We start from the raw sequence: 125,038 nt of genomic DNA, 5'->3' as shown, positions 1-125,038 counted from the left end.
GTGGCACATGCCCTTTTTACTTGCTATATCATGTTTGCTTATCATCCGCTTGCCAAATTAATAAAATTAAAAATAAAAGAGTAAAACGCTGGTTGGAGGCTATGAGCTTGTGTTCATCAAGAAAACCTGTGAGTTTAATTTTACAGAAATTGGATTTATCATAATTTTGAAACTCTTGATCTTAATTTATAGCTAGCTGAGCGTTTACATTCTTTGTTTATTTAAGTTCTATTTATAAAAAAATGTCTTTATTTAAGCAGTAGGCGAAAGTCTACTATAATTTCATTGATCAAATAAAACGAAGTGCAGAGATCAGAGGAGAAAAGAAGAAATAGTTAAAGAAAAAAAGGAAGATAACTAAGCTAAAATAAATTATTTTTTATTGTCTGAAATTCTGAATAGAATGGACCCCATTACATAGAGAGAGAAATATCAGGACAGCTCTCTCACCCAAGTGTTGAGCCCAGTGAAAGAAAGCAAAAAAAAAACAGAGAGAAATCATTCACCTTGAAGCTTCTATTTGTCATTACACAGGTACTAGTTAGCTCGTTAATTATCTCTTCCTAATTCAGTAATCAGCCTATTTATCTCATAAGATTTCTTGTAAATCTTTTTTCTTTATTAATATATTTATTGCCGACAACCTTCAAAAAAATCTCATAAAATTTACTAAACAGATAAATAGGCATGAAGATGGAGTTCATTTCTTTTCATTAGCAAGGAAAGCATATTGACTACACTGAACAAAATAAACACTAGGCATTTGTAAGAATTTGTCTTTGATTTAGTAGCAAAGACATATGACTTTCATGTGGGAGGTCATAGATTTGAAACTCACAAAATAAATAAATCATCTAAAATATTTATAGAAGTTTGAAAGTATTTTGGATGGTTTGACCTTACATCTCATCATTTAAAAAGAAAAAGAAAAATACTACCCATTTGTGCGCTAATATATATATATATATATAGAGTTAGGCTGGGGTGCTATGGATAGCATAGAGGCCTCTATGCTACGGCTCAATATTCGAGTTTTCAAAATCCAAACGGTCGATCTGAACCGTTCATCTTATTCTCCATATTAATATCTGCTTGGAGACCAAATTTTACATTTTTCTGAATTTTTTTACTATTTATTAAGTATTTTACAAAATTGTTGATCCAACGGTGGCTGCACAAAACAGTAAAACCGTTGGATTAGCGATTTTCAAAGTGGCTTAATAAATAGTAAAAAAATTCAGAAAAATGTAAAATTTGGTCTCCAAGCAGATATTAATATGGAGAATAAGATGAACGGTTCGGATTGACCGTTTGGATTTTGAAAACTCGAATATTGAGCCGTAGCATAGAGGCCTCTATGCTATCCATAGCACCCCAACCTAACTCTATATATATATATATATATATATATATATATATATATATATATATATATATATATAAATCAAGTTCCATAAAAGACAAAGTTCCAGTCTCTTTCATTTTGACCATGATATTTTTTATAATTGCAAAGAATTTGTAGAACCCTTTGTGTACAAAATGTTCAACAGCAATTCAGATTGATTAAAAAAATTGTGAAGTATTTTGCTTGTTTGACAGCAACAGAAATCAGAATTTATAAACTTGAAATCATTTGTGGAAAAGAAAAATGAATTTCACCTCACTCAAAACACAAAAAACAAAATGCTACAGCATTTTGCTTGTTTCACATTTTATTTTCTCTTGCCCAAATTAGATCTATTTCAATAACTTTTCTACACTTTTCCTCTCTTTCTGTTAACAATCATTTAGCATAACTTCATTTATTTCATTTTTTACATAAGCAACATGAAATTTGTGCCCTCTCCAGCACAATTAATTTAATTTGTAGAATCAGTCCAGCTGTTCGCCTCGATTCGAACTAACACACATTCCCCTTTGATCTATAGAGTGTATCGACATGGAATCTCGGCCGGGGGGATGATGAGGACTCGAGCAGGGCGAGGCTCATCTCTAGTTGCATGTACTACAGGGTAGAAGTATGAGGAATTTATATCATCAAAGGTAACAGAACATTTATGTTTAGATCCGGACCGTTTGATCAGAATCTACACGAATATTAAAGTGACCATGTGCATTATCCTTTAAGACTGGATTGGTCCGGATTCTGATCAGAAATATTTTTGTTACCTCATAGGATATGGATTCAAATATGAGAAGAGAAAGTAAAGCATGTTGTTTCATTTTTATTTATATATATCAGAAAGAAGAAATGTAAGTCATTTATGTTGCTATTTGGTTTACAATCTAATTTAAGTGTGTTTTGTTATTATGTTACTATTCAGCATAAAACTTTAAAAAATCAGAATAGCATTAACATTTTTCTCTTGCAACCATGCATCTTAACCCTGCTACAAAGAAAATTCTTTAAGAATATCAGATATTTCCTCTTTTACCCCAATTCTATCAAACCATCTATGCAAAACTCCTAATACATCTCGAGAGATGGCAATCCCATCTCTCTCCATCTCCGTAAGAAAATCCAATGCCTTATCAATCCTATTGTCCTTCTCATAAGCATCTATCATTAAACCGACACATCGATCACACGGAATCAAATGGGCTCTCCTCATGTTCTCTATCACGCACCGAGCCTCATTCGTTTGTCCCGCTAAACAGTAAGCATTCATTAGAAGAGCACAAATTCTAGAATCAGGTACGATCCTGGCGAATTGTATAGAATCAAATACTCTTTGTGCACCCTTTGAATCACCTTTGTTGGAATAAGCTCTTAGCAAAGCTTTGTAAACCTCACTTCCCGGGTATATCTCTTGGGCCTCTGCTTCTTTAATTAAACTCTCGGCTTCTTCTAACATATTGGCACGTACATATGCCATGACCATTGAACCATATACTCTCTTATCATAGTTTAGACCGAGTAATTTGATTTCATCAAATACCTCTTTTGAACGTTTGAGGTCGCCACTTTTGCTGTACATGTCGATTAGAGTAGTTAGGGTTACGAGATCACATGGGAAGCCTCTCCTTTTCATGACATCTAGAGTCCTCTCGGCTTTATCTAAATTGTTTTGTTTCCCAAGTGTGTGGATCAATTTGGTGTAGTCGCGTACATTCGCTTCGAAAGTATCTTCTAATAATGCATACTCAATGACCTACAAAAAAAGTAAGAATATTAGTGATTACTCAAGATAAATTTAAGAACATTAGATAATATTACAATTTTTCAGAATTAATGTTACAAAGATGTCATTAGAAATTTAGAACTAGGGTTCTTTTTGAAAATATGACTGGTATTTAACAACTCTTCCTTGCAGTTGATATTGCAAAGCTGCAGACCCGAGAGACTAGTGAGTTCAAGAAATTATACTTTCAATAATTGACAATTCTGCCCCTAGCCCTATGAGCCATTTTGAAATGAAAATGAAGCCGAAGTATTTGAGATATTGATTTCTGACTTTGTGAACCAGTTGTGAAATAAGTTGAAGTATTTGAGATATTGATTTCTGGCTTGTGCTTGACAATTCTGCCCCTAGCCCTATGAGCCATTTTGAAATGAAAATGAAGCCAAAGTATTTGAGATATTGATTTCCGACTTTGTGAACCAGTCGTGAAACAAGTTGAAGTATTTGAGATATTGATTTCTGGCTTGTGCACCAGTCATGAAACAAGTTGAGTTGATGTCAATAACCCGAACTAAATTTAAATTTTAGCTTTGAGTACAATATTATATGGACAACCATACCATGTTAATACAGGGAATTACAGGTAGGTATGAGATGAAAAACATTAGCCAAAAAGTTAATTAATATAGAATAAAAATAACACATCAGAAAATAGCACACCTCAACTCAATTTTTACACAGAATAATTTTTGGGAAATCAAGATATATTAAGAAAATGCTACAAAGATGTCCTTGCAGATAATTAGGGTGCTTTTTGCAAATTAAACCTGGTATAACAATTCTACTTCCCACAGGATATTGTAATACTGCAAATCCCATAAATTATATTATTTCAATAGCTGATAATTCTGTCCCTAGCGCTAGGCGCCTCTTGAAATGAAATCAAGCCAATGAATTCTGAGATACTGGTTTCCAGTTTGTGAACCAGTATGAAACAAGTTGTCCTGATGTCAATATATAGGGACAAATAATTTATACTATACTTATTTAGCTTCAAGTACAATATTATATACTGACAACTATACCAAATATTATATACTGACTAGTTAATTACCATATAATACAAATAACTCATTAGAAAACAACTGACCTCGATATAGAGAGGGTGCTCTATTCTCTTCATTTCTTTCAAAACCGCTAACCAATCAGCTCTTCTCGGTTTCATGGTTTTAACCCAAGTTGCTAGCAAAAATTGAAGGTTTTCATTTTGGCAAGAGAAGCATATCAATCGCTTCAGTAATGCCTTGCATCTGTTCGCCATTTTTGGAGGGAGCTGAGAAATGGCTATCGTTTCCTCTGCCGTGAGGTCCTGCTTAAAATTGGTCCATTTCAACTTTGTCTCTTCTCCAATTTTGAGCGAACTGGTGCAGCTTGGCGGTCTCAAATCACGCCGAGTGATCAGTTTAGGTTTGAAATTGGTGTAGAAATTGCAAAGAGGATGCGACGAAAGGGCGTTCATTGATTTAGGGTTTTGGTTTAAACAATTTGACCTCAATTTGGTTGGGGTTTCTTCCTCAAATGAGATGGCATGAATACTATTTGGTAACAAAATTGGCAATTCAAGTATAAATCCTGCAAGGAGGAAAACAATGCTATGATTTCTTAGTCTTAATCGACCAAAGAGGTCATAGAAGGAGGAACTGAAACCTAACCAACAATGGTACAATAGAAGGAAAAAATATATTTTATTCTTTAAATTAAAAAAAGAAAAAAAAAATGTGGGTAATGCTGAACCTGAATGGTACAGCAACAGAGACTCTGGGCACCATATTAGGTAAGAACTTAATAGGTACTGGTATAGTGCGTGGGGTGACCCACCAGTACCGATTTCTCCGACTCACCGTACCAGTTACGCCGGTTCTTTCTTCTGCTAGTTTTCTTGTGACTGAGTGATTCCCAGGTTTAGGTTTTGCAAATTCTTCAAAGGCAAAAGGTGGATTGGATTGATACTTGAACGGGAGGTTTTGGGATAGCTTCAAATTTGGTTAATTAAAAGGAGGAGATGGGCCTGTCTCTGTGACTCTGTGGGTGGGGCCCGATGGTAAGCAGGCTGCTGAGGAGAAAACAATTTATCATTTAAGTATATCTTGTCCGAGAATCAGTGGCGAGGCTAGGAATTCAATCAAGGGTAGGCAAGCATAACTATATAAATAGTTGTAAAAAAAAAAAAAATTTAACATAAATGAACATCAAAGATTTCAACTAAGTCAAAAGTTTATAACAAATATTCTTTTACATGTAAAAAAACAAGAAATGTATTGATGCTACAAACTTAACAATCTTATAGACTCATACTAAAGGGACTTTAAATCTTACAATCTTACAATAACAAATTTAGGTACTGTCATAGATCTCATAGACTCATAATAACCCAATAAGTAGACAGTTCTAATCTAAGAAATTGAATTCACTCATTCTAATCAGAACAATCAGAGATTCTAATCTAAGAAACCAAAAACAATTCTAATCATTGACCAGTAACAGTAACCATGACAGAAAAGACCAGAATAGGTAATAATTTCATAACAATCAATTCTAATCTAAGAAATTGAATTCTAATCATTCTCACCAGAACAATTCTAAATATCTAATCATTCAAGTCTAAGAAGAACAATCAATTCTTATCATTTAATTTAATTTAATTCAATCAAACTATCAAAGTTCAAACCTATTCAAGCAATTGACAGGCGTCAGGCGGGCACAGTGGCGAACAGTTGCGGAGGCGCGGAGAGCCGAAGACGACGAACAGTGGCGGAGGCTACTTCCCTTTCTTCTTCTTCGCGACTGGCGGAGATTTATTTATTTTTTTCTCTTTTCTTCGCGTCGCAGGCTCTGGCTTTTATGGCCTATTGGTTAACAGGTTAAGCTCTCACCGTAAAGAGCTGGGTTATGGGCCTTATGGCACATGCATTTTTTTTCTTTCATTTCTAGCGGCCCATATATTTTTTATAAAAAGAGCTGGGTTATGGCCTATTGGTTAACAGGTTAAGCCCGATCTATAAAAAAAAAATAAAAATAAAAAAATCAGGGGTAGGTAAGTGCCTACCCTGTGACACTATAGCCTCCCTACTGCCGAGAATTCGTATCCTCTGCATTAACTAAAAAGGGAATCTTTTGAGGTAATGAATCTCGATCATCTGAATTATTTTGAGATTCATACGGCTTAGATTCACACTAATATTAAAAGCTCCTTATATTATAGAAATGAGCTGGATTTGATATGTTTAAAATCAGACGGTTGAAATTTATTAACTCAGAAGATACCCTTTTGAGTTGAGGCTACACAATCCTCATCCGATGATAAAAAAAAAGTTTCAAATGTCTGTATATTTTACAGATATTTTTTTGTGTCTTTATGATACTTTTTTTCTTCTAAATCTTAATAATTTAAAATTTAAATATCATAATAAAACTTTTAAATATGATCGTTGTTTCTATATACAAGTTAAAAATTATGACATTTCAATTTTATATTAGTTGATATTAAGATATTGTAAAAATATGTTGATGCAGATAATTCCTGATCATTAAATTTTAAAAATATTGATTCATATAAAAATAACTTAAATTCACAAATTATAATTTTTCAATATAGTTGAATTTATAAAAATTATAGGTAAACAAATTCAAATCACAAGTCCGTAAATTTATCTAATCAATCCCAATTTATTTTTATCTTGCCAGGAACCAGTTTTGAACGGATCACACGAGGACAATTGAATACAATGAGCACTTTTTAAATAAGTATCAGTTTTCTGTACACCTTAAATTCTTCAAATACTTCGATCCATTTCACAATTAATGCAATTACAGGTATTTGAAGACTTATTTTTATAAAATATTTTATTAAAATTATCATAAAAATTGTCAATCCACCGCTCTACAACAAACAATCTCTAAAATATAGTGAAAGAAAAACGTGGCGTGACTAATATGTCATGATTTGATAGCGTCAAATCAGATTACATAATCATAATTCTTTTTTCATATAACATAACTAAAGTGATGGCAAACAATAACTTTACGTAAATGTTCACGTGACCACACGTCATTGGTCATGTTTAATTTCTTTTCCAATTTTTTAAGTTAGTTCACTGAAAAAATTATAAATAATTTATCCTAAAAGAATAACACAATTTCTATAGTAAATGGATACATCATCTGTTTTACGAGTCACGATATATAATCGGCATACATAATATGTCATGTTGTATTATACTTGTAACATGTGAGTATGTGACAAAAATAATAATGATATGTCTAATTTTTTTCACTAGTCAAATATATAATGACCGATCAACCACCGTTCAAACTTAATCCAATACATTTATCACTTGTCATAATTACAGAAATTATAAAGTCATTTAGCATGGAACCGAATCCTCTGCTCTCAAAGTCATTGTCGGTGGGTTCGAAATGAGCCTTCAGTTCAAAAATTTAAATGTTAACAGTGCTCCGATTCCACCCGACAGTGACTATAGAAATAGAAAATTCCTGCACCAATAAGGACAGGTGATCTCATTCCATTTAGCATGCTTCACTAGATACAATAATTCAACGATATGGCCAAAAAGTATACCATAACCCATCAAAAAGCAAAGTCATGGTCCTGACATTCCAAGCAAGGTATGATTGCACATTGTATGTGGATCCCACATGTTATATATTTACGAATTACACAGGAATTCATATCATCTAAGGTAACATAATATTTTTGTTTAGATTCGGACTGTTCAATCACAATCCGCTTGAATATTAAAGAGCTTTGTGCCTCAGAAATTCGTATCATATAAGGTAACAAAAAATTAAAGTTTAGATTTGGAGCGTTCAATCTAGATTAACAATAACATGCACAAATTTGATTCCAAGCAACAACAAATTAAAAAAAAAAATAGAATAAAAAATAAATAAATAATGTAGAACTATCCTGAATAAATGCGTAACCATGCTTAAAGGAATTTATTTTGCAAATCAACATAACATAACTCTTCTGAAAAGGAGCACCACCATGCATATTATATATTAGATCATGAAAACCTTCTTCCGTTCACTTTTAGCTCTGTTAAGATACTTATATCTAGAAAATTTATTACTTTATTATGTTCTTGCTTGCTTTACAATTAAATGGTTTACCCCTTTTTGACATTTCTTCTCAGAGCGTTAAAATCACCGTACAACATTGTTCGTTTGATTAGAATTGAAACATAATTTTACTAACAAAACAGAGCACCTTAGATATATAACTAATTAACTATGGGTTAATTTCTTATTTATGCTAAAAAACTTCTTTGATTTTCTATTTAATCTTATACATTTTAATATATCTAATATACCTCCTCTCTTATATTTTTCTATTTACCAATTGAGTTAAAAAGTTATAATTAAGTATTGTCAGAATTTTTATTTTTCTATTACACTCTTTTACAGCAAAATTTACCGAGAAAAACCTTCCGCTTCCCACACTCAAATAAAGCAAATGAATTGAAGAAATGTGAAAAACATTGTCCAGTTTAATTAGTTGCTTTGTTGGCTTAATTGATTTGAAAAACTAAAATTCATCTGAATTTTAATTATTTAGAATGCATAATCTTCATTGTTAATCATAATCATGCCTAATTAATTGTTCCACCTTTTTGCTGAAATTTAATTGTTTAGAATATATACTACCATAATTAGTTGTGCATCTATATATATTTTGGATTCATCCATAGTATAAGAAGGGCTGGAAAGCACAAGATTTTGAATACTACAAATTAAATGCCACAACATTTTATTCAAATATTCATATATGTTGCATAATTTGAAATCTAGATTAACATTATTGATTTTGTTAATATTAATAAAAGACGTGTCCACTTAAAATTTTATATTTCTAAACTTTATTTTTATATATACTAGATCAAGAGACCCCCAAAAAAAAAATAGATTTACTGTTTCGATTGCAATGTTAAAATACTGTAAATCCAATTATATAAAATAAATTACAGACGGAAACAAAAATGTGAAAAGTTCAGTTCAATTAATTAATTATCTAGGATGTCTTCATCAAACCAATAGAATATTTTAATAATTCATTCATCAACGTTTTAAAAAGATCTGTTGATTTCTTTCTCCTTGAAATCAAATGATCCATATAAAGACGGCTAATAATGCTTCAGAATAAACTTCCAAAATAAAAATATTTTACACTAATTCATAAAAAAAATCATTCAACAATTAATTCCACTGAGTGAGGAATGATTAACAATAAGAGCTATAAATAGTATTAGTGTATTACACAGTCCGGTTTAGTTTTACTGATTAATCCCACGATAAATGATTAATAATAAATTAGTGTTTTATACAATATCTTTGCACGAGGTTTGATGTGGTCGTATGCAACCACATCTCGAGTTTATCAGGTCTCCAGTTGAGTATGTGTGACATGCACGTAAAGCTAATTATCCTCTTACAAATTTGTGAAACCTGTCCGAATTAAAGTAGCATGTGTCATACATGCTTAGCCAGCCCAACCTTTTTTTTATTTGATTCTTGTGGCACGTTCGTAGTTTCGCAGAAGAACTCTATATATGACAATTTGGACCCACATGGTCAGATTAGAAAATCAAATGGGCCAATCCCAATCGTCCATTGTTTCTTGATTTGCGCATGATTCAAGAACTATCAACAGGCTGATGATTGATTCGAATTCAGATCCAGTGAAGTAACTAAATTTTTGGATTTTAAATCAGGACCTTTCGATTCGAATCCGTGATAATCTATTTGATTGAAGCGCACATATTTTGAGAGATGAATTTGAACGGCAAAGCAATCTCGAGCGACAGATTTGAATCGGACGGTCCCAATCCAAAACTAAAAGATTGGGTTACTGTAGGAGATCCGGACCCGATTGATTCAAAACCACCTAACTATTTAATATTTATAAAAGAATTATCTTAGTTGAATTCAAACGTCCGATCTTCTACATAGAGAATATTATTTTTGCTACTTGATAAAAAAATAATTCTCGCAAATAGAAATTTAGAGACATGATTATTTTTAAAATATTTATTATTTTGGAAGGTTGATATTTAAGTGTAATGTTTAATTTTCAAAATTCGAAGACATGCAACCGAATTAATTGAGTATATTTAAAGAGAGATTGTCTACTGACTTACCAAATAAATTGATTGACACTTCACAAATCTCGGGTCGGTTACAATTTAGGCTTTAATATTTGGTCTGTCAAAACTTAATTATGTGTTTTAGAATTTTCTAGAGAAAATTAGTTTCTAATCTTATATTAATGGACGGACATCCAATTAAATTTCAATAATCATACAAATTACAAATTAATTTTCAGTAAAATGAAAATCTTAATATATATATAGAGAGAGAGAGATTGAGATTGACTAATTAATATGCTTTCAGTAGCACTTCGGTCGAAAGTGCTACCGAGTCAAAATTTAAAAAATTGCATTTGAAACTTCGAACTAAGTATCTTAGTAAATTGGTTATATATTTAAACTGGTTAGCGATAAAATACATTCATATTTAAATTATAGAAAAATCAGTTGGATAAACTAGTAGATTTGTTTAAACTAGAAATTTACATCAGATTAAATTTACGTTTCTAATTTGGGCTTGTTAATTTTGTAACCATAAAATGGTGTGCTGATAATAACAATGATATATGCATGTCTGTATGTAATATTTTATGATTTATATATCATGCAATCACATACTATCTCACATGCGTGCGTTCTGCACGAACCATAGATAGAGTTCATGTGAATTCAACGGTTCAGATTTTCCACATATCACTCAAAATTTGAGCTCTTTCTCAGGACATGCGAATTCCCACATGAGAGATCGACCATTTAATTTCGTAGATTTTCTATGACATAGTCAATGTCTCGTAAACCGAACATATTCAAGAAAGTAAACCGTGTCTATTTAGGAAATTTTACGTCCCAGAAACAAACAAGACGATATTGAATTATGGTAATGACCGGTAAGCATACCGCTCGGAGCTAGTTTGAATAGTGGACGTGAGAAGGGTAAATATATTAACAGCTTAGTTTTTGCTTCATGAAGCTAACGAATGCTTCTTATACTTTGAACTCTTTTGTTCATGCGCTTTATCAAATCAAAATAGCTCTGTCAATATTATTACCAGTAGAATAGAGCAGAGCTTTGATTTCCATTGACCGGTGATCCTACCGTAAGAAGACCATCTGTTTTATAATCTTTGGATTCCAGGTATTTATACCAAGAGGAGTCGTTGTTTGGGAGGAAGCGCCTAATGGAGGCGCGATTTGTGTACATCTAGCAATTCATATCCATTTCAGCCCCAAGTACTATATGTGCCTCGGTGGAGATACCAAATAGATGTGGTTTACAAGACATTATATAGACTAATGTACGTTCTTAATAAGTAAAAATTTCTCATTCTGAATAGAAAAAGTATTTTATATGATATATCAGATTAACATTAGTATTGTCATTGAATATTCATTCAAATATTAAAATACAGATATAATTCAAGATTATAATTTAATAATGAATAATATTCATTCAATTCTGTAGGATAATATGTTACATGTATATGAATAGAAATTATATATTTTATATGATGAATATACGGTAATACGACTTTACTAAAATTATAGGATACCTACACTTTATATATGTGCATATATTAAAATAATTTATTTCTAAATATTGTTAAAAATAAATATAGGATTTTAGGTTTTAAAAACATTGAACTAAAAATATACGAATTAGTTTGTATTTTAAGTAAGACTTAAACTTTCTAATTAAGAAAAGAGTGGAAAAAGAGTCGTAAAAATAAAATTTTGATACTTGTCATTATTAGTCACATAAAGTATGTCGTCGTTGTAGTGTTCCAGATCCAAAAATATACAAGGAGAGGAAATGACTCATTGTCACCGTGCACAAACTCGGAGGAACCATATATATGTATTTAGTGTAGTTAATGCATCATGGCTAAGTTCATATTTTGTTGTATCTAAACTCTAAAGCCATAATTTAATGAATCTTCACTGTATCAGTTAAAAAGATATAGTTAAATATTTATTTCACTATGTAGAGAGTCAAACACGAATTCATATTTGACATGTATTCAATACTAACACAGCTACATTTTCAAAGTAACTATTTTCATATCACTATTTTAAATAATGTAACTATCCTTATTTTACATGTTTTAGGAATTCAAAAAATAATATTCTTTTGGATAATTTTCAAATAGGTAGATAATAATATATAACTACAATTAATATAGTAAAATAAAACAAAATAAGTAAACTATGCAAATTACAAATATATCAACCTTAATAATATAAGAAAACTTTGTATGAAGAAATACAAAGATAAAAAAAAAGGAACAAATAGCAAACGATGAACCGAGTCCACGAAAAACCTACTCTTCAATGGGGGCCTTTAAAAAGCTCCTTTTTCGTCCCTCTTCTCTACATATTCCCCTTTTCTTTTTTCTCTCTTATTACTCTCGCGATTCCATCTCTTCCCAAACCCCCATTTCTCGTGCCTCCAAATAATCCCGACAAAGATTAGTGCTCTCTCGCTCGACAAGTCACACCTAGGGTTGAGGGTTGTCGCCGGAGCTCCGCCATGTCCTCCGTGGCCGCGGCGGCGCCTGCCCCTCCTCAACGGACATGCTTCAACACCTTCTGCAAGGAGCCTACCAAGTCCGACGGCCATCGCCGCCGCGGATGGAGGCTTCGCTCGGGCGAATTCGCCGACCTCTGTGATCGTTGCTTGTACGTGTTCCCCCCTCTCTCTCGCTTGCTCGCTCTCTCTCGCTTGCTCGCTCTCTCTCGAGCATGTGAGTACACTTGGTTTTGATAAATTTGAAATATGTAGGATACCGTGTGTATAACTGAGGCTAGTTAGTGTTGTTGTCTAGCTCGAGAACTCTGATTTTTTTCGATCTCTTTTGTTTTGGGTGGGTCCCAGTTAGTTGTACGCAGTGTAGACAAAAAGTTCTTGTACAGGTGTTACTTTGTTGTTTGAAATCGTAATGTCAAAAGTGTGTAACCACTAATTAAAATTGGATTAGATGTACATTGGTTAGTTCTGGGTTTTGCAGGTATTGCTGTGACTTTTTGCCAATCAATTAAAAACAGTTTAGTGAAATTGTGATTTTTAGCCATAAAATGTTAGGGGATTTTATATATTTTGAACAACCTGCGTGTAGGAAAAGTGTAAAGTATGATTTTCGTCTTCAGTTGCCACAAATATACTCTGTGGTGTTTCGTCTTGATCTTGTTTATTAGATAATTGCAAAATTGTTGTTTTATGTATGTATTAAATTATTGCAGGTGCATATATGAGCAAGGGAATTTCTGTGAAACATTTCACTTAGAGGTGGCTGGTTGGAGGAGTTGTGAGGCTTGTGGGAAGGTAATTTATTGCTTATGTATTTTTGCACCCATAATTTTTCAAAGGGATTAAATTTTGAAAGAAGAAAAGATAATAATTTCGTTTGCGGTGCACTTGAATTGCATACTTAGATGTAGTAACTTTATATATCACAGGGAGTGCATATATAACAAACATAATAATTTTTTGCGGTTTTATATAAAATAGTGTATACATAATAATATTACAAGTTTGTTGGCTTATCTTTCACAGAGAGTGCATTGTGGGTGCATAGTGTCACTACCTTCTTATGTGCTTCTGGATGCTGGTGGGGTTGATTGCATGGCCTGTGCTCGGAAAATTTTTGGAATGGTAAGGGGCCAAAATGAAAATTTCTGTATCTTTTTGTCTAACTTTTTCTTTAGTTCTCTCCATTTAAAATTTAGGCAAAGATCAGTTGACCTTATTTTAAACCGAAGCACCAAATTATCCAAGTAGAATAGAAATACTAGTGCACTGCCTACTAGTGTTTGCTATCATAGCAGACTTAATTGCACTGTCAAATAAATTTTTTATTAGAGACCTCCCTTCTCAGGGAAATTAGCAAAAAACCTTATTACTATTAAAGAAAACCCCTCTCCACTATTTATGTAAATTTTTTTAGATTTGTTAACTTGTTCAAACACAAGTACCTAAATTGGAGACCAACTCTGATCCTCAGTAAGTTATATTTTCCTTAATTAGTAGTGATTTTTATTCTGCAAATAGAGAGGGAATTTTTTGCATCTAATAAAGGGGGCTTCCTGTAAGAAATAGTCTATGAGAACTGGTCGCCATACCTTAGTAAAGAGAGGCCTTTTTGCATCTGGGTTTATTGGCAATAGATGGATTTTTTTTTTCTTTTGAAAAAAAATATAAAATAGAGAAGTTTTTTGATGTCACATTCATTAATATGCCCATTGGAGGTTTTAACATAACCTTTTATTTTCTAATCCAAGCATTTTAATACTTAGAGATTAGAGACAGGAATTCATGACCCCTGAGATATCTCAAACTTTGAGTTGATCTGAAAAGTCTGGACTGTTCAAATCCTTTCTGCATGAATCTCAAAGCACAATAATACTGCCCCCCTGCATTGTGAATAGGCACCGGAAAAAAATTGGTCCACTATGGATGAACTGAAAATTTGAGATATCTCAGAGGATACGGATTCAAGAGACAGACCACTGACAAAAGATCACATCCATTAAAGCATTTTGATTGTCTCTTTTGTTCTTCTGGAGAAGGTTTCTTTATTTTTTTCCCTTTCAAAGTGTTATTTTCATCTTAACCTATCTTTTTTTTATGCACCACACAGGCACCAAGCCCGGTTTGGGTACCGTCACCATCTATGCACCATCCTAGAATGCCAACAATGCGGCCACCTGCGGGGACTCCATTCCCGGGTCACTGGCGTCAGGCTTCTAACCTATGGAACACCAACTCAGTGCAGTCTGATTTGCAACAGCGCCTTGCCTTTGAGTTCGACCGCCCCAGTTGCAGTGAGAAATTCCTCCAGCAAGTGCGTGCCTCTGCTGCCTTGCAACAGCACCAGCAGCAGCAACAACATGTCGCAGACAAGAAGTTTGATGAAATGCCTGAGAGAAGTGTGGTCCCGGCTATGCCTCTTAATGCTATAAGCCCTATCACGCGTGAGAGGTTTGGTGCTAATGGGTCTGGTGCACCTGGTTTGGACCCAGCTTACCCATACAGCATTTACCACCGTGCTGAAGGGGGTAATTCAAACCCTAGCACAAATGGGTTGCCACACGGACATCATATTTCCGATCCTAATGTTGAATCACATGTGAACTCTGGGGTTTACAGGGACGAATCAGGTTCAGGCTTGCCTGTGTTGAGTCCCACGTTCCAACAAAAGGAACAGATCAGGGTTGGGCATGGTCAGATGGCGGGCCCGTCTTCTTCAGGCTCACCTATGAAGCCACAGTTTTTCTCTCCTACAGATGGGGGTGGTGTTGGCGACATGAGAAATGGTACTAGGCCCCGTTTGGACATAAGGGCACGCTCCCAGGTGTTGCCGCGCTATTGGCCGAGGAGTACTGGTCAGGAGTTGCAACAAATCAACGGGGAGTATCCTTTATTATATGAGTTAGGATGACCTTTTTGGATTCGTGGTTTTAAACACTTATTCAAGTTGTATTTCAAATTGAACGGTTTATTTAAATGTTTTCTGGGGCCAGCACGTGATCATTTGATTTTTGAGATTGTATTGTGTTTAGTGGGTCTTTAACTCTTTATCCCTTGTTTTATACGTCGAAGTAATTCCTTAGCTTTCTAAGAGGCTCAAATTCGGTTATAACTCCTCTTTTTGAGAAGATGCTTAGTGCAAGTGACGCAGGTCGGATTGGGCGTCTTGTGCTTCCCAAGAAATGTGCCGAGGTTTGTTTTTTATTAGTATAAATTGTAGGTTTCTTGAAATAATTTGTACAACCTAAAAAGGTACAGTCTTATTGATTACATGAAACTATTATCTCAGGCATATTTTCCAACAATCTCACAGCCGGAGGGACTTCCGTTGACAGTGCAGGATGCAAGTGGCAAGGAATGGCAATTCCAGTTCAGATTCTGGCCAAATAATAACAGTCGCATGTATGTTCTAGAAGGTGTTACCCCTTGTATTCAGGCCATGCAACTTCAAGCTGGCGACACTGGTAAACACCATTCCTGCAATGCTGAATAATGTTCAGTGTAAATGATTATGGGTGGCACCTAAAAGGCTACACTTTGCTTGTTTGCAAATGATACTTTTTTTTGGGGTTAATGACACCTGGTAAAGAAAATATGTTAAGCAAAACATGACCAAATTTATTCCTGTGTTTCATAGTAGTCCAGTCAAACTGCTTTATAATATATTTTGTGGTCTTTGCTTCAAAATGAAGGAGATATCAAAATTTGCTTTTGTCTTTCAAGATCAAGGTTGGTTCGTAAAACAAGAAAAGAATGAGACAAATCTGACTTTTTCCCCTGAAGGTGAATTTGATTTAATCAGCAATTTTCACCTAAATTGTTCCACTTGGTTTAATCCTGAACTACTTCACTTGGTTCAATCAGCCGTTGTTCTTTGGTAGGGCCCTTCTATCAATAACTCTAATAATCTAAGTAATGATGCTGTTGCTAAACTTCCATGGAGAAAGAGATTATATGATATCAAGTTCCAATAAAACCATTATGTGCTATTAATATGCACAATGTAACAATTAATATAAATTAGCTGGCTTATTGACAAGGTATAATATAGTTCAGGTGTTCTGGGGCTTATTGAACATAAAAAACAAGTTGAAGGGTCTTATCAAGTGAAATAGTTGAGGGGTCAACAATCAGACTTTCTTGTTAAAAAAAAGGGCCTTTGGGTAAATTTTTCAGTATTCATTCAATATGAATTTTCCACCACGCTCATCTAACTGTTGGGTGATAGTTGCACTTGAGATATTATTAGCAAATAAAATAATTTTTTTTTGTTAAATAAATGCTTTATGTATACAGTTACCTTTAGCCGAATTGACCCAGAAGGAAAACTTGTCATGGGGTTTCGAAAGGCCTCTGCTCCAGGTTCTGGTGAATCGGTACATTACTGTATACCATATACATCTAAATTTCAACCTTTTAGTAGTTCTTGTTCTTGTTTGTAAATAATTGATTATTCATTTATTTCTTGTAATTACTTATAAATAGGATTATTGAAGAAAAATGCAGTAAATTTTGCTTGATTTACCAGTGTATTATTAACTTATTCTGTACATTTCAGAAATAAACTTCATTGAAAATAAGATTCTCCATCATGCTATGTGTTCTCTTTTAATTTTACCTTTATTAACTTCCTACTTTTCATACATGCAGGAAACTCAACATCTCAAGTCTAGCAATGGATTTTTAACCTGTCCACCCCCCGAGAATAACCCTAAAATAAGTACATCCTCTGAGCCAAAAGAAGCTAATGCAAACCAGCCAGAGTGGTCAAACAACCCAGAGAATAAAGGAAGTGGTCTTGCTTACGTGCCTCAGGAGGGAGGTTTTGTGAGCCTCATGTCAAAGCCTCCTCCGCCATCACAAGCGGGGCCCGTAAAAAGGAAAGGCAGTTCTCTTGGTGCGAAAATAAAGAGACTGAAAATAGAAACCGAGGAGTCTATGGAATTGAAGTTGAACTGGGAAGAGGCGCAGTCACTGCTTAGGGCACCTTCAAATTCAGTTTCGACTGTCACAGTTATTGATGGAAATGAATTTGAAGAATTCCAGGTTAAATTTCAATATAATTTAGAGCTTAGTTTCCTTGTGGTCCCTTATATTTGATCATTACGCTGTGCTTTACCCCCCAGCATACTAATTTGTGAACACAGTGTAAGTTGTAGACTACATGGTTCTTTTTGCAAATTTCATTATTTCCATATTGCAAACATATCTCAAAATAACCAAAATAGGCTGAACATATATCCAGTTTTATATGAACTTGTTGTATGTACTATGCTTATAGGAACAAATATAGTTGCCATAAATTAAGTAAGAAATTATGTGTTATTATATATTTGTTGTACATTCAGTACATTTTGTTTGATTCAAGCTTAATTTGCACCTAGTGAAAAACAATATTACAAGAGTTGAGGACAAAATGGTCATTATATATAAGTTTCTAAAAGATCATAAGGAAGCTAATGGTTGGTGCCAGTTGCAATATGAGAGATGTTACTACATTTGCAATGCATTGTTGGTCTTGTTTGCAAAATTTCAGATGCAAGAATAGGATAACTTAATTTTATTGAGAGGAGAAAATAATGCTGATGTTAAATATATAACAGGAACCTCCTGTGGTTGGAAGGAGGACGTACTTTGTGACTAGTCAAATGGGGTAAGGTTCAACTTTCACTGTTTTGTAATTTTTTTTTTCTCTTACTCCATGCAATTAAAGAAAATGGCAATGGTTTAACAGAGAGAGACACCAGTGGGTGCAGTGCGAAGAGTGTAACAAGTGGCGCAAGGTGCCTGTTGACGCTCTCTTAAATGCTAAATGGAGCTGTTCTCAGAACACCTGGGATGTTGACAGGTAATACTCTTGTCCTTTCATTTCCAGAAAAAATAAATCATGACTATTATTATTTTAACCTTTTTTGTTTCTTTTTTCTTTTGCTGTATTGTAAACAGATCATCTTGTTCATCTCCTGCAGAGCTTACTGTAGAGCAGCTTGCCGAATTGATTCCTTACAGAACTGGTAGAGTATTTATGTCATTTGGTACTTGAAATAGTGATGCTTTTAAGTTGCCGGCCTATTCTTCAAATACTTAAATATGATCACATAGGTCGGGTTTTTGCTGTATAGCGATTAGTAGCAAGTATTTTTTGCTGCAAAAACTGTTTAAATATGTCAATTCACAATGCAAACAACTAAGCCAACTTGTTATCACATGGAGAGAAGTCCCTATTTTTGTTTTTTTTTTGTTTTACAAAAGGAGGTTCAGGTTGATGCTATGATACCAAAAATATTTCACATTATCAAACCCTGTAATGCCATGTTACAATTTTAAAATTGCCTCTATTCGTGACTCCTTAGACAAATATGAAGGTGGACCTCTTCTCTTCTTACGGATTCCTCTTACAATAAACTTCCCATTCTTCTTTCCGTGCGTACCAGTGAATGTTAGAGCAGCAATTGCTTGATTATTCTTTTAGTTTGATTTGAATTTTGGATTGGAGGATGTTTAGATTAGATAGGTACTCTGGGTAGTATCCCCACCCCATCTCTCAAAATAAATTAAGGTAACGGGTGTCATGAGTTTGGGGCAGGAGAAAAAGGATTGATGCTATGAGGGCAAAAGAAAAAAAGGTTTGTGGCAATATAGTGAGGGTTCTTCTGTATTTTCACTCTTGACCTTAAATAATAATTAATTTTTCTTTTTTCTGATTTTAGGTTCAATTATGCTAAGTTTTCTTTTATTTGTTCCAACATGTAAAAATTGCTCTCTTTTTACATAGTGATGTGTCACAATATCATTGGCTTGGATCTATTCCATGAACATGATAAAATAGTTCTTGAAGTCATCTAAACATTCCTACATTGGAACATATCAAGGTTTTCTTATAAAAATAAATACAAAAATAGTGTTCTATTTTTATCAATCACAATCTCCACATTCATATTGATATTGTTCCTATTTCATTGTGTTTTGTTTACTTCACTATCCAATGGAAGTCTCATACCAGCAAAAACATATCTGGCAAATATCTTCAGTCCACCAGGGTGCTTTCAATTATTTTTCCTTAACAGGTACCAGAGTCTAGGATTTGTTTAGTGTTGGAAATGGCCGAAATATATGAAACCTTGTCATCATACCGGACCAGATTAGGTCTTGTTTGCTGTTTGCACATGTGTTTGACGAACTAACTGGTACTGTATTTGAGACCTTTTGGACTCATACAGGTGTATTTTGGTTATGCCCACTTGGTGCTTGATAAAATTCTGCTTTGGCCGATTTAAAGCTTTGTATTTTTGAGACAGGTGGCGGAACAAAGAGATCAAAAGTGAAGCATGAAACATCAGAAGCAGCAATTCATGGATCTGATGGTTTAGACACTCTGGCAAACCTGGCCATCCTGGGTGAATCAGAATCCATCTCAGGATCTTCTGTGGCAGGTGCCGATCTGCCGACTACTACACGGCACCCGCGTCACCGACCAGGATGCTCCTGCATTGTGTGCATCCAGCCACCTAGTGGGAAGGGGCCCAAGCACAAACAGTCGTGCACTTGTAATGTGTGTAATACTGTCAGGAGACGCTTTCGCACACTCATGATGCGTAGGGGGGGAAAAGGTCAGAGTGAGAGTTCGTCAGACCCTCCAACGTGCCCCACCAGCCCCACCCCACCCATGTCACCACAGCCTAGTGCTGGTGGTGCCTATGTTGGTGATGTGGGTCCCAAGGGTCAGAGTGGGATTGTTGTTGATGTGGGTCCCAGTCCCAGTCCTATTGGAAGTGCTGTTGCTGGTATGATATTGTTTTGGTGTGTTGCTTTCTTTTATTACTTCACCTTTTTCTTTTCTCCGAGTTATACACAAACATGTTGCATTGCAAATATGACCGACCATCTTTTACCCCATTCATATGTAATGATTCTCTACTATTAAGACTACGCAATGGGTATCACATCTTTATCAAATATTCACAATTTTGCTCTTTTGTTTTTGGTCGGAGCTAGCCAATTGAACTTCAAATAAAAAAAAATTAATTTGGTTAGATCTCCAGCTTTTATGAACATATGGGACATCTTTAATTCTTTTACATCTAACTTGGGACTCTTTTGTATGACAAACTTGTTATCTTTAGAAAAAATGTTAGGGGTTCAAATACATGACAGCTTTACAATGGTACCCCAAGGATGTCTTAGTTGTTTTACTTGTCAGTTTGGTACACCTTGGTGCAATTTTAATAGTAAACAAGTTGAAATTGTGAATAGAATTAACGAATTGTAAATACTGCAGATGATGAGGGGTCAGAGAGGAGAAAAGGCAAGGTACCGGCAACATCGTCTTCTCCTTTAAAGGCCCAGATTGACTTGAACATACAACCTGAGAAAGAAGAGGAGACTTCGCCCAAGTCTGTTACTGCGGCGGTGGGCCCACCTGTCAAGCTCACAGATGATGCCCCTTCAACATAGGTTGCCTTCCGCAATGTTTTTGAATTAGACATGTCCGTTGGCCTCGTCTTAAATATAAAGTCTCTTTAGTATTTTGGCGGAGGCTTGTTCTAACTCTGTACGTGGAAGGCTGTTAGAGTGTAGGATATAGAGCATACCTGCTATGATACTGTTGATGCTTTTGTAAGAGCACATGTGAAGTGATGATTTAGTGCTGCTCGTTATCTGATGCTCTATGAAGATATAGCTTATACTTGGTGGATAAAAGAATTTAAAAAAAAATTGCTAAGGGTGTTTAATTGGTAGTTTAATGTCAGGGTCATGAGTCAATTTCATTTTGAAGTGATGTGTCATGCATCGCACATGCAGCTCATTTTTTACAAAATTTGCAAAACTACATTGTCATAACTATGGAATTATATTAAATTTTGGACAACAATACAGGGTATGAAACTTTCAGTACTGTATAAAATCGAATACCGTAAACTTTCACTGGTATTGTAATACCCTAAAATCAAAATCTCCTGGATATTCCTGAAAATGCATCAATCACCAAACTCTGATGAGTTTGTACTAATGAGAATCCTTTTAGGTATGTTTCTCAAATAATATCATGACCGGATTTGAGAATATAAATAATCAAATCATATGAACTGTAAACTCCCCTAATTGAACATTTTGAATTTTATAATGGCACAAAAAGACAAATTGAACATTTTGGATTTATAGTGGCACAAAAAAACAAATTGAAAGAACTACTAAAAAAACAAATTGAAAGCACTACTAGAGAGTCGAGTCAAGTTACCAAAAGTTTTTTTTTTGTTTTTTTTTGAAAAAAATCTAGCAAGCTGCTAGGAGGTTATATACAAATTAAAGAAAATTTACATCCATACATCTGAACAATTGTATTACTATTTCAATTCTATTTTCTATTTTCTGATACATTTCAAACACAAATTTGATTCTTAATTGATTTTCTCAGCAATAATTTATGGCATAATGCGAACGTTTATGAATGTAAGTGCATTACGCAGCTTCTATATGTATCATGCTGCAAAAAAAAAACCACGTAGTCAATATGTCTTATCTTGTCTTGTAATATTATTGTTTCTACGGAGGCTGAATAAAAAGTTGACCTGGATTTGCATTAATTATCTTCTCATTAGGGATCAGTCTAAGAATGTTCAAGACCTGATGGCAGAAGTACAAGATCATTAAAATTTACTTCACTGATATAAGAAGAGTTTAATGTTTTATGTTATGTATTTTTTTTTCCTTTCATTTTAATCTCTTTTATTTTCACTTTTTAAAGTTCAACTAAGTTGAATCATTTTTAAACTTTCCGTAACAAGTTTTATATTGAAGCCTGATTCATGGTATCAATAAAACAAATGAGGACTAGATTCTTATTTTTTCTTAAAAAAATTATAATTAGTAAAGATAGTATAATTAGTAAAGCTAGTAAGATTAACAGATTGATAAACTTACTTCTAATTTGTTTTTTGTGAGAATTTCTATAAATCATTTAGTTTGATTTTCTCCTGAAAAATATAATGAACAATATTTGACTAGCATATCATAACTATTAATTAGTTGAGAATAATATAATTAGCCATCGAGATTATCTTACCAACACATCATATTATTGATTTTCTTACGATATGTTTCCAATTTTTATATTCAGGTCCTGTATTTCCTTTTCTTTTGTACAAGGCTCGTGGCAAGGTGGTTCTTCGTTTTTTTTATTGATATTTTTTGTTTATATTTAAGAGGACTATTAAAAATGCATAACGCGTGTATGAGAACTTCAATCAAGCACGATAGGCTGCCAATATGCATGGAGGAAATAAACAAATTTCATGACTTGTATATATTAGAAAAGATTAAGGAGTAACTTGCAAAATTAAGACTTGTTTATATGGAGGGCTGTTATTTCGTTCAGACTATGGATTGAAGGCATACATTTTGCTACTCTTTAATTATATTTCTACGAATTTGTTGGAGCAAGAGCTACAAATTGATCTGAGTTATTCAATTAAAAATCGGACGGTCAAATCAGGCAAACATGAAGCGTGTATATAGTTAAAAGATTAATTTGGATGATTGATTTGAATCGACGGTCTGAATTTGTCTTAGACCAATACTGAAGATAAATATATATGTGTACTCAAAACAAATGTGGTGAATGAAAAATATGTTATGGATGAAATATTTTGTACATACACGCATGCGGTATGACACTTTGGTGCTAGTCATGTTTTATTTCAGGACAGAGCAAAATTGTCGAATGGAAATTGTTGAATTTTCCTTTGAATTTTGTTAAAAAAGCTACTAATACCACATACATATGAAAGTTGTTTTTCATACTAACATTAATATCTTCTCCTTTATGCAAACTACTGCTGGGACATGACATGCACATTTACTTGTGCAAATCCTTCATTTGATAAGCTCATAGCAGAAGCTTTTGTACCATATTTTTTGTTTCTTTGGGATGGTTGCTAATTAAGTATGTTATAGTGGCAAGAAGGTGCCTTTAAAAATTTCCAATCACTCGCCTGAAATGCTTGGAATTCTCAGTGTCAATTAAATAGTAGCAAATTCAGTTTATGGAAACCATTATTTATTAAGCCATTGGAGTGTGATATTATTATCAGGTCCAGACTGCATTATTTTAAGTCATTTGAGTGATAAATTATAATTCAAATCATCTCTAATTTTGTTATCTTCTTTAGTAAATTAGATTGCATACTTGTCAATATTCAATTCTCGAGAATAGCATCTAGGAAATGTTGGAATGTACTAGGACCCTTTAATACTAATAAAAAACAAGATTGAATACTTGCCAAAATACACACATTACAATCACAGATTCACAATGAATGAACTAACAACTATGTTTCTCTAAACGCTGGCATAGAAACATCATAAAAGACTCAGAACTTGGAATTAAAAAAATGGAAATCTCGTTTCACATTAAGAGCACATCTATGTCAAACTTCTACTTGTTTCTTTTTATCTAAATTAGTGCATCTCAATGATAAATCGAACCATTAGTTTGCCCGAAAATCTGTAAGTCTGGACCAAGTTTCATCAATAAATCCAACGAATCAGGCAAGAACTTCCTAGCAAACAATGAACAAACCCTAGTGCTTATCCCATTATAGGTACAATTTGCACTGTACCTGATCTTCTCAAAAAGATCTAATGTAACATCGTTCTTTCCGAAACTCGCTGGGTGTGGCTTTCTTGCTGTCCAATCGGTATAAGTCACGCTCCTGTTTGCATTATTCATCCAAGAAATTGCAATCATAAAAGTTGGTATATAGTGCTCGTCGGAAATACATGGGTACTTCCTACGGCTAATGCAAAACCTCTGAAAAAGTGGGAAGTACGTTTCATCCGAAACAATTTTGACAGCTAATGCTCGATTTATTTCAAACCATTGTGATGCTTTGTGCCACTGTTCAACTGTTATTTGCGGTGCCATTTCAGGGTTGTACCGGCCGAGACCAGTTGGGCTGGAGTCATAGAAGGTGCCTACATAGGACATGTTGGAATTTATAAGGTATGTGTAAATTGTGGTGAAGTTGTAGACAGGTATGCATGATTCAGATAGGAGAACAAAACGCTCGTTTGAGGAATCGAGTAATGCGTTTGCTATGAGGCGGCGCTCGGCCTCAATCATGTTTATATATCCCCACCTTGCTTGCTGCATGAATCGATTGTGTAATTGTACATTAGAAATTAGCACGCTGTATGCAAGTATGTTACTTATTTTTATCCTGGGAATCTGTCATTAGAAATTAGCATGTGTAATGGCACAGTATCTGCGACCGATACTGTCAGTATATCCTCGCAGATACTACTGTAGCTAATAGAAAAAACATCGGTATACCCTCACAAATAGTCACTTTTTACTAGTAAGCCCATATTATTTTTTGACAGTGAAGCCCATATTACTAGATGAGTTGAAATTCAATAAAAAAATAATTAACAAATATTTTACTGGTACAAACGCAAAATTCGGTAAAAATTCAAAATAATGTTATTATTACATGACTTGTAAACTTTGATAATGTAAAATTCGGTAACAATTTGAAAAATGTTATTATTTAAGAACTTGAAAAGTTTGATAATGTAAAGCAACATGATGGGTGAAAAAAAATAGAAACTTGGTGTAATGCATTCCTCGTTTTTTTTTTTTTTTTTCAAGTGTGCAAAACCTTTCTTTTTTACTTTTTCATTCTATAAACATGAGTAGAACTAGGGTGCTCAAAGTTTTGGTAAGCTTAACTCTAAAACTCATCAAATCGATTTCAAATGACGAATCCGAACCGTTGAAACCCGCCTACCTTACGTGTGATGCATCTACATGTGAAATTTTTAAACATTTGAATTAATTTAGTATAAAGTCAAGTGGTCAAAATTAGAAGGTTAATAAATTAATTTTAGTGCATTCATTTTTGAACGTTTTTTGACCGCTTGACTTTATACTAAATTAATTCGAATATTTAAAAATTTCACATGTAGATGCATCACACGTAAAGTAGGCGGGTTTCAACGGTTCGGATTCATCATTTGAAATCGATTTAATGAGTTTTAAAATTAAGCTCACCAAAACTTTGGTGACCTTAAGAGCACCCTAGTTCTACTCCTATAAACATTGCATGTATTATGTTACTTACCTGACTTGGAATTCTTCTCCCGAAAAACATTGAATTCTTCGCTATCAACCCATTATATGCAGGATCAGGATGCACATAAACTGAATACAGACCGTCGTGCCCTTTGAAAAACTCATCCCAGAAAGGAGCCATTGGGAGATCGCCTCTTGTCAGAAACAAGAAAGCAACCTTCGGTACACGGGTAGATGGCAAATGGCGAATCTTAGGTGCAAATGATGCTCTCCAAAGCAACTCCTCTTCTGACATGTTGTGCAAAACGCTAACTGGTTCTGGTAAAAGTGTTGGCGACGAGAAGTTAAAGGAAGTTTCAGAGAATCGGAAGAACTCCGGGAGAGATTGTAGGTAGGGGTTTGAAAACATGCCGAATGCAAAGGCGAAGATAAACAAGAGACACTTAGAGATAATGGAAAGAGGTTTTGGATGGTCTTTTGTGAAGAACCTAGTTATTTTTGGTTGTCTCATGTCTTGTTTAATTACAAATTAGAGCTTTAGGGGGGAAGTTTAACGTTGTGGCGTTTATATTATGAGTTGGGAGGTATTGCACTCAAACTTAACTTTATATTATATTATAATATTTTTTGCCTCGCTACCTATTATGAAATTTTTTTTTTTTGGAAAAAAGAATAAATAAAAAACAATATTTTACACAATCAACTTGCTTTGATTTTTACAAAAATCATAAGAACCGAAATACTATTTCGATCCGAATTTTTTTTTCGGGACCGAAATGTTATTTCGGTCCGAGATATTTTCATAAGTTTTACCATCAATTTTTTTATCAAAATTTGTGAAAATAACTTGAACCGAAATAGCATTTGGGTTTTTATGATTTTTGTAAAAACCAAAACAATCAAGTTGGTTTGATAAAATATTGTTTTTAATTTATGGTTTTTTTTTAAAAAAAAATCTCTGAATTGTCCACAAATCCTAAAGCATCTTTGTTCATTTTATTTTATTATAGTCTCATCTAAAGAGTTACTGATACATGCTCCAATGAATATATTACGTGATATAGTCAAATTGATTTCGTGCAATACTCAAAAAGTAAAACCTATTTGTAGTCAATGCATGGTACTTTTATTGACCACGATTGAAGCTATATGCAGGGACCTTTTCAAAAGTGTATTACAATGCTACGCCACTTCCTAAACCAGCTTAGATCCGGAATTTCATGGTCCATTTTTAATGCAATTGGCCTTTCTCAAGTAAGTCAATACAAGTAAAATATTAAAATCGATTTTTTGTTTATCACTACAGAAATTTAATAGTTTTTCTGGAAACCTTTATTTGTTGTGTAAAATATTTTGCTTTTACTGCTGTATAAAACATACAATGATTATATCAAGTTATTAATTACACATATGACACCCCATTTTAGGAGAAATTAACAACCTATCCTTTTTTTTTATAGCATAGGCAACAGCCATGGTGCCTCCAATTGTAATTCCCGCAACTAGAGATTTATTTAACCTTCCAAGTTTTCAATCAAAACCATTGTGTTCATTGTACAAAAGCAGAACAGTCATATATGCATTCAGGAGCAGACCTAGAATTTCTGTAGGGGGACAAAAATATTTTAAATCAGGTTTAAATAGCTTATCAGATTTAAACCCATTAATTAATTGGGTACTCAATAAAAAAAATGCTTTGACTTATATTTTTCAATGCTCTGACTTATAATTTATGATGCGTTAACTTATAATTATAATTACCAATCATAATTCAAGTTTTAACACTAAATTTAACCCGAATTACAAATCAAACATTCAGAGAGAGACAAAATAATTTTCAAGAAGAGACAAAGTCGATCAATATCCATAGATCATCACTAAAACTCGAAATTCAGAGAGAGCGGCTACTCCCCTATTCTACTCTGAGTCCGCCCCTGTATGTATGTATGTATGTATGATGTGACCTGTACAGATGTTTGATTGGTAGAAGTGTATATTCAACTTCTGAGAATAGAAAGAAGATATCACAATTCAACCTTGTATCTTGTCTTTTACATTAGAGGAAAATTTTATAGTTAAAAAGTAATACCCTTTATAGCTGAAGTCCATATTATCTAAGGAAAGATAATATCTGAGTTTAGATCCGGACTATATAAAATAAAATAAATCTTATTTTGAGTTTTTGAGAATTTTTTAAAAAATTCTTAAAAACTCAACATATATCTTATCGAATTAGAATTTCATTCATTTTGAAATAAAACAGAAATACTTATATATAATTTCAATAAAAAAATTATATTTAATTTTTTTATTATAGATAGAAGCTTCAATTTTATTCCAAATGAATAAAATACTATCTATGATAATAATTACATAAGATAGTTTGCACTTTCTCAGTAGATAATGATAAAATAAAATCAAGATAAATACCAATTCCTATTATTGATAAAAAAAAAAGAAAAAAACACAGGTTGAAAGAAAGACTTCTCATGATTCAAAATCCGAATAAAAAAATTCGAGTTTGGAAAATGAAATAACTTGTACCAATAAAATATCTGACGTAATACCAATCAGAAAACAAATCAATCTGGCTTGAGGAGGAATGCACCCGAACTTATAATATTCGTGCCAAAACAGATCGAAGGGCTTGGATCTAAACTTGAAATTTCTGTTACCTCAGGGGATGTGAATTCTTATAGCTGAGTTATGCTTTTGCACTGCATATCCGTGTAATCAACCTTACATGTGATCAAGGGCTTATAGTAACAGGCCCAAAAGAAGCCCAAATATCAATTACGGGCTCATCTTTCACTTGTTCAATACTTTCTTACTGCATTAAAAATTTAAAATTGTGTTCATGAAGGAACACTCTATATCAGATTTTCATTCTGAGTATTAGCCTTTTTATATTATAAATAAATGGAAAAGGAGAAATTCTGTGCAATTTGTAATATTTTTGAAGTGACAATAAATAATTTCAAGTCATTAATCCCAGGATTGGGTACCATGTGCTCCGGTATCAGAGCAGAGGCAGATGGTTATGTAATGAAAAAGCGACTAAGTCCCTCTTGCAAATTGAAAATTTGTAATTTTGTCTAATTGGATTTTATAATTTTTGTATGCATTAATTAATACTTTTAGTACTCCTTGTAAAATAAAATTATACTACACTTGATTTTTCAGTCTATCAATCTCAATTTAGATTTTTTTTAATAGAATTAAATAAAAAATCTTCACATGAAAGGAGCAGTGTTCAAACTTATTTTACAAAAAAAACAGAGGATTATCCACCGAATCATTGGTTCGGTGGACCTCTCTTTTGACTTGACCAAACCACCTGCCACAGAAAATCCCACCCAAGAGGTCGACCGAACCGTTGGTTGGTTCGGTAGATCCTTTATTTAAAAAAAAAAAAATCGTGCACCCTCTCTCCTTCTTCCCTTTCTCTCTTCTCCTCCCAAACCGAAAATGGCACCCCTTTAATGTCCTTTTTTTATCTTCCAAAATACTCATCTATTTTCATAAAGTTAAAAGAGATAACAAACAATATTATATAAATTATTTTGTACCAAAAAATGACAGCACCAAATTATAATCGATAGTTAATCCTTAGTTTTTCAGAAATCGATAGTAAGGTAAAAATTTTGAATTTTTTTGGATGGTAACTAAAAATATTTTGGTGTAATTTAGTATATTTAACGTAATTGTAATCCAAAAATTTAGTAAAAGATGTTTTTTTTATGGTTAAAAATAATATAATAAATTCAGTATATTTCTAGGACTTAATATAGGGTTTACTTAATTTTTAGGGCTTAATTTAGGGTTGATATAACCTAAAATTGCTGGAATTGGGGGTCCACCGCAGCAACGGTTTGGTGGATGAAATTTGATGTGGCCAAGCGTGTTGCACTTGCAGCAGGGTCAAAAGCGAGCTCCATCGAACCGTTGTTTGTATTATTAGAAGTTTGTTTGTATTTTTTTCTACTAGAACTTGATCTGATGTTAGTTTTTTCTAGTCTAATATTAGTTTCTTCTTCTTCTTGTTTTTTTTTGGTGGGGGGGTTTATTACCTACCAGTATCGTGAACTGTATACGGTAATTTCTTTACTGGAAGTGGTACATGGTGACCAATGACCAAATTTAAATTACTGCCACAATTTATTGCAGCAACGTCACATTTCATGACTGTTACCAATTTCAATTATAAATATGTTTGTCGTAATTCAACTTTATCAAGTAAGAAAAAGAAAAAAAAAATGAAAGGAGAGAGCCCAATGAAAACCTAGAACCAGCCGCCACCCTCCCCTCTCTCCTCTTCCCAAACTCACACTTCATATTCGTTCGTCATTGTCACTACTTGTAGATCTCATCTCTGATGTATCATGTCCTCCTCTCTCTTTCGCTCGGCTCTATTTCTTTGAGCGGAGAAGATAATGAGAGAGAGAGGAGGGAACCGAGCGGAGCTGATCGGAGCCAAGAGTGCGGTATCAGCAAAGTTTGGAGCGTAGAGTCCACATCTTGATCGGAGTGGATGGTGAGTAGATCCGGTTGTCGGAGTGCGACGGCGGTCGGAAGAGCGGTTCCGGTCATGGAGCGAGATGAAGATTAAGGTATTAGAGCGATTATGAGTGTATATATGTAAGATTAGAAGAGTAGATCTAGTTAAAAAGTAGATCTAAGAATTTAGAGGGTGATTAAGAATGATTAGAGTAATTTTGAGTAATTTAGAGGATTTCGTGAGAATAAAGAAATAAATTTAGGAATTAGAGTCGCTTGACTCGTTGTAAATATGTTTTTTATCAATCGAATTGTTAGTAAGCATTAATTCAAAAAATAATAATTCAAAAAAATAGGAACTAATGTTGTGAAAATCGATTTAGCGATAATAAAATACGAAATAATGTTGCTTCTTCTTCATTTTTCATTTAAAAATTATTTCAAAAATAACGAGCCCAATAGATACCTTTTGTGATTATGTGATGGTTCCAATTTTTCTGGTAGCGAATTTGTGTCCAAGAAAATAATAAAAATTCATGATTTGCTGTTAGGTCGGCACAGATTATCGTTAAGATTCACAACATAAGGTTAATTTGTGGTTTTATTTGGGAGTATATTGGCTGATTGGCACATCAATCAGTATCAAATTGTAAAAAATTGACCTGAAGTAAAAGCTCAATTATCCTTTACAACATAAAAACAAAACTTGTTAAAATCAATCAGGTTCAGCATGTCAACATTACGCGCACTGACTTTGTGCAATTTTAACTGGTACTATCTCTGTCACAACTTTAAATAATTTTGGAATTTTCTCTTTTCAATTACTGGCATCTACTTGTAATAGATGGCTATTTAATTCAGATATCTTCTAGTTCTCATATTTCAGCCACCTTCTGGATGTTGATTAGAACTAGGATGTTCTTAAGTTAAAAAAACGTTCAAAATGAATGCATTAAAAATAATTCCGATTTTTTTATTAATATCCAAAAAAACAAATCAAATTTAAAAAAATATACAAATCCCGAATAAATTTCAAAAAATACCCAAACCGGTTATCCAATAACCGGATTTGGGACAAATGTCCGGTTAATGGATTCTCGGATTCAAAAAATAAATCCGGTTAACCGTTAACCGGAAAGTTATATATATATATATATATATTTTTTTTTCAAGTTGTGTTTTTTTTTTTAAACAGAAATTTTTTTATTTTTTGTATTTTTTGTATTGAAATATTAGAAATGTTGAATATATTTCTTTAAAAATAGATGGAATATAATATAATTTGATTTATTAGAAAGACTGCAACAAATAACCCGGATCAATATTTTTCAGGCCGGATTTTTCGCGGCTGTAAGAAAAATTAATATATTTCTTTATGTGTTATTGGAAAAAAATAAAAATGCTTAGATTCTGAGTTATTGATCCCGGTTCAAAAGTCACTTCTATGTAATCCAGAAAATATTGTGATCCTTCTAGGATATTTAATTTATGAAAAGTTGTATCTATTTTTGAAAAAAAAAATTTAAGTTATTTAATTATTGTTATTAAAAAAGAATTATTAAAATAAATACAACTTTTTATAAATTAAATGTCCTAGAAGGATCACAATATTTTCTAGATTACATAGATGTGACTTTTGAACCGGGATCAATAACTCAGAATCTAAGCATTTTTATTTTTTTTCCAATAACACATAAAGAAATATATTAATTTTTCTTACAGCCGCGAAAAATCCGGCCTGAAAAATATTGATACGGGTTATTTGTTGCAGTCTTTCTAATAAATTAAATTATATTGTATTCCATCTATTTTTAAAGAAATATATTCAACATTTCTAATATTTCAATAAAAAAAATACAAAAAATAAAAAATTCTGTTTTTTAAAGAAAAACCACAACTTGAAAAAAAAATACAAGTCCGGTTAACCATTAACCGGATTTTTTATTTTTAAAAAAAAAAAAAAATATATATATATATATATATATAACTTTCTGGTTAACGGTTAACCGGATTTATTTTTTGAGTCCGGGAATCCATTAACCGGACATTTGTCCCAAATCCGGTTATTGGATAACCGGTTTGGGTATTTTTTGAAATTTATTCGTGATTTGTATATTTTTTAAAATTTTATTTGTTTTTGGATATTAATAAAAAAATCGGAAAATAATCTATGTTGCATGGATACGGGTATGGGTGTCGTGTCGGACACGACACGAATACGGCGATACAGCAATTCTAAAAAATTAAGGATACGACACACCTATTATATTATATTATATTATTAGTTTAATAATGCTTGTATTATATAAATTAAATATAAAAAAAATTTGAATATACATTAAATAGAAACGCTACTAGATTATATCACCAAATTTGAAGTAGTACAGTGGTTAAGCCCTTTGACGTTGTCAACTGAAACCCGAGTTCGAATCCTCCTTGGAGCAATGAAATAAACATTTTGGCGTGGTTCACAGCATGCTGGGTGCACAGGGAGGGCGGTCCACTGCAGGCGCGGTGCACAGGGGCAGCGATGGACCATGCGATGAACTGTGCGGTATTTATGGCGTATCCGGACGCGTCAGAGCAGTGTCCAGGCCATATCCAGACGAGTCAGAGCGTGTCAGAGACCGTATCAAAGGACTAAGGATACGCCACGTAAGGCGACGCGCCAGCTGGCGTGTCTGATACGTATCGTGACCGTGTCAGAGGCGTATCGGTGTCGGATACGTGTCGGACACGGGTACGATCATGAGTTTCTAGGAGTGTCAGGGTAACATAGAAAATAATTTAATAACCTTCTAATTTTGACCGATCGACTTTATACTAAATTAATTTGAATGTTTAAAATTTTCACATGAAGAGACATCACTCGTAAAGTAGACGGATTTCAACGTTCGAATTCATAATTTGAAGCTGATTTGACGGGTTTTAGACTTTGAGTTCATCAAAGAACTTGGTGAACTTAAGAACACCCTAGTTCTACTCCTAAATGTTTCATGTAAATTTTTGTGCTTCAGCTACACCTAGAAATTACTTGTTCTAACTATAAACAGGAGAGAAACCAAAACTCAATCTCATATTAAACATATTAAAAAGATATTACATGCTAATAAAGTATAACAAGGTTTTCCTTCACTTACCCAAGAAAACAGAGAAAATTCCCCTGGGTAAATATTTAAAAAAAAAAAGAGGAGAGATATTTTTACTTTGGATTTCTACAATGGAAAAAGAAAATAAACAAAATGCATAGAGCTCAAAAAAAGTTTTATATTTTACTGATCAGCACCTCGGCTGACCATATCCATGTAATTTATAAAAGATTCTTGTCTTTGCATTCTCATCTCTTCATTGAACTTCTGGATAAATGCTTCTACTCTTCGATTCAAATCGTCTTGGCCAAGTGACGGTTCTCTCTTAACCTTCATCTCCCCTGAGCCGACCAATGACTCAACAGTACCTCGCTTCTCATGAAATGTATCAGCTTTGCGCATTGTGGGGCCGACCAATGGCGACTCAACAGTACCTAGATTCTCATGAAATGTCTCAGCTTTGCGCATTGTGGGGCCGGGTGGAGGTGCCATATCACCACTGTTTCGTGAGGCCCGTGTTTCCCATGTGTCCGATTTCTTCAGGTGGCGCGTAAGAGGCATGGCACGACCTTCTGTGATGGTACGCCATGTGGATTCTAGAGTTTCACCCTTCCGTGATTTGGTCACACGAAGCGCCTTGCCTGATAATTCATAACAAATTTATCAAACATGTGAATTTGATGGTACATCTCCAAAAAAAAAAATATGAAAAACACAAGGTACACTTTGTTATGTTTAGCAAAAATATACCAAGGTACTTTACATCCATCACCTTACAAAAATTGAATAATTTTCAACTAGGCACCCTATTCGTCAATTTGTTAATTTCATTTTCCTTACAAAAATTTCTTCCTGGTGTTAACATGATGTTGCTATATGGTAACAAGCGTACAGGACCCTGCTTTTCCAAATCTACTCCTTCATTTGTTTTGAGATTTGTGCATATAAAACAACAGATTTTGATATTCGTGCATTTAAAAAAAATAGAGGGGTAGATTTGGAAAAGCAGGGCCCTGTGATTCTTTTGAGAATCGCAGCAGATTTATTTCCCAAGCGTACATGCATATGAAATTATGCAATAGCAAGTTAACTTTTACAACAAGACCCTTAGAAAAGAGTAAAATTACCTTCAGGACTGGCTCGAACGCTCTTCCGACTGAACCGAGCAGTAACCAGTGGTTTCTCCATTGACTCAGTGAATTTGATATATTCACTTGGCATCTCAATTGAATCGGCTCGAACCATGGATTCCACCAAGGAGTCAGTACCCACCGCTAGTACTGCTTGTACCGCTTCTTCATCTTCCCTTTCCACCAAATCCCATCTCGGACCTTTTATCACAAACTCTTCCTCATCGTCGTCAGCTAACTTAAAAATGGGTTTTCGTTCTTGACTTGAAACTGGTACCGGAGGCGGTACCTGTACTGGAACAGGATCTGGAAATGATATTGACAATGATTCTGGCAACGGTACTGACACTGGCACTGGAACTAGAACTGGATCTGGTCCTGGCGCCGGTACCAGTATACTGTCCTTAACGGGTACGGCTTTGGGTGAACTGAACCGGGAGGAAGCAGCAATAGAAAGGATTATGCCGTTTATTATTAGATAGAGGTATGGTGGAGTTAGCCAACCAGCCAGCAACACGTAAGCCTTCGGCAACCAATCAGATAACAACACATAAGCAGTCGGGCCCATGAACCGGAGCATGACGGCTGTCCATACCACCCCAACAGAAAGAATCACAAATTTCGTTGTGCCCCTGTAACCACCCATTGCTGTGTCTCTCTCTACTTTATCTCTCTAACGAGCACTTACCACACAATAGGAAAGAAATATGGAAGCTCCCTGCTTCACGACAACTCTCTCCTTCTCTCTCCTTCTCTCTCTTTCCCCTTTCTCCTTCTCCTTCTCCTTCTCCTTCTCCTTCTCCTTCTCCTTCTGCTTCTCCTTCTCCTTCTCCTTCTCCTTCTCCTTCTCCTTCTCCTTCTCCTTCTGCTTCTCCTTCGTTGTTTTCTCTCTCTCTAAAGTATTCGCAACGCTCTCTCACTTCTCAGTTTCAGTTTCAGTTTCTCCTTCTCTGCCTCGGACTCTGTTTTGGGAGAAACTAGAAAGAAGAGATGATGAATTTATATACAAGGCGAACATTAATCTGGACCGTAGGATTTGATGCTCCCTGATACGAGATATGTGTGTGACGTTTCATGTGTTTATCCCTTTGGGCTTGTGGAGATTTCAAAGCGGCAATTTTTGTCGAATTTATCACTCCAAACCCTGTACTTCTGCCATATATAACATAAATTTCTATTTGTATGATAAATTCTTATATAAAAAGCAGTATCAATATTTTTGATAATACAATTAAAAGCAAGGTGTGCAGTGAAAGAGTTTAAAAATGAATCGGCTACACTATAGAAAGATGTAGAATCCGGGGACACGGACGTTACGGATGCGACAAAGTTTGGACGGTGCAGATGGAATGGTAGTTGCACTGCTATCCGTAGGTCTGCATAAGAAATTCGTAGTTCGTCATTCGATTTGAATTTGATTCAAAAAAATTCGTACAAAATTCGATTCGAAATAGTTCGAAATGAATTCAAACTAAATTTAAACTGGACCTGATTCGTTTGAAATAGGTTTGTGAACTATTCTAGTTCAAATCTCAAAGTAACGTGAACTGTTAATTTCCGATGATAACTTAAAAGTTAAAATATAAGGCCGTCCAACCATAAGTCTTAACTCGTAAGTCATAATTTTCACTCTCAGTTCTAAAACCCTAGACGACTTTCATCCCTCACTTTCGGCAACTACGATAACTCTTTCTTGTCATAAAAAATTCATAAAATATTAGATTCAAAATTAATTCAATTCAAACTTAATTTAAAATTAATTTAAATCAAATTCAAACTTAAGTAAATTCAATTCAGTTCGATTGGTTTGCAGCCCTAGCCTATCAGATTAACACAACAACAACAATAAAAAAAAAAAAAATAAATAAAGAAAAAAAGAAAGAAAAAGATTACACGTGATCTAGCCATCTAGGACTGGTGGTTAAGGAAAGAGATATGGTGTATCTTTCCGTATAAAAATTCTCTTATAAGAATTCCCGCATGTCATGGCTCAGATAGTTTGCCTCTCAGCGTATATTCGCTTGACAGTGCGTTAAATTACACAGAAAATCCGAAGAGTTCGTATTGAGAGGACGTGTGGTCCCATGTGGAATAAGCGCTCCAACGGTCAAAAAATGTGCCGTTGTGAGAGGGCCTGGGACGCGTGGCAGGTATGGGACCCACAATTTCAAGCGGAGTGATTGAGTTGGACTGTTTAGGACTGTCAGCGCTGAGACGAGAGAGAGCGCGTTTCGTTGTAAGATCTCGATGGTTGGCTTCTATCCGTGGATAAATCAGAACCGTTGAATTGATGGTTCGTAATACTTTGAAAGAATCAATGAAATAAATTATTAAATAACATTATTGTGGTACAGCCGAGCGGTACAGGTCGCCAATGTCAGGCTACCGACCTGTCGACAAATACTAGAATAAGTCAGAGGAGATCTTATTTTTTCATTTCTTTTTGTTTTAGGAAGAAAGTCAAGGAATTTTTTTGTTATTAGATAAAACGATATACCGGTACAGTACTGGCCTTGGAATTAAAAAGAAAGTTATTTTACCGGTACAGTACTGGCCTTGGAATTAAAAGAAAGTTTTCAAGTTAGTTTATGGTCTTACTTAGCGAACCGAATCTCGTGCACCTCTAGGAGCAGGAAATTCCTGTCTCTAGAGTCACTGTGGTTGGGTCTGAAGTGAGTCCGAAAATTCCTGCCTCTGGAGTCACTGCGGTTGGATCCAAAGTGAGTCCAAAATCAAATATTTAAATGTTAAAAGCGATTTCAGCTCCACCCGGCAGTGACTCTAAAAGCAAGAACTTTCTACACCCCAGAGGACAGGTGATCCGAACGCCTTACTTATGAAAATTATTTACAAGTTCATTTTACTTTTGGTTCACTAACATTGACATGTATGGAAAGCATATATTGATAAATAAATGATGCCACAGTTGCATGAAGTAAGAAATTAAAATAATTGGTTTATTGTTTAGTATTAAATATATTGAATAATAAATTAACTTAAATTTAAAAAATATGATCATAATCCGAATATCAATTATAATTAGAATGTCAATTCTTTTAATCGCTTGAGGTCCAACTACTCAATTTTTCAAATTGCACAGAAATTAATATGTGTTGTATTAAAGTTATGAAAAAAAATTAATTAATTAATTAATTTTTAATTTCAGTAAGCTATGTGCTAATTGTCACAATATTAATTTATTTTTAATTTCAGTAAGCTATGTTAATTATTTTTACTATTAGAAACAAGGGATCAATTGAAAATGTTAAGACTAATTGGCAAACAAATTAGTGTTAATCATTAATTAATGGTCCTTTTAGTTGTCAAGATCAATTGTAACGATTGCTTAACATGGCAACAGACGAAATGTCATATCTTTGCCATATATTAATATATAACCAGGCAAAATATGCCTAAAATAGGCATATAGACATACAGAGAATACAGTCTAATTGTGGTCACACACAATTATTTGATGTTGACCATCCAATTTAGATGGTCCAAATTAATTATATTTCTTAATCAAGAAGATGTTAATCTTCTATGTAATCCAATTTTTTATTGGATTAGAAAACATAACCTGAATGTCTAATACTTATATTCAATTTGGAATTAAGATTATGAATCAATATATTGATAATTGTGACATCTGAAATTAATTTTGTTAGTCAGAATAGACAAAGTTTAAGGCACAATCAATAGTAGCGCTGCACAAAAAGTTGGTTGTTCGTGATTTGATTTGAGTTCGATTCGAAAAAAATTGGTAATTAATTCGGTTCAAAATTAGTTCGTTCTAAAACAAATTAAATTAGATTGGTTTGAAATTAGTTTGAATTCGAAACTCTTCTTTTCAATTCTAAACTCTGCTTCAATTTCAAACCAATTCGGTTCGAAACACGTTCGAATCAATTCAAATTAAACTCGAACTCTTCTTTTCAGTTCGAAATCCAGATTCGAATCAAACCAGTTCGGTTTGAAATTGGTTCGAAGTTGAACTCGAGCTGGATTAAGTTCGATTTAGTTTAATTCGTTTGCAGCCCTAATCAAGAGTGATGTACAAAAAATCCTGCCTTTGAATTTAACATAACTAATTCAATTTGTGCCAATCAATAAACTTGTTTGCGTCATTTTACTTTTATGGTTGATTAAAACTGTAATTATTTTTCTGCTGCTTAATAATAATATATTATTTCTCACAAAAAAAAAATGGTAGTGTTAGTGTTCAAATCAACAGATTCAGTTTAATTATCTAGGTGAGTTTCTATATAAAAGAAAAAAAAACAATCATTATATCTCTATTCTATTATTAAGCACGTTGAGTGTCCGATCCGCCAACGGCTACGATTGAGAGATGAAACTTCGGATTTGATCTCAGCTCTCCAATTACATATTTTGTCTTCTTTTGATTAAATGCATCTGTTTTATGTATAGAAGTCTAAATTTAGTTAAAAACAAACCCACCACATATGTTGCCACACGATACGTTACAATTAAAATTGAATAAATTCTGAAATTTAGCGATATATTGATCCGTTTCCTTTTTTTTTTTTTTTTTTTTTCCATATTTCTCCTCTTCAATTGAGAAGACTCAACATTCCATTTTCTTATTTATTGTTTCCTTACTTCTTCATTTCTATAGTGACCACAATGAAAATTATTTTCTGTATTTCCTTATTTCTCTTTCTTTGTTTCTATACATATTGGTGTGGGCAATTTAGAATATATCAATGAGTGTGTGTATGTGTGTGTTCTAAATTGAAAATAAAGAAGAATATAAATTGAAACGTGTGCGTGAATATGTATTTTTCTTATAATGTGTGTGTGTATATATATCCTATACATACACATGATAACACTTTTTATTTATGTTTTTTTATATCATATTATATGTTGATATTGAATTGTTGTGTGATATTTGATATTAAATTCGAATCGAGCTATTATTGATATCATTGGTACTTAAAAATAAAAAATCATCACATCATCAAATTGTTATCAGAGATCACGATTAAAGTTAATTAAAAATATAGAATCATATAAATTTTCTATTAACATGTGTTTTAATTTTTAGATAATTATTATTTTCATTGATATATTTGTTTCTTATAATATGTCCCCGTTGCAACGCACGGGTATGATGCTAGTAATAACAAAAATAAGATAATATTTACGAGAGTAAAAAGTGACTTTTCGCGACAAAGTACCGTCATAAATGTGCTCTTTCTATTCGCGACGGTACTTTTCGCGAGTAAGTACCGTCATAAATGCGTTTTTTCCCTCGCGAATAGTATCTACTTTGTTGTTGTTTTATATATATATTGTTGATTTGATCAAACGACTGCTATTTGATTTGATGATTATCTTGACAAGGATACTATTATATTAATTATATATAGATATACCCAATATCAATATTAAAGCATAATTATACATGAAACATTTCTCTAAAAATATGTGTAACTGATTTTATTTAGATTCCCTTTTTTTCCCAAAAAGATTTTATTTAGCTTCCTCATATTATAATTGTTCTTCATATGTACATAATTATCTGTAGAGTAGGACTAGGGTGCTCTTAAGCTCACCAAAGTTTTGGTGAGCTTAACTCTAAAACTCATAAAATCAATTTCAAATGACGAATCCGAACCGTTGAAATCCGCCTACCTTACGTGTGATGCATCTACATATGAAATTTTTAAACATTCGAATTAATTTAGTATAAAGTCAAGCGGTCAAAATTAGAAGGTTAATAAATTAATTTTAGTGCATTCATTTTTGAACATTTTTTGACCGCTTGACTTTATACTAAATTAATTCGAATGTTTAAAAATTTCACATGTAGATGCATCACACGTAAGGTAGGCGGGTTTCAACAGTTCGGATTTGTCATTTGAAATCGATTTGATAAGTTTTAGAGTTAAGCTCACCAAAACTTTGGTGAGCTTAAGAGCACCCTAGTTCTACTCATTATCTGTAAATACTTTTTTTAATATCAATATAATTGTTGGTGGCTTTGTGCAACCAACCTTCAAAAAATCATATGTAAATAATTGTTTGATGTTTATTCGATTGCTATCTTGTTGAAAAAAAAAGATAACAAACTATAGATAATTACAAATTATGTACACATCAACTTTAATTTATTGAGGTGACAAATATATCATTATTGAATATGGACCTTTCACATGAGTGTATTTTGATCATGCTCCATAAACAGATATGTAATCATTTGGTTTCTAACTTTCTTGCCACATAAATGATAGCAACAAATGCGTTATCTAACTAGAAGAATCGGATTGAATAAAAAGTTAAAAAAAAAAAAAAAAAGCTACCATTTTATACAATAAGAGGTAGGTTCTCAAACTTTTAATTTGTGACAAATTGACTACCAAATTTTAATTTTGAAAATCACCTCCCTCTAATATATGTAAATGATGAGAATAATCTTCCGGTAGATAATTTATCATTTAATAAGTTTGAAATGATCATGATAGCCTTAATTAATTTATCCGTGTCATAATAGTTTTATGAATAATAATATTTCACAATTTTCAAAAATTATTTTAAATTAGTAATAATTTCTTACTTCATAATGTTTGCTAATTTTCATGTGTAAATAAAATAGTTTTATCAATTTTATTTATTTATGAAACTATTTTTCCTTTATAATATATCAAGCATGTATACAAAAATAAAACTGAAATATCATTATATTATGAATATTTAACCAAGTGCCTATATATATTTTTTTAAATAAGTTTTTCTAACTTTATATAAATTAAAAAGCCATTAATATTTAATATATTATACTAAAAGCAACCAGGAATATTTTGGTCATTTCATACTTAAAAAATTGGTCACATTAAATGGCTAGGGTGGAAGGAATAATTATCCCTATAAATAATAAAATAATGAAGATTCAATATGAATCGTTCAGTTGTAGTTAGATATTTTGAACCCATTATTATTTTATGTTATACAATTATTATGACAATAATGACATCGTCTCAACAGCCAAACAAATTAATAATCACAGCAAATATTACAAACTTAGATATCTTCCAATCAATACATTTCTAGAGATGGAAGGTTCGAGATAAGACATTTTTTTTAAACATTTAGAAATAACAGTTTTTAATTAATAAATCACTACAACAAAGTAGACACTTTTTGCGAGAGAAAAAACGCTTTTACGACGGTCGTTCGTCGCTAAAAGTACCGTCGCAAAAAGAAAAAGCTGAACAATGAGAGTAGTCCGTCGCAAAAAGTCACTTTTTTATCCTCGCGAAAAGTGTCTCATTCTTGTTGTGAATGAAACCAAACGACGCAGATGAAATTGTCAAAATTATTATTTTAGGTCATCCATCCTGACCGTTCGTTCTTAATTAATTAGCCAGATAGGAACAGCTATAAGCTCGAAAATCAGCAATTAATTATGTGAGAAATAAACAATCATCAACCTACTATAGCAATTTCTTTGTTTAATTACGAAGAACAATGGTAACAAATTAAAAAAAAATATTATTTTTGTTTTGCTCATCTTTTTTGCTTTTTGGCGGAGTGGAGACAATTTATTATATATAAAAACAATTTTTTTTGTTAAAATTACCAAATAATATCCCTGAGTTTAGTTTTGTTGTGATAGTATTTTTTTTTTGTTAGAACTATTATTATGAATCAAATTCGATCAGATTTCAGCATGATCCAAATGTAAGTCCAATAAGAATTTAGAAAATTTATTAAAAAATTCATAATCAATCAAATTGGATGGCAAGTGTAATTTTAGCATCAACATGTTATAAAAAATTTGGGGCAAATGCCAAGTAGGCTTCTCCTATGATTCATATATATGGTGACTCCTTGCTCTAAAGTAGTACGGTATTGTTAATTAATTAATTAATAACTCAATAATTAACCATTATCTCATAATTGTGTCTGATTTATCTGATGACTAATTGTGTTAAACTAATATGGAGCACTTAGTTTATTGTCAACTCAATAATTAATGCACCTAATAAAGATTGTGCTTTGTTGATCAATATTCATGAGTTTATTTTATTTTATTTTATTTCATTTTATTTCAAGATTGTGTGACCTTCTAACTGAGACTAGTTCAATCCACATCAGTCAAATACAATTGTTTTTCAAACAAGGGAAAAAAAAATTGAGGCGCCTATAAACTTGCCTAGTGAAGACCAAGAAACTAAAGTTAGAACCACAATAAAAAAAAGGTAAACTTTGGATGTAATTCCAGAAAAGAAAAATTGGATGTAACTTAGAAAGAGCAATAATTTTATATTTAAAATTTAGAAAATCAATCTGTCAGAAATAAGATGGATTGTTTTTTTTTTTTTATAAATGGATGGAACCAACCAATGATTCGGTTTTATTGAAGAGAGGCTAATATAATCAAACTAATGATTCAATTCCACTTATTTTCACAATTTACAAAAAGTGCGGTACGAGTGAAAGAGACAGAAAAAAAAAAAGTGCCTACGGATTTCACAACTACTATTGTGACCGAATCAATGGTTTAGTTCTAATAATTTTCAAATTTTTTTGTGATAAAAATAAGCTCCAACTTACTGAAACTACTGATATCAAACTATTGATTTAATTCTAAAAAAAATAATTCATTGGTTAGATTCCATCTATGGGATAAAAAAAACGTAATCATCTTGTTTACTATAATTTAAATTTTGAATTTTCAAAAATAAAAAAGTTGTTGAATAGTACGTACTTGTGGTTACCAAACAGATTGTCTCAAATAGTAACCTATTAACAACTAGGATCCACATGTTGCAAATTTTGCACCACAAAAAATAGAAAAAGAATCAGTACATGCATGTAGGCTAGCTGGTAATATACACAAGAGAAAAGTTCAGCCAACACGATACATGGTTGGTGCAAGTGGGCCTACCACACACGGCACGACTTATGATGCATGTTTGCACATTTGGCAACAAACCAAAGAAATTGGAACAATAATTTGAGGCCAATATGTAAAAGCCGGAAAGTTTTTGGATATTCTGTAATTTTGTTGTTATTTTGTTGGAGTTTGCTTCTAAATATGATATATTATTTTGGTTTCTTGTGAACAAGTTGTCTTCTAATTAGTAAGTTCGAGAATATGTTTATAATATTCCTTGCAAATATAAATTGTTTAATATCTCATTAACTTGAGGTCAATATGTAAAAGACGGAATATTTCTGGATAGTACTGAAATTTCATTTTTTTAATGTATTGGATCGGAGCTTAATTATGCACACTATTATTTATGTTTCTCATAATTAAGCAAGTTTTGATTTAATAAGTTTGAGAATTAATTAAGCAAATTTTTTTATTAAAGAATCCGAATACACTCCATCACCTTTTAAATATTTTTTTGAACTAAATCTGCATCTCTATGTAGAGAGGTATAGGAAATATATAAATATAATAGTAGCAAATGTAATTTGTACATAAAACAACACTAAATGTATATACTGAAGAAAGAAGGGCTCCTCTTGTTCCTTTCAAAGAATATAAAATTATAATAATAGGGAAAAAATATTTTGTACGGAAAAATATATTGGAAGTAAATTAAATTGTGACAATCAACTGTGATAAAAGTAAATAAGTACATTTGCAATAAGTCATGGATCATATATGAAGCAATTTGGACTTTTAAGTGATTATTATTGAGCAAAATAGTTATATAGCAGTTTAGTTTCATCGACATTTTAATATAATAAGAGTGTAGCGTGGGAAAAATGGCATGGCGGAGCCGGCTCCGTCACGGAACGGCACGGTTACAGCATGGCATGTGTTACTGTTCCGTGCTGTGACTCGCGTGCCGTGACCACCCTTTGATATTTTGGTCACGGCACGTAATCACGCGAGTCACGTGTAATTAGGATTGTTAGGTCTTAATCAAATAGTGAATCTTGAAGAAACTAACTTAAATTATGAAAAAAATAGTTAAACGTGAGAAACGTGACCGGTTACGTTTGGACACGGCACGCGAGTCACAGCGTGACTCGCGTGCCATGACCACCCCTTGACATTTTGGTCACGGTACGGCACGACATGGGCCACTTGATCACGGCATGGCACGACACGAGATCAAAGTCACGGCACGGCACGACATGTTTTTTCCACTCTATGTGAGCATTATATATAGTGCTACATTTTTATAAATTTTCCTTCTCATAAATTTGTACACAAGAATTTGTATTAAAAATTCTTCTAAAGAGACATTATAAATTACGCCTATAATTCTTCTGTGCATTTACAGCCAAGTTTGTTTTTACGGCTGAAATCTTATATCCCGCACAAATAATTAGCAAATTAACTAATTAATTAATATGGAAGACACAAGATATATTTTGACTTCTTTCTAAAGATTATATATGTTGATTAATTGCACTATATACTAAGTGCAAAATAGTCATGATGATGGCATTGAAAGATGAACAACACTAATTATGCAACTCAAGAGACAGACTGAGGGCTAATAGGAAGCCACGTGTAACAACACAAATTAGATAATGAAACCTATTAGCTGTTTCTCAAGGTTGAAAAAATGGGTTAATATCTGGTGGATTCTCAAATTTTCAACTTTGCTTGTGCAATTGAAACAATCATATTTTTCCTAGCTAGTCTAACATAGTTAGGTTAGAGTTTGCCGTAGACCTAACTTAAGTTGATTGACTATTTTTTTTGTAAATAATTACAGCCGTCATAATTTTTAATTACTCATTGATGAAGACCTCCTGAAATAGAGGGATTTATTTTCTCAATTCATTTACGTTCTCGGTGAGATCATGATTTTGGATAAGAAACTTTCTCATTGACTTATCGGGTAATTAAAATATAAGTAAGATATTTTTTTATTAGTTTATTAAACAATTATTGACTAAGGATATGATATAGATTAAAGGTTTAAATAACGTTTATCGCATCATAGTATAACGGTTAAATTAAAGAATAATGCTATGCCCATATTGCATGTGACGTCGTTATAATGATAACACCATATAGCTTTTATAGTTCAAAAATACTATAGCACGATATTTAGAACTCTGATATAGATAAATTTAATTTTAGACGGAGACAAAGTACACAAATACCTCCACGGCTCCACCTGATTACTCATTAATTGACACCCTATTACTAAAATGTTATAACTAATTAGTTATCATCTGCATATTCATCACATCATTTTTGTCTGATCCTATAATAAGAATATTTTAAAATATTCAATATTTCTGAAGAACGATCAACATGGCTAATCTATGAAATGCTATATATGATAATCTAAGAATTGATTCTAAAACGCTTTGCCTATACTAAATTAATGCTATACACAAAAGATTGCCACTCATAGCTCGTGGGGGGGTAACACTTATAGTGATGACGTGGCACTTGTTTATTGTAAGTATATTTATTTATTTTATTTCAGTTAAAACACAATTGCTGACAACTGTTATATATATGATTTTGCTAAATCAAATTAAATTATTTTGACAGCGGTCAAATAATTATTGAGATCTTTCGAACTTATTTTTTAAGATCACTTGCAGAATACGTATATGAGTATTGCGTCAATACATATACTTAATTAGTTCTTTTAAAAGGTTGGCCAAAAGAGTTTGAAATAATTTATGGAGTTTTGACTGCCATGCATAATGACTGCAGAGAAAAATGCTTAAAGAGCAGCCCACGCGCTCGAATTCGTATCCTCTGAGATATCTCAAACTTTGCGTGACTTTATGGAAAATTTCAACCGTTTAAATAAGTTCTGCACGAATCTCAAAGCATGCGTAATACTGACCCCCTACATCACCCCCAATAGGCACCGGACACGTCGGTCACGCAAAAGTTGAGATATCTCAGAGGATACGCACTCCAGGCGCTCACCATGCATGTGTGTAGTCTTTGATTTTTTATGGCGAATGATGCATAAAAACAATACTGCGGGGTTTTGTCAACGCTATATTTTTCTCGAGACTATATGTGCCGATTTTTTTATTTCTATCCAAAATTTAAATTGAATTTCAAAAATCAACCGAACCGCATTTCAAATTTTAAAACTACCCAAACCGCTAAACGGTTAACCGGACCCTAGGTTCGGTTAGCGGTTTAGCGAACCCTTGGTTCGGTTAACCGTTTAGCGGACCAAGGCTTTGGGTTCGGTTAACTACGTACCGGATTCCTCGGTTCGGTTAACTGCGTAACGGAAAGACCGGTTCGGTGAGCCGTTAACCGGACCGCTTTTATTAATTTTTTTTTTTTAAAACGCGTGGGGGTCATGCCGCTGGGGTGTCGACACGTGGCAGACTGAGAACGGTTCGGTGAACCGTTAAGCGGACCGGCCCTTTTTTTTTTTTTTTTTTAAACACGTGGGGGTCATGTCGCTGGGGTGTCGACACGTGGCATTTCCACTGTAGACCCGTGGCTGCTGAAATAGGCAAATGTTTGGGTTTTTTTTCCGTTTGGTGCGGGAAGCAGAGAAGAGAAGAGAAGCAGAGCAGAGAAGAGGAGGCCAGAGAGAAATCGGCAGAAATCAGGTTTTTTTTTTTTTTTAATATTAAAATAATTTATGATATTAATTAGAATAGTTTATGATATTGATTAGATTGTTTTGAATATTAACGGTTAACCTGTTTGGGTAGATTTAAAATTTGACAGCCGGTTCGGTTAATTTTTAAAATTCAATTTAATTTTTGGATATAAAAAAAAAATCGGAATTTCTCATACTCATTATGTTTTTTTATTTTATGTAGTTTTTACTTTGCTTTTTTAATTCCATCCAACATGCAGAAAAACAAAATATAAAAAAGCAATGCTTCAGTACTCCACCACGTATTTGAGAGAAAAATAATAATTAAGTTTTACCATCAAATTAAACAAGACTACAAGAGTGAGTAAAGAATGTTTATTTTATTTTTAAGACTTTTTGGAAATTTTAGAAAACAATATTTAGCTATAAATATGAAGTATATAAATTAGTTTTAAATATTTTTGTATTTGATTAATTAAGAAACATCAATAACGTATAGTACAATTATCTGATCAAATGAATATTATAAATCATCCAACAAAATTATAATATTTGAGTGTAATTTTCAAAATGTAAACATTGAGAAACTCTATCCTAAGTCCCCGTCACTCTGGATAGTTTTTCTTTTGTACATGATGATTAATTAGGACTAATTAATTTATTAATTAGTAGAACCAGTAATCATACAGCAATCAAAGATATTAATTTATATACAAAGTAATGAATTTCCCAGAGGATTTAAAAAAAAAAAATTACATCTCCTTCCGATTTTTTTATTTATATCCAAAAATTAAATTGAATAATTTAGAAAGTTCCAAAATAGTTGATAATAATTTAGAAAAGTTCAAAAACGGTCTAGAATAATTTAGAAAATTTTAAAATAGTGTAAAATAGTTTAGAAAATTTAGGTAATCCAAATTGGTTTAGAAATAATTAGAAACATCCAAAACGGTTTAGATTAGTTTAAATTTTTTGAAAATAATGAATTAACTTTGAATTAATTTTGTAGCATGACAGACGAAATCAATGATGAAGTACCTATGGCGCGGGATACTTTTAGTGATCTGTTGTGGATACCGCATACCAGTCATAGGGTGTGTCAGGCTTCTGAGGAGGTAAGCAATTACTTTTTTTTTTTCTGACTTGTTCAGAAATATCATCTTGTTTTAATTTCTAATTTTTATTTTCGGTAATGTAGAAAAAGGAGGTTATAAACGTGAAGCACTACCGTTGCATGACCGCGTACCACGCTGCATACGCGCCATTCTTGATTCGATTGGGTTTATACCAGATCGCATGCATGCCTCACAAAAAAATCGATGCGGCGCTGATACACGGACTTGTGGAGCGGTGGCGTCCCGAGACACACACCTTTCATCTTCCCTTCGGAGAGATGACAGGTATTAACTTCGAAACCATTTCAAATAAATCTGTTCTTTGTGATAATTTACTGACAATTCAAATGAAGAAATTTATATTTTTTAATTTGATAAATTACAGTTACTTTGGAGGACGTCAGCTGTTTATGGGGTTTGCCCATTACGGGAGTCCCAGTGACGGGGACTACAGACGGGAGGAATGCAAAAGGCAGGCTCTTCGAATTGTTAGGAATGAAAGAGCATGAGCAGAGTGATATTTTGAAAAAACGGGGGTCTGAGAGAAATGAAAAAAGCATGGAGTTGACTTTCCTCAAATCTAAGTTTCGTGAACGATTTGAGAATCTACCAGTAGAACGCGACGAGGATACGCTGAAGTGGTAAGTATATATATATATCAATTTATCCGTTCTTTAGCCTATCAATAATGTACTCACCTTGTCTTGAATTTTGCTAGGTATGTCCGTGCATATATCTTGGACCTGATGTCATCCAGTTTGTACCCAGACAGTGGCGGGGACGGGATACCATTGTGGTATCTCGATCTAATTGTGGATTTGGACACGCCGGTACAGTACAATTGGGGTGGAGCAGTTCTTGCATATCTGTATCGGCATCTATGTCTCGCTACCGAGCCCGGGAGAGGTTCTATGTATGGTCCGGTGATGCTTCTGCAGCACTGGTCATGGACCCGCTTTCCAGTTCTCCGGCCTGAGCCGCAAACTAAAAATTGGGAACCTACCTGGGGCGCTCCATCGCTTGATACATGCGCATCTTTTGCGTACAAATGGTGTTGTCCGCACAAATACGTGTCATCCTCCCACTACAAGACCCAGGGTGCACGTATCCCGCGGGGCCAGTTTCAGAGTTTGACGGAGGATCATGTGAATTGGGAGCCGTATGGGACGGTCTACAGCAAGCTTCCGACAGTGACCCAGCAGGGAAGGGTATGTTTCAATCTAGTTATTTATTTAGTTATGTGTTACCGTATTTATAAATTATAACTCACATTCTTGATAAATTTATCAGCCCTACTACTTGTATCGCGGTCCACTGTTATTTTATTGGATCGTTGAGCATACCTATCCGGATCGCTGCATGCGCCAATTCGGATTGTTTCAAGAGATTCCGGTGCCAGAACCATTGAATAGGCACACGCATGTTGAGTTGCACAAGTAAGGTTTACTCACCGTCAATTTCCTTATTTTTGTTACTTATCTTTGGATGTTAAGTTCTTATAAAATTATGAACAGGTTGATGTTGGGCTCAAAGAAGAACGAGTCCTGGGCCACAAGACACGTGGAATATGTTCAGTTGGCTACTGCATATGAGGCGCAAGTAATTAGAGAAGGTCGCTCGTTTGACCAAAACGACCTTCCGCGTTATCGCAAGTGGTACCAGAAGGGATGTATGGCATCTATCTATCTGTTTAGTCAGCACGTGGAAGGAATGGATCGTACGAATTGGCTCCCCAGAGCAGAGCACGGGCCGAGTGGATACATTCCCAGCGGACCACTTGTCACTCGAACTGTAAATATTTTTAATTGATATCCTCGTTGATTCAGTTATTTAAGACTCCTAATTGCTAAAATTGAAACTGTTTGTGTATAGGCATTGACTGGGATTGGAGAGTTGGCGCACGGCGTGAAGATGTTCTTTACCAAGGGGTGGCGAAAGCTTGGTAAAAAACTGATGAGAACCGGCTGGCGTCTCTGCTGTGATACAGGTTTCGGTCCACGTGCCCAGCAAATGATGGATGAGGCGGGGATTCCAGAAAACTGGGAAGCGATCCCATCGGACGAGCCTACTCCTATTGGGGCGTATCCATATCCAGAACCGCCTAGATTCGAAGGCCCAGATCCTTTTAAGGGTTGGTTATACGACGGCACCGAATGGAGAAAGTACATCTCACCAGAAGCATTTCCACCGGTAAATCCACCACATCTAGTCGCAGACCCCGGACAGGTAAATTGTAATTTTACTTAAAAAAATTGTCTTTAAACCACAACTTATCAAACTAAATTCTAATTATAGGTATCTCAGGATGAGGGGACGCAAGCTTGGAATCCGGACAGCCTTTTGCAGACGCATGGGCCGAGTTACAGCCTACATCAGAACGTTGATCTCGGGCATGTATGTTTTTCGTTTTGAACAAGTATTTTTTTATGAATTACAATTATTTTTTTAGGAATTAAAGCTGTGTATGAATTACAATTACTTTTGATTTATATTTTTTATAACAATAATGAACAATTTGCCAATTTATTTTATTTATCACAAGTTGGTCAAAAAAAAAATTGTGGTACATATTGAATAACAATAATATATGCAAATATTACGGTTATAATATGTTGTATTTTGGTTGGATATTTTAATTTCTTCTTCTCCAGCAGACGAAATTTCAAAAATCGATAGTTAAAAAATTAACTTATATAATTTACAAATTAATTATAAAAATAAATTACCTTCTTTTTTCTTCTTTTCTTCGGTTCGTATCTCAAACAGCGGTTTTTTTTTTTCCTTTTCTTCTGTTCGTCTCTCAAACAACAATTTTTTTTTTTGGTTTCATCTCTCCGTCGGACTGATATTTATAGAGCCGAAACCCATACTGTTGGTCCGCTAAACCGTTAACCGAACCCTTGGTCCGCTAAACGGTTAACCGAACCCTTGGTCCGCTAAACGGTTAACCGAACCCAAAGCCTTGGTCCGCTAAACGGTTAACCGAACCAAGGGTTCGCTAAACGGTTAACCGAACCGAGGGTTCGCTAAACCGCTAACCGAACCTAGGGTCCGGTTAACCGTTTAGCGGTTTGGGTAGTTTTAAAATTTGAAATGCGGTTCGGTTGATTTTTGAAATTCAATTTAAATTTTGGATAGAAATAAAAAAATCGGTAACAACTTATGATTCGGAAAAAGTTTGACGGGTTTCAAAGTTCGTGATTTGAGAATAATTCAGAATTATATATTGAGTCTGTCTGGATCAGAGATTTTAATCAAACAAGAGAGTTAAAAATATACATTGGGATGTTTTTAAGTCTAGAGAATAATTCAGATACATTTCGTAAAATTTACGAATAATTTAAAAATAATTCAAGTATAACGAATAATACGCTAATTAATTTGCTAACAACTCAAATCCGAAATATTTACAAATTTTGGTATTATGCTTATGATGACAACACTCTACACAAAAGAGATACACAGTAACAAACAAAAATTTGATGATAAAAGGAGGGCAAAATGGGTGAAGTATTTTAGAACTACGGTTACGAAAAAAAAAAGTTTTCCTACGGGCCTTTCAACAACAACAAAAAAAAAAAAAAAAAGAGAGAGAAGGAAGGTCCCAGGTTGCAGAATAGAAGGTCACCCGGGAATTCGTATCCTCTGAGATATCTCAAACTTTGCGTGACTTCATGGAAAATCCCAACCATTTAAATACGTTCTGCACCAATCTCAAAGTACACAAATATTGACCCCTTACATTACCCCCGAATAGGCACCGGACACGTCGGTCACGTAAAAGTTGAGATATCTCAGAGGATCAGGATATGCACTCGTCACCCGGACGCCAAACGGTGATTTCAGAAAAATCAAATAAAAAAAGAATAGCACGCTGGCCAATCAGACAGTGTGGAGGGGCTCCGTTTCTCCAGTCGTATTAATCGGACGATAAATATGCAGCCTATTTCTTTAGTCCGGGACACGCGTCAGGATAACATATGTTTTGGTGGGAACCACTATGTGGACTGCGAATTTGCGATTGACAAAAACCCACCACACAGTATTTTACAAGATTCTCTCAGCTGAGATTTTTTGAATAGAGATGTAAACGAATCTGCACCGTCCGTTTTTAATCTTTGCATCTTAACATAGATCTAACGGTTGATATCGCATCACTTGGGAGATCTCTATCCATCCCGTTACTTCAGACTTAAGGAAACAAGAATAACTATTACAAATTTTGTCTTTGCTTTGTGATTACAGTTGACACGGTATACAAAGATGAAATTTATCGTCTTGTCTGAAAAGGAAACCCGTTAATCTTTCCGAACTAAGTGACTTTTATCCTGTGCTATTTGTTACAGTTTAATTAACTGACACGTCGGGTCAACAAAAACTATCGCTTTCTTTGATAAGTAAAAAAAAATATAAATAATGTGTTTACATCCAGTAAAACACGTCTCTACTAGCCTTCAATCTATCATGAAATTCTTTCTGTATATATATATGATTTGAATGTTTGGTATATATATGGAACAGATGTTACTTCTATATATTAACACCACATGGAATTTTTTTTATAAATCATAATTGAGTCCGAGTATGACATCAGTGTCATATGACACCAACTACAAAATTCATTGGATAGACTTTAAACGACTAATCCAAACCGTTCAAACCGATTTACTTTATGAGTGATGCGTTTATATGCAATTTTTTTATATTTTCTAGTTATTTTAGTATCAAATCAAGCGGTCAAAAATGTTGAAAAATGAATGCATTAAAATTAATTTTAAAACTCACACATTTGACCGCTTGACTTGATACTTAATAAATTCGAAAAGTTATAAATTTTGCATGTAAACGTGCAATTAATGAAATAGATGGGTTTGAACGGTTTGGATTAACTGTTTGAAGTCGATTCGATAAGTTTTGGAGTTGGTGTTATATAGGCTGAAATGACACTGATGTTATACTAGCAAGACTCATCATAATTAGAAAAAAGATTTTTATGAAACCAATATGATTTTTTTATTTTTTTTACAAAAATCATAAGAACCGAAATGTCATTCCGATCCCTTTTTTGGGACGGAAATGACATTTCGGTTCCAGCTGTTTTCACATATTTTGAGAAAAAAATACGTTGAAAAATTGTAAAAATACCTAAGATCAAATTGCCATTTCGGTCCAAAAAAAAGAAAAAAAAATTCGGAACTAAAATGACATTTCTGTTCTTATGATTTTTGTAAAAAAAAAATTATCATATTGGTTCCATAATTTTTTTTTTCTAATTATGATTTATGAGAAAAATTCCACCACATGTCCCCTGGTCCCCTGGAAGATGTTAAATCAGAAATTAATCTCAGTGAACTGACATGAGCTGTAGTATGACTGGTTTTGCTACTAGAATAATCTTTAAGGCATTTGGAGCCTTGGCGTGACCTTTACTGTGGTTTTATCATAACTTATCCAAAATTAATTGGATAAATACTGCAATCTGCATCAGTTAAAGTACACGTGTCTGCCAGTCAAAACATTTGACAATTTTCCTTAAAAAAAAAAAATGAGCTGTTTGACATTTGATTTTTTCTTGAAGCTAAATATACAACAAACTTGTTCGAAGTTTGAAACAAATTATGGGAAATTTGAAATCTCAAAATAACACAAGAAAAATAATACAGGGGAAATGTTTGTCATGAAGGGTGGAAAAATCATCCCCTTCTTGTATTTAAATTTTAAAACAAGATATTAAAAAGAAATTTATTTATTTATTTTGAATGAAGTACATAACAAGGGAATACAAGACCCTGTAAAATTGTTGGTAACGGTCAGATTAATGCTGAGACAATTATGGAATTATGTCATTTTGATACCTTAAATCATTTCTAGGCCCCTCTCTGGCAACCCAAAAGAAAAGGAAGCCCAAAATGATATATTTAAAAGCCCAAATAAAATCATAAAATTCTAAGCACATATTTCAACATTTCAATTAGCGCAGATTTAGAAGGGCAGTTTTGGTGGTGCAGATTTTAACGGCTAACATTTTAATTAGCGCAGAGGTGAGAGAAAATAAAATTTAGATCGGATTAATCTTTTATATAAAAGGAAACAATAGCAATAGGATTCCAATTTTCCAAATTATACTTTATGTTCCATAATAAATAAAGTTATCGGATACTGTCAACATTAATTAAAAAAGTTGTATTTTAAATGAGAAAGTCCACCACACAATTTCCAATTTAAAAAAAGTTGTATTTCAATTTTCCAAATCATACTATCTGTTCCACAACTTCGGTAGTTCGGTTGGCAAAAACCCACTATTTTCCCCGCAGAGATTTTTCTGATATCTAAACGAAACCGTCCATTTGCGATCTAACGGTTGAGATCACACCGTATGGGATATCTCTTTCCTGCCTTTTCTTCAGCCTTAAGGGAACCAGAATTACATTTGACACGGTACGTATACGAAGAATAAGACATGTACCTTTATCCTGTACTTTGTTACAGTTTACTTAATTGACCCGTCGGATCAACAAAAACTATATATCGCTTTCAATCTAACATGAAACTTCTTAATATAAATATGATTTGAATGTTTGGTATATGGAACAGATGTTATTTCTATATATTGACACCATATGTTCCCTAGATCGAAGATGTTAAATCAGAAATCTCAATAAACTGACATGAATATATGGACAATTGTATGAATGGTTTTGCTGCTAGAAGAATCGATCTCTAAGGAATCATTAACCATATGGTATATTGGTATAAGTAGGAATATATATATATATATTCTTGCTGTGTGTCGTGACTCGGGTCACGAATTATGATCAAAATTATGGGTAATAGTACGTGAATGATCACGATATATTAGTCATACTGTGATCGAATGTGATATGAATTGTTATGTTTTATCACATTAATAACGTGTTATCACATGTTGTTTTGTTGGATTATGTTTAATTATTTTGTTTTAAGTTATCTAAAGAAAGCAAAATAATCACAAACAAAAAATAGAAAATAAAATTATAAATAATTATAAAATAAAGAAACAATTTTGTGAAGAATTTAGCACAAAAATAAACTTAATTCAAAATTTAAATTGTTGTTTGAGATAAATAATGATAAAAATATTTTGTTATTCTTATCACATGTAATCATGTTTGGACAAGTTATGTGTCGTGCCATAGTGTGCCGTGTCATTTTTTCTCAAAAAATAATTATGATATGTAACCGATACACATAATATATTATACGTAACTATGCATGCCGTAGCGTGTATGGTAACGGGATTTTTTGTTTAAATAGAATTCCTTTAAATTATTTTAACGGAACAAGCCTAGTTTGATCGGATTTTCAAAAACTAGCCTCCACCGATCCTTAGGATCGGTGTAGAAAAAAAATCCCAACTGCACCGGTCCTAGGAACCGGTGGAGTCAATATTTACCCCGCCACAGATATCCTGCACCAAAACCACACCAAACATCTCCACCGGTCCACAGGACCGGTGTAGGTTTGAATTTGCATTAAATAATACTACCCCCTGTGCTATCCTGAAGCTTGATTTGCGTGACTTTTTGGGTTTGCGTGATTTCAAAAAACATCTCAAACTTTGGAAAATAAATCTGTTGCGATTCCAAATCCCTCCCTTCACATTCTACAATGCACAAATCTCAAGGAGCGATTATTTTTTATGTGCAAATCTCTAAACAAATGAACGGATGGATTTGAAATCGCAAAGATTGCAGAGATTTTTGGATCGCAACAGATTTATTTCCCAAACTTTGCGTGAATTCCTTTCGGGTGCGTGACTATTTGAATTACAGTGTATGTAGCGAGTCATTGTTTGATGAAAACTGTATATCATTGCATGGTTTTCATACCTCTTTGAACGCATAAGATCAATATAATTCATTGATATCTTTGAATACGGCACCATGTGCAAAATTTGAAAATCAAGCCTCCACCGATCCCTAGGATCGGTGTAGGCGTAGTATGGGATCTTCTGTGGTCAGGCTCTCTTCAGGTGTGAAAATTGCTCCAAAATTGCTCCACTGATCCGTAGGATCGGTGTAGGATTCAATTTTTTTGCTCCACCGATCCTAGGGATCGGTGGAGGCTAGTTTTCGAAAATCCGATCAAACTAGGCTTGTTCCGTTAAAATAATTTAAAGGAATTCTATTTAAAAAAAAAGTCAAAATAATACAGGGTAAAATTTTGGCACCGAAGATGGACTGCTTATGTTTAATTTCAAAACAAGATATAGAAAGAAAAGTAAAACGGTATGCGCTACCGTAAATTTATTATTTTTCTTCTTCTTTTGAATGATGCAAACAATAATTATCTAATATTTCTCAAATCAATTGTATTCTATTTGACAGTCTCAACAATTAAAGTTCCTCGTTTCAATTATATTTATTTTAAACTAAAAAGAAATTCTTGGTTCTCTGTCAGACCTCTCAATTATATCCATTCAATTGTGTATTATTTGAATCAGTGTTTTAATATTCGGTCTATTCGGCCGAATATATTTTTCCACATATTATCTATTCGGCTGAATATTTCTGAATAGAGAATAAGAATTCAAATAAGAACCGAATATTTCCGAATAGAGAATAAGAATCCGAATAAGAACCGAATATTTATGAATATGAACCGAAATATTTCCGAATAGAGAATAAGAATCTGAATAAGAACCGAATAAGTTATAATTTCATTTATTTAAGTTTGAGCTTATGTTTTATTTATGCTTATTTGTAGTTTTGTAATTTGTACTGTGGGTTGTTAACTTGTTCTAACTTGTGTTATGTTTTATTTATGTTTATTTTGTAATGTTTATCTATGTTTATTAGAGTTAATGCCTATGATTTTTCATTTGAAAATCTGAATATATAAATCCGAATAAAAATCCAAATATTCGGCCGCATACTTTATATTCGGTATTCGGTGGCTTTTCCAATATCGAATAAGAACCGAATATTAAAACACTGATTTGAATCATTGAGTTTCATTAAATTCCTAGTGATAATTATTTCAATTTGTTTGGCGAACAAAATTAAGAGACATAAATCTGCGTAATATTTATATGCATGGAGTATTATATAGATTTTTCATAAAAAATGAAAATTTTAAAATAGCTAACATTGTGTCAAATTAAATTAAATTAGCAATGAATTTTAGCTTGAGGAAAATATATAACAGAAGCATCTCGTCATCCTGATCTAGTGACTATAGTACTATACATAAGCACTGTTTGTTTTCTCTTGTGAAAGATTTTAAATAAATCTATATTAAGTTCCAGTTTAATAATAAAAAAGTACATAACATGACGGTTTCTAACATTGTTCGTAGCGGTCAGATTAATGCATATTATTATGTCATTTTGATACTTTAGATTATTGTTTGGCACCTCTCCCGCAACCCAAAACAAGAGGAAGCCCAAAATGGTAAATTTAAATAGCCCAATAACTTAAAACCACAAAGGTTGGTCTGAACTGAAAAAAAAGTGTTTTTGGTGGAATACTGCTGAAATCTGGGATAAAATTGAAAAATTGAATTTTTGGTGATTTTAAGTTTGCATTTCAACTATACAGAACGTTATGGTGATGGTACCAATTGTACCAGTATGGTATAAGTGCATGGCCTGAATTTCTGAATTACACAAGTTATTTGTGATTTTAACCAGTATTTCAATCTCTAGGTATGTGAAGTCATATTTATAATTTTTGTGTTGCATGAAGTGGTATTAGCATTAACTACAATTTTTAAAGTTTTAAAAGTCCAAACAGTCGATCCAAACCGTTCAACATGATGGATATATTAAAATGCGCTTGCAGATCAAATTTTATATTTTTTTAAATTTGTTTTCTATTTATTAAGTATTTTACAAAATCGTTGTTTTGAGACCATTAATTTTTGTATCCACCTTAATAAATAGTAAAAAATTTCAATTTTTTTTTTGTCTAGTACAGTGATTAAGGGTTTTGATTCTCAATCAAGATAGGAAGGGTTTGGACTTTTTGTTCAGTCCTATCCGTATTCTTGCAATATAGTTCGCAACGGTTAAAACTAATGCAGACTGTTATGAATTTATGTCATTTGCATACTTTAAATTATATCTAGACTCCCTCTTCGGCAACCCAAAAAGGAGGAAGCCCAAAATTGTAAATTTAAAAGCCCAAATAAAACTACAAAACTCCAAGCATAGCTTGCAACTCTATATATATATCTGATTTTAGGAAACTAAATTGGGTCATATACTAGAGATGGGTACATCCAATATACACGGGAGGAAATTAGCCCAAATTTGGTTCCATGATAGGTTGGAATCGTTCGATATCCACATCGAGATTAGCACAAATAACTTCAAAATTTGTGTAAATTAAGTTCGCACGGATCTTAACGTAGGCCGGATTTGGATTGGAGATCAAACGGAATTTGATCCAGTATCCATTGGACCATTCCCACTCCCACGTGATCTTGACAACAATTAATGCAATAATGAGCAGTTTGGAATCTTTTTTTCAAGGATAGTTTAGGTTTCTGTAGCAGGTCAGAAATGTGAAGTTTTGAATCTCCTTTTTTTGATATAAAGAACTGAAAAACAATTTTCCTACAATTAGCTTATAATTCAAAGGGTTCTTTTGCATCAACAATTTCATTTCGAGGATACATATATTAAGTGAGAATACATTCCTTTATTAGTTTTCCATCCCATTACACAAAAAATTTCAATTTGCCACCAATGTATATCTTCTTCAATTTATGTTAGCTAAAATATTAGTACAACAGAAAGGGAGCAATCAAAGTCAGTGCAGGGTTAAAGTTTTAAAATTTAAACTCAAGTGTTCACGACTACAAAGCAGAATTCTAACTAGATTAAAAGCAATTAATCATTTGACATTAGAATTTTATTAAATTTTAATATACATAAATAAAATCTTCTAAGCAATCATTTTGCATTAAGATTCGCTCCTGATGCCGAGGCAGTAGCTACATTTTATACAAAATGCCATTGGCTGATTGGCGCGTTTGCACACATCCAAAATGTTCCATCAATTAATTAAAAGAAAATTTATTTAACACTGCGCAGGCTCCAGTTGGGATAATCATGGAACATCCGATGCAAATCTGATGGATGCAAGGCAATACAAGGGATGGCTAGCTTTTGATGTTTTTAATGTGCTGTGCTCGTGAATTCATTCACCTAAGGTAACTCAAATTTTGAATTTAGATCCGGACCCTCCAATCTACTTTGGCACGATATTAAGAATTCAGAGTATGTCTGATGCCCATTCGGACCTACTTTGGTTTCATGGGTTTAATTATCGTCTGATACTGCATTAAGATGTGTATGCTCTGCATTAAACTCTGTACGAGTGCTTCAATTTTCATGTGCACATATTTTAACTGATCAGATGGTGTTGGAGCTAATTCGATCCAAAAGTAGATCCGATGTCCATTTGACCTACTCCGATCTCCGATATTAAAGGGGTACATTTCACATCGCACTTGATAGATTTGATTCTGATTGGACGGTCAGGATGTAAATCAAAATTGGATTTACATTATAGGATCCGAACTCTCTACGCGCTTACAGTACTAAGAGATCTCAATTTAAGCCCATGGACTTTACTATCCTCAAAAGATTCTATGGATCTCCAAAACAACTCTTGTTGGTGGTTACTTTTGGTTCCTTGTCCGATTAATCAATCTACTAACATGAAATAGTTGTTCATCATTATTTTTCCATTTGCTTAATCATCTATAATTCAAACGATCATTTATGAATCAGTTGCTTTATTAAAAAAAAAAGAAAATAGGTTTCAACAAGCTATTTTAAGAATTAGATTCTCACGACTGTTTCATTTTGTGGGGGAAAACAAAAGACAACTTCGCTTGAATTTTTCCACGTTATATTAATTTCTGTTAATAAAAAATTCTGACTGGATTCATCCCCCCAAGCTATTAACATGTCCATTTACATCAACTTCGCTTTGAATTTTCAGCATGCACCTCTTCCATTTTTTTTAATTTTTTTTTCACAAGTCTCTCTTATGGCCTCGTTTCAATTTTTTTCCAACACGTACCTAGCTCCACTTTTTTTTTGCATTAGGTCTTTTCATATGGTTGTTGTTAATTGATACAGGTGGGGCTAAATATCAATGATTCTGGTATGGTATTATTTTTTGAGAGAATATATTCTAAATTTTTTTTTAGAGAACTGGTATGGTATTAATAATAGGCTGAAATCATGTATGTAGTGACAATGGGTTGAGATGTAACAGTGTTTACGGAATTTGACTTGGCACCTTTTACACTAAGCGTACCAGCACTATTGACTACTGTGAGGCCGCACCTGCCATACTTCTACTAGTAGTTGAGGGAAATATTTGGTTTGTTAGGTGTATGCTTGTTTAGTTTATTGCAAAAACACGGTGTGTTGGACACACGTGTCAGCATGCACGACTAAGGATACAGTACAACATGGTACATCTTGTTAGATGCGCCGTTGTGTCCAATGTACTTAACTACTAAACTTGGAGAATAAGTATCTCACAAGTTTATTTTCCTTTGGTATTTATTTGAAGATAGTGACCTTCCAACTGCGACAAGTACTTTAATAATAATTAATTAGTATATATATATCTGAGACAAGTTGATAGATCTGCAACCTTGGACAACGTCAAATCGTCAATTAATACAAAACTTTATAAAGTACATTTTTATTAGACGACAAGTACAGATAAATTCCATTTATTTGTAAGATTCATCCATTATTAATTCCTCATGATTTTCCTATGAACACTTCAACGCACAATCTTAAAATGAGTTCCATCCACATCAATCAATTATATATATTAGTAGTAACGAAAAGTATTTTATCCATGCTATAGGAATGAAATCATTCAGGCCAACGCAATTCGCGATGAACACTTGAAACCTCGTCATTTTAAAATTTACAAATGATCTCAACTAAATATTAAAAAACGCATGAACCGCTTCATTTCATAAAAGATAAAACATATAAAATAACAAAGCACAGTAGACTATTAGAAGTCTAAAAGAAATTAACAAAACATTTCTTGGATTCAATTACTCAAATTAATATACAGTTGAATTAATATTGAAGAAGAATCAAATTTTAGATGCATATCACAAGTTTCCACATCACAACTTCTCTCCTTTTAAACGACTAAAGGGTAAAAGAAAAAAAAAATGAAAAACCAGGTAATAGAAAAAAGAAAACGAAAGCTCTCGCTCAAACGAATTGAGATCTTTGGCCCACCCGGTTTTATTCTAAAATAATAGGAGTTTCTACCAACACTCAAGAAAGTTTAGATTATATGGCATCCAGTTCCGCAAGGCTCTCCATCCCTCCCATCCATTCCGAGACAAATGCTGACTTCTTCTTCAAGGAGTATGTGGCTGGAATTCTCATATGGTAAATGCTATTGTTCTCTCTCTCTTGGCTTTCTCAAGCTGTGAATTGATGTTTTTCTCTAATTTTGATATGACATTGATGAGAGAAAAGGGAGCGCCTTTGACGTCTTTCTTCATGCTTAAAGGCGGTCAGTGCCCATCTGTAATCGTGCGATTTCTTCTCCAATTTCATCATTTTCATGGAGATGTAGGGAATAATGATAGCATGACTCAGCGTAGAACTGTGAAGTTTTGAGTTGTACATGTGCAAACCAACCCTTGTCAAAGTGTTGCTTGAGTATTTGAGTGGTGTGGTGCTCAGTGCATGAAGAGCCTCTTCGTAGTATAACTCGATCTAGTCATGAAAACAAAAGACATTAGACAAAAATAAATCAAAGTACAATATTAAGAAATTAATACTTCATATTGACGAAAGAAAACTCCATTTAAAAAATATTAGGCATAGATAATAATCAAGAAAGAGGGAGAAAAGAAAATCTTTACCTCCCTTGCAGCCATGGAGCAAACAGCAGGTGACAATCCCTTTCTAACAGCACAATTAAAAAAGCACTCTTGCGCCTGAGCAACCATCAGCTTCTCTAGCATGCTCACACATTCTATTGAAACATCAACTGATTGACCTCCCCCCTAGTATCTCTCTCAACACTGTGATATTTGGTGTGATAAATTGTGAAAATAAGTGGAATTTAATCATTAGTTTGATTCTATTAGCCTCTCTTCAATAAAACCGAATCATTAATTGGTTGGGTTACATCCATTTATAAATTTAAAAAAAAAAATCCATCTTATTTCTAACATATTGATTTTCTAAATTTTAAATATAAATTTATTGCTATTTCTAAGTTACATTCAAATTTTCTTATTTGGAATTACATCCAAAGTTTACCTTTTTTTTTATTGTGGTTATAACTTTAGTTTGTTGGTCTTCACTTGGCAAGCTTATAGGCGCGTCATTTTTTTTTTTTTTTCTTTTTTGAAAAAACAATTGTATTTGACTGATGTGGATTGAACTAGTCTCTGTTAGAAGGTCACAATCTTGAAATAAAATAAAATAAAACTCAAGAATATTGATCAACAAAGCACAATCTTTATTGGGTGATTAATTATCCGATATTTTTAATTTTACCCAAAAAATAAATTATTTTATTATAAATAACCAAAATCACGACAAAATTTTATTTCTACCCAAACCGTAAATAATATTTACGGTTCGAATTCACAATTCAGACCGTAAATAATATTTACGGTTCTAATTAAGAATTCAAACCGTAAATATTATTTACGGTTCTAATAATGAAATAGCACAAGAACAACAAAAGGTTGAAAGAAGGTTAGGTGCTTTTGTCGGCCAGTAAGAATAGAGCTTTTGTCGGCCAGGAAAGTAAATAATTTACGGTTTGAATTCAACTGGCAGTGAGAATATAGCTTTTGTCGGCAATATAGGGGACAGGTTGGCCGATATTTTATTATTTCAATGCCACATGGTTGAAAGAAGTACTACTATCTCAATCCTATAGATACTACTATCTCAATCCTATAGATCCACAAAACCAATAAAATTAGAACCGTAAATAATATTTACGGTTTGAATTGTGAATTCGAACCGTAAATATTATTTACGGTCTGAATTGTTAATTCGAACCATAAATATTATTTACGGTTTGGGTAGAAATAAAATTTTGTCGTGATTTTGGTTATTTATAATAAAATAATTTATTTTTTGGGTAAAATTAAAAATATCGGTTAATTATTGAGTTGACAATAAACTAACTGCTCCATATTAGATTAACACAATTAGTCATCAGATAAATCAGACACAAATATGATAGAATGGTTAATTATTGAGTTATTAATTAATAAATTAACAATACCGTACTACTTTAGAGCAATGAGTCACCATATAAATCATAGGAGAAGCCTACTTGGCATTTGCCCCAAATTTTTTATGACACGTTGATGCTAAAATTTCACTTGCCATCCAATTTGATTGATTATAATTTTTTTAATAAATTTTCTAAATTCTTATTGGACTTACATTTGGATCATGCTGAAAGCTGATCGAATTTGATTCATAATAGTTCTAACAAAAAAAAAGACTATCACAACAAAAGTAAACTCAGGGATATTATTTGGTAATTTTAACAAAAAAATTGTTTTTTTTATATATAATTAATTTGTACCTCTACCCCGCCAAAAAGCAAATAAGATGAGCAAAACAAAAATAATATATTTTTTTAATTTGTTACCATTGTTCTTCGTAATTAAACAAAGAAATTGCTATAATAGGAGATGATTGTTTATTTCTCACATAATTAATTGCTAATTTTCGAGCTTATAGCTGTTCCTATCTGGCTAATTAATTAAGAACGAACGGTCAGGATGGATGACCTAAAATAATAATTTTGACAATTTCATCTGCGTCGTTTGGTTTCATTTATTAATTAAAAACTGTTATTCTAAATGTTTTAAAAAAAATGTCTTATCTCGTAGCTTCCATCTCTAGAAATGTATTGATTGGAAAATATCTAAGTTTGTAATCTTTACTGTGATTATTTGTTTGGCTGTTGAGACGATGTCATTATTGTCATAATAATTGTATAACATAAAATAATAATGGATTCAAAATATCTAACTACAACAGAACGATTCATATTGAATCTTCATTATTTTATTATTTACAGGGATAATTATTCCTTCCACCCTCTCCATTTAATGTGACCAATTTTTTAAGTACGAAATGATCAAAATATTCCTGGTTGCTTTTAGTAAAAAATATTAAATATTAATGGCTTTTTAATTTATATAAAGTTAGAAAAACTTATTTAAAAAAAATATAGGCACTTGATTAAATATTTATAATATAATGATATTTCAGTTTTATTTTTGTATACATGCTTGATATATTATAAAGGAAAAATAGTTTCATAAATAAATAAAATTGATAAAACTATTTTATTTACACATGAAAATTAGCAAACATTATGAAATAAGAAATTATTACTAATTTAAAATTAATTTTGAAAATTGTGAAATATTATTATTCATAAAATGATTATGACATAGATAAATTAATTAAGGCTATCATTATTATTTCATACCTATTAAATGATAAATTATCTACCGAAGAAGATCGTTAATTGTCATCAATTGCATATATTAGAGGGAGGTGATTTTCAAAATTAAAATTTGGTAGTCAATTTGTCACAAATTAAAAGTTTGAGAACCTACCTCTTATTGTATAATTAAAATGGTGGCTTATTTATTTTTTAACTTTTTATTCAATCCGATTCTTCTAGTTAGATAAAGCATTTTTAGAACGATTATATTAACTTATTTTTATTGTTAATTTGTTATGTTGTTGAAGCATTTTTCTATTATAAGTTACCATTATATTAACAATTTTGAATTCTGATATAAGTTTGGTTCCTGCATTATTAAAGATTGATGGTTGAAGTCATTAGTTGCATTATTTGAGATTCAAATCTAAATAGTACATTAATCAATTTCGAACAAACTATATCCAGTTTGAGTTTGAGTTTGAATAAGATTCGAACCGAACTAGTTTGATTTGTTTCAAAACGAACTAATTTCGAATCGAATTAATTACAAACTTTTTTGCGAATTCAAACTAAAAAGAAGAGTTTCAAATCGAACTTAACCCAGTTCGAGTTCAAATTCAAACTAATTTCGAACCGAACTGATTTGATTCATTTTAGAACGAACTAATTTCAAACTGAATTAATTAAGAACTTTTTTCGAATCGAACTCAAATCGAATCACGAACTACGAACTTTTTGTACAGTCCTACTCTTAATTGTGCCTTAAACTTTGTCTATTCTGACTAACAAATTTAATTTCAGATGTCACAATTATCAATATATTGATTTATAATCTTAATTCCAAATCGAATAAGTATTAGACATCCAAGTCATGTTTTCTAATCCAATCAAAAGTTGGATTAGATAGAAGAATGACATCTTCTTGATTAAGTAATATAATTAATTTGGACCATCTAAATTGGATGGTCAACATCAAATAATTGTGTGCGACCACAATTAGACAGTATTCTCTGTATGTCTATATGCCTCTTTTAGGCATATTTTGCCTGGTTATATATGAATATATGGCAAAGATATGACATTTCGTCTGTTGCCATGTTAAGCAATCATTACAATTGATCTTGACAACTAAAAGGACCATCAATGATTAACACTAATTTGTTTGCCAATTAGTCTTAACATTTTCAATTGATCCCTTGTTTCTAATAGTAAAAATAATTAACATAGCTTACTGAAATTAAAAATAAGTTAACATTGTGACAATTAGCACATAGGTTACTGAAATTAAAAATAAATTAATTAACTAATATTTTTTTCATAAATTTAATACAACACATATTAATTTCTGTGCAATTTGAAAAATTGAGTAGTTGGACCTCAAGCGATTAACAAAATTGACATTCTAATTATAATTGATATTCGGATTATGATCATATTTTTTAAATTTAAGTTAATTTATTATTCAATATATTTAATACTAAACAATAAACCAATTATTTTAATTTCTTACTTCATGCAACTGTGGCATCATTTATTTATCAATATATGCTTTCCATACATGTCAATGTTTGTGAACCAAAAGTAAAATGAACTTGCAAATAATTTTCATAACTAAAAATGAACTTGCAAATATTTTTAATAACTAAGTAAGGCGTTCGGATCACCTTCTCTCTAGGGTGCAAAAAATTCCTGCTCCTAGAGTCACTGCCAGATGGAGCTGAGATCGTTTTTAATATTTAAATATTTGATCTCGGACTGGAGCATAGAGCTCTTGGTCAACAATTGCTGTGCATGTAACCTTTTGATGTCGGAAATGGTATTTTCTCTTGGATTGAATTTTTTTTTTTTTGAAATCTTAACAGCTGCTGCTAAGTGTTCTCTTGGATTGATAGCATTGGAGATGGCAGATAATCCATAACTTCATAATTGACGGGTGAGATGTCGATCCGCCTGCATAACTTTATAATTGACAAGTACTATTTGTGATGGGTGATAAATTGAATTTTGATGAATGTGAATATCTAACTAATTTTCAAGGCTTGTATATAATTCAGATTATTTTATAATTATGATAAGAGCCATTTGGTTAACCTGCGAAAGAGGTTGCTTGATAAATTTGAATAACAGATACGTATTGTGTAGTGCTAACTGCTAAGTGAACATAGATAAGTAAATAGCTAGGTAGCAGTCTATTTGGGAAACGAATGGCACTGGTGGTGCAATAGGTAGGATGTAGTATGTGGTGTATGAAGTAGCTAGGAGCATATTTTAAATAGTATGGCTAATATAACATCAGTGTCATTTCAATCTATATAACACCAACTCCAAAACCTATAAAATCGAGTTCAAATGATAAATTCAAACCGTTCAAACTAATTTAATTTATGAGTGATGCGTTTACATGCAAACTTTTTATATTTTTGAGTTATTTTAGTATCAAATCAAGCGGCAAAAAAATTGAAAAATAAATGTATTAAAATTAATTTAAAAACTCACACATTTGACTGCTTGACTTGATACCAAATAAACTAAAAAACTTATAAATTTTACATGTAAACGCACAACTAATGAAGTAGATCGGTTTGAACGGTTTGAATTCACCATTTGAATTCAATTTGATAGGTTTTGGAGTTGGTGTTATATAGACTGAATGACACTGATGTTATATTAGTCATACTCTATTTTAAAATGTTCATTTTTATTAGACAACAAGCTAGTCCAGATTAGTTCCATTTATTTGTAAGATTCATCCAATTCCTCATTTTCCGATGAACATTTCAAAGCACAATCTTAAAAAGAGTTCCATCCACATCAATCAATTATATATACTAGTAGTAATGAAAAGTATTTTATCCATGTTATAGGAATAAAACCATTCAGGCCGACACAATATTTGGCGATGAACACTTCAAAACTCGTCATTTTAAAATTTACAAATGATCTCAACTAAATATTTTAAAACGCATGCATGAACCGCTTCATTTCATAAAATAAAAAAACACATAAAATAACAAAGCACAGTAGACTATTAGAAGACTAAAAGAAATTAACAAACCATTACTGAGATTCAATTAATCACTAGAAGCAAATTTTAGATGCATATGGCAAGTTTCCTCATCACAACTTCTCTCCTTTTAACGACTAAAGAAGAAGAAAAAAACCTCATGATCACTTCTCGCTCAAACAAAGAGCTTTGGCCAACCCTGTTTTATTCTAAAATAATAGAAGTTTCTATCAACACCCAAGACAGTTTAGATTATATGACATTCAGTTCCGCAAGGCTCTCTAGCCTTCCCAGCCATTTTGAGACAGATGCTGGCAACTTCTTCAAGGAGCATGTGGCTGGAACTCTCATACGGTAAATGCTATTGTTCTCTCTCTTGGCTTCCTCAAGCTGTAAATTGATGTTTTTCTCTAGTTTTGATATGACACTGATGAGAGAAAAGGAAGCGCCCTTGATGGCTCTCTTCATGCTCCAAAGGTGGTCAGCACCCATCTCTAAACGTGCAATTTCTTCTCCAATTTCACCATTTTTATGGAGATGTAAGGAATAATGATAGCAAGATTCAGCGTAGAACTGTGAAGTTTTGAGTTGTACATGTGCAAACCACCCCTTGTCAAAGTGTTGGCTGAGTGGTACAGTGCTCAGTGCATGAAGAACCTCTTCGTAGTATAACTCGACCTATTCAAGAAAACAAAAGACATTGGACAAAAATAAATTGAAGTGCAATATTACGAAATTAATGCTTCAAATTGAAGAAAGAATACTCCATTTAAAAAATATTAGGCCCAAATAATAATCAAGAAAGGAGAAAAAAAACTTATTACCTCCCTTGCAGCCATGGAGCAAGTAGTAGGCAACAATCCCTTTCTAACAGCACGATTAAAAAAACACTCTTGCGCCTGAGCAACCATCAGCTTCTCTAGCATGCTCACACATTCCGTCGAAACATCAACTGATTCACCTGCCCCTAGTATCTCTCTCAAATACTGAAATGCTCCTGCTGCATTGTAAAATGCTTTGTATGCCTTCTTCAACCCGTCAACTGTCCCCCGATTTTGTGCAGCTGCCATCTGTGAGTACACTGCAGCTATATTAAACACGACTGCCACTTTCTCCGAACCAATCGAGGTGTGGGAGTGCTTTTTCGACGGCTTGAACGAGTCCTTCCAGGTGAAATAAACCACCTCAAGGTGCGATCGTTCAAGCGCCATAGGGTAGTGGGGTTTTATTATTGAGAGAGATTGGAAGTACGAGTACCATTGGTGGAGGAGGCCTTCAAAAGAAACAGCAGTTGATGTGGACGAACTGGTGGTGAGTGTCAGTCTGGACCTAGATCTCAGGAGTGCAGAGAGCTCTTTGTCGACAATTGTCGTGCATGTAACTTTTGTTGTCAGAGATGGTATTTTCTCTTGGATTGATAGCATTGGAGATGGCAGATTATCCATAACTTCATAATTGATGGGTGAGATGTCGATCTGCCTGCATAGCTGGCCTGGCCGGATCCAAGCCTTCTTCATATTCTTCATCTTTTTTATTTGAGAGTCGCCACCGGGTGCCCGGAGAAATGCCATTAATTAATGCAACACAAATTTAGTTTGTGTGATGTTGTCAACAAGACAATTAATAATTGTTATAGGTGATCATTGAATTTTGATGGATGTGAACATCTCTTATTGAAAGAGGAATTTTCAGTAAGCTATTTTATAATTTTCAGTCAGCAGTGTGGCGTCTTAACTATTGATCAGCTCTGCGTGCTGCAGTTTTGTGCTTGCCTGGGTGCAGCACAACTCCTGTCCGCATTGGATCCTGCTGACTTCTTGTCTTATGGCCGCCTTCTCTTGTTCTTTTTCTTTCCTGTTATAAATGTAAGTGCCATGTGAGTATGTGACCAAGTATAAAATTAATATTTGCCGAATTCCTTCACCTCCAATAAAAAATATTTGTGGAGTTCCTTCACCTCCAATAAAAAATATTTGCAGAGTTCCTTCACCTCCAATAAAAAATTTTGGGCGCCTTCTCTTGTTCTTTTTTTTCCTGTTTTATTTGTAATTGCCATGTGACCAAGTCTAAAATTAATTAATATTTGCGGAAATTGCTTTCACCTCCAATAAAAAATATTTGCTGAAATTACGATCAACTCATATGTTATTTATAATTACTTCTGAAAATTTATATTAACTTACGATTTTAAACCTTTCTGTAAACACCCAAAATTTTGGAAATCGAAACAATCTTTCTCGAGGCACCCAAATTCATTAGGTAATTTCTTTTTTCTTACAAGCTCTGTTTTTGTCTATCGCCCCTCACGTAGACATCTACTGGGATATAAATCTTCATCCAAATTTCAAAATAGAACCGAAGTCTAAACGGACGATATTAAAGGCTTTTATATATTTTTCTCTGAATTATATTTGTCTCGATATGTAATTCATGATCAATGACTTAAGAAAAATGAGTGCTTCAAAATAAAATAAATAAAAACTAACAGAAATTATGGACAAATTTTGTAGATATCGTATTTGTTATCATAATGTTATTAAAAAAAATTAACTAATTAATAACTTTAACTAGTCAACAATATGAAATTAATATTTACCGTTAATTTCCAACAATAATTTGGCAAAAGTCCGACAAACTTGAAGCTCAATTTGACAAATATTGTGTACTTATACCGGACAATTTGTGTACTTATATTTAGTTAAATAAACTTGTCGCTGTTTGAATCGTCACTACTTTGAAATTATTAAACTAAAACTCATGACCAAATTAAACTTTATTTCATAAACCGCGTGGATCATACGAGCAACTGTCAAGCTCTAAAAATGAATTTAGAGGGAGGGACCTATTATATTGCATATAAATATGCAATCGATAAATTAACTATATATCTCGGATTTCAGTAATATATATAGAACTTAATTTATGTTGAAGTCAAAGATATATCTCGGACTGTAACTATCCATGTTTGATATTATATATGACTCAAATACGTTGTATGTTGCATCTATCCATTTTATGCATTAGTATATTACTCAAATAAATTGAATGCTGCCGTTCACGGTTATGAATGACGTGGGAAGATATTAGCTCGGTTGAAAGTTCAATATAGCAGCAGGGGTGAATTAAATTAGAAAATTTTGGTAGGATTAAAATTTAAAATGCACAATATGTAATATGTGAGATTTGAAATCAAGTCGCCACAACAAAATAAAGCTTTATTCACTAGATATTGGACATAAATCTTCATTGAAAATTTTAAATAGAACCGATTACAAGCCTAAACGTACAATAATATCCAAGGCTTTATATATTTTTCACTGGATTATCTCTGTGTGCTTCAAAAAAACACTTAACAGATAATTAAATTGAACATCATTCTTGTTACTATAATTGCTATTGAACATTAACTAGTCAACATTATCAAACAATTACCGTCAAGCATAGCTCAGTAATGGTTAATTTGGTAGTGCGCGCTCCGACGAATTTCCGACAATAATTTGACAAACTTCCAACACATTTAACGGCTGCATGAACTTTTGAGGATGACCCAACATTCAGAGAAAATAATGATGCATTAGTGTTCAAATACTTCAATTTTCAGTTTAAATTAATGTTTTATTGTTCATCGGAAGATTTTCAAAACTCCAACCACACATTGTTGCTTTGTAACAGTACTATATATCTTCATTATGAAATCGTTGCTTCATTCCGCTTTTGTCAGAAAATATTATTGCAGGTTTCAAATATTCTAATGTTCATTCTAATGTCTAATTAATTAAACTTGTCGCTGTTGTAAGGGTCACTATTTTGAAATAAAATGAAACTCCTGACCAATTAAACGTGGAATTTGGAAATTTTATCATACATGAAAGGGAGAGAGACCGACTTCACACAGTCTCAGTCATTTTTTTCAAACAGATAAAACAGCGAGAGAGAAAAGCCTTGACAGCCATTAATTATCAAGTTTTGACGAAAGAGAGAAAGATCAGACCCTTCCATCAGCAAATTAGGAATAATATATGCAATAGTTCTTCAATAAGTAATAAACTATTATGCAATGGTTTATCAAGCTATTAGCTAGGTAATAATTGAACTATATATTATGCAATGGTTTTTATCAAGCTATAGGTAATAATATATATGCAATGCCATAAACTCTTTTTTTTTTTTTAAATAAGGATTTAGTAAACTACTACTTATCTGATTATCTTGACACACGTTAAAAAAGGTTCAGGTTATATAGCTGAACTACTAAAACACCATTACAATTTTTCAAAAGAAGAAAAATATATTGGAACTTATGAGTCGAATTTAAAAAATAAATAAAAGAAAACTACACCAAAGAAATGACAATTTAAAAAAATAAATAAAAACAATATTATTAGCTGGCATTATATTAATTATGAGTTTCTTATTTATAGTCTTACTATCTCATTTAACTTCTTGACTTAATATATAATCATTTAATTAACCTTTTCTTTTACATTAGATCATCTACCTTTTATTTTACATCAGATCATTTCCCCACAATATTAATTTTAGACTTGCATTGGTCTAGTGTGATTGATTTCAGACTTTGTTCTAGTGTTTTCTCCAAGGCATTCTTATATTGGTCCATTTTTGTAAGTTAGGGAAATCCAGAAACTGAATGAATGAATAAAACTTTTCCTCTCTAAATTATTCTTTATCGTTTTAATTTCCCCTCAACATGAAACTACCTGGAGTGTTCATCAATTCTATTCGATTAAAACCAAATAAAATAGAGAAACTATAATTTTATTCGATCGGTTTTAAAAAAAAAATACAACTGAACCAATTAAAATAAACTTATCAACTAAATTAAAATCGATTTGAATAAAATGAACTAAATTTTAGTTTGTTCGGTTAAATCGAAATAAGAAGATTAACCATAAAAATAAACATTATTTGTTCTCTTTTGAACTTTTTAAATATGAATTTAAAAAATTTGTGTGGTTTGATCTAACAAGTTTTAAATGAACCAAGTAATATACATTATGTTGTAATTTTTTACTTTTTGTAAATGTTTGATCGGACAGTGGACGGGTATAAATATCTGAACGGTTATGTCTAACTGGTTTTAAAAATTTCTTTATCGAACCGTTTAATCTGAACTCTCTCAGTTCTGTTTAAAATGTTTAACTAATTAAACGAGACCTGATGAACACCCCTACTTTGGGACCAACTAGAATAATTAGCAGGGTGATGCAGACATTTTGGATGAGGTATAATTTTATCATTATTTTGAATATTAAGTATATTTTTATAATTTTTCTGAGAAATAACATAGAAATAGAATCATATTTTATAGATCTTTCAAAATAAAATTAATAATTTTTTAAGCTTAAGTATATCTTTATACTTTTTTATCAAATTAAAGACCGAAGTAGAAGTATATTGTTGAAATTTTTTTTTGAGCTAAGCTAGAGTCGTTAAATGTCCATCCCTCACTCTACTTGGTTCCGCCTGAAGAGTGAAATTTGTAATTTTCTAAAGCATCTAATTCCTAAATTAGTTTTGTTGAAACCTATTTTTATTGATTTTAATTAAACCAATTAATTCATAAATTATCGTTGGAATTATAGATAGTTAAGCATATACGAAAAACCTTAAAAAAAGAATGTTCCTGAGGTGTTCATTAGAAGATCCATATATAGAATATTTTGAAGGATAGTAATTAGTAAAGTCCATGGGCTGGAATCCGAGTCTAATTGCAAATCTAAGCCTGATTTAAATTTCATGAACAAGTCCAATGGCAAAAATAGCAAAAATATTTGTATGTGCGTAAAAAGGCAATTAGACTTGGTCAATGGTCATGATTCATGAACCCGAGTTAGATGATGGTATAGCAATTACAACTAGAAATAAAATATAAACAAAAAAAAGGCGCGTAATAAGGCAAGAAAATTGTCAGGATCCATTGCGGCCAGAAATTGTGCTGCCGCCACGAAAGCACAAAACTGAAATACTGAATCACGTACAGAGAGAGCAGCAAAAGAACAACCATATGACAGAAGGTGCGCCACAATAAATCCAGCATAAAATTAAGCCCAATACATGAATCAGAAGAACGGTTCTACCTGATCTAGTCAACCAATTGATTGGCATAGCAACGAGGACATATTATAAGAAACAAATATATCAATGAAAATAATAATTATCTAAAAATTAAAATACATGTTAATAGAAAATTTATATGATTCTGTATTTTTAATTAACTTTAATCGTGATCTCTGATAACAATTTGATGATGTGATGATTTTTTATTTTTAAGTACCAATGATATCAAATAATAGCTCGATTCGAATCTAATATCAAATATCATACAACAATTCAATATCAACATATAATATAATATCAAAAAACATAAATAAAAAGTGTTATCGTGTGTATGTATAGGATATATATACACACACACATATTATAAGAAAAATATATATTCACACACACGTTCCAATTTATATTCTTCTTTGTTTTCAATTTAGAATACACACACACACATTGATATATTCTATATCGGAAATATATTCTAAATTGTCCACACCAATATGTATAGAAACAAAGAAAGAGAAATAAGAAAATAAAAAAAATTGATTTCCATTGTGATCCGTATAGAAACGAAGAAGTAAGGAAACAATAAATAAGAAAATGGAAGGTGTAGTTTTCTCAATTGAAGAGGAGAAATATGGAAAAAAAAAACAGATAAATATATCGCTAAATTTCATAATTTATTCAATTTTAATTGTAACATATCGTGTGGCAGCATATGTGGTGGGTATGTTTTTAACTAAATTTAGACTTTTATACATAAAACAGATGCATTTAATCAAAAGAAGACAAATTATATAATTGGAGAGCTGAGATCAAATCCGAAGTTTCATCTCTCAATCGTAGCTGTTGGCGGATCGGACACCCAACGTGCTTAATAATATAATAGAGATACAAGTGTTTCATCAATAGATGTTACCAAACATCAAAAGATCAAAACTCAATCAATCAGTTAATCAGTCATCACATCATCGAAACTAAATTTTCAGTTGCAATGGCATATTTCTGGGTAGCCAATGCCTTTTGCATCTTGCAAAGCCATGTATGCAGCCGGATCGACATCTCACCCGTCATTTATAGAGCTATAGATGATCTACCATCTCCAATGTTATCAATTCAAGAGAAAGTGCCATCTCCAGCATTGAATCCTGGATGCACGCCAATTGCCGATCCCGAACTCTCTGCTCTTCTCAGTTACCGATTTAGACTTACCCAAACCACCTCCTCCACATCAACTACTGTTTCTTTAGAAAGCTGCCTCGACCAGTTGTACTCGTATTTCGACTCTCTCTCCAAAATAAAGTCCCACTACACCATGGCGCTCGAGCGGTCACAACTCAAGGCCCTTCATTTTACTTGGCAGGACTCCTTCAATCCAAGGAAGAAACACTCCCACACCTTGATCGTTTCAGAGAAAATGGCGGTTGTTTTCAATATAGGCGCATTGTACGTACTCCCAGATGGCAGCTGCAGAAAATCGGGTGACAATTGACGAGTTGAACAAGGCATACAAAGCATTTAACAATGCAGCGGCGACATTTCGGTATTTGAGAGAGATACTTGGGGAAGGTGAATCAGTCGATGTTTCGACAGAATGTGTGAGCATGCTGGAGACGCTGATGATTGCTCAGGCGCAAGAGTGCTTTTTTAATCGGGTGGTTAGTGCAAGAAAGTCGCCTACTAATTGCTCCAAGGCTGCAAAGCAGGTAAATAACAAAAAAATTCCTTCTTTGTTGATTAGTATCTATGCCTATTAATTTTTTTAGTTGATCTCAATTTGTAGTATTTATTTGTAGCTTTGTAATTCCATTTTTTTTTTATTTATGAAATGGTTTTTTTTGTGTGTTCTTGAATAGATTGAGTTATACTACGCAGCAGTTCTTGATGCACTAAGCACTGCACCACTCAAAGCCTCACAGTTCTATGCTGAATCTTGCTACCATTATTCTCTACATCTCCATAAAATGGAAGAAATTAGGGAAGAAATCGCACGATTACAGATGGGCATCGACCACTTGAGTACGTAGCACGACAAGAGCTGTCAAAGGCGCTTCCTCTTCTCTCATCAATGTCATATCAAAACTAAAGAAAAACATGAATTTACTGCTTGAGAAAACCAAGAAAGAGAACAATAGCATTTACTATACGAGAGTTCCAGCCGCAGGCTTGAATGATTTGCCAGTACATGCATGTCTCGCAATGGCCGAGGCCGTTGGAGATCCTTGCGGCTTTGGATCATGCTAGTATTGGTTTTCGGACATGATGATTCGTACAGTAAATATGTAAACTACTTAGTATTTAATGTAAATAGAGTAAGGAGTACGTCAAAAACACAAGAGTTGTTAATAGAATTCGAGCAAGTTAGCTATGTCAGATGACCAACTCGGCTAAGCATCTATATCTTCGGAGATCCGCAACCACTAATCGATAGATGCATCGTAATTTGTACTTTCAAACTGGCAAAAGTTACTATATAAAATTGATTGTCCTCTCACAATGATCCATGAGCTACAATCAACCAATTCCAATCTCTCAATAACGTATTGATATGTCTATACAACAATTCATCAAGCTTTCTTATCAAAATGGCGAGTTTGATGGTAGACTAAAAATGATAAATTAATGCAGACTATATTATCCAATCATCCTTAATTACTATAGTACTGTACACCAACGTTATTTGTTTTCTCTCGTGCTATATTTTCTAAACTAAAGAAGTGCTTGAATGGTTTAAGTTAAATCTGTATTAAGATCCAGTTTAATAAAAAAAAAGTACTTAGCATCACCCCTGTTACATTTTACGTAACGGTCGGATTAATGCAGACTAATTATAGTATTATGTCATTGAACTTCAGATCATTGCTGGGCCTCTCTTCCGCAACCCAAAAGAAGAAGAAGCCCAAAAACTTGAAACCACAAAATTCCAAGCACAGATTGCAACTTTTGCCAATTTGACAGACGTAAATTTGTATTAATTTAATACTAATTTTCTTGTTGATTGCATCCTTTATGAATTTGCAATTCATTTGATAAAAATTCTCAAGTTGGTATTAGAAACATCTAATTAATAGACAAACGTCAACAGAGAAAATATATAAGTGCATGTAGCATAATGAATATTTACCATTACATAATGGAATTTAAACTAAAATTATTAAAATTGTAAAGTGTGTGTGTGAGTGCGCATGAGCACGCATGCAATTCACTTTGAAAATGTACATCTTCTTCAATTTATGCTAGCTAAAATTTAAGTTATAACAGAAAAGGAGTAAGTGCTCCGATTGCTCCTTTGGAATACAAAATGCGTATACAGTAGCTACATTTCGTACAAACTGCCATTGGCTGATTGGCTCCTTTGCACACATGATCCAAATTGTTGTAGCAAATAATTAAATTATATAAATGGACAAACTGATTAGCTGATTGGTTCCTTTTAGAGGTTTGCTAATACCCTAAACGGGTTACCCGAACCCTGTCCGCCCGTACCCGTTATCCGAGGTACCCGTACCCGTGCCCGGGTATAGGCGGGTAAACGGGTACACTGGCACGGGTTTGAGACGGACCGGACACCAATATTTGGGAAAAAAAACCCGCCCAACCCATACCCGCCTTACCCGTATCCGAAACCCGCTTACCCGGACCCATTGTATCCGTACCCGCACCCATTTACCCAAACCCGAACCCGCATCCTTTACCCGTTCTACCCGCACCCTTTACCCGTTTAATTTTGAAATTCAAATTTAAAAAAAAAAATTCCCACCGGTAAAAAAGTAAAAACAGAAGGAAAAAAAAAAAAAAAAAAAAAAAACACACACACACACACACAAAAACACAAAAAAACACAAAAAAAACACAAAAAAACCAGAAAAAAAAAACCCATACCCTACCCGAGGTACTCGTTACCCGTACCCGAGGTACCCGTTACCCCTACCCGAGACGGGCACGGATATGAAACGGGTAGGGTACAGTTTTTAAAAAAAATACCCGTCCTATCCGTACCCGTTCTACCCGACTACTCGTCATGCCCGTACCCGCCCTACCCGTTACCTGTCCCGGGTTTACCCGAGGTACCCGTACCCTACCCGAGAGCACAACACTAGTTCCTTTGCACACATGAATCTAGGGGTGGCAAAACAATTCGTAGGTCGTGGCTCGATCGTGACTCGCATCTGACTCGCTCGCTAACAGCTCGGTTCATAATTAACGAGTTCAAGCAGGGCCTAGCTTGCTCACGAGTTAACTTGGCTAAACAACAATTTGTGAATTTGTATGCATTTTATACTATCTAGTCCAGTCCAACTCGATCTAAAAAGTTTGTATAATTTATTTTCTTTTTAAAATATGATCCAATCAGTCTCAGTGAACCAGTTCATCAGCTCACGAGCTAGCTCGAACTAACTTGTCACGAACTTAAGCTGAGATTTTAGCTCGGATACCCTAGATCTAACTCATTCAATTATAGCTCAGTTAAGAATTAACAAGTACAGTCAGAACCTAGTTCGGACTGAGGTTGCCACTCCTGGGCATGATCATGTGTGCAAACTGCTATTGGCTGATTAATCTACTAACAGTCTCCTTTAATTTTGTCAGAGACACGAGCCTCCTAGGCGACCATTTATATTATTTAATTCCTGTTGACCCCAATTACTGAACGTTTCTCTAGTTACCCCGCTAAATGATCAATGTAAGAAGTAATATAGCAGAATTACCCCGATAATTCTATTCTTGCAAAAAGGGATGTCCGTAGAAACGAGTTTTGAGTTCTTCTCGCTTGATTCCCCAGTTCACGCACAAAGAATTGATGTTTCGAGGAATGAACTGCAAGATATATTTGTTGGCGGTGAGATGAAAAGAATGAATGTCGTGCTAATCCATGAACAATCGGTGAGGCGAAGTGCCTGGCCCTGTGATTCGATGCAGCGACAAAGCCTCATCAAGATTTGGGTTTTTTCAGAGTCTCAATGGAGGTAAATGTAATCGATTATGCAATTTGCAAATAGTTCAAGTTCGATTAAAAGTAAAAGCTCCGTCATTTGGTGAGAGGTTTAGGGTTTAGGAACTTTATTGTGTCGAACAGCTGCAATCGAAGCTTATTAGCCCAAAGTTGCAACCAGCCGTAAGCAATTATTGGTAACCATATTAGGTTTTATATTTTCCATTTGTTGTAGGTTTTTAAATGAGTGACAGAGCATCTATATCCCTGAAATAAGTTTATTAAAAAAAAATAATATGCTTCTATTAAATAATAAGTTGGTATTAGCATTAACTACAATTTTTAAAGTTTTCAAAGTCCAAACAGTCGATCCAAACCGTTCAACATGATGGATATATTAAAATGCGCTTGCAGATCAAATTTTATATTTTTTTTGAATTTGTTTTTTTATTTATTAAGTATTTTACAAAATCGTTGTTTTCAGACCATTAATTTTTGTATCCATCATAATAATAAATAGTAAAAAAAATTTAAAAAAAATGTAAATTGTATAGTGCAGTGGTTAAGAGTTTTGATGCTCAATCAAGATGGCATGGGTTTAAAATTAATGCAGACTGTTATGGATTTATGTCATTTGCATACTTTATATTAGGAGGGAGCTCAAAATGGAGAAAGTCCAAAATGGTTAATTTAAAAGCCCAAATGAAACTACAAAACTGCAAGCATAGCTTGCAAGTTGCAACTATATATATATCTGATTTTACGGAACTAAATTAGGCCATGTACCAGAAAATGGGGTGGATCCAATGGGAGGAAATTAGCCCAAATTTGATTCCATGATAGGTTGGAATCATTCGATATCCACATCGAGATTAGCGCAAATAACTTCAAATTTTGTATAAATTAAGTCGCACGGATCTTAATGTAGACATGATTTGGATTGGAGATCAAACGGAATTTTTTTAATGCAACAATTAATGTAATAATGAGCAGTTTGGAATCTTTTTTTCAAGGATAGTTTAGGTTTATGTAGCAGGTCAGAAATGTGAAGTTTTGAATCTCCTTTTTTTGATATAAAGAACTGAAAAACAATTTTCCTATAATTAGCTTATGATTTAAAGGGTTCTTTTGCATCAACAATTTCATTTCGAGGATACATATATTAAGTGAGAATACATTCCTTTATTAATTTTCCATCCCATTAAACAAAAATTTTCAATTTGCCACTATTGTATATCTTCAATTTATGTTACCTAAAATATTAGTACAACAGAAAGGGAGCAATCAAAGTCAGTGCACGGAAAAATTTCAAAATTTAAACTCAAGTCTTCACAACTACAAAACAGAATTCTTACTTGAGGACTAAAGTATATAAATTTCTTAAGACATTAGAATTTTATTAAATTTTAAGAGCAAAACTAGGGTGTGATGTGCTCACCAAGAGGGGTTGGTGAGCACACCTCTAAATGACTATCAGATTGACTCTGAACTACGAATCTAAACCGTTGAAATTCAAGTACTTTGTGAGTGATGCATGTACATGCAAAATTTTTAAAGTTTTGAATTCATTTAGAACATGGTCAAGCGGTCAAAACAATAAACATTTTATAAATTGTTTTTTTAAATGTTTTATATATTAATTTTTCATCATTGTTTTGACCGCTTGATTTTGTACTTAATAAATTCAAAACTTTAAAATATTTTATGTACATGCATCACTCACGAAGTACTTGGATTTCAACGGTTTAGATTTGTAGTTCGGAATCAATTCGATAGCCATTTGGAGGTGTGCTCATCAATCTCTCTTGGTGAGCACATTACATCCTAGTTTTGCTCAAATTTTAATATACATAAATAAAATCTTCTAAGCAATCATTTTGCATTAAGATTCGCTCCTGATGCCGAGGCAGTAGCTACATTTTATACAAAATGCTATTGGCTGATTGGCTCGTTTGCACACATCCAAAATGTTCCATCAATTAATTTAAAGAAAATTTACTAAACACTGCGCAGGCTTCAGTTGGGATAATCATGGAACGTCCGATGCAAATCTGATGGATGCAAGGCAATACAAGGGATGGCTAGCTTTTGATGTTTTTAATGTGCTGTGCTCGTGAATTCATTCACCTAAGGTAACTCAAATTTTGAATTTAGATCCAGGCCCTCCGATCTGCTTTGCCACGATATTAAAGGGGCACATTTCACATCGCGCCTGATAGATCCAGATTCTGATTAGACGGTCAGGATGTAAACTCAAAATTTGGGTTACATCAGAGGATACGAACTCTTTACAGGCTTACAATACTAAAGAGATCTCAATTTAAGTCCATATATCACCATGTTTAGTTGTGGTCTAAAGAGTGGAATAAAGAGTTTAGGCCTCGTTATTCCATCAAACGAGTCTTAATTGAGCTGAACTAAGATGGCATAAACCGATCTTTAGGTCGGCCTAAATTAAACCACCTCACATGGTGGTTTAATTTTATTCCACCTCGTGGCCTAACTTAAATGATTATAATAATATTTTATTTGTATATAATTAGTATATTATTATTAGTATATAATTATATAATTAATATCTTATATTGTTAATATATTAAATAATTATTATAATAATATTATACAATTAATATCCTTTTATTAATAATTATTATTAATAAATAATTATATAATTATTATGTTATATTATTAATATATTAAATAATTATTATATAATATTGTAATATATATTATAGTTATTATTAGTATATTAATATTAAGTAATTAGTATCTTATTAACGATATATAACTATATAATTAATATGTTATATTGTTAATATATTAAATAATTATTATAATAATATTATAATAGTTTATAGTTATTATTAATATATAATTATATAATTAATATCCTATATTGTTAATATATTAAATAATTATTATAATAATATTATAATATATTAATATTATATGATTAGTATTTTCTTATTCATAATTATTATTAATATGTAATTATATAATTAATATGTTATATTGTTAATATATTAAATAATTATTATAATAATATTATAATATATTATAGTTGTTATTAATATATTAATATTATATAATTAGTATCTTATTATTAATAATTATTATTAATTTATAATTATATAATTAATAATTAATATTGTTAATATAATAAATTATAATTATAATAATATTATAATATATTATAGTTGTTATTAATATATTAATATTATATAATTTGTATCTTATCATTAATAATTATTATTAATATATAATTATATAATTAATATTTTATATTGTTAATATATTAAATAATTATTTTAATAAGATTATATAATTAGTATCTTTTTATTAATAATTATTATTAATTTATAATTGTATAATTAGTATTTTATTATTAATAATTATTATTAATATATTAAATAAATTTTATAATAATATATAATATATTACAGTTATTCTGAATATATTAATATTATATAATTAGTATCTTATTATAAATAATAACCAATTTAGGCTTTCAAGATTTTAGTCATCCATCCACTCTAACCATAAAGAATACTTTAAGCTATGATTTAACTTTAGACCTCAACCAAACATAAATAATTTAGACCGGTCTAAGTTAGAATAACCAATTTATGCCTCCTTAGCTCTAGGCCACAACCAAACATGGAGATAGTCTTTACTATCCTTCAAAGATTCTATAGATCTCCTAAACAACTCTTGTTGGTGGTTACTTTTAGTTGCTTGTCCGATTAATCAATCTACTAACATTAAATAGTTGTTTCTCGTTATTTTCCTATTTGGTTAATAATCATCTATAATTCAAACGATCATTTATGAATCAGTTTCTTTATTAAAATAAAAGAAAATAGGTTTCAACAATCTATTTAACGGATTAGATTCCCACAACTGTTTCATTTTGAGGGGAAAAACAAAAGACAACAAATTAAAGAGGGAAATGGGTGAGAATATGCCGCTCTTGCCCAATAAAAGCAGGGATCTGTGTTTCTTCATCTAACCATTCATATATTTTCAACGGTCAGAAAAATATTTTTTATCTCTAGATCTGGATTGTTAAATAACATTTGAACTGTTGGGATGAAGAAAAATATATTTCTCTTTTTATGGAAAAAGCAGTTTCAGCAGCAACGTTTTAGTTTCAATTGACTCCCAATTTTTTATTTTTAAAGTTTTGTGTTTATGTTTGATTTTTTTATATAATTTAGAGTAAAATGTTATGGTACTACAAAATTGATTTCCATTCTTCATAGAAAAATTTTATATAATTGACCCTCATTGTGTATTTGACCTAGGGGTGTCAATGGGTACGATACGGTATGGTGGAAGCATTTTCATACCCATACCCACTAAGAATGATCTTACTCATACCCTACCCTTACCCATTAAGATTTAACCTTACCGTACCCTACTCTTACCCAATAAAATTATCGGGTAACGAAACGGTAGCGAGTGAATAACGAATAATATGACTATAATAATTAGTTTTATTATATTTTACAAATAGAACATCAAAACTCATTTATTTAGCACATATACAATGATATTACTAATAAAAAATAAAAATAAAAATAATTGTGCAATCAATTTCAACTAAATTATATTTTTTATAAAACAAGAAAATTCAAAAACAAAAATATGTCTTTCAAAATTTTTAATTATTTAATTAAAGAACAAAACATACAAATAAAAATAGGCAAAGGCTTCTATGGACATAAGTGTTGTTCGTACAATAATCATTTTCGTCTATTTGACTAATTTGCAAAAATATACAATTATTGAATTTTACGATTTCTTCTATTTTGAGATTATGTAGGTTCAAGAAGAGTTGGAATTGCAATGTAATATCCTTGGACAGAAGAAATCATGAAGACCTTTATCAAGAATATAAATTGTAAAATCAAAAGCTTGGTAAAGTAAGTTTGAAGCTGTATTTACAGAGGGAAAACGTTGGTAACGTTTATAAAACGTTATAACGTTTTAAACCTGTCAAAAACGCTGAAGAAAGATGTTGATCAAACTCAGAAATAACATAAAACGTTATAACGTTTCAGGAATGGAAAATACGCTAACATATAGGCTTACTGAAAGACCTAAAACGTTATAACGTTTTGTGAAAACGTTATAACGTTTTATGACTGTCTGTATCAATGTTAAAGCCAAATATAAAAAGTTGTAACGTTTTTATAAAACGTTGTAACGTTTTAATTAAATCTGAGCTTCAAACAATTCCTATTTTGATCAAGATTTTACAGAACAAAACGTTATGTAACGTTTATAAAACGTTGTAACGTTTTTGAATGGTTTTGCTGAGCTGTCAGAAAATTAAAACCCTAAATCGCACTTTGAACTAAAACGTTGTAACGTTTTAGTCCAAACAGCTCATTTTTGAGCTGACACTATAAATAGATTAGTGAGTTTCCTTTCTCACTGATCTCAGCCGACCCTAATTAATTCAAAAGCGATTTTCTGAGAGCTTAGCCTACTCCATTGTTGTGAGAGGTTAAAACTTCAAAATCCCTCAAGCAACCTCAAACCTACTTCACTAATCTTGATATAGATTAGGTTAGAGTGATCTATTGAGTGTTTCTCTTGTGTTTCTAGACAATCGAGACCTTGTTCTCATCTCTTTGAGTTGGCCGTTTGACTTCCCGCTTGGTGTGTAAGGGCTCAACGGTTCACAAGTTGTAATCCTTTCGTATTGGGTAATAGAAAGGCGCACCTCACAAGGTTGCGAAGCCCCGGAGACGTAGGCCTTTGTTTTGCCGAACTCCGTTATCACCCCGCGTGTCAAATTTCTCTAAACTCATCTCTTTACTTTCAATTGCAATTTAATTTCAGTTTTTTTTAGCAATTAGAGGTGCCCCTAAGTACAATAGAGTGGTATCAGAGCAAGTTACTCGAATTAAGACACACTTAATTGGAGATTATATCAACTTGACAAATGGCACCCTATAGATCCGTGAAAGAACCCCTAACTTTTGGTACTACCACCAAAAATTTCATGCATTGGAAGAAAACCATGATTAATTACTTGAATATCCTTGAGGTGTGGTATGTGGTTGAAAAAGGCTATACACCGACATACATGTATCTACCGAGGGTTCAACCGATGCCAAAATTGAGACCGTCGATTCCAAACAAACCAAGAAAGACAATGACCTAGCAACCAATGCCATATTCAATTTGGTTAGTGAATCAGTAGCCTCACTCTTTGGTAGTGCATCAAGTGCGAAAGAAATGTGGGATGCTCTCGTAAACTGGTATGAAGGCAATACCCAAATCAAACGAACCAAAATAACCGGTTTAGAAGCAAAATTTGAAACCTTTAAGGTTGAAGATGGTGAAAGCATTGAGGATATATATAATAGACTTATGCATATCCAAAATGAGTTTACCGAATTGGGAGAACCACTTTCTAACAATAAACTTGTAGGAAAGCTATTGAGGGTGATGCTCATGAGGGATAGATTGTCCGGGTTGGTGAGTGCTCTAGAGGCAATCCAAGGCACGCACGACACATTCACACCGGATGACCTCTATGCTCATTTTAGGAGTTTTGAAGAAAAACTTCGACAATCCGGTGATTTGAAGCAAAGCTCAAAATCCAAAACCGTAGCTTTTCCGGCACAAAACTGTAACTTTCCAAGCTCCTCAAACACCCGTCTTTGAAATGATCAATTTATCAACAAAATTGATCATGAAACATCCAAGGATGCCCTTCTCTTATCCAAGATGTTTCAAGGAATGCTTGACTTTGAAAGAAAATACAACAAGGAACGAGAAGAGAAGAACAAAAGGGTAATGTGTTTCGCTTGCCATAGAGAGGGGCATTCCATTCAAACATGCTTCAAGCTATTTCCACAATTGAAGAACACGGATGGTGAAGCACAACAAGATCGAAAACCAAGACAAAAGTATGATGGGTACAAGAAGAAGAAAGCCAAAGCTATGCAAGCTTTGCTCTCGGATAGTGAGACGGAACAATCCGATACAGAATCGGAGAATGAAGAGGAGATCAACCTTGCATTGATGGCAAGTGTAGATGAAAATCCCTCGAAAATTGACATAGATTCAATTATAGCTAACAAGAACATCACCGATGAAACAACCATCAACTTTCTCATGGAGCTTGTTAAATCAAGGAATGCAAAGGAGGGAGATGATGGAGTCAACACCTCAACAAACTTCGCTAGTGAGGTACACTCAACACTTAGTCTTGATAGTTATGAGACCGAACTTGAATGTATAAATGAAGGTGGTGAAGAATATAGTGGTGAAATTGATATTGAAAATTGCATAATCACAAATGAGACCAACAATGACTTGTGTACCAATAGGTTAGACACCAATGATGCAAGCACTTTCAAAAATGAAATTCTAATGCACGATGATCATGAATCTAGGTTGAAATCACTCCTTGATGAGTCTAATAGAACCTTGGTTGAGAAGGAAGGTATTATTCAAAAATTAATTGCTAAAAATGACATGTTAGAACTTGAAAATAAAAAGTTAAAAGCATCACACTTAGGTGAAATAGGCATTTTAAAAGTTAAAGTTCAAACTATAGAAACCGAAATTCGGGCATTGAGATCTCCTAGTGAATTATCAAAAGTCACTAGTCTAGATCCCTATTATGTGAGCAAGTTGATACATGATCAATCATATTATAAAAATGATAGAGTTGGTCTTGGATTTGAGAAGGGTAAATCCTCACTTAAATCTAATCACATGCGAGGCCCTAAAGGAAAAGGGGAACATTCTCAAACTTCAAGTATTCCAAATGCCAAACTAAAGTTTAATTGTGAACAATATTCAACTTATCAATTTTTTACTAAAAAGGGTTTAACTCCTTTGAACAAGGAGTCATCAAAATTGAAGTCTTCTCATGTTTCAAATGCTAAACAAGATCAAAAGTCACCAAATTATGCATTTAGGTACAAGTACAATAAAAGAATTTCTAAGAACAAAAATGCCTCTAAAGATAGTGATAGGAACACTCTTAATCCAAAAGGGTCAAACAAAACATATTTCAAAGGACCCGATGGATGGTTTTATGAATTCAAAAATAAAGTTGCTTTACAAAACCAAACTCAAAGAAATGGTTTAGCTAGAGATGTTCCCCAACATCACAATAGAATTGATTCTAACAAAACCAAGAGTGTTGCATTTAAAGTTGCAAATGGGTCACAAGGTAGTAATAAGAGTAGTTTGCATGAAGTGAAGTACCAATCCATTCTCAAACAAGGTTCTACTACTCAAAAGCAATCAACTACAATGTGCAACTATTGTTGCAAACTTGGCCACACTTCCTTAGAATGTAGATTTAGGAATGTAAACAACAAACATAATGTTGTTTGGGTTCCTAAAGCTATACTAGCTTAGGTTTACACTTAATTTCCCCTAAAAGTATTATAATTGCCAAACATAAAGGGAGAGATTAAAGACAAGGTATATGTTAGTTACTAACTCAATAATAACTAATATATACTTTATAGGTGTGTTTGATTTCATCTCAAAAGGAAAGTGCTTGGATCATTGATAGTGGATGCTCACACCATATGACCGATGACAAATTTAATTTTAAATTCTTAGAACTATATGATGGAGGTACGGTTACCTTTGGGAATAATCAAAGAAATAGCTCTATTATCGGTATAGGCTCAATTGGTAACCAACACTTGACCATATCCAATGTATATCTTGTTGAGGGATTAGATTACAACTTACTTAGTGTAAGTAAGCTATGTGATTCGGGATATTATACCAAATTTGATGCTAATGCTTGTCACATAATAAGGTCCTCGGATGATGCTCTAATTTATTCGGGTAAACGGAAGAAAAATGTTTATTACTTGTATTTTACTCACTTTGATTCCGGTGAAACATGTCTAAGCGCCATATCTAATGGATCATGGTTATGGCATCGTAGATTAGGTCATGTTTCAATTGATACCATTAGGAAATTAGTGAAATTAGATCTTGTGCGTGGTTTACCAACACATAAACTAGAACTTGAAGGATTATGTGAGGCATGTGTTCAAGGTAAACAAACCAAAAGTAGCTTTAAATCCAAGGATATGGTTTCAACCGATCAACCTTTGCAATTATTACATATGGACTTATTTAGACCAATAAGTGTACCAAGTTTAGCAAAGAAGAAATATGCATATGTAATTGTAGATGACTATAGTCGCTTTACTTGGGTTTTGTTTCTACAACACAAGGATGAAGCAATTAGCAACTTCATTGAATTTTGCAAACGTGTTGAAAATGAAAAGGGGTCAAAAATCATTAGGATTAGAAGCGACCATGGGGGGGAATTTGAAAATGCAAAATTTGATCAACTTTGCTCTAAAAGGGGATATAAACATGAGTATTCGGCTCCTCGCACACCTCAACAAAATGGGGTAGTTGAGAGGAAGAACCGAACCTTAGTTGAGCTTGCCCGAACCATGCTAAATGAATACTCCTTACCCAAACACTTGTGGGCCGAGGCGGTAAATACAGCATACTACGTGGTAAATCGCGTAAATATAAGGACCATATTGAATAAAACACCATATGAGCTATGGAAAGGGTACAAGCCTAAGATATCTCATTTTAGAGTATTTGGTTCAAAATGTTTTGTTCTTGATGAATCTCCCAAAGTAACCAAATTTGATTCTAAATCAATTGAGGGAATGTTTGTAGGATACTCAAATTCAAGTAAAGCCTATAGAATTTACATTCCATCTCAAAGAATCGTAATTGAATCCGTGCATGTTAAATTTGATGAAAATGCTAATCAAAAGGTCGAGAAAGGTATTGAAATTGTAGGTGTTGAAGTGCCAATTCTTGATCAAGATGAAGTTGAGACAAGAACCGACACAATTGAGAATCAACCCGAGCAAACTCAACCCGAAATGGATACAACCAACAATATTGAGACGGATCAACTAATTGAAGATGTAACCAATAAGGAGATGGATCCAATAGTTGAAGGAATGCAAACCGAAGAGATACAACCTCCAAGAATTGAGTACCAAATCCCTCAAGACCTAAGGGAAGTACCATCTCATCCTCTTTCTAATGTTATTGGTGATCCTAGGGAAAGGGTTAAAACAAGATCCAAATTAAATCAAATGATTGGTCATTGTGCATTTGTATCTCATATCGAACCTAAAAATTTCAAAGATGCAAATGTAGACCCTAGTTGGATTTGTGCCATGCAAGAAGAACTTGCTCAATTTGAAAGAAACAAAGTTTGGAAACTTGTACCTAAGCCAAATGATAGAATGATTATTGGAACCAAATGGGTCTTTAGAAATAAGAAGGATGAAGATGGAAATGTAATTCGCAACAAAGCTAGGTTGGTAGCTCAAGGGTACAAACAACAAGAGGGTATTGACTTTGAAGAAACCTTTGCACCCGTAGCTCGTCTTGAATCCATTAGAATGCTTTTAGCATACGCCTCAAACAAAAATTTCAAATTATTTCAAATGGATGTTAAAAATGCATTTTTGAATGGATTCATAGATGAGGAGGTGTATGTTAATCAACCTCAAGGCTTTGTTGATTCAACATTTCCTAATCATGTGTATAGACTCACCAAAGCACTCTATGGACTCAAACAAGCCCCTAGGGCATGGTATGGTAGATTAAGTTCCTTTCTAATTGACAATGAATTCATTAGAGGCAAAAATGATACAACTCTTTTCACCAAGAAAAGGAATGGATCACTATTGGTAGTGCAAATTTATGTAGATGACATAATTTTTGGTTCACCTAATGCGGCACTTGCCGAGGAATTTTCTTCTCTTATGAGTAGTGAATTCGAGATGAGCATGATGGGTGAATTGAATTTCTTCTTGGGACTCCAAATCAAGCAACTCATGGATGACACCTTCGTGAGTCAAACCAAGTATGCGAAAGAGTTGATCAAGAAGTTTGGGATGACCGAAAGCAATACAAGCAAAACTCCAATGGCTACAAATGCCAATCTTGACTCGGATCCAAATGGCACATCGGTGGACATCACTCAATACCGAGCCATGATAGGTAGCCTACTCTATTTAACCGCTAGTAGACCCGATATAATGTTTGCCGTATGTCTATGTGCTAGGTATCAAGCAAATCCCAAATAATTACACTTAAAAGCCGCTAAAAGAATTCTTAAATATGTCAAGGGTAGTTTAAATTTGGGATTATGGTATGGCAAACAATCGGATTTAGACTTGATAGGATATGCCGATGCCGATTTTGCCAGGGATCGTATGGATAGAAAAAGCACAAGTGGTACATGCCAATTTCTTGGTGGTTCACTTGTATCTTGGTCGAGTCGCAAACAAACCTCGGTTGCCCTTTCCACAACGGAAGCCGAGTATGTAGCGGCCGGTAGTTGTTGCACACAAATTCTTTGGATGATCCAATCCCTAAATGATTATGAAATTCGCTTCCGCAACGTACCAATTATGTGTGACAATACTAGTGCCATTATGATATCCAAAAATCCGGTCCTTCATTCTAGAACCAAGCACATAGAAATAAGGCATCATTTTATTAGGGATCACATTGAAAAATGTGAAATAGAACTTATACATATTGACACCAAAGAACAAATTGCCGGTATATTCACAAAACCCTTGAATACTCAACAACACAATGAATTAAGGTTTAAATTAGGCATGCTTGAACTGAGAGATTAAGGCATATCAAAACTTTGTTTTAAAATAATTCATATGAGTCAAAACAGTTCAATTTGTGTTAAACTTGACAGTACAAAACGTTATGTAACGTTTTATAAACGTTGTAATGTTTCTCATCTGCTACTTAGCCAATTTTCAGGGAAAATTCCCTACCTAAAACGTTGTAACGTTTTTAGAAAACGTGGTGACGTTTTACTTCCGATACTTAACCAATTTTCAGGGAAATTCACTACCTAAAACGTTATAACGTTTTTAGAAAACGTTGCAACGATTTATTTCTGATACTTAGCCATTTGAAGAGCAGTTTTCCTGTTTAAAACGTTACAACGTTTTCACAAAACGTTGTAACGATTTAAATAAAATTTTCATTCTAAAGTTGCAAAATTGGTCATTCTGAGACAGAAGAAAACGTTACATAACGTTTTGAAAACGTTGTAACGTTTTGAAAACGTTGTAACGTTTTGAAAACGTTGTAACGTTTTAGGTCGGTAACGCAGTAAAATCACAAAACGTTATAACGTTTTATAAAACGTCCGTAACGTTTTATGCCGAAAAGGTGCTAAAAATAGCTTTTCTTCTTCTTCTTCTTCTTCTTCTTCTTCATTTCTCCTATCTCTTTCTCTTTCATCTCTTCAATTCTCTCTCTCTCTCCCTATTCCGGCCACACTACATCTCACTATTTCACGATCAAAACACACCATTCTCCTCTCCTTCTCTCTCTCTATCCAAATCTCTCCCTCAAATCTCCATTCTTTCTCTCTCCACTCTCTTCCCCAAAACCCTAACCAAAACCCTACTTGCAAATCCGGCGATCCGACCGTTGGATTGAAGATCCGAGATCATCACTGCAATTCTCTTGCTTCGCTCTTCTCGATTTATTACTTTGATCTTCAATCGGTAATCTTTCAAACTTATCTCAAATCAATGGGTCCAAGAAAGGTGATTGTTACAAGGGATAAGAAAAGAGCCCGTTTAGGGGATGAGTCCGGAGGAAGTAGGGGGAATATTGAACCAAACTTTGCAATAGACCATGAAAATCGGTACCTTTTTCGAAATTTGGAGGCATTTGAAAACTTTATCGGTCATTTTGATGCCCGAGATCTGTGTAACTGCTACAACTTTGACAAGGCAGCGGTTACCTTCTCCCCACGAGAGGATAATAAGATAATTGAATACCTAAACCATTGGGATTGGGAACCTCTCATTAAGGTTGATGAACCGTTCACTCAAATCATTACTCGTATCTTCTACTCAAACCTGACATTCAATGATAATCCCTTTGTGGTATCCTCATGGATGGGCGGAAGAGAAATTCGCATGACTCTTGCAAATGTTGCCCAATGGCTTGGACTCCCGAATGATGGGGATGAAACATACCTTTTGAGAAATTGGCCAAGGGATGCCATATAATCGGCTGACTCATATAAGAAATGGTTTGATAGGAATAATGTTGGCGGTAACAAGATTTATGCAACCCCTCTTCCATCCTTGCACTGATTGCTATTTGTCTTCATCAATAACATCCTCACCCCAAAATCAAAAATCAAAACCAACATCGAATATGGTGCCATGTACTACCTTCGTCATCTCATTCAATTGGATGATATTTCAATCAACATTCCCTATATCATCCTCTGTCATATGCAAAGCGTGTTTAGAAGCAAGGTAGCCCATTTGCCATATGCTCACGTCATTCATAAGATAATAAGACTAAATGGCATCAACCTTCCCACAACCCTAATCTATCTTAACCCAATGAACATAGTCGATCAATTGACAAGGATAGGGTGGGTACAGGCATACTCTGCTTCAGGTCTGCCGACATATGGTCCCGATGGGCGAGACATAAATTCATGGATATTTCACCAAGAAGCCTTGCCAAACCAGTATTGGGATCCGGAAGAAATGGATGAAGAACCACCTGTCCAAAACCCTCCTCAAAACCAATCCCACTTCAACTATGTGCCTGAAGAAGGTGCCACGTTCCCATTCCCTCCTATTCCTGACGATCCAAATGAACGAATAATGTGGATGTGTCAAAGGATGCAAGAGCAACACTTGACCATGACAAGAATGGACAGGCAGTTGATGGCACATACAAAAGCCCTCAAAGTACTTGATGAACGCCAAGCAAATCTCTCAAAACGCTTCATCAAGCAATTTGGCGTCGCATCAAGCTCGGTTCCATCCTCTCGAGATGAACATGATGAAGAACCAAATGTTGATGTGGCTGAGGATGAGGCTGAAGAAGAGGATGACCCGCCTCAAAACCCACCTGCACAGTAGATTAATTTTCCTTAAATTATCATGAGTGCATTTTGAAACTTGATGAATTGGTTGCATGAACATTTCTTATTTGTTGCATGTTTAATTTTAATGGTTAGTTTAATTGCTTGTGTTGATTGCATTGATGAATTATGACTTAATTAGAATTTAAATTGCTAAAATTGTGAATTCTAAGTATTTGGATTGATTTATGGGTTTGCATGCAAAAGTTCACTTGTGTTATATGCTTGAAATGTTTAACTTAGTTGAATTGCATGAATTGATTGAATTAATATATTAGATATTTGGTATTTGGTGTGGATATGTATGAGATGTAGATATCTTAAATGTAGTTATGAATTGCAAACTTGTTGAGGGCTATGTGCCAAATTGCATAAATATGTCATCTTGGATATCTTGAAGCCTTGACAAGTTGTATTTGAATCACTTGGATTGCATGAATTGAATTGTCATATATAGATGGTTTTAGGCCTATTGATATGCATGACTTTATGTCTTAAATTAAAAATTGAATTGTCTTGTATATTAGAGTTACTCCCTCAATTATATTCTATTTGTGAGTTATTGTTATTATATTGCAAAATTGAGGGGGAGTGCATGTTTTGAGGGGGAGTGCATGTTTTGAGGGGGAGCACTTAAAATTGGTGCTAATTTCTATTCCATTTCGTCGATTTCCAAAAAGGGGGAGAAATTGGTACCAATTGCTAGATATACAAAATCAAAATTGAGTGAACCAAATTATGCACTTACTCGCATTGCATGTTTTTGCAAATCGTCAAAAGGGGGAGATTGTTATTCGTACAATAATCATTTTCGTCTATTTGACTAATTTGCAAAAACATACAATTATTGAATTTTACGATTTCTTCTATTTTGAGATTATGTAGGTTCAAGAAGAGTTGGAATTGCAATGTAATATCCTTGGACAGAAGAAATCATAAAGACATTTATCAAGAATATAAATTGTAAAATCAAAAGCTTGGTAAAGTAAGTTTGAAGCTGTATTTACAGAGGGAAAACGTTGGTAACGTTTATAAAACGTTATAACGTTTTAAACCTGTCAAAAACGCTGAAGAAAGATGTTGATCAAACTCAGAAATAACATAAAACGTTATAACGTTTTCATAAAACGTTATAACGTTTTCATAAAACGTTATAACGTTTCAGGAATGGAAAATACGCTAACATATAGGCTTACTGAAAGACCTAAAACGTTATAACGTTTTGTGAAAACGTTATAACGTTTTATGACTGTCTGTATCAATGTTAAAGCCAAATATAAAACGTTGTAACGTTTTTATAAAACGTTGTAACGTTTTAATTAAATCTGAGCTTCAAACAATTCCTGTTTTGATCAAGATTTTACAGAACAAAACGTTATGTAACGTTTATAAAACGTTGTAACGTTTTTGAATAGTTTTGCTGAGCTGTCAGAAAATTAAAACCCTAAATCGCACTTTGAACTAAAACGTTGTAACGTTTTAGTCCAAACAGCTCATTTTTGAGCTGACACTATAAATAGATTAGTGAGTTTCCTTTCTCACTGATCTCAGCCGACCCTAATTAATTCAAAAGCGATTTTCTGAGAGCTTAGCCTACTCCATTGTTGTGAGAGCTTAAAACTTCAAAATCCCTCAAGCAACCTCAAACCTACTTCACTAATCTTGATATAGATTAGGTTAGAGTGATCTATTGAGTGTTTCTCTTGTGTTTCTAGACAATCGAGACCTTGTTCTCATCTCTTTGAGTTGGCCGTTTGACTTCCCGCTTGGTGTGTAAGGGCTCAACGGTTCACAAGTTGTAATCCTTTCGTATTGGGTAATAGAAAGGCGTACCTCACAAGGTTGCGAAGCCCCGGAGACGTAGGCCTTTGTTTTGCCGAACTCCGTTATCACCCCGCATGTCAAATTTCTCTAAACTCATCTCTTTACTTTCAATTGCAATTTAATTTCAGTTTTTTTTTAGCAATTAGAGGTGCCCCTAAGTACAATAATAAGGACCTATTTGTAAAATGAACATATTTTTATTTTCAAAGTTAAAAAAGTTGATCTGAACCGTTCATCTTGTTCTCCATATTAATATGTGCTTGGAGACCAAATTTTATATTTTTCTGAATTTTTTTTACTATTTATTAAGATGGGTACAAAATTCAATGGTCTGAGTTTGATATTTTTTGTACCCATCTTAATAAATAGTAAAAAAATTCAGAAAAATATAAAATTTGGTCTCTAAGCACATATTAATATGGAGAACAAGATGAACGGTTCGGATTGACTGTTTGAACTTTGAAAATAAAAATATGTTCATTTTATAAATAGGTCCTATGTACATAGAAGCATCACTCATAAAAATAATATGTTTAATATTTTTCTTACAACAAAAATAATACACTAAATAATAAAAGTACTCACTAATTATTGATCAGATATTATCATATTATTATATTTTATATAATTATCCTATAAGGTAACGGGTACGAAATAGACTTTATCCGTACCCTTACCCATTTAGTTAACGAAAACAAATTAAACCTTACCCATACCCACACCCAATAAGCTAATGAAAAAAAAAACTTGCTCGTACCCGCCTTATCGAATATGGTACGGGTCGGGTAAACAGCTAAAAGGGTATCATTGACACCCCTAATTTGACCCCATAGTTTAAAAGTCTAGCTCCAGGATGTCATGAAGCATTTTGAAATTGTTTTAAGCTAATTTTTTATTGTAGGTTTCCAATTTCGTTATAACACACATTTTCTTTGTACTCAGAGCAGTTCTACAAATCATTTAAATGCTTTTTAAACAAAATATATTATTATGCTAACATTGTGGGATTTTAGAATATCAATTTCAATTCGATATTTTTTGTTGTGAAAAAACATACTACCTTTTTGTGTGTGTGTGTGTGTTGAGTTTCAATAAAAACAGGCTCTTTTTTGTTATTTATTTGATTTTTTTTCATGGTGCTCTATGCCCAAGCTGTTTTGAGTACTATTTTATTTATTTTTTTAACTTATAGTGACACTGTTTTACTTTCTTGTTTAAATTTAAGAGAAATATTATGATCCCCCGAGTCATTATACCCGAGCGCGTCCCCCAAGTAGTTTAACAAAAAAAATCTTCCAATATTGTCTAACTTCTATTTAAATCTATGTTTATAATATTTTAAAATGCTACTCGCAAACATTTAAACATTTATCTGAAAACATTTAAATTTTAAATCTAGATAGTTTTTAACTCCTATTCAAGCCAAAAAAACAAAATGAAAGGTTCATTTCAACCACACTTTTTTATTTTTATCTGATTTTTTTCATGCATTTTCTCGACGATCCGTGATGAATTTTACAAATCTAAAAATATGAATGTTTTCTATTCGATTTTATCTTTCAAATAGGATCCATAAAGAAATGCTTTTGAGTTATTTTAAAGTCATTTGTTTTTTTTTTAAAGTAAAACTCATTAGCACTTTAAATTTTTAAGTTTTTAAATCTTAGTATATAATACATAAAGTGTGTTATAGACTGAGATTTTATGTTGGATGAAGGAATTGTTTGGTGAAAGTACTTCTTTTGATTAGTAAACAGGTACTTTCGTCATTACCCTCATAATATACATGGAAGTTTTCTTACCTAATAGTTTGACACAGTGCATGCTGATGCCAAGTAAGGCATGATTTACGCGCTAGCTCCTATAAAATTAATAAATCTCAACTAACCACATCACCACAACTAGCTATATATACCCTCCTTAATACAATTCCTTCATCCAACAATTAAACTTGAGTATCTCCAATACATAAAGTTTAATAGATCGGTTATATGAGATGGAATTATAAAACAGCTTACTGAAAATTCCTCTTTCAATATATAAGAGATGTTCACATCCATCAAAATTCAATGATCACCCATTACAATTATTAATTGTCTTGTTCACCACATCACACAAACTAAATTTGTGTTGCATTAATTAATGGCATTTCTCCGGGCACCCGGTGGCGACTCTCAAATAAAAAAGATGAAGAATATGAAGAAGGCTTGGATCCGGCCAGGCCAGCTATGCAGGCAGATCGACATCTCACCCATCAATTATGAAGTTATGGATAATCTTCCATCTCCAATGCTATCAATCCAAGAGAAAATACCATCTCTGACAACAAAAGTTACACGCACGACAATTGTCGACCAAGAGCTCTCTGCACTCCTGAGATCTAGGTCCAGACTGACCCTGACCACCAGCTCGTCCACATCAACTGATGTTTCTTTTGAAGACCACCTCCACCAATGGTACTCCTACTTCCAATCTCTCTCGATAATAAAACCCCACTACCCTATGGTGCTTGAGCGGTCACACCTTGAGGTCGTTTATTTCACCTGGAAGGACTCGTTCAAGCCGTCTAAAAAGCACTCCCACACCTCGATTGGTTCAGAGAAAGTGGCGGTTGTGTTTAATATAGCCGCAGTGTACTCACAGATGGCAGCTGCACAAAATCGGGGGACAGTTGACGGGTTGAACAAGGCATACAAAGCATTTTACAATGCAGCGGGAGCATTTTGGTATTTGAGAGAGATACTAGGGGGAGGTGAATCAGTTGATGTTTCAACGGAATGTGTGAGCATGCTAGAGAAGCTGATGGTTGCTCAGGCGCAAGAGTGCTTTTTTAATCGTGCTGTTAGAAAAGGATTGTTGCCTACTACTTGCTCCATGGCTGCAAGGGAGGTAATAAGTTTTTTTTCTCCTTTCTTGATTATTATCTGGGCCTAATATTTTTTAACTGGAGTATTCTTTCTTCAATTTGAAGCATTAGTTTCGTAATATTGCACTTCAATTTATTTTTGTCGAATGTCTTTTGTTTTCTTGAATAGATCGAGTTATACTACGAAGAGGTTCTTCATGCACTGAGCACTGTACCACTCAGCCAACACTTTGACAAGGGGTGGTTTGCACATGTACAACTCAAAGCTTCACAGTTCTACGCTGAATCTTGCTATCATTATTCCTTACATCTCCATAAAAATGGTGAAATTGGAGAAGAAATTGCACGTTTACAGATGGGCGCTGACCACCTTTGGAGCATGAAGAGAGCCATCAAGGGCGCTTCCTTTTCTCGCATCAGTGTGATATCAAAACTAGAGAAAAACATCATTTTACAGCTTGAGGAAGCCAAGAGAGAGAACAATAGTATTTACCATATGAGAGTTCCAGCCACATGCTCCTTGAAGAATAAGTTGTCAGCATTTGTCTCAGAATGGCCGGGAGGGTTGGAGAGCCTTGCGGAACTGGATGTCATATAATCTAAACTGTCTTTGGTGTTGGTAGAAACTTCTATTATTTTAGAATAAAACCGGGTGGGCCAAAGATCTTCGTTTGAGCGAGAGCTTTTGTTTTCTTTTTACTATGACTTAATTGGTTTTTCTTTTAGTACTCTTTAGTCGTTAAAAGGAGATAAGTTGTGATGTGGAAACTTGTGATATGCATCTAAAATTTGCTTCTTCTTCAATATTCAAATGTATATTAATTTGAATAATTGAACCCTAGCAATGGTTTGTTAATTTCTTTTAGACTTCTAATAGTCTACTGTGCTTTGTTATTTTATATGTTTTATCTTTTATGAAATGAAGCGGTTCATGCGCTTTTAAATATTTAGTTGAGATCATTTGTCAATTTTAAAATGACGAGTTTTGAAGTGTTCATCGCCAACTGTGTCGGCCTGAATGGTTTCTTCCTATAGCATATTAGCATGGATAAAATACTTTTCATTACTACTAGTTGCTAATTGATTGATGTGGATGGAACTAATTTTGAGATTGTGCGTTGAAGTGTTCATAGGAAAATGAGGAATTAATAATGGATGAATCTTACAAATAAATGGAATTTATCTGGACTTGTCGTCTAATAAAAATGTACTTTATAAAGTTTTGTATTAATTGACGATTTGACGTTGTCCAAGGTTGCAGATCTATCAACTTGTCTCAGATATATATATATATATACTAATTATATATTGTACTTGATTGTCGCAGTTGGAAGGTCACTAGCTTCAAATAAATACCAAATAAAAATAAACTTGTGAGATACGTATTGTCCAAGTTTAGTAATTGGTAGCACATTGGACAAAATCATAGATCAACTCAATAAATTTGCTGAAGGTCAAAAGCGTCAAGTACGTATAGGAAAAATGGAGGAGCAATTGAATCGCAATTTAAAAAGACAAGTTAGAAAAAATATATAGGTATGGTCCCAATGGTATTTTTATACATCAAGCTAGGATTTTATTTTATTATATTTATGTTTTGATATAATTTGAGATAATATTTGTAAGTAGTAAAATATTGAAAAAAATAAGTATAAAAGTAAGAAAGTTAGTTAGTGTTGAAGAATAAAATAAACTAGAAGGGTTAAATTGTAAAATAAAGAGAAGGGTAAAATTGTAATTTTAGAATAGTTAGAAATGAACCGTTGGAATGTCAACGATAAAATAGAAAGGGAGATATATATACCCACTGTATATGCTTTAGAGAAATAGAAAAAAATCAGAAAAACTCTCATCTCTCTGTCTCTATAAAAATTATCATGGTATCAGAGCACTAAGCTCTTGAGATCAGAAAAATACACACAAAAACTCATAACAGGAAAAAATAGAAAAGAGCAAGAATGGCTCACGAGGGACACAACGAGGATTCCGCTAATGCTTCAAGGCTCACCAATACTTTGCTCAACGGCATAAACTATCTTACATGGGCAAAGGCTGCGGCAAGAGCGCTCAGCGGTCGAGAAATGCGAGAATATATCACGGGAGACAATAAAGTGCCCGAAGTCGCAAATCCGCTGTCACTGACTGAAGCAGAAAAAAAGGCAATGAGAAAATGGAGAACTCAAAACGACAAAATCATAACGTGGCTCACAAATTCTATGGAGCCGTCCATTTCAGAACTATTTCTCCTTTCCGACACGGCTTTTGAGCTATGGGAAGCTGTCAAAGCCATGTACGGTCAAGAAAACAATTATTCTCGCATTTACCAACTCAAGCAAGAAATTCAGCAAGAAAAACAAGGCGAGAGAAAATACGTAGAGTACCTTGGTGCTCTTCAAAAGAAAAAAGACGAACTTCGCTTGTACCGGCCGCAAACTGCTGATTTGGCTGTAATCAGAAAACGTGAGGAAGAAGATGACATATTCGAGCTTCTTACGGGATTAAACCCGAGCTATGAGTATGTGCGAGCTCAAATCATGAATACAATCCCTCTTCCTTCCTATTCTCAAATAAAGAATATGATCCAACAGGAAGAAAGCAGAAGAGAAGCTATGGGTAGTGCACAAGTCACAATTGAAGAGGGAAGAGAGACTCACGCCTTTGCCACTGCCAAAAAACCAAATTTCAGAAAAAAAAAGGAGGAACCACCGAAAGGTGCGAAAATTGCAAGAAAGAAGGACACGAGAAGAATAAGTGTTGGTTTCTCTATCCCGAATTGAGACCGAAATGGTGGGGCAACAATGGTAAAAGTGACAGAGGAGGAAACCCTAAGGGGGAGAAGATGTCTGCTGGGGCGGCGCGATTCGGAGAAGAAAGAAACGAGTCCTTCTGCGTTGGGTCCGCTTCTGTGGATTTTCTAAACGGGTCCGCCCCTTTCAATAACAGGTCCGCTCCTGTTATTAATGGGTCCGCTTCCTCTGCATTAATTCCAACCGTGTCTGCCCCTTCCCTTAACGGGTCCGCCACTCAAACAAACATGCCCACCTCTACTGCCTTGATGGCTGCTGCATGTGCTGCTCCAGTTGGATATGCTCCAACTCGATCTGAATTGGGAGCTATTCTCTCTCAATTAAGTGGGCTGTTAAATAGAGGTATAAGCCCGAACTTAATTCAGGTTCTTTTAAATCTCAAAACTTAATTAAAACTAGTAGCCCAAACCAAAATTTGTATATTATACCAAACAAAAGAAATGGTATAAGCCCGAATAAATCTGAAACAAAGCAAATAAAATGTACAAATTTAGGAAATTTAAATAGTGAATACCCAAAAATAACTTAGATTGGATTTTAGATTCTGGTGCAACCGACCACATGACCGGAAATAAAAAGTTTTTACAAAATTATGAAAAAGGGAATGGTCAAGAATTTGTCTATGTTGCAAATGGTGAAAAAAATGGAAATTTGTGGTTATGGCTCACTTATTGTTTTTTCAAAAGAAATTGAAAATGTTTTGCATGTAAAAAATTGCACCGCCAATCTATTATCTATGGGTAAACTTTCAAAATAATTAAATTGTGAAATTATTTTTTCACCTCAAAATGTATTTTTTCAGGATATAATATCGAAGAGGATGATTGGTGAAGGTGTTTTCAAAAATGGATTATATTTTTTGTATAGCCGAAAATACAATTTCAACACCCAAGTGCAAGACATGGGACACTTGTGGCATAGAAGAATTGTGCATCCTTCCGATAGAACTTTAAAATATATTTTTGATTTTTCTAATTTGGATTGTAGCAATTGTGAAGTATGCAAACTAGCTAAGCATACGAGACTTCCTTTTGTAAGCTCAAATTCAAAGAGTAATCATATTTTTGAACTTGTTCATTCCGATGTTTGGGGACCCGCTCCCGTAAACTCTTACAATTATTTCAAATATTTTGTTACATTCATAGACGATTTTTCACGACTAACATACTTATATTTACTAAAAAATAAAAGTGAAGTTTTCTCTTACTTTCAAGAATTTTCAAATTTAATTGAAAATCAATACAATGTTAAAATTAAAATTCTTAGAACCGATAATGGAACGGAATTTGTAAATCAAAGCTTTTCAAACTTCTTGAAATAAAAGGGAATCATACATCAACCAACTTGTGTTTATACTCCACAACAAAACGGAATTTCCGAAAGAAAAAACCATCATCTACTTGAAATGACAAGAGCACTTATGTTTCAAACCAATGTTCCAAAAATCTATTGGTCGGATGCCGTTCTTACCGCAACTTATTTGATAAATAGATTGCCAAGTGTCGTTTTAAAAAATAAAAGTCCATTAGAAATTATTTACCAAAGAAAAATAATTTTTAATCACCTAAGAATTTTTGGATGTACATGTTATGTACACCAAAATAAAAGAGATAAATTAGACCATACTTCTATAAAGACTATTTTTTTAGGATATTCATCTCAAAAAAAGGGTTATAAATGCTATGACCCTATAAATAAAAAACTTTATATTTCTAGAGATGTAACATTTTTTGAAAACGAGCCATATTTTAAAAACAAAGATAAGATTGATAATCAAATTAGTACAAATGACTTTGTCATTCCTATGTCATCTAATCAAATTATTGAGCAAAGAATTGTAGGAAATGATGAAGAAGAAGAAAGGGAAGAAAGTGATAACACTCCTCAAAATGGAGAAGAGGAAGAAGAAGAAGAAGAAGAAGAAGAAGAAGAAGAAGAAGAAGAAGAAGGAAACATTGAAGAAGGTGGAAATAATGAAGAGGAACCTAGGAGGAGGTCAACTCGTCATCGACAACCATCAACAAGGTTACGAGATTTCGTAACCTATAAGGTTCAATATCCTATTGAAAATTTTATTTCATATAAAAATATTTCAAAATCTCACCGTGCATTTATTAGTTCACTTTCTAAAATAGAGGAGCCAAGAAATTTTGAGGAAGCAATTAACCAACCGGTGTGGTATAAGGCTATGAGAAGAGCTTCAAGCCTTAGAAAAAAATGACACATGGACCATTGTATCATTACCAAAAAATAAAAAAACCCGTTGGATGCAAATGAGTTTATAAAATAAAATATCAAAGCGATGGATCCATAGAACGGTATAAGGCCCGGCTAGTTGCCAAATGGTATACCCAAACATATGGTATTGATTACCAAGAGACCTTTGCTCCGGTAGCAAAGATGAATACCATTAGAACCTTACTTTCAATAGCGGTAAATAATGGGTGGAATTTATACCAAATGGATGTTAAAAACGCATTCCTTCAAGGAATACTTGAGGAAGAAGTTTATATGACTCTACCACCGGGTCATGTAAAAGAAAAAAATACTAACCTTGTTTGTAGGTTAAATAAGTCAATTTATGGACTTAAACAATCGCCAAGAGCATGGTATGGAAAACTCTCTCAATATTTAATTTTTCTCGGTTTTAAAATAAGCCAATCCGATACATCACTATTTTCAAAACATGAAAATAATGATACAACCATTGTTCTTGTTTATGTTGATGACATAATTATTACCGGAAATAATTATGAAAAAATTGATAATGTTAAAAAACATCTAAAAGAAAATTTTGAAATAAAAGACCTTGGTAGACTTAAATATTTTTTAGGAATTGAAATAGCTCATTCTATCAAGGGATTATTTATCTCACAAAGAAAATATACCATTGACCTTCTAAAAGAAACGGGAAAATTAGGATCCAAACCGGTCTCAATACCAATTGATAGCAATTGTAAATTGAATTCCGAAGAAGGGGAACCGTTGGAAGATATCAACCAATTCCAACGACTTGTAGGTAAGTTGATTTACCTAACGGTAACTAGGCCGGATATATCATTTGCGGTAAGCCAAATTAGCAAATTTATGCATGCACCAAGGAAACCTCATTTAGATGCAATTGATAGAATTTTGAGATACATAAAGAAATCACCCGGGAAGGGTGTATTGATGAAAAACAATAAGTCTAATGACGTGTGTGGCTATTCCGATGCAGATTGGGCTGGGAGCTTTGATAGAAAATCAACAACTGGCTATTGCACGTTTGTAGGCAGAAACTTAGTCACATGGAAAAGCAAGAAGCAAAATGTCGTGGCACGATCGAGTGCGGAAGCGGAATATCGTGCCATGGCATCCACCGCAAGTGAACTCACATGGATAAAACAATTGCTTGAAGAATTGAACTTCAAAATTGATAAACCAATGAAGATGTTTTGTGATAACAATGCGGCACGGCATATTGCTTCGAATGCGGTGTTTCACGAAATAACAAAGCATATTGAAGTTGATTGTCATTTCATAAGAGAAAAAGTCTAAACGAAGGAAATCGAAACCCCTTACGTGAAGAGCCAAGACCAATTAGCCGATGTCTTCACTAAGGGTCTCATTCCAAAAGCATTTGAAGAGATAACACGCAAGCTAGGATTAATCGACATTTATAATCCTAGCTTGAGGGGGACTGTTGAAGAATAAAATAAACTAGAAGGGTTAAATTGTAAAATAAAGAGAAGGGTAAAATTGTAATTTTAGAATAGTTAGAAATGAACCGTTAGAATGTCAACGGTAAAATAGAAAGGGAGATATATATACCCACTGTATATGCTTTAGAGAAATATAAAAAAATCAGAAAAACTCTCATCTCTCTGTCTCTATAAAAATTATCAGTTAGACGTGTCATGTTGTGACTGTGTCTAGATGTGTTGCGTTTAAATGTGTTGATTTCAAAAAAATAAAGACACAACACATCTAAGAACACGGCACATCTAACAAAATGTGCCGTGTTGTACCATGTCCTTAGTCATATATGCTAATACGTGTGTCCAATACACTGTGTTTTTGCAATAAACTAAACAAGCATACACCTAACTATGGCAGGTGCGGCCTCTCAATAGTGCTGGTACGCTTAGTGTAAAAGGTGCCAAGTCAAATTCCGTAAACACTGTTACATCTCAACCCATTATCACTACATACATGATTTCAGCCCATTATTAATACTATACCAGTTCTCTCAAAAAAATTTAGATTATATATTCTCTCAAAAATTAATACCATACCAGAATCATTGATATTTAGCCCCACCTGTATCAATTAACAACACCAACCATATGAAAAGACCTAATGCAAAAACAAGTGGAGGTACGTGATGAAAAAATTGAAACGAGGGCATGAGAGAGACTTGTGAAAAAAAAAAAAATTGGAAGAGGTGCATGGCTGCATGCCGAAAATTCAAAGCGAAGTTGATGTAAAGGGACATGTTAATTATAGCTTTGGGGTTCAATCCAATCAGAACTTTTTATTAACAGAAATTAATATAAAATAATTAATATAGGATATTAGAATGAGTAACTTAAGCTTTAGATGTCATAGATGGAACCCTCAAAAAATTCGGCTCCAAACAATGAAGCCAATGTTTTTCTGATGGATCCATTAAATTCATCACACACCACAAGTTATCCAAACAATATGCTTGGATTCTGGGAGAAATGATACTTTTTTATGTTGATCGATCTATACAACATTCGATCAGCTATGTGCTCTAAATCTTTATATAGTGACTTGTGTATTTTTTTCTTTGCATGTACATGAAATTTACAGTTCTACCTCAAGAACAAAGTCACACTACTACAGAATTTCAAATCTGCACCGGTCAAACAACACCGGATTTGACAAAACCGGTGTTGTATTATCTTAGCACCGGTTAAATGTACAACCGGTGCTAAATGTCTGACATACAACACCGGTTAGTTTCTAAAAACCGGTGCTAAATATTTAGCACCGGTTTATTATTATTAACCGGTGTTGTATGTTAAACATTTAGCACCGGTTTTGTCAAATAACCGGTGTTGTATGTGACTATAATTTATTTTACAATTTATGTTACAATTTATTTTATATTTGTTAAGTTATTTGTATGTGACTACAATTTGTTTTTAATTTGAACACGTACTCATTTCATATATTTTAAATTATACAATAATAAAATCATAATTTTAATATTAACTATTATGATAATTTCAGAATTATTTCTGATAATTACAACATATTTTTCATGAATAATAAATGGATCGAATCTTGCAATTTCCAAAAAAATTCAAGTATCAACACCGCTTTTCTTTAAATAACCGCTATCAAAAAAATTTCAAATTTGAACAACTATCTCAAAAAAGTTTGAACCAGCGCTATCTGACTTTAATCCATTTCTTCTGAGGTAACATAATATTTGTGCTTTATATTTGGACCGTCCGATTGCATTTCGGGCCAATTCAGTCTTTTCATAAAACGCACAGGTTCTTTAATTGTACAGGTTCTATTTAGACGGACCGGATAAAAACAGAAATAATCTATCACCTTAGGTGATATGAATTCCTCCGCTAAGGGTTTTCCAAGTCCGTCCAAAACAAAAAATTTGTGAAATTCCTCCAAGTCCGTCTAAGGGTTTTCCCGCACCCTCATTCAAAATTTTCTGAATTGCTCCGCTAAACCCTTGCTACTCCTTCGCTGCACCGGCCGATCCGAGCCCCTCAAGGCAATTTTCTGAATTGCTCCGCTAAACCCTTGCTACTCCTTTCCCGCACCAAGATGGAGCCGCTGCACTGGCCGTAGAGGGACCCGATCCGAGCCAGCGCCCAAGAGAGACATTGTTGCTTGGACCACAACCATTCTGTGACTACACTTAACACGTGGTGCCTAAACAAGTTCTCGACCCCTTTCTTGTCAGAAATTCAAGAAGATACATGGTAAGTACTCCTCCCTTTTGTATCAGTTTCTTTAGGTGCTTTGCATTTAGGCCATAAATTTTAGCCTTTGGTAGATCGCGGTGACACTTAACACTTTTTTTGGTACCGCATTTGTGAACGTGAATGTGCCATTTGAGAATCTCTGACTGTGCACGCAAGTTGCTTGATGAAATGTCCCAAAGAGACTCAGTGTGGAAAATAAAAGAAACTAGTTCGTTAAATTATGTTAACACATAAGATTTCATTCGGATAAGCACTATTTTAATACCATAGTTGGATCTAATTTTGACTTAAGAATACATTGAGAAACAATGCATCAATTGATTACAGCAAGGACCCCTAAAAATGTGGTAGTTGTGCATTTGTTCTCTATTACTTATTTAACAAGGTTAGGTAAAGTTACATCTTTCTTAATATGTAGAAAATAAATTCAAACGAGAATTAATCCATTGATGAAATCTGAAGTGATGGATCAAACTCTAGTGAGTTACGAAAAGGTCAGGGCCGGCAGAGAGGATCAAGTCTAATAAGGAGAGGATGCAATACAGGTATATAGATTTCTATGTGATGAAGTTAATGTTGTCCCTAGTTACTACACTTTTCGATGGTTTTCCAATACATGTATATTTAATTTGATGCAGTTCTCTTTAAATTCAACATCTAAATTAACAATTTAATATAATTTCATGCAGTGCTTAAGTTCGTCGGCGTATTCGATGGAAGATATTAAACAATTTCAGGCAATATGGACTAATTTCTTTGTGGAAAAATGTTTGTAATTGACTATGAAGTTATCTTAGTTTGTTTTAGTTAAGATAGTGTGAGAGATGATATTATCTTAGCTTGTTTTTGTTGAAACTATCAAATTTAATTAAGATGATACTTTTAAATTATGTGTTGTTTCATTTGTAAAATGTTTTGTCTATTCTATATTTTGTACATGTGAATATTTAATTTATGACTAGCAAATTCGGAGGCTAGCCTAATGTAAAACCGAATTCCAAACAATAAGAAAATATTAGCACTGGTTTTTATGAAGAAACAGGTTTAGCTTATAACATTTAGCACCGGTTTTTACGTAAAAACCGGTGTTGTTTCATTACATTTAGCACCGGTTTTTATGTAAAAACCGGTGTTGTTTCATTACATTTAGCACCGGTTTTTACATAAAGACCGGTGTTGTTGCATTACATTTAGCACCGGTTTTTAACCGGTGCTAATCAATAGGTGGAATCAGCACCGGCCCGATCAGCACCGGTTTGAAAACCGGTTTTAAATGTAAAAAAAAACCGGTGCAGATTTGAAATTCTGTAGTAGTGTCAGTCAAACACAATGGTGCCTCCAATATGACTTCATCTTTCATTAACAGTTCTTTATTAGCTATTTTGCATTGCTTGCTTCTTCGAAAAGAGCAAAATGAAATGTGGCATCCCAATAATGAATCGTTCAATGTGACCTAACTAACAAGGTTTTGTTTTGGATGGGTAAAAATTAGGATTATTGCCATCAATGAACTTCATTTAGTGAAATAGTAATTTTGCAACTCAATGACTTCATTTAGTAATAGAGTAATTTTGCAATGTTTGATACATGAGGTTTAAAGGCTTGATTGTATATATTTACATGATGATTGCATATTGCACTTTCTGTTAGATTTTAAGGCTTGCTACAAATACTTTAAAAGGTTGTAGGCAGAAGTTTAAACGCTCGAGGAACAAAATTTAAAGTGTCTAGGAGTTTTTACTATGGTAGCAGTCTAACTGGGATGCTTTACTATGGTACTAATGATGTTAATTTATTTATATAAATTACACGAGTTCTTTAGTTCCACCCAAGACACTAAAAAGGAAAGAATTAACTAATACAGTAAAGTAATGCCTTGGTTAATTTTGTGTGATGATTGACCTTTTCTATCCTATGATGCCTGTGATTTTTGTGGTATTGATTGGACAGGGTGGCTGATATATTCTTGTAAGATGTGCTTGTTATCTGATCTTTTTGATACAGGTGATTCCTTATTTTATGAGGTTCTACGAGTCTATGATAAATATTTTATTTTTTAGAATCATGGTTTTTCTCATGAATTTGTGAGTACCTTATAATGATTTCTGAATTGTATTTTCGGGTGATATCCCTTGTGTTAATACCAGGTACTTCAGCTTTAGTACTGGTACCGGTTTTGTTCGCTTAATGGTACTGGGTTTGCTCATTTATCTGTTCCCTTACTAATGCCAAGTCACTTACTGGTACTGGTACCATATTGTATTGGCTTAAGTATCAAGGTCCTTTATGGAAATCCTAACTGGTTATTTGTATCAGTCCCCTCTTAATCGTTCAATGGAGTATGAATTTAATAACTGTGCCAAATTAAGGCTTAATTTTCCCTAAATCTTCAATTAAGTTCCAAGTATGCTAATAGAACATAACCACTTAATAATGTTTATTATTTAGTTGACCATTAGGTTTAAATGCTTGATACATGAGGTTTATATGCTATATTCTTGAGATTTGAAGTGTTAATTGTTTGAGGTTTAAAGGTTAGATTCCGCTATATATTGCATTTTTTTGTCCTTATAGGGCCCAGTCATATGTATGAAATATCTACCTAGCCATGTGTCAAGTAAGTCACAAAACCAACCTTTAGATGTACCTAAACACTGCACCAAGCAAGAGGACTAGGCAAATCAAATCATGTACCAACTGGGGTACACCAAAACTCCAAAACAACATCCATTTACAAACAAGAATTAAAAGAGTACCTAGAATATAATTTAACCAAACTACTTCATAGGCCAATAAAGAACAATTTCATGAGTGCATAAAAACAAACCTTGCATTTTTATGATTTTTCTACAATTTATGGCGGAGCTCCAAAGTTCAGATTTCAAAACAAATCTAGCAGCTGGTTGAAAAAATGTTAAAACTGACACCTTTCAAAAAAATAAAATAAAAAGGGGTCTAGATCTTGAATTAGACAAAACAGTTTCACAAGCTAACAGTAGACATCCTCATGAGTCCATATGAACAAATTTCATATTATTCTGATTTTTCTACAATTTATAATGGCATTTTAGAGTTCGGATTCTAAAAAATATAGGTTTAAAAGCTGATCAAACTTCGATCTAAGGCGACCAAGGTATCTAAATTCAATGCTACTCGGCTTATCAAGGCAGTTAGCAAGCCGATCAGATCCTTCTGTCACCACCGCGAAGCGTGTCTTCAAGAGCTCCGCTACCTCTCACCACCAACTACCGAGATCAGGTTCAGGCTGAGATTCAGATCAAGATAAAAAAATGGCGAGCCCAATTCATCAAGCCAGAGACGATTTGTCAGAAGAACGGGTCCCACCTGCATCCATGGAAATTCAATATGCTAACTGACAAAGTTCTTGAATTTTACAGTTTACCCCTTATAAAACCCCATATTCAATCTTGGCTACTACTGGTACCCACGCCAGTATCATATCAGTTTATATTTCTTTCCTTCTTTCTTTTAACAAAATACCAGATCCAAAGATTTATCATTTTTTTAAAAATCAAAATCAAAACTGAGATCCAAAGATTTACCAGTATTGTCTTTTCCTTGTTCTTTACCAGTATTGTCAAACAAATACATGTATCGCCCCCTGAACTAAGGATGCTGTTAAACCTGTCGATTTAATTACGCGCTTAAGCTGTTTGAGGAAATGCGGCATGCATTTTATACACTTGGCGATTGTATGTTATATTTAATTCATACATTTTATAATAATTCTTATTCTGAGTCATCTAAATTACAAAACTGAATGAGCATATTTTTTAATCTGGCAAAGGTCAAATATCATGGTAATCTGGCATGAAGGTCGAGCTGGACTGACTGACTCTCGACTTCAGATCAAGGCTCTCGTCAAAGCAGCAGAGAGAGGTGATCTACGAAAGGCTGACAACTCGGCTCTGGAAGCATGGCTGAGAAGGCTTATATTATAGAGATATTTTTGCACTTTTTATTCCATGTTTTTCTCTCCAAGGATGACATTTCTGTGGAGATTATGACTGGAGAACACTCAACAAAATTAGTCGGCACTAGTTAATTATTGTACTGATATTCTAATTTGATGTTTTATTGTGATTTTGGGCATTTGATGTAGATATTTGACATGGATTTTAATTCTGTTCGTTCAGGAAAATCATTTTTCAAAGGAAGGCGAGGACAGCTAAAGTTGCTTATGCAGCTTGTATTGATTTCTAATTTTGTTTGTATTTAAATATGAGTATACTTCATGCACAAAAGGTGTTTGCTAAAATGTCTATGTGAACAGTGAAAGATTGCAAGCGCTGTTTTAAAAAGATGTCATTCATTTGGTTAGGGTCAGTTTATTTAGCATTTAGTCTTATGTTTTGGTTGGTCTTGTAAATTGTTTGACAAACTCCATCAGAGTTTTTATTTTTTTGCAAGAATTTTTTTGGTTGAGAAGTTGTGATCCAATAGGCATACCAATCTTCTAAAAGGTTGTCATGGTCAAAGTGTCAACTGTAATAAATAATATTTTTAACTTAGATTTGAGGTTTAAACGCTTGAACGTAGTATTTTAAATGGTAGACATCAAAGGTTTAAATGGTTGAGAAGGTGTGTTCGAAGAGATGTATCGATATTCTAGAAGATTGACGTGATCAAAAGTGTCAGTTGTAAAAAAAAAAATAATAATAATATTTAAGATTTAAACACTTGAATGTAGCAGTTTAACTGGTAGACATTAGAGATTTAAATGGTTGAGAAGCTGTGTTTCAAGAGGCGTATCAACCTTTTACAAAGTCGTCGTGGTCAAAAGTGTCAGCTGTAAAAAAAAAAAAACCTTATTTTTGAGGTTTAAATATTTAAACATAGTAGATTAAATAGTAAGAATCATAGGTTTAAATGCTTAAGAATTGAAAATGACCATGAACTTTACTTTTAAAAAATGACGACTAAAAAATAACTCAAAAATATTTCTTCATGGATCTCATATGAAAGAAAAAATTGAGAATAAAATGTTTGTATTTTTATATTTGCAAAATTCACTACAGATCGTCGGGAAAATAGATGAGGATATTCAGAAGAAAAAAAATAAGAGTGGGTGAAATAAATCTTTTCTTTTTTAGCTTAAAGACAAAAATAGTTGAGAGTTAGAAACTATTCAGATTTAGAATTTAAATGCTTGTAAATAGAGTTTTAAAAACATGTGAGTAGCACTGTAATTGGTTGTAAACAGAGCTTTAAATGTTTGAATATGAGTACTGAAAATGGAAGTTAGATATTAAGTACCTGAGGACTCGTTGGGAGATTTTATTTGAGATACAATTATCAGGCTCCAGAAATAAAATATCAACAAAAAAGGCGCTTGTCAGGATCCATTACGGCCAGAAATTGTGCTGCCGCCAGGAAAGCACAAAACTGAATCACAGAGAGAGCAGCAAAGGAACAACCATATGACAGAAGGCGCGCCACAATAAATCCAGCATAAAATTAAGCCCAATACATGAATCAGAAGAACGGTTCTACCTGATCTAGTCAACCAATTGATTGGCCTGTATATATATATACAAGCGTTTCATCAATAGGATGTTACCAAACATCAAAAGATCAAAACTCAATCAATCAGTTAATCAGTCATCACATCATCGAAACTAAATTTTCAGTTGCAATGGCATATTTCTGGGTAGCCAATGCCTTTTGCATCTTGCAAAGCCATGTATGCAGCCGGATTGACATCTCACCCGTCATTTATAGAGCTATAGATGATCTACCATCTCCAATGTTATCAATTCAAGAGAAAGTGCCATCTCCAGCATTGAATCCTGGATGCACGCCAATTGCCGATCCCGAATTCTCTGCTCTTCTCAGTTACCGATTTAGACTTACCCAAACCACCTCCTCCACATCAACTACTGTTTCTTTAGAAAGCTGCCTTGACCAATTGTACTCGTATTTCGACTCTCTCTCCAAAATAAAGTCCCACTACACCATGGCGCTCGAGCGGTCACAACTCAAGGCCCTTCATTTTACTTGGCAGGACTCCTTCAATCCAAGGAAGAAACACTCCCACACCTTGATCGTTTCAGAGAAAATGGCGGTTGTTTTCAATATAGGCGCATTGTACGTACTCCCAGATGGCAGCTGCAGAAAATCGGGTGACAATTGACGAGTTGAACAAGGCATACAAAGCATTTAACAATGCAGCGGTGACATTTCAGTATTTGAGAGAGATACTTGGGGAAGGTGAATCAGTCGATGTTTTGACAGAATGTGTGAGCATGCTGGAGACGCTGATGATTGCTCAGGCGCAAGAGTGCTTTTTTAATCGGGTGGTTAGTGCAAGAAAGTCGCCTACTAATTGCTCCAAGGCTGCAAAGCAGGTAAATAACAAAAAAATTCCTTCTTTGTTGATTAGTATCTATGCCTATTAATTTTTTTAGTTGATCTCAATTTGTAGTATATTTTATTTGCAGCTTTGTAATTCATTTTTTTTTATTTATGAAATGGTTTTTTTGTGTGTTCTTGAATAGATTGAGTTATAGTACGCAGCGGTTCTTGATGCACTAAGCAGTAAGCACTGCACCACTCAAGCAACACATTGACAAGGGGTGGTTTGCACATGTACAACTCAAAGCCTCACAATTCTATGCTGAATCTTGCTACCATTATTCTCTACATCTCCATAAAATGGAAGAAATCGCACGATTACAGATGGGCATCGACCACTTGAGTACGTAGCACAACAAGAGCTGTCAAAGGCGCTTCCTCTTCTCTCATCAATGTCATATCAAAACTAAACAAAAACATGAATTTACTGCTTGAGAAAACCAAGAAAGAGAACAATAGCATTTACTATACGAGAGTTCCAGCCGCAGGCTCCTTGAATGATTTGCCAGTACATGCATGTCTCGCAACGGCCGAGGCCGTTGGAGATCCTTGCGGCTTTGGATCATGCTAGTATTGGTGTTTGGACATGATGATTCGTACAGTAAATATGTAAACTACTTAGTATTTAATGTAAATAGAGTAAGGAGTACGTCAAAAACACAAGAGTTGTTAATAGAATTCGAGCAAGTTAGCTATGTCAGATGACCAACTCGGCTAAGCATCTATATCTTCAGAGATCCGCAACCACTAATCGATAGATGCACCATAATTTGTACTTTCAAACTGGCAAAAGTTACTATATAAAATTGATTGTCCTCTCACAATGATCCATGAGCTACAATCAACCAATTCCAATCTCTCAATAACGTATTGATATGTCTATACAACAATTTATCAATCTTTCTTATCAAAATGGCGAGTTTGATGGTAGACTAAAAATGATAAATTAATGCAGACTATATTATCCAATCATCCTTAATTACTATAGTACTGTACACCAACGTTATTTGTTTTCTCTCGTGCTATATTTTCTAAACTAAAAAGTGCTTGAATGGTTTAAGTTAAATCTGTATTAAGATCCAGTTTAATAAAAAAAAAAGTACTTAGCATCACCCCTGTTACATTTTTCGTAACGGTCGGATTAATGCAGACTAATTATGGTATTATGTCATTCAACTTCAGATCATTGCTGGGCCTCCCTTCCGCAACCCAAAAGAAGAAGAAGCCCAAAAACTTGAAACCACAAAATTCCAAGCACAGATTGCAACTTTTGCCAATTTGACAGACGTAAATTTGTATTAATTTAATACTAATTTTCTTGTTGATTGCATCCTTTATTAATTTGCAATTCATTTGATAAAAATTCTCAAGTTGGTATTAGAAACATCTAATTAATAGACAAACGTCAACAGAGAAAATATATAAGTGCATGTAGCATAATGAATATTTACCATTACATAATGGAATTTAAACTAAAATTATTAAAATTGTAAAGTGTGTGTGTGAGTGCGCATGAGCACGCATGCAATTCACTTTGAAAATGTACATCTTCTTCAATTTATGCTAGCTAAAATTTAAGTTATAACAGAAAAGGAGTAAGTGCTCCGATTGCTCCTTAATTAATTTGGAATACAAAATGCGGATACAGTAGCTACATTTCGTACAAACTGCCATTGGCTGATTGGCTCCTTTGCACACATGATCCAAATTGTTGTAGCAAATAATTAAATTATATAAATGGACAAACTGATTAGCTGATTGGTTCCTTTTAGAGGTTTGCTAATACCCTAAACGGGTTACCCGAACCCGGTCCGCTCGTACCCGTTACCCGAGGTACCCGTACTCGTGCCCAGGTATAGACGGGTAAACGGGTACACGCGGGTACAGTTTTGAGACGGACCGGACACCAATATTTGAGAAAAAAAACCCGCCCAACCCGTACCTGCCATACCCGTACCCAAAACCTGCCTACCCGGACCCGTTGTATCCGTACCCGCACCCATTTACCCGAACCCAAACCCGCATCCTTTACCCGTTCTACCCGCACCCTTTATCCGTTTAACCCGTACCCATTAACCCGTTTAATTTTGAAATTCAAATTTTAAAAAAAAAATTCCTGCCGGTAAAAAAGTAAAAACACAAAAAAAGTTAAAAAAAAACACAAAAAAAGTAAAAAAAATAGAAAAAAAAACGTACCCGAGGTACCTGTTACCTGTATCCGAGACGGGCACAGGTATGAAACGGGTAGGGTATAGTTTTTTAAAATAATACCCGTCCTACCCGTACCCGTTCTACTCGACTACCCGTTATGCCCGTACCCGCCCTACCCGTTACCCATCCCGGGTTTACCCGATGTACCCGTACCCTACCCGAGAGCACAACACTAGTTCCTTTGCACACATGAATCTAGGGGTGGCAAAACAGTTCGTAGGTCGTGGCTCGATCGTGACTCGCATCTGACTCGCTCGCTAACAGCTCGGTTCATAATTAACGAGTTCAAGCAGGGGCCTAGCTTGCTCGCAAGTTAACTCGGTTAAACATCAATTTGTGAATTTGCATGCATTTTATACTATCTAGTCCAGCCCAACTCGACCTAAAAATTTGTATAATTTATTTTCTTCTTAAAATATGATCCAATCAGTCCCAGTGAACCAGCTCATCAGCTCACGAGCTAACTCAAACTAACTTGTCACAAATTTAAGCTGAAATTTTAGCTCGGATACCTAGATCTAACTCGTTCAATTATAGCTCAGTTCAGAATGTACAGTCAGAACCTAGCTCGGACTGAGGTTGCCACTCCTGCGCATGATCATGTGTGCAAACTGCTATTGGCTGATTAATCTACTAACAGTCTCCTTTAATTTTGTCAGAGACACGAGCCTCCTAGGCGACCATTTATATTATTTAATTCCTGTTGACCCCAATTACTGAACGTTTCTCTAGTTACCCCGCTAAATGATCAATGTAAGAAGTAATATAGCAGAATTACCCCGATAATTCTATTCTTGCAAAAAGGGATGTCCGTAGAAACGAGTTTTGAGTTCTTCTCGCTTGATTCCCCAGTTCACGCACAAAGAATTGATGTTTCGAGGAATGAACTGCAAGATATATTTGTTGGCGGTGAGATGAAAAGAATGAATGTCGTGCTAATCCATGAACAATCGGTGAGGCGAAGTGCCTGGCCCTGTGATTCGATGCAGCGACAAAGCCTCATCAAGATTTGGGTTTTTTTCAGAGTCTCAATGGAGGTAAATGTAATCGATTATGCAATTTGCAAATAGTTCAAGTTCGATTAAAAGTAAAAGCTCCGTCATTTGGTGAGAGGTTTAGGGTTTAGGAACTGTATTGTGTCGAACAGCTGCAATGGAAGCTTATTAGCCCAAAGTTGCAACCAGCCGTAAGCAATTATTGGTAACCATATTAGGTTTTATATTTTCCATTGAGTGAGTCTATGGTACTATCCATATTACGATTTGTTACCGTGCTACGGCTCTATATTCGAGTTTTTAAATCCTAACGGTCGATCCGAATCGTTCATCTTGTTCTCCATATTAATATGTGTTTGAAGACTAAATTTTACATTTTTTGAAATTTTTTACTATTTTTTTAGATTTATTGAAAATCACTGTTTTTGGATGGTCCAGAATTTTCAGATCAAGTGATTTTCTAAATATCTAAAAAAATAGTAAATTTTTTTCAAAAAATGTAAAATTTGGTCTCCAAACACATATTAATATGGAGAACAAGATGAACAGTTCAGATCGACCGTTAGAATTTGAAAACTCGAATATAGAGCCGTAGCACGGTAACAACCCGTGATATGCATAGTACCATAGACTCACTCTTTTCCATTTGTTGTAGGTTTTTAAATGAGTGAGTCTGAGAGTGGTGAGGATTGGAAATAAGTTTATTAAAAAAAAAATAATATGCTTCTATTAAATAATTTTCTTGAAAATAATAATTTCAGTATTTCACAGTTGTCAAAATACTCTTGAAAATTTTGTAAATTAGTCCAGCATGTACCGCGTGCTAGTAATGGATTGGAGAATAATCTTTTAAATTTTGCATGCCGGTACCAGCTAAGCTTCCCAAGATGTTTCCAATTTCCTTCAATTGCTAAGCTGGAAGCTTTTTATTAATTGTCTTTGATAATATTATTGAGGGGGAGTTGGATAGGATTATGATGGGTGTTTTAATTTAGCATGTTGGATTTTGGTTATTGGGTCTGGTATCACATATGGGGCTACGCTTGATTTTATTTTATCCTATAGGACTTATATTATAAACAAGGACCTTCAAATTCCAATGTACATATTCATCAGTTTATTTAAATTAAATATAAAAGCCACCTTGAATTAAATAAGGACCTCTAATATTCACACTGCAGGTAAGCACCCTTCACTCTGGATACATTAATTGTGTCTATTTATTTTATTTTTTTTATCTTTTTAAAACAATTCATTGTGTTGATTTAATGACCTTATCAGTAGAGATATACTGTTTGCACATTTTGTACGGCTTTATTGATAGACAGACGATCATGGGCCATGTGATCAAAATAAAATAGGAAGTATACAAATATACTTAGGGATAACAGAAGATATAACGCTGACTGTTACAAGTTATCTCGTTTGCTTTTTAATTCCCTCACATATATGCTCAGAAATTTGAATTTATCTCCCTTTTCAGCTTTACTGTTTTTGTCTGTATGCCAGTGTAACTGAAATCACCAAACTACCGTTTCTCTGACACTTTTTATCTCTAAGCACAAGAAATGTCACCCTAGCACGATATAAATGTCACAAGGGGGCTTTCCCAATTAGTTCGACCTAAACCAGCGTTGCCTCGGTCAATTAAAGAACTGAATAGTGAGGTGAATTGAAGCATGGATGCCCCTTATAGTAAGATTTATTATTTTTCTATTTATTTCCTAATTAATTATTCTCAGGAAAATTTCAGGAGTTTTTATAGTCATTTGCTTCAGTATCTGTCCTATTTGGTAAGTTGAAATATGATCCTATTTTCTTGATATTTTTATTTGGCATCGTTTCCATGAATTGATGGATCTGAGGTGCAACAAGGTTATAGGAGGTAGATAATCTGTCCCAGGGATGGAGCCACCCTCAAGCAATGGGGGTCAATTGACCCCCATTTATTTTCAATTTTTTTATTTATTTTTGCCTTATTTTGAATATAGTTAAGAGTAAACTGCTATGGACATGATAAATTTGATCTCCATTGGCTGTATAAAATTGTTATATGCTTGACCCTCATAGTCTGAAAGTCTGACTCCGCCCCTGATCTGTCCAATTACTTTTTATATAATTATATTGGTTAATTCTCTCAAAACATGGTGGTAATATATATATAACTACAAAACCCAAGTGTAGCGCATAAATAGTTTTTCAGTCAGTCTTTCTGTCTACAAATTAAGTGTGCGATGGCTGCCTGATCTATTAGCATAATAGATTTGTTCACCAATAGCGATTTGTACAATCCTTTTCATATGCATCACCTACAAACGAATACCATATGAAGCTAGTCATGCCATGACATGACATATTCCTTCATTACGGGAAATTTTATTTTATTTTTATAAAAGAATGTTGCATTGTGGTTCTTTCTTTTTGAAATGTTCTTCAATATTGGGTTTTCCGATTCCATCATGAAAAAAGCTCTCATCGCTCTGCATTAAAATTAGTGTTAATGATCATAAGTCCTGCAAACATTTTCTGCAATGAAGGCATGAGCGGATCTAAAGCCTAATTAGGAGTTGCTTAACCACCCTATGAATTAAAAATTAACAGTTTTACATTATATATTTTATAATTTTTACAAGCATTTGTATGTTTTAGTCCCCTTATAAAATAAAATTACATTACTAACTTATTTAGTGCCCCCAATTTCAATTTTTTTGTTCTTCCCTTTGGTGAAGGTGAATTACAAATTGATATTAAGAACATCTGAAATAACCAAGAAAATGAACATTTTTAATTGCATCCTCAATTTTCTAGTTGTATAAATTGATCTAATTAAGGAACAATATCTTTCCTTGACAACACGGAATAATGGTTACTTCTACTTATGAAACCATCAATGCAGGTTCAGTTCTATCAGATGCAAGCAGTGCACCACCAGCACAAGATGAACCGGTGATTCAAGAGGACGAACCGAATGCCAAAACAACAAAGGAGCAAGAATTAGCGGCAACACAACAACAAATTGATGCATTGCCGAACCTAAAGATATTATCAATCATGCGAAAGGCTCTCCCCAAAGATGCACACATACATGCTGCTGTTGATGACGCGATGAGAGCCTGTGTTGCTAAATTTACGGGCATTCTGACAAAAGAGGCTAAACAGCAGCAAACGCTGGCTAGGCACAAGGCCTTGGAATCAGAAGATATCATTAATGCACTAAAAAAACTCGGCTTTGAAGATTCTTCAACCGCCCTCTCCCTCTTCTTTTCTCGCTTCAGGGCGATGACCAATCGTTCTCAGCTGCAGCAAGTGCAGTTACCAGTGCACACTTCTGAGCTGATCCAGACTGAAATGCAACAGCAGGGAAACATTAACGTTCGTAAACAAGGTAATTTACCTTTGCTCCACATGGTAGAGTTAGACTTGGACAATTGGGTAAACTCATACTTGTACTATCTTTCTTTAAATTTTACAGTCTTATATTTTGTTACATAATATCTCATTAGAACTCTTTTTATGGTTGTAAGCCATAAGATTTTATACAATAAAGGCAAAAAATAGGAAACAGAAAACTAAGAAAAAGTAAGCAGTCACTGCATGTGCAGTCTTCTATAAAACAGTTATAACTCACTATAGAATACACCAATGACTTTGAACTTGAACCATAGAGCTTTAGGTCCATAATTATATTCCCGAAATCGTTAAATGTTCTTTCATAAAACTCAGAGAGTAGCCAAGCTTAATATCTCCAGAATTCTTGACAGGTATTACTCGTGGGGATCCTACTTCCTCACTCCATTATTGGGGCAATGCAACTATACCGCTACCTCCATCTCCTGCTCTCCCATCGTGGCCCACATCCTATGCGCAGCCCGTCCCATCGCAACAGACTCAACAAGAGAGAACTATGTGGCGTGCATCAAATCCTCAAATAGCAGTAAATCCTGACACAATGCCTTATTCCTTGAATATGCAACCAACTTCCGCACCAATGCAACAGCAAGGGCCTGTCCAGGGGGATTCACTTAATTTCACCCCATTCTCAGGTGATGCACTTTTTCCTCCGTCGATACCTCCTCTCTCTGATGAGAGTATTTCACAGCATGTGCCAATGCAGATGATGAATCCGCAAATGCACACAGAAGGGCACGTACCCAATTTGTATGGGGATCAGCAGGCTGGAGCAGCAAATCAGCAACAAAATGTAGGAGAGTATGACACAATTATGCCGGCTGACAGGATTCTGTGTACCAGAGCAGGAGACATTTCTGATTCACCTTTAGATCAAGAGATGACTGATGCGGAGATAGCCTATGTGCTTGACTTGTTAAAAGACTAGAGAGGCGACTCAGATGTGCCTTGAGATGGAAACAAGGAGCTGGAGCACCGAGCAACTCAGAATGTTCCACTGCACTGATTTACAAGTATGAAATATAGTTCTTAATTGCCCAACTTTGGATGTACATGGGTGATTTTCTGGTTGTAGTATTGTCCGATCTGATTTGTTCAACTGATGATTATTCTAGATTTCTAGGATTTTTCTGGTTGTTGGATTTTTTTTTCTAGTATTTTTTGTTCATCATATAACTAATGTTATGTTGTTGTTTCAATTGTTCCTCTGAGCTATGTAGGATTCTGTCTTCATAATTAATTTCCTATGTATTGGATTTCCTATGCAGATGCTAACTGAAATTATAACCTCTACTATACGCCTTAAAAGATTGAACAAATTAAATTATTTTAACCTCACTGATACCTAATTATTTTTTCAACGAATGCTTGTCTCGTTCCCTACTTTAAAAGATATTGAACAAATTAAATGATTTTTTTTTCCCTAACTTTGTCTTATTTCTATTTTTTTCACCTTTGTTAATAATCACTATAATATTCAATTTGCTAATTTAATTTTTAATTGATTTTTCTAGTAATTGTATAATAAGTAAGCTTACGATCAAAATTCTGGATATGAAATAAAATGTATTATTGTGTTATTGTTTATTCACTTTATTTAATTATACTAATAACTATTAATAGGAATAACTATAATATTAAACAATTTAAAGATAAAAATATGATTTTTTTCAAAACTATTTTCACAGTACAATCCAAAATTCATTTTACTATTTAGTGTATCTTGTCACTTGATAAATACTCGAGTAAAAGAAAATTTAGTATTTAGTAAACACTATACAGGCTACCTTGTGGATAATCTTTGAACGTCGGATGCATATCTGATGGATATAAGACGATATAGAAGATGGGTAGCACTTGATATTTTTAAAATGGGCTAGGCGGGTTTACTATAGAGATCTCCATTCCGGCCCATGGGCTTTACTATACTTCAAAGTATTCTATGGGTCTTCAAAACAGCTCTTGCTGGTGGTTACTTCTATTTGTTTTCGTGATTAATCTACCAACAGAAGATATTTGTTTCTCATGATTTTCCAATTTGCTTAATTATCTATAATTTAAACGATCATTTATGAATATAGGTTCTTATCAAGATTTTAAAATAGACGCTAAAACTAACTACGCTCTCCATTTTCTAATCACTTACAAAACAGCTCAATATATCGATGTATTGGAGAAGACGCTAAAAGTAACTATGCTCTCCATTTCTGAATCACACGTTCTCTCCTTTTAACAATTAAATGGTCAAAAGCACGAGAAAGGTGTAGGTCCGATGCCCATCGGACCTAGTTTGGTTCCGATGGGCAGATATACCGTCTAATTTGCTTCAGGATTTGTGCGCATGAATATTAAAGCAGACGTGAATCCTAAAGTCAATCTGACGGTGATTGAACCCGTTGGAACCAAAGTAGGTCCGATGCCCATCGGACCTACTCTGTTTCCCAAAAGCACAAGTCCAAAAGAAAGAATGAAGAAAGTTTGGCGTCAACTCCAATAAAAAATAGTTTTCAAGAAACTTTTCTTCACTAAATTATTCTTTACCGTTTTTTCCCTAAATATGAAACAACTAATGGGTGTAGTCAACATAATTAGCAAGATGAGACAAAAAATTTGGGTGAGGCATAATTTTGTTGGTAGGTTGAAAATTAAGTATATTTTTATAATTTTCTGAGAAAAATATAAAAATAGAAGTATATTTTAAAAAAATTATTTTCAAAAGTAGACATTTTTATAATTTTTTGAAGCTTAAGTATATTTTAATAAAAAAATTTAGAAAGACAGAATTGTACTAGTATATTCTTTAAATTTAGTTTCAGCTAGCTAGCAAGTAGCAAGGAATAATTAGCAAGTGTTTGTTCCTGGCTCTGCCTCAACTGAACTTCATAATTCCGAAATTAATTTTGTTGAAACCAATTTTCGTTGATTTTAATAAACCAGTAAATTCATAAATGATCGTTGGAACTATAAATGATTAAGCAAATAGAAAAATTATGAGAATTACACTATATATATATATATATAGCGGAGCTCGCACTATATAAAGGTCGGCAGTTGCTTACTCCCTAGAATTTTTTTTTTTTTAACTTGCTTATCCATAACTTTTGTCATTACCAGCCTATAGGGGAGATCAATCAGAAAAAATAGAAAAGAAAAAAGAAGATAAGACACATATCATATATAATAAAAATCTAAAGAAGAAGATGACATGTCATCTCGTATTATAATACAACAATCACATAATAATTAACTTAGAAAAAAAAATTAATGAACAATTTAAAAACTAACAACACATGATGAACTTCAAAGTTCTTATCAAATTTTGAAAACTCTAACATAATTAAAACAACTTGAAAAATAAAAATAGTCAAATTTAAAAAATAATAATATAATAAAGTTTCATAAAAAATACAACATAATTTTATGATGCAATTAATTATCATAAGAAATGATAAATTAGTGGATCCGTGAGACCTTCTTGGGACTTATATCTAGAAAGATTGAAAAACAATTAATTAAGCTGTACGGAGTCAAAGTGTAGTCCCTGTCCAATTTTGAGTCCAAATCGGTTTTTTTTTTTGTTTATTTTCGTCATTTTCTTTTTTTTTCTAAAATAATAGAAAATTCTAACGAACAACCAAGACACTTTAGATTATGATGACATGTATGATGTATCCAGTTCTGCGACGATCTAAAGGTCTTCAGACTGACCTTTTCGAGACATATGCTGGCAAATTCTTCAAGGAGCCTGCGGTTGGAACTCTCATACAGTAAATCATATTGTTATCTCTTTTGACTTTCTCAAGCTGTGAATTGATGTTTTTCTCTAGTTTTGATATGACATTAATGAGCGAAAAGGAAGCTCCTTTGACGGTTCTCTTGATTCTACCAAGGTTGTCAGCGCCCATCTGTAACCGTGTGATTTCTCCTCCAATTTCATAATTTTCATGGAGATGTAGAGAATAATGATAGCAAGATTCAGCGTAGAACTGTGAAGTTTTGAGTTGTACATGTGCAAACCAGTACCCCTTGTCAATGTGTTGGTTGAGTGGTGCGGTGCTCAGTGCATGAAGAACCTCTTCGTAGTATAACTCAACCTATTCAAGAAAAGAAAAGACATTTGACAAAAATAAATATTTGAAGTCAAGTTTGAAAAAATGGAAAATTCCAGTTAAAAAATATTAGGCCTAGATAATAATCAAGAAAGAAGGAGAAAAGAAACTTATTACCTCCCTTGCAGCCATGGAGCAAGCAGTAGGCGACAATCCCTTTCTAACAGCACGATTAAAAAAGCACTCTTGCGCCTGAGCAACCATCAGCTTCTCCAGCATGTTCACACATTCGGTCGAAACATCAACAGATTCACCTCCCCCTAGTATCTCTCTCAAATACAAAAATGCCACCTCTGCATTACGAAATGCTTTGTATGCCTTGTTCAACCCTTCGATTGTCCCCTGATTTTCTGCAGCTGCCATCTGCGAGTACACTGCGGCTAAATTGAACAAGACCGACACTTTCTCCGAACCAATCGAGGTGTGGGAGTGCTTTTTTGATGGCTTGAAGGAGTCCTTCCAGGTGAAATGAAGGGCCTCAAGGTGCGACCGCTTAAGCGCCATTGTGAAATGGAGCTCTATTTTGCGGAGACATCGGAAGTACGAGGACCATTGGTTGAGACGGCTTTCAAAAGAAACAACAGTTGATGTGGAGGAGGCGGTGTTGATAAATCTGGACCTATATCTCAGGAGAGTTGAGAGCTCTTGGTCGGCAATTGCTGTGTGTTTAGCTTTTGATATCGGAGATGGTATTTTCTCTTGGATTGATAACATTGGAGATGGCAGATCATCCATAACTTCATAATTGGCGGGTAAGATGTAACTCCGTGACATCCGTCTGCATAGCTGGCCTGGCAGGATCGTGATGTTTTCTTTTTGAAATGCCATTAATGCAACTGAAATTTAGTTTGCGTGATCTTGAGAAAAAAGACAATTAATAATTGTGACTGGTGAACAATTGAATTTTGATGGATGTATATATAATTAATTGAGTCAATTGTTTGACCTTATATATTTATCAGGTCAGCCTGAATTCAGTAGAATTCTGTCCTAATTGGATGCTGCTGATAGTTTGGATACAGATAAAAATAATAATTTTTTTATTATCTTACCTGTGAAATTATAAAATAATTTTTAAAAACAAAAAATATATAAATATATATTTATATATTTATATAAAGATATTACATGATACAATAAATTAAGTCTTTTATTTTACTAAGTTTTTACAATACAAATTAGTTGTAGTTGTTATTACTTTTTTTATTTTGAAAAATATTTTATTAAAAGTAAAAATCGAGATATCAATGGTACTTTTTAATTTATTTATTTGATTTGTATTGTATGTCTGTATTTAAGAAAATGAGTAAAGATAAAGATTTTTTTTTATTATCATAATAAATACGGGTATAAAAATATAATGCCTCCAAGAACCCGACCCGTATTGTACTGACACCCTTACCTGATGAGTTCTTGCCTTAACTCTTAAGTATGCACACCTTCCTTTTGTTATTCGTTTTTTTTTTCCTGTTTTATTTGTAATTGCCATCACCTCCAATAAATTACTGGCGCTTTAACAACCCTTTCTGGAAGCGACCCAAAATTTGGAAATAGTAACAACCGTTCTCAAGAGTCAAGGCAACCTAATTTTCAGTCGAATATTCTTAAAGTGAATTCTTAATTGATTAAATTATTACAAGCTAGCTGTCTTTGTCTATCACTCTCACGTAGATTAGATCCGTACCGTGACATAGATCTTCATGGATTACAGGACTATCCAACGCTTTTATATATATTTTGAGTTAGGCTGGG

At 33.5% G+C, this 125,038-nt stretch overlaps 9 protein-coding genes and 1 pseudogene across 14 annotated transcripts; 5 read left to right on the top strand and 5 right to left on the bottom strand.

The window, feature by feature from the left end:
* Positions 1 to 2,267: 2,267 nt before the first annotated feature.
* LOC144553358 (Tetratricopeptide repeat (TPR)-like superfamily protein) lies at positions 2,268 to 5,070 on the bottom strand. Its single transcript, XM_078301486.1, has 3 exons — positions 4,976 to 5,070; positions 4,273 to 4,754; positions 2,268 to 3,152 (listed from the first exon to the last, which is right to left on the bottom strand). The coding sequence occupies exons 2-3, from the start codon at positions 4,639 to 4,641 to the stop codon at positions 2,391 to 2,393; spliced, it is 1,131 nt and encodes a 376-aa protein (XP_078157612.1). The 5' UTR covers positions 4,642 to 4,754; positions 4,976 to 5,070; the 3' UTR covers positions 2,268 to 2,390.
* A 7,589-nt stretch (positions 5,071 to 12,659) lies between these two features.
* LOC144552835 (B3 domain-containing protein Os07g0563300-like) lies at positions 12,660 to 21,639 on the top strand. Of its 2 annotated transcripts, none has more exons than XM_078300835.1 (13): positions 12,660 to 12,964; positions 13,526 to 13,607; positions 13,839 to 13,937; positions 14,923 to 15,695; positions 15,905 to 16,004; positions 16,102 to 16,276; positions 17,109 to 17,188; positions 17,463 to 17,858; positions 18,416 to 18,465; positions 18,547 to 18,660; positions 18,759 to 18,826; positions 20,111 to 20,596; positions 21,091 to 21,639. In XM_078300835.1, the coding sequence occupies exons 1-13, from the start codon at positions 12,816 to 12,818 to the stop codon at positions 21,264 to 21,266; spliced, it is 2,748 nt and encodes a 915-aa protein (XP_078156961.1). In that variant the 5' UTR covers positions 12,660 to 12,815; the 3' UTR covers positions 21,267 to 21,639. The 2 variants fall into 2 exon arrangements, with proteins under 2 accessions (XP_078156961.1, XP_078156962.1); XM_078300836.1 differs by having other exon boundaries at positions 20,111 to 20,612.
* A 2,456-nt stretch (positions 21,640 to 24,095) lies between these two features.
* LOC144552836 (glycosyltransferase BC10-like) lies at positions 24,096 to 26,417 on the bottom strand. Its single transcript, XM_078300837.1, has 2 exons — positions 25,934 to 26,417; positions 24,096 to 24,957 (listed from the first exon to the last, which is right to left on the bottom strand). Exons 1-2 carry the CDS (start codon positions 26,393 to 26,395, stop codon positions 24,280 to 24,282), a joined length of 1,140 nt encoding a protein of 379 aa, XP_078156963.1. The 5' UTR covers positions 26,396 to 26,417; the 3' UTR covers positions 24,096 to 24,279.
* A 7,021-nt stretch (positions 26,418 to 33,438) lies between these two features.
* Positions 33,439 to 35,360, bottom strand: LOC144552880 (uncharacterized). Its single transcript, XM_078300903.1, has 2 exons — positions 34,598 to 35,360; positions 33,439 to 34,111 (listed from the first exon to the last, which is right to left on the bottom strand). The coding sequence occupies exons 1-2, from the start codon at positions 35,244 to 35,246 to the stop codon at positions 33,654 to 33,656; spliced, it is 1,107 nt and encodes a 368-aa protein (XP_078157029.1). The 5' UTR covers positions 35,247 to 35,360; the 3' UTR covers positions 33,439 to 33,653.
* Positions 35,361 to 61,248: 25,888 nt separating this feature from the next.
* On the bottom strand, positions 61,249 to 69,043 carry LOC144552799 (vacuolar-sorting protein BRO1-like). Its single transcript, XM_078300791.1, has 3 exons — positions 68,573 to 69,043; positions 67,917 to 68,426; positions 61,249 to 61,496 (listed from the first exon to the last, which is right to left on the bottom strand). The coding sequence occupies exons 1-2, from the start codon at positions 68,957 to 68,959 to the stop codon at positions 68,001 to 68,003; spliced, it is 813 nt and encodes a 270-aa protein (XP_078156917.1). The 5' UTR covers positions 68,960 to 69,043; the 3' UTR covers positions 61,249 to 61,496; positions 67,917 to 68,000.
* A 5,798-nt stretch (positions 69,044 to 74,841) lies between these two features.
* On the top strand, positions 74,842 to 98,212 carry LOC144552838 (vacuolar-sorting protein BRO1-like). Of its 2 annotated transcripts, none has more exons than XM_078300843.1 (2): positions 74,842 to 75,520; positions 97,591 to 98,212. In XM_078300843.1, exons 1-2 carry the CDS (start codon positions 75,275 to 75,277, stop codon positions 98,017 to 98,019), a joined length of 675 nt encoding a protein of 224 aa, XP_078156969.1. In that variant the 5' UTR covers positions 74,842 to 75,274; the 3' UTR covers positions 98,020 to 98,212. The 2 variants fall into 2 exon arrangements, with proteins under 2 accessions (XP_078156969.1, XP_078156968.1); XM_078300842.1 differs by lacking the exon at positions 74,842 to 75,520 and adding an exon at positions 96,983 to 97,444.
* On the top strand, positions 78,534 to 120,165 carry LOC144552837 (uncharacterized). Of its 3 annotated transcripts, none has more exons than XM_078300840.1 (3): positions 78,534 to 78,781; positions 118,666 to 119,154; positions 119,531 to 120,165. In XM_078300840.1, the coding sequence occupies exons 2-3, from the start codon at positions 118,821 to 118,823 to the stop codon at positions 120,103 to 120,105; spliced, it is 909 nt and encodes a 302-aa protein (XP_078156966.1). In that variant the 5' UTR covers positions 78,534 to 78,781; positions 118,666 to 118,820; the 3' UTR covers positions 120,106 to 120,165. The 3 variants fall into 3 exon arrangements, with proteins under 3 accessions (XP_078156966.1, XP_078156967.1, XP_078156964.1); XM_078300841.1 differs by lacking the exon at positions 78,534 to 78,781 and adding an exon at positions 115,575 to 115,811; XM_078300838.1 differs by lacking the exon at positions 78,534 to 78,781 and having other exon boundaries at positions 117,836 to 119,154.
* LOC144553190 (uncharacterized) lies at positions 99,380 to 100,198 on the top strand. Its single transcript, XM_078301289.1, has one exon. The coding sequence runs from the start codon at positions 99,380 to 99,382 to the stop codon at positions 100,196 to 100,198; it is 819 nt and encodes a 272-aa protein (XP_078157415.1).
* On the top strand, positions 111,878 to 113,378 carry LOC144552892 (vacuolar-sorting protein BRO1-like). Its single transcript, XM_078300917.1, has 2 exons — positions 111,878 to 112,556; positions 112,707 to 113,378. Exons 1-2 carry the CDS (start codon positions 112,311 to 112,313, stop codon positions 112,716 to 112,718), a joined length of 258 nt encoding a protein of 85 aa, XP_078157043.1. The 5' UTR covers positions 111,878 to 112,310; the 3' UTR covers positions 112,719 to 113,378.
* Positions 120,166 to 122,875: 2,710 nt separating the features above from the next.
* Positions 122,876 to 124,021, bottom strand: LOC144553189 (vacuolar-sorting protein BRO1 pseudogene; annotated as a pseudogene). The gene is made up of 2 exons (XR_013511336.1): positions 123,404 to 124,021; positions 122,876 to 123,271 (listed from the first exon to the last, which is right to left on the bottom strand). The product of XR_013511336.1 is annotated as a vacuolar-sorting protein BRO1 pseudogene (transcript).
* Between the last annotated feature and the right edge of the window lie 1,017 nt (positions 124,022 to 125,038).

Source organism: Carex rostrata, chromosome 4 (genome assembly GCF_964058835.1).
Source record: "Carex rostrata chromosome 4, lpCarRost1.2, whole genome shotgun sequence".
Lineage (NCBI taxonomy): Eukaryota > Viridiplantae > Streptophyta > Magnoliopsida > Poales > Cyperaceae > Carex > Carex rostrata.
The sequence above is the reverse complement of the archived record's forward strand: the minus strand, read 5'-3'. Positions and strand labels throughout refer to the sequence as shown.

What these genes read in the sequence shown, in the direction of transcription:
- LOC144553358 (XM_078301486.1), bottom strand. Translation starts at nt 4,641, where the DNA reads ATGAACGCCCTTTCGTCGCATCCTCTTTGCAATTTCTACACCAATTTC. An exon ending in AGCACCCTCTCTATATCGAG is followed by an intron (nt 3,153 to 4,272) that starts GTCAGTTGTTTT and finishes CTTTTTTTGTAG; the next exon opens with GTCATTGAGTATGCATTATT.
- LOC144552835 (XM_078300835.1), top strand. Translation starts at nt 12,816, where the DNA reads ATGTCCTCCGTGGCCGCGGCGGCGCCTGCCCCTCCTCAACGGACATGC. An exon ending in GACCTCTGTGATCGTTGCTT is followed by an intron (nt 12,965 to 13,525) that starts GTACGTGTTCCC and finishes AAATTATTGCAG; the next exon opens with GTGCATATATGAGCAAGGGA. An exon ending in TATTGGAAGTGCTGTTGCTG is followed by an intron (nt 20,597 to 21,090) that starts GTATGATATTGT and finishes TAAATACTGCAG; the next exon opens with ATGATGAGGGGTCAGAGAGG.
- LOC144552836 (XM_078300837.1), bottom strand. Translation starts at nt 26,395, where the DNA reads ATGAGACAACCAAAAATAACTAGGTTCTTCACAAAAGACCATCCAAAA. An exon ending in GGAGAAGAATTCCAAGTCAG is followed by an intron (nt 24,958 to 25,933) that starts GTAAGTAACATA and finishes CGATTCATGCAG; the next exon opens with CAAGCAAGGTGGGGATATAT.
- LOC144552880 (XM_078300903.1), bottom strand. Translation starts at nt 35,246, where the DNA reads ATGGGTGGTTACAGGGGCACAACGAAATTTGTGATTCTTTCTGTTGGG. An exon ending in CGTTCGAGCCAGTCCTGAAG is followed by an intron (nt 34,112 to 34,597) that starts GTAATTTTACTC and finishes ATGAATTATCAG; the next exon opens with GCAAGGCGCTTCGTGTGACC.
- LOC144552799 (XM_078300791.1), bottom strand. Translation starts at nt 68,959, where the DNA reads ATGGCGCTTGAACGATCGCACCTTGAGGTGGTTTATTTCACCTGGAAG. An exon ending in GCTCCATGGCTGCAAGGGAG is followed by an intron (nt 68,427 to 68,572) that starts GTAATAAGTTTT and finishes TTTCTTGAATAG; the next exon opens with GTCGAGTTATACTACGAAGA.
- LOC144552838 (XM_078300842.1), top strand. Translation starts at nt 97,058, where the DNA reads ATGGTGCTTGAGCGGTCACACCTTGAGGTCGTTTATTTCACCTGGAAG. An exon ending in GCTCCATGGCTGCAAGGGAG is followed by an intron (nt 97,445 to 97,590) that starts GTAATAAGTTTT and finishes TTTCTTGAATAG; the next exon opens with ATCGAGTTATACTACGAAGA.
- LOC144553190 (XM_078301289.1), top strand. Translation starts at nt 99,380, where the DNA reads ATGGCTCACGAGGGACACAACGAGGATTCCGCTAATGCTTCAAGGCTC.
- LOC144552892 (XM_078300917.1), top strand. Translation starts at nt 112,311, where the DNA reads ATGGCAGCTGCAGAAAATCGGGTGACAATTGACGAGTTGAACAAGGCA.
- LOC144552837 (XM_078300838.1), top strand. Translation starts at nt 118,632, where the DNA reads ATGGTTACTTCTACTTATGAAACCATCAATGCAGGTTCAGTTCTATCA. An exon ending in CATTAACGTTCGTAAACAAG is followed by an intron (nt 119,155 to 119,530) that starts GTAATTTACCTT and finishes AATTCTTGACAG; the next exon opens with GTATTACTCGTGGGGATCCT.